The 144,179-nt window shown below is 44.3% G+C and overlaps 1 pseudogene; it reads right to left on the minus strand.

Annotated features, from left to right (window-relative positions):
* Window positions 1-45,312: 45,312 nt before the first annotated feature.
* LOC146776343 (fascin-like) lies at window positions 45,313-87,284 on the minus strand (annotated as a pseudogene).
* Window positions 87,285-144,179: the final 56,895 nt, after the last annotated feature.

Here is a 144,179-nt window from a genome sequence, read left to right on the forward strand (position 1 = left end):
AGTACAATGACCAAATTCTTCTTGGTAGTGGTAAAGAACACTGAATAACAGTCTACACAGTGGACAGCAGAAATCGCAATTCGAATTGTTTTGATCTATTTATTGCAGAGTTTTGTGTAATTTATGTTGTTGTATTTTGTGAAAAGGAAGTGAGAAAAAGTATTCATGGATGACTGTGCTCACTACTGCCTTCAATTTACACCGCAGACAGCAGTGTTCACAATTCGGATCGAGTCGCTATTGTAGATGACGCAGTCCTGTAGGCAAAAGACATTGCTCCAGTGCGCTCTGTCCTCAGCAAGCAAACACATCATCACAGGGTCCGCACACGGTTTTTGTTGCTTCGCATACTGCAAATAGGACAGCTCAAGTCAACGCCATGTGGCTGTGGGCCCTTGCTGACCACTCTCTGGCCTACACTGCAGACAGCAGTTTTTACAATTCAGATTGAGTTGCTATTGCAGATGAGGCAGTCCTGTAGGCAACAGACATTGTCCTAGTACGGCCCGCCCGCAGCACGCATCATCGCTGGCTGTGCACATGCTGAATGCTTTTGATGTGGCTATTTGAGTGCACTAGACCTGATGGACCCTTTATGATACAATCATTTTGTGTATTATTTCAGATCTACTGCCTGTATCTCAGTATACCACAAGTTATGGTTCTTTTACAATAGAATCTTTTCTGTATTATTTCACATCTAGTGTCCCTACCTTACTGCAGCAAAACTATTAACCCTTTTATTATTGAATCTCTGTGTGTGATCCAATGATTACTGTTGTAGTTGATGCTAGCAGCAACCATTCCCTGGGGGCTGGTTTACACTCACCCCACACGCATTCAGCACAGACATCACTGGATATGTGACCCTGGTAATAAAAAGGAGTCGAGTGCACGTGCCCGTCCCACTTCCACTATCTATCTGTGTCTATGTGTTCATTATCTATGCATGATACTGCCCATGGGCCGTACCACATTACATTGTGCTCTGGACAGCATATGCAACCATGATACCTCTGGCAGTGGGGAAAACTTCTGTTATGTAGCTTTTAGATGCATGGCTATCACAGGTGGAAGGCTACTTTACAGAGCATGAATATTGATGAAGATGATGGTTGCATGTTGTGTGTAATGTCAGATATGTGTACATAGCAAAAAGTTTTCAAAAACGCTCTCTAAGCAGAAGAGGAGTCTCTCATCAAACGCTGTAGAGAGAATGACTAAAATGGGTGGGGTCCTCCAACTGTTACAATGGGAAATGTTATGAACCAATCAAATGATTTTCTTTAAGGTCACATGGCAATCGCGCACAGAGCGCGCCAGGAGGCCGCACCCGACGCGATTTTGAGAAAATATATTTACCATAATATAAGTTTATTACAGTTAGAAATATATAAATGTTTAAAATATTTTAGATTATCGCTTGTTCTCATATACACTTTAAACTTATTTAGATATAGTTTTGAGACAAAAACAAAATGTGGGACTGGCATACCCGGCGTGACACCATACGTCTATGATGTAACACAGGGCCTGGCAGCGTGCACTCGTAGCATATGCAACGCGCAGCAGGCGTAACCCCATATACGTACATTACGTAAGGCGCGGCTTGGTACTGCGTACCTGTCGCATACCAAAGTAGCAGCTGGCGCGACCACATACGTACATGATGTTATGCGGGAGACGGTGCCACAAACCCGACTGATACGAAATGCGCATTCTTTACAAGTTTAGTAATATGGCGGATAGGATTCGCATGCTGATGGAGCTTGGTACACTACCTGTACAGGACTTCAGTTTTCTCCCAAAAAAAAAAAAAAAAGATATAGATACTTGTTTTTTGAAGATGTAAAACATTGCATATTTTTTAATTAATTTAAAAAAAGGATAATAGAGTTACAAAATATTGCAAAAAAAATTGAAATATATAGGTTTTATAAATATTAAAATATGAAATTAACAGTTAAAACACTTTCGAAATTCACTGAAAAAAACATAGGTTTTACAGATGTTATAGTTAGGAATTAGCATTTAAAAAACCTTTGAAATTCACTGAAAAAACCATAGGTTTTACAGACGTTATAGGTAGGAATTAGCATTTAAAAAACCTTTGAAATTCACTGAAAAAAACAATAGGTTTCAGGGACGTTATAGTTAGTTGGACATTTGACTCATATAAAACCAGAGAAATTTGCCCGTTATAGTTAGTTAAGCTAACTATAACTCGCGGCGCCCGCAATGCACTGGTGATGACGTCACATATTACATCACTCATGACATGGTCAGTGACATCACTGATGACATCATCCACGTGATAATCTGATGCACATACTGATGGCCTAATATAAACTTTGATACACGCACTCTAAAATACAGACTACTATTTTTGAAACCATACACACAACAATGCCAGATACTACATACCATCCACTATTTCCTAGGTCTACACTCACATCCACTCACTTATACATGCAGTTACTCATCAATACAGTACTATAATATGCACTCATACATCTCTACATACAGTCACAGTCTGCCACTCATCCATACAGTTACTCACACACCTAGTCAGTCATGCAAAGAATCAATCACATACCCATTTACTCATGTATACAGTTATACACACCAACTGTGTTATTTATACACACACCACATCACTTATTTATGCAGATACTAACACATACTTACTGTCTTATAAAATCACTGATACAAGCAGACACTCTTTTATACACCCACTCTTCAAATAACTTACTCTCACATATAGTCATTTATATACTCCAACACTCACATATACTGCCTTAAAACATATGTAGTTACTCACACATATACCAATGAGACATTCATTCACTCACCAACACACCCATACACACACTAACTCACCCATACAGCCCTTCCCAGATGTACTTTTGAATCCATACAACCAGGGAATCACCCACTCAGACATGTATGCACAGAGTCATACATCCCCCCCACCCACCAACACAGACACTCAGGCACTCATACAGATACTCAGACAACAAATCAATAACCCATATAGACACTAATGTAGCTACTCACCAACCCATGCAGCCGCTTATATATATTGGACTGACCATAGAGCTATCTATTTTGAGGTGACTAACAAAACGCTTTCCTGCCACAAAACTGAGGGTTTGGAAATGGAATAAGGTAAAAAAGGACGATCTGGAACAGGCGCTGAATTCGGGCCTGCCTGCATTAGATAGTGATAATGATATAGCAGCCAACCAATTTGACAATTGGATCAGAACAGCCGCAGATGGTACTGCCCCTGAAATTAACAAAACCACTACAAGAGCAACCGCAACAGCACCCTGGTATAGTCCGGAGCTAAAAACAATAAAAATGAAATGTAGAAGGACAGAACGGACCTGGAGGACAGACTCTAGTACGGAGCACAAGCTAGCTTATAATCAATGTCTTGATGAATATAAGCAAGCTATTATTAAAGCTAAAAGGGCATACTTTACTACTAAAATAGGAGATGCAACATACTCCTCAAAGGAACTTTTTAAAAATGTGTACACACTTGCTAAACCCCAACATACAGCCAAGTTCAAACCAGACCAAGCTTTCTGCAATGTGATGGCCACATTTTTCCAAAGCAAAGTACAAGTGATCTATGATGACCTTCTAAACTCGGCCACTATTATGCCAGGTAATACCCCATTAAGTATAAATGTATGGGCAGTAACTGGCAGACTTGCACGCTTCAGGGCACTTACCGTGGAGGAGGTCCATGACCTCCTGACATCCACAAAATCTGGCTCACCAAATGATCCGTGTCCCCCAGCAGTTCTCCAATTGATACCTAAGACCGTTAGTACACATCTTACCCCTCTCTTGGACCAAGTCCTCAAAACCGGCAAATATCCCAATACCTGGAAAAAGGGCTGCATAAGGCCAATTCTTAAAAAGCCAGCCTTGGACCTGTTAGAACCAAAAAACTACCGGCCAATTTCCCGACTACCTCTACCAGCTAAAATACTGGAAAGAGCCATAAACAGGGAGCTAATACACTACCTAGAAGGCAATCTTCTGCTGGACCCCACAGAACATGGCTTTAGGCCCTGTCATTCGACAGAAACAACATTAGTGTTAGCCACAGAGGGAATTCGGAGGATAGTGGACGGGGGTGGCAGAGCGATCCTGGTCCTACTGGATCTCTTGCCAGCATTCGACACCGTAAACCACAAGGTGTTGGTTCAGCTGTTGAGAGATATGGGGGTGGAGGATACTGCACTAACTCTCCTCTCCTCCTTTTTAGAAAACAGAGAACAAAACATACATTGGGAGAATATACACTCTGGAACTTTTCAACTCCCATGTGGTGTTCCGCAAGGATCTGCTCTGTCACCAACTCTTTTCAACATCTATGTGTCCTCACTGGCTAACTTAGTCAGGAAACATGGCTTTTCTTTGATTATGTATGCCGATGACGCAGCTCACCATTTCGGTTTCCAAACCATCAGAGCCAGTAGCCATCAGCTTTCATGCATGTCTGAAAGATATCATGAGCTGGATGAGCTTAAACTTTCTGAAAATAAATGCGGACAAAACCGAGGAATTTGGTAAAGGACCGTCATTATGGAACACTAACTGGTGGCCCATAGAGGCGGGAGTCTGTCCTACCCCGGTTACCAAAGTCAAAAACTTGGGGGTGATCCTTGATGAACAGCTCAATCTGTCGGCCCACGTCAACCAAATAACTTCTTCCTGCTTTTTCCTCTTAAAAACCTTGAGGAAAATCTTCCTGTTCATCGCATATGAACTCCAAAAGACAGTTGTAGTTGCACTCTTTTTATCCAAATTAGATTACTGCAACACACTCTTTATGGGAATTGATAAGGCACAGGAGAGGAAGCAACAATCATTGCAAAATGCGGCTGCCAGATTGCTTATGAACATCCCTACGGGTCGCCCCACCTCAGAGGCCATTAGAGCACTACATTGGCTCCCTGTCCACCAAAGAGCCAACTATAAGTCTCTTTGTTTAGTGCATAAGGAATCTCCTGGGAGGTACGGAAACTTTTTACCAGGTATTCTCCAGCAAGAACTCTCAGATCGTCTACAGAGGGCCTTGTCTGTGTTCCAAATACACGCAAGGTAAGATGGGGGGGCCGCACACTGTCTTTCTTTGCGGCAAAACTCTGGAATCAGATGCCATCCACCTTACGTCTTCAACCAAATCGGATGAGGTTTAGGAAAGAACTAAAAACTTGGCTGTTTGCTAAAACTTAAACATCTAGAGTCAGGTCGCTCCAGTCGCCTATGTATCACAGTTAGCGCCAAGACGCCTCGGCATTCACTGCGCTCTATAAATAACAATTCAAAATAAATTCAAATATAGACACTCATGTAGCTACTCACCAACCCACGCAGCCGCTTATATACCAATTGAGACACTAATACAGACTTTCACACAGTTTAGTCACTAACCCATACATTCAGTAACACATGTTCAATCACTCACTTATACAGTCAGCCACGCACCTACTAAATAATCCATTCAGGCACTTGTAAATTCAATCATTCTTCAATACACCTTGGCATAGATATATATGAAAAATATTTAAACTTTACAGAAACACACATTCACTGGATGATGTCATCAGTGATGTCATCGGTGATGTCATTTGAGATGTCATCAGTGATGTCATCAGTGATGTCACTGACCATGTCATGAGTGATGTAATATGTGACGTCATCACCAGTGCATTGCGAACGGGCGAGTTATAGTTAGCTCAACTAACTATAACAGGCAAATTTCTCTGGTTTTATATGAGTCAAATGTCCAACTAACTATAACGTCCCTGAAACCTATGGTTTTTTCAGTGAATTTTAAAGGTTTTTTTAAATGCTAATTCCTAACTATAACGTCTGTAAAACCTATGGTTTTTTCAGTGAATTTCAAAGGTTTTTTAAATGCTAATTCCTAACTATAACAGCTGTAAAACCTATGGTTTTTTTCAGTGAATTTCGAAAGTTTTTTAAATGTTAATTTCATATTTTAATATGTAAATTGTTTGCTTATGCAAAGAATGTAAAGGTTGTCGTACTTCACCATGATAAATAATGTTGACTGCATAAGTACTGAATCAATATGCGGAAGGGGATTACTTAACAAGAAATGTCACTCGTGTAACACATAAATGTTTTTAATGCACTTTATCTTACACAAATGGTGGTGGAATAAACAAAATGAAGGTTTCACTCATTCACAATACATCATCCACAATGCAAAGCGAGCGACAAAAAGGAAGTGATGTAATCATGTTGAGATCGTATTTTTTCAATGCGAAAATGCAGAGCTTTGTTTAATTGTAAGCAAGGTCTTTGTAAGACTGAAACGCGTTGGGCTGTGCTGTATTACCCCAGCTATGTTGTTGCCAGAAAAATAAACAAGATTGGATAAAAATCGTGTATGTATATATATATATATATATATATATATATATATATATATATATATATATATTATCTACTGGCGGTTGCCAGTAGATAGTTATAGTTAGGAACCTGTTTCCATAGGAAATCCGCAACATTCTATTTGGAATAACTTTGGCGCCGGTCGACGAATCCTCGCGAAATTTTCAAAATAGGTGGGGCGCTACGCTCCGCTCCTACCCTGAAAGTCTCGGGGGGATTCGTCAAGCGGGGACTGAGAAAAAAGGGGGGTCCCAAAACGCGTTTTTCCGATGCATTTTTCCATAGGACCTTTAGACACAGCTACAGCCCGAACGGCCGAACAGTGTTACTTGAAATTTGGCAGAGAGGTAGTCTACAGGTCAAGGAAGTGCCTTTTGTAGGTCTGGTGTAAATCTGTTCAGTAGATCCTGAGAAAATAGCAATACTTGCAAGAAGCAGAACGCCACCTGACTGATACAGACTGCTACATTAAAGTAACACATCAAGCGATCATTAAAACTAAAGAGTTGGTCCATGGATTCTTGACGCAATGGAAAAGAGAAGGCTTGCTCAGTAAAAATGAATATAATTTTTTTAGAAATGACCATCCAATCACTCCGGTGTTCTATCTGATCTCGAAGATCCACAAAAAAGAAATCCCGGTACCTGGACATTCGATAATTTCTGCACAAAACAGTGTGCTAGAGGCTACATCTAAATATGTTGATTTCTTTTTACAAAGTTTTGTGGAAAACTTACCATCATATATCAAAGACACTGGTCATTTCCTTACCAAACTGCGACAAGTTACAAGGAAACAAGACTACCTTTTAATAGTGATGGATATTTGTTCATTGTATACTAGTATCCGACACAGCGATGGACTAACGGCTGTTAAACACTATCTGGATTCTAGAGATATCCATTGTTATAAGCACAACACTTTGATTTTACAAATGATCGAAATTTGTTTGAATAACAATCTGTTCCTATTCAATAGGGAGGTTTATTGTCAGCTGCGCGGGGTGGCTATGGGGGCATGCTTCTCTCCCAGCTATGCATGTCTCCATGTTGGCTGGTGGGAGGAGCATGTCCTCAGGCACACTCACGGATGGCTGTTTGATGAACACGTTATTGAATTGTGGCGTTTCATAGATGACATCTGTGTAGTTTGGCAAGGTACCATCCAATTTGCTGAGAATTTTGTCAATGCCATCAACATCAATAATTCCAACTTACAATTCACAGCGCATATTAGCAATTCTAGTGTACAATTTTTAGATGTTGAAATCTATATTGCTAATGATACTATTCAGACTAAACTGCACAGGAAGGTCACAGCAGGAAATTCCATCTTACATGCCCATAGTGCCCACCCTAGAAATCTTATCAGCAGTATTCCCTATGGGGAGTTCCTCAGAATGAAAAGAATTTGCAGCACTGAAATTGATCGTAGATCCTGTCAGGCTGAGGCATTTCAAAGGTTTTTACTGCGAGGTTACACTAGTAAGGCTTTACTCACTGCCCTAACAAAGGCTAATGCAAACAATCCACCAGTAGTCACAACTGACCTTACTGAGCCAGCAACAACAATTGTCAATCCAGGTGAATCGAAAACAATAAGACTCATAACGACTTTCAGTGATCAAGAACACCAAATAAGAAAAATCATATTGAGCAACTGGCACATTGTTAAAACAGACCTTACTCTTTCGCGTATACTCCCTGACTCCCCCTCTATCACATTCCGCTGAGTTCTCTCTATGAGGGATACTTAAGTGAGAACCAGTCCTGAAGTCATGACAGCACCTACCACCTGGCTATCTCTTAAAACAGGCTTTTTTAAATGCAACAATTGCAGAGCCTGCAAATTTGGTATCAACAGACAAGAATACACCGATGCTTTTGATCCTGAACCCATTCCAATCAAGGGTCCTTTTACGTGCCGCACTGAGTTCGCGGTCTACATACTCGAATGTACTTGTCATTTAAGGTATGTGGGGAGTACGAAATTGCAGGTATTTAACCGTATCCTGCAACATCTGCGACCTATTGTCAATACAGATCACAACTACCATGTTGCACGACACTTCAATCTGGTACATAATAATAACCTCAAAGATCTCACTTATTATGTCATCGATGCAGTTCCGAAATTACCTAGAGGTGGGAACAGGGAAAGAAGGTTACGCCAGTTGGAATCACAATACATATTGACACTGGATACTAAGATGCCTAATGGGCTTAATATGGGCGAAGACTTACACAATTTTTTGTCATTTGTTTTTGGCCCATGGAATATATTTGATTGACTATGTTGTGCATCTCTATATGGATATGACTTTATTTATTTTTTATTGATACAGATGGATTTATTTTATATGTGCACATGGTTTTATGCATCCTAAATTAAAGTGAAATCTTTTAGCCAACATTTAAGACCCGGTTCAGTTTTAACCATTAATCTTGGTCTTAACTGGTGTAATGGGAGTTTTAGAATACTTGGTTTTTAATTGGTTATTAAGAGGTTCACATTTCGGACGAATCATGTATATTTTTTTGAGTCCGTCTCCCATTGGTCCAGATATATTGACAACATCTTTTTGACTGGACCAATGGAGAAGAAACTCTAAATGAGTTTTTGTTATGGATAAATCTTGCAGATGCTAATTTAAAATTTACAGCTCACACAAGTGCACAACAGGTTGAATTTCTGGATATTTTTATCAAACACAACTCTGGAATACTTGAAGTAGAGTTATTTACTAAACCCACTGCTAGAAATACTCTTCTTCATTTCAATAGTTATCACCCGCGGTCTCAAAAAGACAGCATTCCTTTTTCTCAATTTTTAAGAGTGCGCCGTAATTGTACGAAACTATCTGATTTTGATTTACAAGCTGAAAAAATGAAAGAGAAATTTCTATTACGCGGTTATCCACGCAGATTAATTAGAAAATCATACAAACGGGCACGCTATTATGATAGGGACCACCTTCTTACTAATAATACACATAGAAGGACAGATCAATTGGTTTGTGTAACCAGACACTCTACGCTGAATGCTAAGGTAAAACAAATAGTTAATGCCAATTGGCATATCTTAAATAGTCAGTCAGAAACAGAAAATAAGATACCTAAACCACTGTTTGCTCATCGTAGGAATAAAAATCTGAAAGACATGATAGTTCGTTCTAGATTTAAATCTGATGTCAGTTTTATTAAAAAAACCATTGATGGTGCCAAGCCCGTTAGAGGTACAGTTAGATGCTCTACCTGTAAATCATGTGACCAAATCTTAGAAGGAGAAACCCTTATACATAATGGGTATACTATTCAAGCGCAAAAACTGTGGAACTGTAAAACGCAGAACGTTATCTACCTTATTTTGTGTCCATGCAACTTAGGGTATGTTGGCGAGACGTCTAGAGCAGTACATACCCGTATGGCAGAACATCGCTCCGCCATTCGTATGAAAAAAAATGTCCGCACCTTTGGTAAAACACTATTTAGATGTGGGGCATAAACCAGAAGATATCCAATGGCGCATCCTTGAGAAAATCCAAATTGTAGAAAATAATGGTGGTTGTAAAGTCCGCAAAAAGAGAGAGGTTTTTTGGATTGTTGTCCTTAATACATTTCACTGCGGGCTAAACAATGAATTGCCATGGGAAAATGCCATCTGATGTGTCATCTAAGAGGATATATATCTTTTTGAGACCAATATATCTATATATATATCCGACATTACAATTGCACTATTACTTTTATTTCTTCAAAATAAATTCTTTTTGATGTACAGTATAACTCTAGAAATTATACACATTAAAAAGAAATATTGTCTAGTGCATATGGATAGAAATGGTCTATAAAAGATATTATCCATGTTTGCAACTTCAGCTCTTAATAAGGTTAATATAAAGAATAGTATAATAACAATTCCAACTTTTATGTTATCTCTATATTCATAAAGATAAATATATCGAGTACGATCATGTATAATTGCAAGAAGGAAGCAATATAGTTTCACTGAGATACACAAATATATAAATAAAATTTCACCCTTTTATGTTAATATAGTAAGATGTCATGTGTTTCAATTACGTCATTATAGCAAGACGCGATGCATTTTAATCACGTTTTGCCGTCTAATACGAGATTACATCATCGCGTAAGAACACGTGATTGCCTCACGCACACACATAACGATTTAAAAATCGCACGACAACGCTGGCTTGAACGTTTCCGCGGGAAAATTGCTCTGAGCACAAAAGAGAACACTGAGGCCTACCACGCAATGATCTTTCATCACTAGGTCAGTAAAACAAGAACTGTTACCCCTCGGTAGGAACTATTAATTGCATCTCATTAGGCTTGCTCTAAACGCTCTGTTAATTGAGACATATGCAACTGCAGGGAGCAATTTTGACTGAGCCCCTTGGACTCGCACTATAGACGCATCTAATTAGGTTTAACGTTTCTCGCACCATAGCGCGGGCTTTAACACGTTTGTGGAAAAATGTTTAGTAAAATAAGAACCGTCACCTCTTGGTAGCGAACTATTGATTGCATCTCATTGTGCTTGCCCTAAACGCTCTGCTATTTTGAGACACGTGTAAGTGTAGGGAACTATTCTGATTGAGCATTGTAGATGTAGTCAATTAGGCTTAACGTGTTCTCGCACTATAGCACTGGTTTTAACGCGTTTATGTAAAAATGGTTTCAAACATAGAAGAGAACACTGAGGCATATTGTCTCTAGTCGGTGATCTCTAATCATTGGGCAAATGAAATAAGAACCATTAATTCTCGGCAATGCACTAATAATTGAATCTCGCTATGCTGGTTTTAAACGTTCTGTTAGTTGGAGACGTGTGTAGCTATAATGAACTAATTTTGACCGAGAAAAAGATTATAAAGTCTCACCGCACAATAGATACATTTAATTAGGCTTGCTTAATATACTCAGATACTTGGAGAAATGTATAAGTGTAAGCAATAATCTGCCTAAAATAAGAGCCATCCTTCAACTCTGCATTTACAATGCATCCAATTACGCCTGCTCAACATGTTTTTTCATCTAGAAAACTGTTTAGCTGCAAAGAGTTATTTTGATCAAGTCCTCCAGAGAATAAAGCTATAAAGCCTCATGGTATTAAGTATGCATTTATCTAGGTTGCATTATACATTTTTATATCAAGAAACAGGTATAGGTAGATAAAATATTTTTGACCAAATTCAACAATAAGAAAAGTTTTCAACTTCGCAGTTAAGATACTAGTAATTCGCCGATGCAATTAGCTGCCTTAGCTGTAAGTCCTTGTAATTTGCATTTAAATTAATCACAATTTATAATTTTAAAACTCATAGGCCACTGTTCTGTCTTATTACCTACAGATTAATTCGTGGAAAAGAATAAATATCGATTCTCTATCAATGAAAGAAAAGAGTAATATGAACATATATCACTTTCATCAATACTACAGTTAGGTAGGTGATATTACGTTTCCCTTCTTCAAAAGCATGAACTCCATGAGTTCAATAACAAATTTTTTTTGAAAATGACCAATAAAATGAATATATACATTTTTCAAGTTATTCATTAATTATATATATATATATTTTAGATAATACTGGCTCTCTTCTGCTGCCTCCTCAGTTCCCCCGATAATTATAAGATCTTATAAGCCAAGGATGACTGGCAAATAAATACACCATCAGAAGGTATTTATCTAGGAAGCTCTAATCTTATATATGTATAAAACATACTTATCAACTCATTCTTTTCCCTTCTCTGTATTCTTTCCTAGTGACTATACATTTTTCATTAATAAGAATTCCTTCAAACTACAAACGTTTAGTCTTCAGCCATCAGTAAGTTTTTTAACTACTTATTGTTCTCTTTAAATATTTTTTTACTAAATCATTTCTGAACATTTATGATAGGGGTTTTTATCTCTCTTCTCTTTACTTTTTTCTCCTTTATCATCATTAGAATTTAGTAGAAAATTGTTGTGTCTAACTTTGGAAGAGCTAATTCTATTTTAAAATAGATCATTGTATAATAAATTATTATGGTGATATAAATATAACCCCAGTGTACCTCTTAATTTCAGGAAAAAATTGTGTGGCATTCCTGACGAAGGCGCCAGTGCGCCGAAACGCGCGTCGAAGACATTTCATTGCCGCATTGCATTTTAATGAACTGTTGTTCCAATTTTGTGTTATTGTATTATTATTTCACTTTCTTGTGGTTATTATACACAAACTGTATAGTGTATGAATATAACAATACCAACAAAGATAACCAAAGAAAATTAGATTGATACATTGGAAAAATTTGTCTCTTTTTTAATCTGTGATTGTATATGGCCGAAAAGTCTTTTTAAATATAACAAATTATCTTTTCTTCTTAATAAAGAAAAAAAGTCAAGCTATAATCATTTACTGGTACACTGTGTTTTATTAGACAAATGTGGGTTTTGGTTCTTGGAAAAAAACACATTTATTGTGATATTTATCCTATTGTGATTGCCTAGGAAGTTATTATTCACTATGCTTGTTGCCCTGTCCTAGGAATTGACATATATACCTTACAGGGGGTCCTTGATACTTTCAAAGAATCACAATACATATTGACACTGGATACTAAGATGCCTAATGGGCTTAATATGGGCGAAGACTTACACAACTTTTTGTCATTTGTTTTTGGCCCATGGAATATATTTGATTGACTATGTTGTGCATCTCTATATGGATATGACTTTATTTATTTTTTATTGATACAGATGGATTTATTTTATATGTGCACATGGTTTTATGCATCTTAAATTAGAGTGAAATCTTTTAGCCAACATTTAAGACCCGGTTCAGTTTCAACCATTAATCTTGGTCTTAACTGGCGTAATGGGAGTTTTAGAATACTTGGTTTTTAATTGGTTATTAAGAGGTTCACATTTCGGACGAATCATGTATAATCAGCATTTGTGCACATGTTTATGTTTATATTTATATTTATATTCATGTTTATATTTATATTCATATTTATATTTATGGGTATATTTATATATTTATATCTGTATTGATTTTATGAAGAATGCATTACCTGTATAGGTTTTATGTGAGCTAATTTTGCAAAAATTGTTTATCTGATCCTATTTTGGACTTTCCGTAATTTCTAGGTGCTGCTATTTCTTGGCACTTTATTTGCATATTTACACAACATTTCATAACATGTCACTATCTCTTGGTATTCTATTTAAAATATTTGCACATAGGGTTTTCCTTCCCAGGAGATTGAGATTGTTTGACTCTTCATTAGCAACTTCTTTATACATATATTCTTTATGCTATATACAACACTTTGTAACTAGGCTTAGTTACAATTAATAGTTGCTTATTTGGTCATGACTCTCTAGATTTTGGACTATTAATCCTCACTTAATGTCTATACATTCAATAGGGATTTGCAACCTATACATTTCATAGCAGTTTGTCAACCAGCTGCATATTCCCTGTCCTTTGGAAATTTTAATTCTGTACGTGTCACACACAGCACTTTATATTGCACTTGCACTTTGTTCATATTGAACCTTCTACTGATGCTGATATATGGACTATATATTTGTACTACCAGTGATGATTTGATTCCTGATTGTATTTTGCGCCCGTTTAATTCTGGCCACTTGGCCATATGTTATTAGTAAAAAGTCTCTTGTTTTTCCAACTCACCTAAACAAAAAACTTAAGAAAAAACTTTAGTTAAACCAGCCATTTTTTAGATATCTTTTGTATTATACATTGACTTCTACAGTTGGGTGCTATGTGTCATTTGGCTACAAACAACGTATCTTTTATGTCTATTAAATCAGTAGGAGGGGTCTTTTTGTGTATAGCACTATTTAAGACACGCCATTTGTTAGGCACGTCATGTGATCAAGACCGGGGTGACCCGGTCGAAACGCGTCATGCAGTGGATGTCTTGGTTACAATGTGCGCACCTGAAAAAAAAAAATAATAATAAATACATAACTTAGCATTTAAAAAACCGTACAAATTCACTGAAAAAACTATAGGTTTCACACACGTTATAGTTACGAATTAGCATTTAAAAAACCTTGCAAATTCACTTAAAAAACCATAGGTTTCACACATGTTATAGTTATGGAAATTTCACTCGTAAAAAAACAATGAAATTCCCCCGTTATAGTTAGTGCAGGCAACTATAACTCACGCGACCGCAATCCTCTGCTGATGACGTCAGATATTACATCACTGATGACATATGTGTCTTTATGAAAAATAAAAATTTGTAATATATGTATAGCTAAAGATTAATGGAAGAAGACATGGGTAAATAAGTGTCTAAATACAGTGATGTAATATAAAAAGGAACACAATGAGGGGGTTCATTTTGCCATAGAAAGTATGATTAGTGCTGCAGAAAGAAAAATGAGGGAACATTTTGAGTGACTTCTCAAATCCTCTTCTATTTCATTAAAGAATTCTGACATGCAGTCTGAAACATGCAATTTTAATACCAGCAGCAGACTTCCCTGATGAGCAGTAGCTTTACTACAGTATTCTAATAAGCAACTAGAGTGCTAACATTCTGAATTGATGGCAAATGTGTGACACATCTGAATGCCTTCTTGATGGAATCAAAGTAAAAAACTGAAAGTATTTCCTACTGAGGAGACTGTAGTAAATGAGGAAATTAGGAAACTTCATAACAAATAAGTCTCCCAAAATGGCCACCAGAGACAAAAGAGCCCAAATGTAGCCCAAATATCACCCAGATATAGCCCAAGTATAGCCCAATGACAGAATGTCCCAGAGTGTTCTAAAAAACAACTAGAGCGCTAACAGTCTTACTTATGACAAAAGTATGGCACACCTGAAGCCATCTTGATTGGAATAAAGTGGTAACACTTAAAACATTTAATTTACAAAGGAACAAAATGAGGGGGTTCATTTTGCCATAGAAATTATGATTAGTGCTGCAGAAAGAAAAATTAGGGCACATTTTGACTTCTCAAATCCTCTTCTATTTCATAAACAAATTCTGACATGCAGACAAACATGCACTTTGAATACCAGCAGCAGACGTCCCTGGTGAGCAGTAGCTTTACTACAGTGATCTAATGAGCAACTAGAGTGCTAACATTCAGAATTTATGGCAAATGTGTGACACATCTGAATGCCTTCTTGATGGAATCAAAGTAAAAAACTGAAAGTATTTCCTACTGAGGAGACTGTAGTAAATGAGGAAATTAGGAAACTTCATAACAAATAAGTCTCCCAAAATGGCCACCAGAGACAAAAGAGCCCAAATGTAGCCCAAATATCACCCAGATATAGCCCAAGTATAGCCCAATGACAGAATGTCCCAGAGTGTTGTAACAAACAACTAGAGCGCTAACAGTCTTACTTATGACAAAAGTATGGCACACCTGAAGCCATCTTGATTGGAATAAACTGGTAACACTTAAAACATTTAATTTAAAAAGGAACACAATGAGGGGGTTCATTTTGCCATAGAAATTATGATTAGTGCTGCAGAAAGAAAAATTAGGGCACATTTTCACTTCGCAAATCCTCTTCTATTTCATAAAGAAATTCTAACATGCAGACAAACATGCACTTTGAATACCAGCAGCAGACGTCCCTGGTGAGCAGTAGCTTTACTACAGTGATCTAATGAGCAACTAGAGTGCTAACATTCAGAATTTATGGCAAATGTGTGACACATCTGAATGCCTTCTTGATGGAACCAAAATAAAAAACTGATAGTATTTCCTACTGAGGAGACTGCAGTAAATGAGGAAATTAGGAAACTTCATAACAAATAAATCTCCCAAGATGTCCACCAGAAACAAAAGAGCCCAAATGTAGTCCAAATATCACCCAGATGGAGCCCAAGTATAGCCCAATGACAGAATGTCCCAGAGTGTTCTTAAGAACAACTAGAGCGCTTACTGTCTTACTTATGCCAAAAGTATGGCACACCTGAAGTCATCTTGATTGGAATAAACTGGTAACACTTAAAACATTTAATTTAAAAAGGAACACAATGAGGGGGTTCATTTTGCCATAGAAATTATGATTAGTGCTGAAGAAAGAAAAATTAGGGCACATTTTAAGTGACTTCTCAAATCCTCTTCTATTTCATTAAAACATTCTGATATGCAGACTGAAACATGCACTTTTAATACCAGCAGCAGACTTCTGTGGTGCGCAGTAGCTTTACTACAGTGATCTAATGAGCAACTAGAGTGCTAACATTCAGAATTTATGGCAAATGTGTGACATATCTGAATACCTTCTTGATGGAATCAAAGTAAAAAACTGAAAGCATTTCCTACTGAGGAGACTGCAGTTAATGAGGAAATTAGTAAACTTCATAACAAATAAATCTCCCAAGATGGCCACCAGAGACAAAAGAGCCCAAATGCAGCACAGATATCACCCAGATGTAGCCCACATGTAGCCCAATGACACAAGTGTGCAAAACACTTATTTTTTGTGTATTTGCAGTTTTATATAGTGCAGACTTGTCAGGTATTGGAGTGCTTTACATGAGCATTGGTTACATCACACAAGATCAAATTCATTTTGGTTGTAGACATGGGGAGATTAAGTGATTTGACCAGAATCACGGAATGTCGAGCTGAAGCAGAAACTCCAACCTGGTTCCCCAGTTGCAAAGTCTGCAGCTCTGGAAGTAACACCACATCCTCTCCCCTAGGTGCAACATTTAATCAAGTGGTCAACTGGATAAAAAAACATAAAGATTACAAATAATTTAAAAGTTCTTTGTCGCTATTTGAAAACTCAGAAAATATGTCCTCATTTTAGTTTTTCAGAGCACTAACCATAATTTTGATGCAAATAAGACCCTCTCATATATGTAATTTCTAAAGGAAATGCTCTAGGTATTACAGTTTTGATTACATCAAGATGACGTCAGGCGTTCCACACTTTTGTAATAAATATAGAATGTTAGCAATCTAGTTGTTCATTGGGATACTGTTGAGAGGCAGAGGCCAGGGGCACGGACTCTGAAAATTGAAGGCAGGTAGGAGAGTGCAGAGGCAACAATTTGACCACACTGGGCAGGCAGGAAGGGCAGTGGCAGCACAACAGACTATGGAGGGCAGTGGAAAGGGGGGCAGGGGCAACAAACCAACAATACAGGACTGGCAAGAGAGGCTGTGGCAATATAATAGACCATTGTGGGCAGAAGGAAGAGGCAGTGGTAGTACAACCATATATGCCAACAGACCCGTTTCAGCCAGGAAACGTCCAATGTTTTTAAGCTCAAATGGGCTTTATTTGATCTGTCTTCTGTCTACAATCTCCTCTTTTTCAATGTAACTCAAAGGGGAAAATCAATACCCCAGTTTTTTTTCAAAATCTCCCTCTTACCAAGTTCACAATGTTCGCAATTATGGTACATTGGATCAGGCAGGAGGATTGGGGTAGGGACATGGACTCGGATAACAGAGGACAGGAGGGACATGGAGAGGTGCACCAAACTGACCCTACAGGGCAGGCATCAGGGTTTGCAGCAGCACAATACACCACACAGGGCATTCGGGACGGGAGTGCAGCACAACAATCCATAGAAAGCAATAGGGAGGGGACAGGACCATGCACATGGACAACAGAGAACAGAGGGGAAAGAGGCAATGGTAGCTAGCTGACCATAATGGACAGACAGGAGAGAAAGCTGCAGCATAACAGACCATAAAGAGCAGGAGGGACGGATCAGGGGCATTACAATGGAACAGACAAGCCAGGAGGGAGGGAATAGGGGTCTGCACATGGAAACAGAGGGTTGGGGGCAAGGGGGCAGGGCAGGAGCAGCAAGATGACCATAGAGGTCAGGCAGGATGGGCACTAGAAACAAGACACACCATGGAGAGCAACAATGAGACTATGATGGCATGCACACAGACCATGGAGGGAAGGTGGGAGGGGGTCAGGGGCAGCTAGCTGACCACACAGGGAAGGTGGGAGGGACCATGGCAGCACAGAAGACCATGCATGGCAAGTGGGAGGGTTAGTGGCAGCACAATGGCTATGATGGGCAAGAAGGAGGGTGCAGGAGCATGCACCAAGCACCATGGAGGATAGAAGGGAGGGTCTGGACCTGGGCACAGACAAGAGAGTTCAGGGGAAGGGGCCTCACAACAGACCGCGCGGGGCAGGCAGGTGGAGCAGTTGCAGCACAACAGACCAGGGAGGGCAGAAGGGTGTGGCAGTAAAATGGACCATGAAGGACAGGAGGAAGGGGATAGGGGCATGGCATGTGGACAGGCAGTGTGGAGGTGGCAGGGACAGGTTACAGTCATCTGACAATGCTAGGCAGGTGGGAGAGGAGTGGCAGCTCAACAGAACACTCAGAGTAGATAGGAGTGGCAGGTCCATGGAACATGGTGGGCAAAAAGGATGGAGCACGGGCATGCACAAATACATCGGAGGGCAGGGGGAAGGAGAATAGGGGCAGCAAGCTAAGGACAGAGGCTAAGCAGGAGGTCAATGATGGGCCATAGAATTGGGCAATGGAGGGCAGGAGGAGTGGACTGGTACATCATGCTAAATGGAGGGCAGTGGCAGCACATCAGACCATGCATGGCAGGAGGGAGGAGGCTAGTCCATGGATTCAGACAACAGAGGATAGGGAGGAGGTGGATAGGGTAGCAAGCTAACTGTTCAGAGAAGGTGGGTATTAGGAACTTTATTGTTTTTAAAATGTTTGTCTGTGCGAACTACTTAAAATATGAACAAGTATGCAGCATAATCTCACTTTTATTCAGGAAGAAGAGGACGTTTATGACTGTGACTCCAGGCTCACTTGGCAGAAACACCCCCTGACCCTCCACCCCCATCGCAAAATGTAATGCCCGTGAAAAGGGTAGGTGGACGCAGTGTTATATAGAACATAGTCCTGAGAGCACGACTGAAAATGAAAACTAGATATAGTATATGGTATAAACTATGCACCAAAAAGTGTGATATAAGATGAACCGGGGCGTGAAATATAATATGCAATACATTGTGCGCAATGACAGATTAATTGGAGAGCGCAAGATAGCACAGGCACTAGCGTGTGCTATGCGATATGCGCCTTGGAGTGTAATATGCACAGGGCAGTGTTGTGTAACCTAACTAGTCTCTAAAGTTGTAATATAAAATATGTGCTGGGGAGTGTAACGTTGCATATGCACTGTGACAAAGATATGAATCCCAGATTGTAATATGTATGGCATAGCGCTGTGCGTTATAACATAGGCATCGAGGAAGGTACGTTAGATGGGGCAATATAACCCGTGCGAAGGCAAGTGTGGCATGACATATTCATGGGGTGGTGTTACAGTGCACATGGGCTAGACAGTGTCATAGCATACGCACTATCTGGTGGAATACAACACAGAGGTGTGTGGCGCTCGGCGGGCACTGGTGGGTGTAACACAGCATTGGGCTCAGCCAAGATCATGCTGTGACTCTCAAGTGAGGTTTGTCTCCTTTCCAGAGAGTAAAATAAAAAGTATTACACATCCGGCGGTGGATGTGTGTTTTATTAACCGTGAGGGGGGTTTCTTGCATAGTTTGGTCGAATTTTTGTCGAATCCCCTTTGAATGGCTTGGTGTGCGTGTGTATTAAATGTGCCCGTCAATAGCTGCCCATGTTCGTATAAATAAACGGCAAGGGTGTCTAATTGGAGAGTACCCACCGGCAGGGGGCACCGGGATTAGGCACGGTAGGGCGTCAGACACGTCAGAGCTTCACTAGCGGTGTAAATACATTCCACGTGGATTCATTGTATGCATAGTCGCCTTTTAATGAATATCACGCAAATCGTCATGGAGATAGGTACATACGGTTTGTCCAGCATGTCCTAGGTGTTTCTATAAATATATTTTAAATAAAAAACAAAGGCCGGCCCCGGGGGATGGGGTCCCCGGGGCCATGAATGGCTTGAGGAGGGGGGCAACGCAGCCCCCCTCCCCAAAAATATATTTTTTAAAAAGGCTATGACCCGGGGGTTGGGGTCCCCGGGGCCGATTAAGGCCTTGGGAGGGCCAAATTTACTTTTTTCAACAAAAACAATTAGGGTGCAGGTCCTGGGGGATGGGGTCCCCAAGGCCAATAAATTAGAAAAAGAAGGGGGGCCACACAGCTCTCCTTCTTAAAAAAACTAAAATGAATAAAAGACCGGCATCGTGCCGGAGGCCACGCCCCCTCCTTGCAGCACTCTGCAAACGTGCCCCCTGGCCAGTTGTAAGTTGGGGAATTAATTCCCCTTCAATCCTGAGGGTCCCTGAGGGCCAACTAGCCCAACAGGTATCTCCAGTATGCGCCAGGGAGCTGTGTTGCAGACAGGTGTTCTGAGGCCACGCCCCTTTTTACACCTCTATACATCGCAGCTCTGTGGCACTTACTGAAGGTACCTAGTGAGCTAGTTGGACCCTAGGGACCCTCAGGATTCAAATGAACTTAATCTCCCAACTAAAAACGGCCACAGGGCGTGTTTACACAGTAGTGAAGGGAGGGGACGGGGCCTGAGTTAACGTGTGCAAACAAGCCCTGTGGCGCGTTTTAAGTTGGGGAAATAATTCCCCTTCAATCCTGAGGGACCCTGGGGGCCAACTAGCCCACCAGGTGCTTCCAGTAAGCGCCACTGCACTGCGTTGCTGAGAGGTGGTCTAGGCCGTGCCCCTTTTAACATCTCTCTGCAACGCAGCTCTTTGGCGCTTACTGGAGGTACCTAGTGGTCTAGTTGGACCCTAGGGACCCTCAGGATTCAAGGGGACTTAATCTCCCAACTAAACTAAACGGCCACAGGGCGTGTTTACACAGTGGGGAAGGGAGGGGACGGGGCCTGAGGTGACGTGTGCAAACATGCCCTGTGGCGCGTTTTAAGAGGTAGTTTTAATCCCCTGCCCTATTATATACTAGGGGCTTACAGAGGAGGTCATGCTAATCACAGGGGGAACCCAACGCATAGTGTTCCCTAGTGTATGTAGGTGTTTTCACTGTATTCTGAGTGTCTTTTAACATAGCACTGGCTCTAGGACTGGTTAGTCAGACTCAGTTACCACCAGTATCCGTCTGAAAAAGTTGAGGGTACAGGATGATTTTGCAGCAAGGCTTCTTTCTGCTCTTCTGTTTGTTCTTTCTGCACGTTATCTTTCTTCCTGCACTTTTCTTCGTCTTTGAGGACTTCTGTTGCTTCTTTCTGCATTTCTTTTTTTTCTTTCTGTGCATTTTTTCTTCTTTCTTCACATGTCCTATCTCTGTAGGCATAGTTAGAAATTAACATTTAAAAAACCTTTGAAATTCACTGAAAAAACCATAGGTTTCAGGCACGTTATAGTTAGGAATTAGCATTTATAAAACCTTAGAAATTCACTAAAAAAAACATAGGTTTCAGGGGCGTTATAGTTAGCTGGACTTTTCACTCGCACAAAACCATTGAAATTCCCCCGTGATAGTTAGTTCAGCTAACTATAACTCGCGCGCCCGCAATGCACTGCTGATGACGTCACATATTACATCACTCATGACATGGTCAGTAACATCACTCATGACATTACTGATGACATCTCAAATGACATCACTGATGACATCATCCAGTGAATGTGTGTTTTTCTGAAAATTACATATGTTTTATATATGTATATCTCAAGGTCGATGGAAGAATAAATGAGTATGTAAGTGTCTATATGGATGATTTGTTTTTGAAAAATTGATTGTATAACTGACTGATTAAGTGTATCTTAGTGAATACATGGCTTAGTGAGTAATGTTTAAATATGTAAATATCTGTATCAGTCTCACTTTGTGGTTTTGTACGAGTGAAAAGTCCAGCTAACTATAACGCCCCTGAAACCTATGGTTTTTTCAGTGAATGCCCACTGGGGCTTTATTTTCGTTCTAAACACTCATCCTTTTATTTATTACATGTTTTCTCAAAACGAATAATGAGAAATTATTCCTGATGTATTCTGATCATGACAAGCATTGTGTTATTAATTGTGATGGTGGCAATGAGTTGTACTGTTTTATTTTGCGAGGTTGTATATATATTGCTATTAGGAAGAAAGACTTCTCTTCCGTTGAGATTTCCTCTATGTCAATCAATGTTTTCACCGTTTCTAAGCAACCACTTAATTAATGTCATGTGTAGAGATTGTATAAATTACTTACGACAACTGGGTCGGACACAGTGAGCAAGGCGGACTCGTTCCGCCGAAACGCGGCTGGGCCACATTGTTTTGAAATAAATCTTTTTCCTTGAAAACCCACGGTGTCAGCGCCTGTTTCAGACCACAGGAAACCAGGATTGGATCCAATATATATATATATATATATATATTTTCAAACCTCATTCAGCTCCTCCTGGGATATCCGCCCATAGTCTGGTGGCGCACGGGGCCGGTAGAGCCACAGCCGGCACAAATTTTCAATCCAATTCCAAAGTAAGGCGCGCTCTCAGTTTAGGGTATAACAGCGATCTTTTATTCCGACGTTACGCGTTTCGAGAGTGAACTCTCTTGATCACACGTCGAATGTCAGTGACCCAGTGCATTACATACAGTTCGACAGCTCAACATGGAAAACGGACTCATAGTGAGGTAGTATTTCCAAAGTACATATGGTCGCCATCTTGGAACATGTCATATTCAATACATACAACTGTTCAGTGCCGTAATACCAACAGATAACAGTGATACATTATAAATTCAATTGGTGCATACGAAAGTAATGCCAAGAGGCACTTCGATTCTGCTAATTCAGTGCCTTTTCTCAGTAACAACATAAAATTTTTCGTGTACCCATTGGTATGCAGACCTCATATGATATAGACCGCTGTCTCCTAATGCGCGCCATAGGAGGAAGTTAATACAGACGTTGCCTACAGACATCGGTATTTGTATATGCATCAGCACCGAGTGGCGTGCAATAATAAATAAATTCAAGTATGTGGCGCGCACTTGCAGCCTTAATCGTAATAGTCTAATTTGAACGTCCTGTCACTATAGTTTTCACTGTTCGACTGCTACTCACTTATCAGTACCATGCCTTATTGATCCTTTAGCCACTAGAGCGCCAGCAGTAGTACATGTGCCAAAACAGGACGTTTAAATTAGACTAAGGCTGTCAGTGCGCGCCACACACTTTAATAATTGCACGCCACTCGGTGCTGATCATTTAGCCACTAGAGCGCCAGCAGTAGTATATGTGCCACTACAGGACGTTCAAATTAGACTATTACGATTAAGGCTGCAAGTGCGCGCCACATACTTGAATTTATTTATTATTGCACGCCACTCGGTGCTGATGCATATACAAATACCGATGTCTGTAGGCAACGTCTGTATTAACTTCCTGCTATGGCGCGCATTAGGAGACAGCGGTCTATATCATATGAGGTCTGCATACCAATGGGTACACGAAAAATTTTATGTTGTTACTGAGAAAAGGCACTGAATTAGCAGAATCGAAGTGCCTCTTGGCATTACTTTCGTATGCACCAATTGAATTTATAATGTATCACTGTTATCTGTTGGTATTACGGCACTGAACAGTTGTATGTATTGAATATGACATGTTCCAAGATGGCGACCATATGTACTTTGGAAATACTACCTCACTATGAGTCCGTTTTCCATGTTGAGCTGTCGAACTGTATGTAATGCAATGGGTCAATGACATTCGACGTGTGATCAAGAGAGTTCACTCTCGAAACGCGTAACGTCGGAATAAAAGATCGCTGTTATACCCTAAACTGAGAGCGCGCCTGTTAGACCTGTCAGCCCTTTGGGTGGTCCCTCCTCATCATCATTTATTTTGTCCCACTTTTGCCTCAAACCCTGTTTGAATTTTTCCTTTTTGGGAACCACCAGACTTTTTAGTGTTGCTGCAGATTCAGGGAGCCATTTTACCTACCCCTGAAACTTCTGTCTGAGGGCCTGAAGCACAAAATGGTGGCCACCTGTGACATCACCAGCATCCACTGGAACCTGCTAGCACCTTCCAGAACATTCCAGAACCCTGTGACCGTTGGAGGCGGTTTAGAATGTTGGGGAGTTAAGAGAGAGAGTTGGCAGTTGGAGCTGGCAGTTGGCACCTGACTGGTGAGGAGTGAGCAGCAAAAACGTGAAGGAGGAAGGAGTGAAGCAGCAGGGGTGGAAACTTGTGCCTGGAGTGGGGTCCATAAACCCACCCTTGATACTAGTCCCTACTGACGGAGCCCAGCCTAGAGCCCTGTGTGGGAAGAAGTCAGAAAAACCATTCTGAGGACCTGGACAGCAGGAACAGGCCTTAGAAACAAGAGAACAGCAAGATCCTGACCTGGAAGCTGGTTTCCCTGAAGTCCGACGTCGAGTAGCCTGAGACCTGGAGCCCGAGGTGGAGAAGCGGCGCTGACTGGAAAAGCAGACGTCGTACCCGGAGCCGCCAGAGGTCGAGAGAGGGCGCCGTCAGAGGTCGTGAGGAATACCAGAGGTCGAGGAGGAAGTCACCCGAGGTCGAGTGAGCGGCGTCATCGGAGGAGTGAAGTCCGCCCTCCGGAGTCGTCGGAGACCGAGGTGAAGTGCAACGGAGGTCGGGAGTGAGGATCGCACTCCGGAGTCACCGGAACCTGTGAGGATCGTGCCGGAGGTCGGGAGTGGAGGTCGCACTCCGGAGTCACCGGAACCTGTGAGGATCGCACCGGAGGTCGGGAGTGAGGATCGCACTCCGGAGCCGCCGGAAGTCGACATCGAGGCAAGGCCGGCCGACGTCATCGAAGCCGAGGTCGCCATCGGACCGGAGCCGCCCGAAGTCGACGTCGAGTAAAGACTGCCCGACGCCATCGAATCGGAGGTCGAGATCGAACCGAGGCCGCTGACATCGAGACCGGAGCCGCCTGCCGGCGTCGTCAAAGAACTGACATTGTGCCGAGGCCGCCGACATCGAGCTGGAACCGCCTCACGGCATCGACCCGACTCCAGCGGCGTCGGAGCATCAGAAAAAGGGCAGTAAGTGGAGTAGAGGGCGCCTAAGGCCCTGTGGAGACCTGAGAGACTGCTCAAAGGGGCTAGGGAGGTGCTGGAACCAACCTGACTGTGCCAGGGGTGAACTGGGACTAATCTAGAGAAGTTGTGTGGAGAGAGAGAGCCAGGTCTCTGGTATTTTCCCCCTTTACCTACCTCAGTTTAGGCCTCAGCCTTGTCCAAGCCAGGGAGTAGACACCCTCAAGCCTTCCACATCCCCACAAGCTGTGTTTGGGCCAAATCAGCCCTTAGGAATCAAAAGTGATCTGATTCCATGAGTGTCACTGTCAGCTTTTAAGTATTTATTAGGGGCACTGTATTTATTGTATTTAACCTATTTATTGTTCCACTGTATTTATTGGTCCACAGTATTTATTGATGCACAATATTTATTGGTTACAGTATTTATTGCCTCAGAATATTTAATTGCCTGTCTGTATTGCACTTTTATTTATGCCTTCAGTATTTATGATCACCCCTATTTATTGAATCATTAAGCCAGTATTTATTTGACCTGCACTTTCTAAAGAAGTTTGTATATTGTGATTGTTATTTATTTTCTCCAATCAGCAACTAAGAGAAAAAGAAGATAAAGAAAGATATTTTCATAATTTTTACGGTGTAGAGTCGTTTTTGGAACGGATGCACGCATGGTTATTGTTTGGGTATGTTGTATGCTTAGCACGGAGCCTGATTCCTGACCACTCGAGCCAAGCTACCACAGTGTGTCCGGAAGACCACCACCACCCCTTCTAGTGTGGGAGTGGGTTTCCAACAGCGCCTTACTTTGGAATTGGATTGAATATATATATATATATATATATATATATATATATATATATATATATATATATATATATATATATATATATATATATATATATATATATATATCACCACCAACTTTTGCGTTTCCAAAAGAAAACCAGGACACTCAGGAGTGTATGTTGCAAGATTTAATGGGCAAGGTAGCGCCTCACCAACGCGTTTCGCTTTGCAGCTTTATCACGGTGTGGCTAACACTTTACAATCCCCAGTATTTACATCCGGCCTAATTCATTGACATTGAAAAAGGACTCCAAAGGTAAAATGTGCTTGCCAATGCAAACGCAAGCGCCATATTTGCATGCTATTTGATCCAATATAAAGTTCCACAATATCTTTATAATGTATAACATGAGAACAAAACAATAATCTATGGTGCTCGTATTGATACAAATAGTCTCCTAAATGCTCAGAGTGCTCATCCATCTAGCTTGATCCATAGTATTCCATATGGTGAGTTAATTAGAGCTAAATGGAACTGCAGTACAACAGAAGAATATGAAGAAGAAAAAACAATAATGAGTAAAAGATTCAAACAATGGGGTAATAGTGATAAAACCATTAAACAGGCTATATCCAAGGCAGATGCACTGATTAGATCAGATTTATTACGACCCAAACGAACATCATCTGAACCTACTGATTCAGTCAGGTTTATAACCACCTTTTCAAAAAGCGCATTCAAGATTAGACAATTATTCAATAAAAATTGGCATATCTTAAAAAGTGATCTAATTCTAAGTAGACATCTCAATGATACACCGCAGATAACTTTTCGTAGAAGTAGATCGCTGAAGGATGATTTATGCAATAATGCGATAGTTGCTACAGAACCAAGTCATTCTAAGTGTTATACAGGGTTTAAGAGATGCAAACGATGTAAGGCGTGTGCTCACAGTGCTGACTGCAAAATATTAAGATTACCCAGAACTAAAAGAGATTTTGTCATTAAAGGGAATTTTACTTGTGAAACAGAGTACTGTGTGTACTGTTTAAGTTGCCCATGTGGGAAATTTTATATAGGCAGCACGGTACATCGAGCAAAGAAAAGAGTTTTGGAGCATTTGCGTGCAATTAGAAAGCACGATATTCAATATCCTGTAACTCGTCATTTTTTTAATACACATAATCAAAATGAAAAACTATTATTTTATGTGATTCTAGATGCAATTGCACGACAAGAAAGAGGTGGTGACAGAGAGCGTCAGCTAAGATGTTTGGAGTCAAGGTATATAATTGATTTTGATACCATGATGCCTGAAGGACTCAATTCCAGTGAAGAAATGGCTGTACATTTGTAAATTTGGAAAAGTGGAGAGGTTTCTGTGATACAAGAATATTGTGAATGAAGATTTGTGAAGCAGTAATAATTAAGGATGTAATTATTTGTTTTGCTGCAACAAGATGAGATTTAGATGTATATAAAAATGTTTGTTTCTTTTTCCCTTTTCCAAAGGTATCTATAATAAGCTTATGTAAATAAGACTAATACATGCTAGATTGTTAACATGAGAATTTTGAAAAATTGTTCATGATACAATTGTTTATTAATCTAATTGGTTGGATTATTTTTTGTTTTTGTGCAATGAGATTCTGGCCCACTTGGGCAAGACCTTTCTAGCATACTACAATTTGATGCTTAGCGAGACATCGTTTTGTATCTAGCCCACTGGGGCATGTTTCCTTGTAGCATATTATTGCGATTATAAGAATCGAGGATCTTTTGTGCATTATACAGCACAACAACTTGTTGGTATCAGAATTTAATTTCAGGGCACAACGAGGTTATACATTTCGCTGACATCAATGTTTGCATATAAAATACTCGAAAGATATATTTTTATAACAAAAAACTTTTCTTCAAAAATATACATGTGGATTAAGCGATTTTTGTATCAATACGAGCACCATAGATTATTGTTTTGTTCTCATGTTATACATTATAAAGATATTGTGGAACTTTATATTGGATCAAATAGCATGCAAATATGGCGCTTGCGTTTGCAATGGCAAGCACATTTTACCTTTGGAGTCCTTTTTCAATATCAATGAATTAGGCCGGATGTAAATACTGGGAATTGTAAAGTGTTAGCCACACCGTGATAAAACTACAAAGCGAAACGCGTTGGTGAGGCGCTACCTTGCCCATTAAATCTTGCAACATACACTCCTGAGTGTCCTGGTTTTCTTTTGGAAACGCAAAAGTTGGTGGTGATTATTGGGTTGGCGGAGCCCATCCAGGACCGCCGCATCAGAAGCACCGGACTTCCGTAATCGTGTTTTTATATATATATATATATATATATATATATATTACTATACGTAAGCAAATGTTTTTTTAGAGACTTCATACCACAACTAACTTTGAAAATGTTATTATTAATTAAGAACAAATTCATCCTTTCAGGTGCGGAGGTCTATCTTCTGAGACCATTCATGTCCACCCCTAACAAAACAACCTCTCGTCATACAGATTGCTGGATTTTTCTGACTTTAAAAAATCTTTTTTTTATTGATTTCTTAACATTTTTAAACCCTAACCAAAAATACAATAAATTAAGTCAAATATTTCTTTTTTCTTTGCCACCATTAGACTATTCTCACAAATGAGCAACAACAATATTAATCACAATATTAATATATGTCCCACATTTCCAGAGGAACTGGGTGGACAGCATGCCCGCACATCCACATTAACATCAAACTACATAATGTTTTCCGTTTGCCCAACCAGTAGATTACATTTTACACTCCCCATACCTTCTTAAAGTTCCTTGGATATCTATCATTCATAAAAATCAATCACTCAGCCTCCTTACAAAGTCAGGATTCTTATACCACACTGCCAATGTCGATAACCCTGACTTTTTGCACTACTGTCATGAACAAGTAGGTGAGGAACTCTGCTGTGAATTTCAAATTTCAGTTAAGCTTTTAAGTTTTTTAGGTTGTGATGTGTTACTATCTCTGCCTTTTGAAACAGACAATAGAATATAACACGCATTTGCAATGCAATATGTCTAGCATTTGCTTTTGTTTTAAGTGGTCTGGATGTATGTGGTGTGGAGGGGAATTAAGTGGGTTGAATTGGAATTGTTAGTTGTGGAATTGTGTGGGGTGGAATTGTGTAGTATGTTGTGTATTTTTGTAGTGGAATTATGTGGCATGGTGAATAGAGAGCTGTACAGACTAGATAGAAAGGAAGACAGAGAGGGATAGGTAGCTTATGCACGAAGTTGCTATGGAATATGGTTTTGTGGAATTGTGTGGTGAGGACTTGTGTAGCGGAAATATGTGCCATGTGTGCTGTGGAATTATGTGGATAGGACTTAAATGGTATTAACTGTAATGGAAATATGTAGAGTGAGATTGTGTGTGATGGACTTAATTATGTGGAATGGTATTGTTCATTGTGGAGTGTGCAGGGTAGAGAGGAGAGGTGCAGGATAGAGAGAAGTAGAGTAGGGGAAGCCAAATCCTTGTTGCCTGCCTGCAATCACTGGACTTCAGAGCCCAGGACACAGCGCGTGTTGCAGCAGGAGCCGCACGTGTCACGCCCACCGCGCCTGCCACCTACAAAGCGGGGTCAGTGCTTCCGTGAGCGAAAAGCCAAATCCTTGTTGCCTGCCTGCAATCACCAGACTTCAGAGCCCAGGACACAGCGCGCATTGCGGCAGGAGCCGCACGCGTCACACCCACCGCGACCGCCACCTGGAAAGTGAGCTAAGGGCTTCCGCTACGCGGGACGGGAGCGGGTGCGCCGGACGAAGCCCGGGCCAAGGGCGGGCCCGTTTGAGACCATTAGAGACCGGATGAGACCCGGCCGGGCCCCCCCTGTGCGCGCCGTCCTATTTCAAGGTCAGTGTCTTTGGTAAATCTTTCTGCTACTTATTACTTCGTCATTCCAAAAGATCCTCCCTGGGCGGTTTAGCTTCAGCTCACACCCCTGATCGTCGCTTTAACACCCATATTAATATCACCGACAAGCCGAGTATATCTTGAATAACTCAGTGGAGGCATGTATTACTTCGCCATCTGCTGAGCCTGCCCAAGAGTGCGTATCCAGCCCTCCCCAATGAATCTCTACGAGGTCTGTGCCCCCAACCAAAAACAAGGGCATTAACCCCTTCAGTGCCACGCCCTTTCCCCCTCCTGTGCCGGGCGTTGCACTAGTGGGTGGGCTTCATGACGAGATAGTCTCGTTATGGGCACAGCGCAACCGTGCTCCATGACGAGACTATCTCGTCATGGGCACTGAAGAGGTTAAAGCCATCCCAGATCCTGCTGTAAAGAAGAAGAGGGGAGGGGGCCCTCAGAGACCAAAAACTGCAAAAGTACATAGAACAAACAAAAGTGGAGCGGGTGCTATAATGGACTCTTTTAACACAGTAGATAGTGCCCCCCTCCCCATCTGTGAAGTCTTGAAGCTTGGTCCAACAGGAGTCTCACGCCCAGAAGAAAATGAGGCAATATGAGAGAGACTAAAAAATGTAATCTTAATATCACTAGAACCTATCAACTACAGACTGACCAAGATCGAGGAACGTTTAAAAAACCTTGAACTACAGGCCAAGTCTAATCTTTCCGTCTTTGAGGGCCCATCTGCTCAAAACAAGTTGCTTTCAGTGACAAGCAACACCGTCACAGTCAAACCTAAACCCATTAATCAACATCCTATGAAAATATTGCCTACTGCTACTACAGCTACTAATTCCGCCATAGTGACGGTCCCAATGACTGGAAGTTCCACTGATCTGGGGAACATGTCAAGTGAATTTGCTCAATCTATGGCGAGTCCCCCGAGCGATTAATGTTTTCTTGCAGTGACAGCAGCCACCTATGCGCCAAGTACTAATTCTCATACAAGCTGCGCCACAGCAAGACAGGCTAGTGCCCCACAAGGGTCTTATGGTCACGAACCGCCTACGATACCTGGAGGACTGGAACACAATGCTACCACAGATGGTTTTTCGTCTCTACATCTTCCCTCCGCATCAGCCCCCCTAGTGGTGGTTCTGAGGAGCGTGCCAGTGCTTCGGGAAGACCAGACTGAAACCACTGAACATTTATTACTTAAAGTTTTGCATTGGTTGAATACGCAATTGAAGGGCGCTGGGATCTGGGATGGGGATATTAAAAACCATATGATCATGGCCAGACGCTCGGCGTGGATTGGACCCTCAAAAAAGGAAGGGAGGGGAGATTTTGTAGTTGTTAATTTCAACAATGAGAATGTTGTTAGATTTTTATTGTTTTATCTGGGCAATAATTTAGGAAGACACTCTGACAAAATCTCTGTCTTGCCCCCTAGGGTTTTTCTATAAACCCCATCTTTACCCCTTAACAGGGAGGGGATCACTAAGTTCAGCAAGACAGATTTGGGCCCGTCAAGAACCATACATAGACCACTAGAGGTAAATCTTACCAACAGATTTGAACCCTTGTCTAACCTAGATGCCTGTGACTGACTACAATCAGCCACTTCCGTCTCGGCAGAGAAGATTGATAATCCACCCATTCCCTCTCCCGTAACTGAGGCAGGAGCTCACATATTGATCGCTAAGCACCTAGATTATCCAGATATTTCGATACCCCTTGCGATGGGTGGTAGTCCATCTTGCTCCCCCGTATCATTCGTGCCATGGAATATCGCTGGGTTATCCTAAAAAATCACGTCATCTGATTGGTCAAGTTTTATTGAGGGGGTCGATCTTATTGTGCTACAGGAGACATGGTCAACAAGTTTGATTTTTCTCTCTGGTTATTTGGCCTTTGGCAAAGTGGCAACCACAAGACATAAAGGGAGACCCAGCGGGGGGCTGATCATTTGGGTCAAACAACAGACATACTACCAGGTCGAGGAGTCAATAATTGACAGTCCTGATATTCTTGCCATAAAGGTCCATTCAGAGTGTGTGCCAGACCTTATATTGTTTAATGTGTATGCCAGAGGGATAGCGGGAGGTAAAGTATCGCCAACTATTTCCCATCTGGATACTCTCATTAAAGCCATGAAAGGGCCAAATCATCTGGTAATTGCAGGTGATTTCAATTGTACATTCGAGCCCCTCGGACATGATGACTGTAGTTTTAGCTCCGATGAGGATCTGATTTGGGGGATACCATCCTTAATGCTGCCCGCAATTAACAAATGGACTGAGGTGGCGCTGCAATTAAAAAGTTTATCACTAGAGAGAGGCCTAATGGCAGTTAACGGGAGGTCGCCATCAGATACTGAAGGGACTCACACCTACAACAACGGGATAAGAAGTAGCAGGATTGACTATTTCCTTATCAGCTTAGAATTATGGCCCAGACTTATGGATATGAAGGTCCAAAAAAGAACAGAGAGTGACCATGATCCCTTATTGTTAACTTTAGTAAGGAAGGGTCAGGACACGCTAAGGGCTAGTAAGGAAATAGTGACAGCTGATGTAACTATGACCCTAGACTGTCGGCGGCTAAAATGGGCGATAGTATCGGAAAATGAGGGTACTCTAGATTTGATAAAACAAACCCTCGAAGACACATTAATAGTTATTTCCTCTTTAGATACACAAGATGATTCTCTCCCTGCCCTTATAAAGGTCCATGATGACCTCTTTGCAAAGTTGAAAGTATTCTTTACCAAAAATAAAAGTTCTAACAGGCATATAACTAAGAAATCAGCAAAATGGTATGATGAGGCATGCAGGACTGCATTCAGGTGTCTTTCTCAGGCAATTAGGCTGGGAGTTCCCAAGGAGGTTAGAAATGCAAGATTAGAATACAAAAAAGTCCAACAAAGGGCAAAGAAGAACCATGATGAGAATAGATGGAAGGACCTGATTCACGCTAGTAATGGGAAGAATTGGCGTCAGTTTTGGCAAATTGTAAAATGGGGTAGTGGTGACATAGGGCTTGTACCAGTCAACAATGTGCCACCTGATCAATGGGTGTTGCATTATCAGGCCCAATTTGCCTCAACAGGAGGGACTCCATCCCCCTACCCCGAGATTATTACTGATGCTGTCCTAACCTTTGATATGGGGGAGATAGATAGAGTTCTGGATGGGATTCCAGCAGGTAGGGCCCCTGGTCCGGATTGCATTCCTACAGACATATTTAAACAAGATAGAAAAAGCTGGGCTAAATATATCCATATTATCTCTAATGTCGGGGCTAGAGGTGCCCCCATACCAGAATCCTGGCGTGGGGCAGAAACTATTCCAATATACAAAAAAGGGGATCGTGCCAGTCCAAGCAACTATAGGCCAATAAGTCTAATTGACACTCTACAAAAGATTGTGGCCAGACTAGTACTAGGTAGAGTTAACTAATAGACCAGGATATTTTATCTACTTATCAAGCGGGTTTCCGTCCACATGTTAGCACCATCGACCAAGTTTTTAGATTCATGATGGTTTATTGGAGCACTGTGATCTTAGCAGGGGGGACTTTATATGCTGCATTCATTGACCTTAAGTCAGCATTCGATCTGGTACTACGACCCAAGTTATGGGACACACTCAAGGAGGCAGGGATGCCCCCTGAGCTTTTAGTTTTCATCATTAAAATGCATGAGTCCAATTATGCTCCGGTAAGGTGGGGACAACAGGGTGAACTAACGGACCAGTTTCCAGTTAACAAGGGTGTTCGGCAGGGGTGTGTTCTGGCCCCCACCCTATTCTCCTTGTTTATAAACAAAGTTATATCATATTATAATGCTTACCCAACCGATGCTCCGTCTCTTGCTGGTTCGAGGGTACCTCTTTTAATGTTTGCAGACGATACTTTAATTTTGTCAAAAACTCAATCTGGTCTGCAACGTGCTCTCGACAGGTTCACTGTCTTTTGCAACGCATGAACTAGTAGTTAATGTTGATAAGACCAAGTTCATGGTGTTGCATAAACATAAAATAGTAAAAGGCAGAGTTGAAATGAATAAAGTGTCTCTGGAACAAACTGACATTTTTACGTATCTGGGAGTAACGATGGGTAAGAAGATGAACTGGAAACCCCAGATAGATCTGCTGGTGCTTAAACATAATCAATTAGCAGGTGCCCTGCTAAAGGAACATCGATTGTCCCACACCAAACCGGTATGACCAGCATTAACAATATATAATGGGAAAATCAGGGTATCAATAATTTATGGTGCAGAGCTCTGGGGGTTCGAAAATTTATCATCCATAGTATCTGCTCAAAACATGTTTTTGAGATCACTAACTGGCCTCCCTCAATCAACTCCCCTTAAACCACTGTTGCTAGATCTGGGTTGCATCTCATTTGAGGAAGCAGCAGGTTTTAGACCCCTAGCCTACTGGAGACGGCTCTGGACAATACCGGAGTTAGTACCATATGCTAACGCAGTCAAGCACATTAGAGAAGTTGGCTTGTCTTCAAATATTAAATGGCTTCAACAGATTAAGGGTAGACTATTTGATATGGGGCTTTGGGCCATATGTAGATAGCTAAATACCGGTCGGTAATGGCCGAAAATCGGTAATTTTCCCGTTACCGACCGGTATTTAGCCCTTTCTAATGTAGGAGGCAGGTTTTAAGGATTCGGTAATTTACCGAATCGGTATTTTAAGGAATCGGTAAAATACCGAATCGGTAAATTACCGAATCCTTAAATCCTATGTAGGGAGCACTCAAGTGAGTGCTTTTTTGTTTTAAGGATTCGTTATTTACCACCAACTACAGGTTGGTGGTAAATACTGAATACCTTTTAAAAAGCAATTTTGTGCTTTTCTAGAAATGCCATGTGGCGCACATACATGCCCTTAGGGCATGTATGTGCGCCACATGTGCACACATGCACGATTCAGGAGTGCAACAGGGTTTCAATGTGACACCCTGCCACCCTTGAATATGCTCCCCCTATTACCGAATCGGTATTTACCGAATCGGTAATAGTCAATGGCTTCCTATTCATTCCTATGGGCCTCCAGGCCCATAGGAATAAATAGGAAGGTATTCCTTATTACCGATTTGGTTAATACCGAATCAGTAATACCGAATATTACCGAATCGGTAAAATTTACCGATTTTTTACCTACATTCTATTTACCGATTCTTAAATACTGAATTGGTAAAATTCGATATTTAGGAATCAGTAAATAGAAATTACCTACATATGGCCCTTAGTCACTTGTGGGAAGACCCAGTGGGAAATTATTCCCAAGCAAAAATGAATTTAAAGCACTCTACAGGGACATGATTAGCAATAAGTCTATGTCTCTGGTGAGCAGTAGTTCCCTAACTGATATCTTCTTGGAGCACAAGTATGAATTGAGATTTGAAGCCTATTGGTCTTTTATTACGAGACCCAGCGATAGGAAACTATATCATCAATTCAGAGTGGGCACTCTTCCGCTAAAATCTCTAATGTCGAAGTGGCATAACGTCCTAGATACTAACTGTCCCACGTGTCCGACCGCGGAAGAGTCCCTAGCCCACATATTGTTTGCGTGCCCAGCATACAGGGGTCCGCGATATATGTGGCTCAAGCCGATTTGTTGCAATCTCGGCACGAGATCGTGTGAGATAGCATTGCACATTCTGAAAACTGATACACGTCAAGATGTGGCTATAGCTATGGTAAAATTCCTTAGCTGGATGTGGGGCTCTGAGAAGAAAAAACATGGAGACACTCGCAGAAATTTTACCCAATAATTAGTCGCCCCATAAAACTAGTTGGTCTATCCTGTATGAATTGCATCTCATAGGGAATTGCTTAATATTTGGATTTTTTCCGAAATGTCATACGATTTTAATGGCCTAAGAGACTTTTAATGCCATATTTATAGGAATTTTAAAAGTGATTCAATCATTGTTCTTAATGTATCTCATATAGTATTTTATGAAATTGTATGTTTGTATTTGTGTCTTTTATGATTGCAAAACATCGAATAAAGACTATTTTGATGATGATGATGAGTAGGGTAGAGTGCAGAGGTGTAGAGTGCAGTGGGTAAAGTGTAGTGATACAGAGTAGAGTTGCGTAGAGTGCAGTGGAGTTGAGTGCAGTGGCAAGAGTGCAGTTGCGCAGAATACATCGCAGTAGAGTATAGTGGTGCAGTGGCGCAGAGTACTGTGGTGCAGTGGGGCAGAGTGCAGTGGTTCAGTGGTGCAGAGTGCATAGTAGAGTGCGGTAGGGTTTACTGGCAGACTAGAGTGGTGCACAGTGGATTAGAGTGGCATACAGTAGAGCAGTGTACAGAGTAGAGTGGTGCAGAGTGTAGTGGCGCAGAGTGCAGTGGCATAGAGTAGTGCAGAGTAGAGTGCAGTGACGCAGAGCAGAGTGAAGCAGAGCACAGTGGAGCAATGTGCTGTAGTGCTTTGAAGTAGAGTGTAGTGGCTTGGAGTGGTGCAGAGTAAAGTGACTTAGAGTGCAAGGGTATTCGGCCTCCTGAATGTACAACAGCCCCACAATAGCAAAGAAATATTAGGTAGATGGCAGACAATTGTTGGATGGAGGGTAGTGGGATTGGGGATCCTTTTGCAGAACTGTACGCTCTGTGCTGTAACAAACACTGCCTAATTCACATGTTCTAAGCTGTAATACTAAATATGTTTACTTTTGCAAAATCTACTCGATTCTAATAAGAGTGCAATGGTGTAAAGTAGAGTGGCGTAGTGGCACAGTGTGTGCTCAAGACACACAGAAAGTTTACTTCATGTGCACACAGGGCCACCATGTACTCCTCCCAGGTGCGCTACTGTGACAGCTGCCTTTGGTGGCCTGGGATGGTACAGCTTGTTCTGTTGCCCAGGATGCTGGCACTAACTCAGTACAAAGAAGGCGAGGGCAGGAGGAGTGGTCTCAGAGAGCAGGTTGGCTCCTGGCACTTGTGTTCTATCAGAACAACATGTAGGCAAGGTACGATTGAGGATGTGGTAATTGCTTCCCTTGTCTAAATGCATTCGTTTTGAACATCGGTTTACGTTATAAATTGGCAAACATCCTTGATACCTCACAGGCTAAGTGCTGCCCTATCCTATCAAGCTGGTATTGTGTCTGCTGAATTCATAATTGGATACATCTCTAAAAGGAGACCTAACATTGCCACTGAAACACAGCCTGGGGTAATAAATGCAAACATGTGCACCACTACCACCTGTGATCTGCAAGCTGTCAAATGTGTATGTGCTTCACTCAGCCCTGCGCCCTGCCATGCAAGTTGCAATCCCGAGCACTTGGAAATACAGTCATGGATTTAGGTGCACCATGCTGCATGGTCCATTTAACTGGTCCATTTAACTTTGGTATTGAAACTAACTCTACAGCCGTCCATTAAAAGCAGCCTACTTACTACACATCGGGAACGGTCGAATAGTGTTTTTAAAATTTTTGCATTCTCCGTGTAATCTTACTTGAGCCTGAATGATTTTAATCAGCGACGGCCGGAAAGCAAATCAGCTGCAGCCGAAGTTGTGGCACACAGGAAACACCCCGGTAACAGAAGCTGGACCAGTTTGGTGCATCAGAGGGATCCTGCTGCCTTACACCAAAGCGAGATGGCGGTTGGACACAGCAATATCAACAATTACAAAACCACACACCGAAGCAAGATGGAGGCTGGATGAAACAAAAGCAACAATTACAAAAGCTCACACCAAAGCGAGATGACAGCTGGATGCAGCCAAAGAAACAATTACAAAAAAAAAGATTCTGCCAAACAGCAGATGAAGAATGCAGGTGTAAGGAAACTGTACTTGGCCAGTGCTCCTCTGCAGAAAACGAAGGTGACTTATCGCTGCCTAAACCAATACAAGGCAGCAAAAAAGAGCAACACTTGACTGAACCAATGGTAAGCAGCAGGCAGTAGAAAAGTCCTTTACTGAATACAGCAGGTCTTGCAGACAGCGCACATTTGCTGCCTAGGCACAGCCTAAAAAGGTGTTAAAGAACGGTGCCGGAATAAATATGAACATCTGCGGAAATGATTTCAAATTTTTATAGACAAGAAATGAAAAGTCCTCAGGCAAAATCTAAGAAATCGATTGAAAATGTGTTAAAATTGTGGGGAGCCAGGCAAGTCCCAACACTACGAAAATGGTGTAATGGTATGGACGAATTAATGGTAACCGAAAAATCGGTATACATACACAGAAGATGCCCCAAAAAATGGACTAAGATATGGGGGAAAAGGAACGAGTATCGGGGCAACATCTGTGATCCCCCGCAGGAAGAATCCCTATCAGACAGCTCCGACTAGAAAAGGTGTATATAGAGGACACTGAGAAGACGTGATTTGATGTGGGTAAAGAGACGGATGAGAGGTACAGGGAAATAATGCATGGGTCCTTAATGTATTACAAAGGCTGAAACGTATGTAGTGAGGAACCATATGGTATTGCAGAAATGGTTGGAAATGAAAATGTTAATAAAAAGAGTTTTAAAAAAAGAAAATGTGTTAAAATTATTAATTTTTCTCATTTTAACAATGCCAAAGATAAATAAACACATTTCGCCAATCAATGTATTCATCTGGTTTTGACAGTCTAGAATGAGAAAAACAGCAAAATGAAATATATAAGGCCTCGATCACTCCGCACACATCATTTTCCGGCCTGTATCTGCATCTGAATTTCAAGAGCCATGTTCTCATTACACATATCTCTAGTAAACCTATGTGTCAAAAAAGTAAGATTTTCTGCTCCATCACACACCTCATATCAAAAACCCTTTGTGATACTGAATACATATATGTTGCCAAACGTTCACGAAAAATGGAAGGTGCACTCGTTGCGGAGTCAATCAATCCGGCCAAGTTTGTTCCAAAATTATTTCTTTATTCAGTTAATCTTAAAACTGCCACACAGCCAACGCGTTTCATTCCCAATTGCCAGAGGGAATTTCGTCAGGGCTCTTGAATGTTCAACAGAGTAGTCGCTATGATTTGTGTGGTAGGTAGGTGTGAATCTCGAGAAGCACAGTCAGCCTCAAATAAGAACTCAACATATATAGTGGGATCTCGCACCCCAGAAATAGGGGGTTCCAAATATCCAGAATTAATTTGAAATAAACAAAGATCCAAGGAACCACTTTAACTTCGAAGGAATTGATTAAAGGTTCCTGATGTGCGGCCTGTATACCACAGTAGTCGCTTGTCACAGCATGTAAACCGGCAAGGCCTTCTCGAGGTCCACACCTATCTACCACACAAACCATAGCGACTACTAAGAGAGTCTCCGATGAGTTATTTAACTAGTTCTGCGATACGGTTTCTCTGTAAGGCCCGCTATGGACAAGCTCAATGCCTAGCCCACAAGTCAAGTGTGGTGCCTATATAATAAATCAATATTATAGATAGTGTTAGCAGTGTCACTAGCCAATGTTGATATTGCCTACTCTGCCCCTTGTACTGACCACAGTCAATGCTCCTTTGTTGCTTTGTACACACACACAACACACACACACTTAAAAAGGTCATGCTACAAAGGTACAAATGTACAAATTACCTTCCTTCACAAACCCTTTTCAGCATTGAAACAGTGAGAATAGAACACTGCAACTTTAAGGGCACCGTGACCTCCAGTGTGGGATACAGCCATTATCACAAACGCTTTGAAAGCCTTTATACCGAAAACCGGCAGAACGATGGTGTCATTAGCACTCCTGTCTTTTGACCATTTCTTTGACCAAAATGAATGCTTTCTGCACGCATGGCTTTAGAATGAAAAATTGAATCTTTGGTGATGTTACGCAGCACTTACTTTGCTCACTACGTGGCACACATGTCTGACGTCTCTTGACTGAGCTTCTGCAATGTTGACACCTTCCCTTATGTCTCAAACTTTTACACATTCCCTAATTTTTCTGCAGTTCCCTGATTTTTGAGATCCTTTCAAAACCATACTTTTAGCTTGGACTCTAATTTAGGTGATTCTAGATTTACCTATGTATAGACGAGGAAATCTGAGACTACTAATCTTTTGGATTGCTGTGACTGAACGTTTTCTTTGTTTAATACTGGTACGCCTAAACTTCTTTAGGAGGTTGGTTTTCCCAGTGGTTCTACTGAATTTTTATAACATGGTGCTGAGAGTCGTTTACCTTAACTTTTTTGCTAACTTCTTAAGAACAATAGTTACTTACCTGTAATCTGTGGTTCTCCAGTATTGGTGTCTTTCATAGATTCACATGCCTGAATCATTCCCCGTCGTCGGAGTGGGAGTCCCACGGTACATAAAAATGCAATAATTATGCATATAATAACTAAAAAACCTTGGTAACCTAAAACCAGGAAGTAAAGTAGCCTAAGCTACAAGGAAAAAACTTCCACACCTATGACTATCACAGTCATTATGGACAGTCCAAACTGCAGCCAATCAGGCGACAGAACCCACCAGAATGTTCTCCTCAGAGGCTCAGGCTCTCAGATTTTCTCGCCCAGGAGTGAACCAATAAATAATAGCCTAAAAGCCTCTGAGGGGAGGTGGGCGGGTTGCATGTGAATCTATGAAAGACACCAATACTGGAGAACCACAGATTACTGGTAAGTAACTATTGTTCTTCTCCAGTATTTAGGGTGTCTTTCATAGATTCACATGCCTGAATCAGAGTAGATAGCAGTACGTAACATAATGCTCATAAGACGCTGTTTTTGTATCATAGTCAATATACTTTATCAAAAGGTATAATTATAGAGAAATACGTGTGTCTTTCAACATATGCAAAACAGTTTCAAGATATAGAAACAGTATGAAATAAGTGTCTTATAGAAAAGCATAGTGGAGGAGGGAGAACAGAGGCTCACCTTATTTGAAAAGATTGCGGAGAACAGCTTGTCCCACTGATGCATCTGCATCGCTTGAGGCTTCCAAACAGTAGTGCCTGGTAAAAGTGTGTCTGTTGGACCATGTTGCCGCTCTACAGATCTGGTGAAGAGGTACACCGGCAAAAAGAGCTGTGGATGAAGAAACTGCTCTTGTAGAGTGCGCTCATGGGGTTGCCTGCAATGGTCTTCCCGCTTGATCATTGCATAAGCAAATAGCAGCAGAGATCCAACGAGCAATGGTTGGTTTTGAGACCGAAGGTCCTTGGCGCGGTTTGCCATATGCCAAAAACAGGTGGTCTGATTTGCGTATTGTTGCTGTCCGTTGTAAGTAGAACTTGAGACATCTTTTGATGTCAAGGGAATGCAAAGCCCTTTCTGCAGCTGTGAGCAGATTTGGGGAAAAATTCTTTAAAATTATGGGTTCATTAAGGTGGAAATCCGCAGGGACTTTAGGCATGAACTTTGGGTTAGTGCGCAGCACTACAGATTTCGATGTAAATTGCAGAAAAGGTGGATGAATAGTGAGCGCTTGAAGGTCACTAACTCTCCTTGTTGATGTTAGAGCCAATAACAAGGAAACTTTCCAAGAAAGGAACTTTAAGTCCACCTTGTGAATAGGTTCGAATGGGTGTCGCATTAGTTGTGTAAGCACTACATTAAGGTGCCAAGAAGGAGGTGGGCGTCGAATAGGGGGGAACATCCGGAACAACCCCTTGAAGAATTGTTGAATGACTGTATTTGAATAAAGAGAGTTAATACCATCCTGCCGAAACCTTGAAATTGCTGCCAAGAACACCTTTGGAATAGAATTGGAGAGGTCAGATCTTGCTAATTGAAGAAAGAATGGGAGAATTTGTTCTGGTTTTTTTGAATAGGGTGGATATTAGCAGATTGACACCACATGCAAAACCTCTTCCATTTTAGTTTGTAATTTTTAATTGTAGCAGGTGCTCGAGCATTAGCCAAAACCTCTTGACAGTCCGGAGAGATATCTAGGTGTGCGAATTCAAGGTGTTGAGGAGCCATGCCGCTAATCTCAGCGATGCTGGGTCCGGGTGACAAATCTGTCCGTTCTGGAGAGACAGAAGGTTCGGAAGTGGTCAAAATTGGATGGGCTCGCACTCCGAGAGGAGGAGAAGTTCCGTAAACCAGTACTGGCGAGGCCACCTGGGAGCAATGAGTATCATGCGGCAAGGTTGTTTCTTGATTTTGCGCAGAACTCGAGGAACCAACGGAATCGGTGGAAAAGCGTAGGCATATATTTGTGACCAATTCATCGAAAACGCATTTCCGAGTGAGTCTCTGTGGGGAACCCAACTTGTAAAGGACGGGCATTTGCGGTTCTGGCTGGTTGCAAACAGGTCTAGATCGGGTTGCCCCCATTCTCGAAACACTCTGTTTAGGGATGGTTGATGTAGTTCCCACTCGTGGTTTGACGTTGTGGACCTGCTGAGGGAATCCGCCAGAACATTGGTGACCCCTGGGACATGAATGGCTGTAAGGCTGATTTTGTGACGAATCGCCCAGTCCCAAATCTCTTGTGCTTGCTGAGATTATAGGGCTGACTTTGTCCCGCCTTGTTTGTTCAAGTATTGCATACTTGTCGTATTGTCCGTTCGTATTAGTATGGAGGTTCCTTTGATGGTGGTTTGAAACAATTTTAGAGCCAAGAAAATGGCTCGTAACTCTAGAAGGTTGATATGCCACCTCTTTTGTTCTAAAGTCCACCTGCCGTTGACTTTCATCCCTTGAAGGTGCGTCCCCCATCCCTCGAGGGAAACGTCTGTGGTTATGGTGAAATCCGGCATTTCGACTAGAAATGTACATCCTTCTCTCAATTTCTCCATCTTGCTCCACCAATGAAAGGTTTCCCGCATCCGAAGAGTGATGCGGACGATGTCCTCGAACTACCCCGAAATCTGGAGTCATTGAAGGTTGAGTTCCTCCTGCAGTGGCCTCATTCTGTAACGGCAGTTGGGTATCAGAGGAATGCAAGAAGAAATCATCCCTAGGAAGGACTTGTACAAACGGACTGAAACGCACTCTTTTGACAGCAAGGAGTGCGCGAGATTGCAGATTTTGATTTGTCATACTTTTGAGACAAAGTCGTGGGTCAGTTTTGTGTCCAGTGTTGCTCCTAGAAAGGTCTTTCTCTGTGATGGAGTCAGATGAGACTTTTCGAAATTTATGGAAAGACCCAGAGACTGCAAAAGTAGCAGACACTTCTGAACATGTTCGGATGTTGTTTGGAAAGAATTCACCTTGATAAGGCAGTCATCTAAGTACAGGAAAATTTGAATGCCCTGCAGGCGAACGTATGCAGTCACTGGCGCTATGACCTTTGTAAATACCCGGGGTGCTGAACGGAGCCCAAATGGAAAGTCTCTGCCAGCCACTCTGAACCATAGAAATTTTCTGTGTCTGGGTAGGATCGGCACATGAAAATAAGCATCTTGAAGGTCGAGGGTGGCCATGTGATCCCCCGCCGAAAGCAATTGTAGAATTTCTTGAAGTGTTAACATTCGGAAGGATAGCTTCTTTAAGTATTTGTTGAGGGCGCGAAGGTCGAGAATAGGGCGCCATTCTCCCGACTTTTTTCGAATGAGGAAAAATCTCGAATAAAATCCTGTTCCTCTTTGTAACAGAGGGACTTTTTCAATTGCTCCCTTCCGAATCATCAAATTTATTTGGGAAAAAAGCTCCTTGAGATGAGCAGGAGGTGGTCCTCTGGGAGGAGAGTTTGGGGGAATCTTTGTGAACTCCAGAGCATGGCCTCTGGCTACAATATCCAAAACCCACTTGTCTGTAGTAATTCTGGACCAGTTCGAGTAAAAGTGGGATATTCTTCCTCCAATTCTTGAATGGGGCGATGGCAGGGATGGTGGCAGTTGGCTGACTTCATTGTTTTTTATTGGACTCCCGTCCACGAAAGGATTGCTTTCTTCTTGACTATGAATAAGAAGGATCCACGTCCTTTGGTACCACGAAAGGACGACTTACGAAACTGCAGGCTACCAAGAGACCTCGCCGTGTCTGTATCTTTTTTAATAGCCTGAAGGACCTCATCAACATGTTGCCCGAATAGAGACTCTCCATCAAACGGCATATCGATAATCTTTGTTTGGACCTCTTGACGGAAAGATGTTGACTTCAGCCAACCTTGTCTCCTCAATACTGCTGCACCCGCCAATTGTCTAAATCCAGTGGATGCCACATCCACGGCCGCGTCGATGATTTCAGCTGAAGTATATACTCCCTCCTGCAAAATCTTCAAAGCCTCGGACTTGGAAGGCTCCAACAGCATGTTAATGTAGGAGGAGATGTCGGACCACATTTGCAGATCGTATCTCCCTAATATGGCTAGGGAATTTGCAGCCCGAACTGTCATCGCAGCCATCAAGGAGACCTTTTTTCAAATTGAATCCAACCGTCTGCCATCCCTGTCAGGCGGGGCTGATATAGGTGAAGAGGGGTTCCTGGCCCGTATCTGCGCTGCTTGGGCGATGACAGAGCCAGCTTTGGGCTGGCCGATGAGGCATGCCGGTGAATCGTTTGGCGCCTTATACTTTGTGTCCAACCGAGGCAAGACTGCTGGAAGAGAATTTGGTGTCGCCATAATTTTTAAGCCTTCCTTCCAGATAAAATCTATTATTGGAATTGTTCTGATCTGCTTTCGCGGTTGGTCCTTAAAATCGTAAAGAAAGCAGTCATCTTTCTTTGCCTCCATAGGGATGAGAAATCTCTTTGTTGCCCTCTCCATAAGGAGATGAAAACTTTCGATATCCACCGAAGGAGAGTCCACAGGGGCCGGAGCGGACGGTGACGGAGTTTGGATTTGGTATTCATCCCACTCCGACAGCACTGACTGGTCATCCACCTCTCCCTCTTCCCTGTCATCATCTGTTGTATTTGCATCATGGGAATGACGAGATGGCAGTGGAGAAGGTGGTCTGGGAGATTGGAAAGAGGTTATGGAAACCCTTGGCATAGGCGTGGATGGAAGAGACTCCGCCGATTCCGATGGAGGAAAGCGTCGGTAATAGTACTGCAACATATATTGTACATTGTTCAGCAATTCCAAAGGCATTTGTGCTGAGGGAACTGTGATAGGAGGTGGAGCTTGAGGCTCAGTATCTGGTTCTTCTTCCTGGTCGTCATCCTGGTATTTAATAAATAGTTCTGATGGATTCCTTGCAGTGCGGAATCTGTCATCTTCTCCAGATTCATCCTCCTCATCGTCCTCTTCAGAATCTAATAACTGTTCCGGCAGCTTCAATGGTGACAGGGCTTCCAATGAGGAGCCACGACGTTGTAGTAGAGAAACCGCCATCGAAGGCTGGGTGGAAGAAGCAGTAGCCGATGTCACAGTCCAAACCTGTAAATCTGTACAGGAAGACAAGAGAGGCGTCAACGAGTATGCCGTTGACGGGACTGTCGACGATGGTGGTTGCGGCAAAAGGATGTGCGTCGATGAGGAAAGTGTCTTCGACGACGAGGCAAGTTTCGTCGACGAGATGTTAGCCGTCTACGAGGCAATCTTCGTCGACGAGGAGGTCGACGACGTAATCTTCGTCGACGAGGCAATCTTCGTCGACGACGATTCAGTCTTCGTCGACGAGGCAGCCGTCGACGACTTGTTAGTCTTCGTCGACGAGGAGGAATTCGACGAGAAAGTCTTCGTCGACGAGGTGGCCGTCGACGCAGCAGTCGTTGACGAGATCTTCTTTGTCCTTACCGTTGACGGAGCGGTGACGAGAGACGTAATCTCATTCATCGACGAGATGGGTCTAACAGCCACGGAGACCAGCGTCGACGGAGACGAAGCCGATGTCATAATCATCTTCGGTCTCGGAGACGAGAATGTAACCGTCGACGTAGATGTAGCGTTGACGACGATAATCGTCGCCGAAGGAGCCGTTGACGACGCCATCGACAACGGCATTTTTTGCTGAGGTAATTCCTTGTCAGGAAGTCTTTTAGATGCCAGAGACTTTCCTGTCTTTCTCGGGGCGTAGCAGGTTTAGACTTGGAAGGTGGAGAAGCCTTCTTTGAAGAAGAAGAAGAAGAAGGCAAGCCAGAGCCTTTAGCAGGCTGAACCTTTCTCAACACCTTTGCCCCAGGAGATGATAAGTCTTCCTCAGCCATCCTCTTTCTGGAGGATACAGACGACCCAGAGGCTGCACTTTACACCTCAGATAAAGGGTTATCCTTGTCCTTAATCTTCTGTAGCCACAGAAGTAGGCGCCCTTCCCTATCCCTGAGGGTCTTCTGAGGGAAGGTCCTGCAGATCTTACAATCCCTCACCTCATGTTCCGGATATAGGCAGTAGATACACTTCTTGTGAGGATCTTCAGAGAATAGCCGGAGCTTTCCACAACATTCACAAGGCCTAAAGAGAGACCTCTTAGAAGTTGACATCCTGAAGTAAGCAAAAAAACAGAAAAAACTGTGAAGTACTGAGCAGAGCTCAGGGAGACTCCCTTCACACGACGTGCAGTAGAAAATCCGAGAGCCTGAGCCTCTGAGGAGAACATTCTGGTGGGTGCTGTCACCTGATTGGCTGCAGTTTGGACTGTAAATAATTACTGTGATAGTCATAGGTGTGGAAGTTTTTTCCTTGTAGCTTAGGCTACTTTACTTCTTGGTTTTAGGTTACCAAGGTTTTTTAGTTATTATATGCATAATTATTGCTTTTTTATGTACTGTGGGACTCCCACTCCGACGACGGGGAATGATTCAGGGATGCGAATCTATGAAAGACACCCTAAATACTGGAGAATTATAGTTACTGATTGCTGGTCCTTATTGTGTAGCCAAATGGGTTACACTGTTTATTGGAATTGATTGATGTAATGTTAACTCTCATCACCTCTTAGTTGGATAATAAAAGGTCCATCTGAGGATGAATATTAAGAGGATTGGCCCAAAATGCTGCATCAACTTGGCAGCACGTCAGATGGGTATCCACTGACATGAGGGAGTCAGGGTGTCCGATTTAGAAATTGTCCAAGCCCAATCCAAACCCCAAAAGCCCATGGTTCAGTCCGAGGATTGATGGAGTTCTAGCGGTTCAGACACAAATTGTCGCAGTGGAGTGTGAGTATTAATAGGGTTGCACATTGCTTATGCTTAGATTGTGGTATTTTGCAGTGGCTGTGTGGTATTCTGCGGAGATGATTTAATTTGATGTGTGAATGTGGCGCTTGATGCAAAGAAGTTGAGGTGGTTATCGGATCCACCATGACCTAAGATCCCGGGATGGAGAGACTAAAAGTCAAGTTGTCAGTGTAGAAGACAGTGGGTGTAGTTGTCTATTCTTTTGTGGTGCTGGTCATGAGACGTCGTCGATAGCATTATTGAGATAGGGACTTTGGGCCTGATTTAGATCTTGGCGGACTGGTTACTCCGTCACAACGGTGACAGATATCCAGCCCACCGAAATATAAATCCCATAGGATGTAATGGGTTTTATATGTCGGGGGACACGATATCTGCTACCATCGTGACAGAATAACCCGTCCGCCAAGCTCTAAATCAGGCCCTTTATCTTTGGGTGATCGTGAGGTGTGGTTGGTATAGTTGATCTCAATGCACAGGAAAGAAATGTATCAACCCAACTGAGATCCCGCTGGTTGAGGTTTCACTTGAAGTGAATGTCAGGATAAGTAGTAAAGTGTTGCTCCAGACTGTCTTCTGTGTGTATGAATAATAGTGAGAAAGGCATCCTTTTTGCCCTGATTACCTCCATTTTCTGACTGATACTGGTGACTACTGACTCTGATTGCGCCTTCAGCTATGCTAACCAGGCCCAGGCCTACTGCTCTGTGTAAAAGGTATATGGTAATTAGGTGTAATTACAATTGGCATGATAACCTACCTGGATCATGATGATGGTAACCTTAGCACAGAGTAGGATGCACAGTGGAATATTCCCGAATTAAATTTATGCCCCATCAAAAAATGGACTGAGGCCGCACTACAGTTAAAAGGGCTGTGTCTGGAAGGGGGATTGAGGGCAGCCAACGAGAGGTCGCAGTCGGACAGAAAGGGCGCTCATACCTTTAACAATGGTTTGAGAAATAGCCGCATAGAATACATATTTCTTAAAGTAGAATTCTGGACATCCCTTCTGGATATGACAGAGCAGGAGCAGATCGAAAGTGACCACAACCCGCTGGTACTACTACTGCAGGCACCAGGTTTATCTAATCTTAATAATAGCGCTGCCGAGTATGTAACAGCAGAGGCCATGCTCACAAATGACATGAGGCGAGTTAGATGGGCTAGGATCATTCACAACAATGGTGATCTGGAACAGATGAAGGCAACGGTTGCACGCTCGATAACCACTCTCCATAATTGCGATTCACAGGAGGACATTCATTCTATTGTACTTCAGGCTCACAATGATCTGTTTAAGAAATTAAAAATGTTTTTATTAAAACTAACAAACCTAGGAAAAACTTCTGCGCAAAGGCATCTTCCTGGTATAACAAACCTTGTAGAGAGGCCTATAAGTTATTATCTAGGGCCATTAGATCAAAAGCCATCAGTGATATCAAAAAGGCACGGTCCAGGTATAAGATAACCCAGCCACAAGAGAAGAAGGACTGGGATGAGACCCGCTGGCAAGACCTGCTTGCAGCCAGTGAGGGGAAAAATATGGTCCAATTTTGGCAGCTTGTAAAATGGGGCAGTGGTGAGTCAACTCAGATACCTATTAATCATGTTGCTCCCGAACTGTGGGCTTCATATTACACAGTTTACTGCTACTGATTGTAGCGAGGATTTATCCCAATGGCCTACTTCAACCACTACTCTATGTTTTGCCAGTCTTGAGGTCGAATCCGAATTACGATCAATCCCGAGAGGTAGAGCCCCAGGTCCTGAATGCATACCCGCGGACTTGTTTGTGTATGACAAAGAACACTGGGTGACCTACATAAAGATACTTGCCAGTGCTACAGCAAGTGGTGCTCCTATTCCCGATACATGGTCAGGCACTGAAATCTTACCTATATATAACAAGCATTTGCAATGCAACAGGTCTCGCATTGGCGGGAGTTTGAGCTATTGGCATTGTAAATGACAATGCCTTTTATTTTTGTGTTTTGTAAAACGTGCAAGAGGTCCGTAAACACACACTTTGCACTTAAAGTTGTTGCTTTCGAGAAGCAAGGCTGACAGTAACTGCACCTCTTGCTGCCAGCCTTGCTTCTCGTAAGCAAGGACTATAAGTACAAAGAGAGAGCCTTGGCAAATACCATTCAGTGGCCAAGCCGGAGTCAGCTGCTGTCACACTTACAGTGATGACCTAAGGAAAAGTCAGGCATAGTCAGGCACTGCCTTTGAATATCGGGTTTAGCAGGGTAGAGTCACTCACGTGTTAACTATGGGGATATTCCGGAGAGGTCTATAGGGCCGAGTCTAGTAAGAGGGAAGGGCTTCTGGCGTTGTGTGCTGGCGGAAAATGTACTAATCTTAGTTCCCCAGGGCACAGAAATTAAGGGGCAAAAAGGAGAAACTATTAAATATATATGTTGATTATTTTTTTCTTATTTATTCATATATTCTTTTTCGTAAACATTGACTTCAAAACCCGCATTCCGATGCTGCGGGCTACTTACTGTGCCTGTGGATTTTCCTGCGACCGTCTGCAGAAGGTTAATGGTGAGGTGGTTCACGTCATCGGGCCCAGACAGGGCGCAAAGACACACCGAGGACCCAGGGGGACACTGCATGCGGTCCACACCCAGGTACCCACTGTTTGTGGCCTCAGGGTGCCGCTTGGCTGTGCCCTGGCATTCCGGAGGGGTTGACTGGCACGACTCCTTGAAGACAGGCCAAATGACAAAATATAACTGGTGGGAGTAGAAATGAATAGGGTCCAAATCCTGCTACCTGGGTACCAGACCACTGGCCGGTCCCACATGCCGCACTGACCGCGAGCGCTGGCTGGCACCGGTTTCGGTGGCCGGGTGATCCAGCTCCAGATCACGTCACTGGGATGAGCCACTGGCCTTGCAAAGGAGCCTTTTGTCATGGGCGCATCAGAGGTTCTGTGCACTCGGCGGAGTCATGGTGACCTGTCTGTAGGCTGCAAGTTAGCACCCCCCACATACTTCAGTAGTGGCCAGGCAGGGTTGGTTTCACGTGCAGGCTGTGAACTGTTCTCAGGGTTAAAATGCCAGTTGGTGCTGCAGGCTGAGATTGGAATGCACTGGCAGAGCTGCGAGGGAGCCCAAGTACTGGAATAAGATGGGCCCCTGCGGATTAAAATTGAGGTGCATTGAGAGAGTGAGAGTGTACCCCTGTGCTAGAAGGTGTCAGGCTGCTCTGTGTCAAGGGTGAGGAGGATTAGCAGCACACCAGATCAGTCCATGTAGTGGAACAGGAGAGGGCACTGTAGTGCAGGCTGGATGTGCACTGGACGAGTTAGAGGCAGGCTCGTAATAGTAGAAAACTAGGGTGGGTTGCGGATGGGGATTAAGGTGCATTAGCGAAGGTACATTATGTAAATCAGTGTGAGGATGCGTCGGCACAGACGTGTATGGGTGTGAGGCCAACAAAAGTCCGGTCTCTTGCAGTGCTTTCCTATACATACGTCAGCGATACTAGTCTTAACCAGTTACAGTCAAGTGGATGTGAAAACAAAAGCCGTGTGGAGCCACTAGCAAAATTAAGCCAGCCGAGGAATGAAAACCAAAAAATAAGGAATCATACTGACTCCCCTGACGTCAGTGCTGATGTCGTGCCGATGTCGGATTAATGGATTACATTCCAAAACAAGGCACGGAAGCAGCGCGTGCCACTGCTCGTTACCGCGGCAATACTCCATGGGAGTTACCAAGGCAGAGAATACAGGCTGAGAAACTGCAATATAGACGGGTACTGCTACTTTCGATAATGCGCTTGTAAACTGCGATGGGTTTAACTAAATTAGGTTGCCAGCCAGCATCGAGAATCTGTGTGGTTAACTCAGTGCCTAGTGTAAGGTATATTTCACAAAAAAGGCAACTGCATATGGTACAATACAATACTGCACATGTACACAGTAAACAAAAAGCCGAAACATTTCATTTTTGAGCCCTTTGATATGTACGCAAATGGCCACTAACATCATATCTTAGCTAAACCTAGTTTTCATGCTTTTACAGACATTGCCTTTGTGACTGGTGTGCTAAAAGGTACATGTGACATCAAAGTTTGCTTAGGTGCCTCCATGCCTCTGGAACAGCTCAAACAAGCCCACGAGCAAAAGAGACGCCGAGCGATGCAGGTGCACATCGGATGTCCGGCCGCTAGCTGGAAGCAGAGATGAGACACCATGCGCGTGAACATCGCCTGTCCAGGCGCGCACATGGTTTGTCTCCCTTCGCTACCAAAACCGACAACAATAGTCTTGCAAGGCGAAGCAGCGCATGCGCTGCGTTCGCTAGCGAGACCTAAAAAGGGGGATCGCTCACTACCAGGCAACTATAGGCCAATACGCCTTATAGATTCCATTCAGAAGATTGTTTCCAGGCTAGTTTTAGGTAGAATTCAGGCCTGGATAGAAGAGACAATTATCTTGACACCGCTCCAGGCGGGATTTCGACCACACACTAGTACCATAGATCAGGTTTTTAGGTTTGTGCTCATCTATTGGCGGGTAGTTATTATTGGAGACGGCTCAATCTACGCAGCTTTTATTGACCTTAAATCCGCATTTGATTTAGTCCCTCATACCAAAATGTGGAGAGCTTTTGTGGATATGGGGATGCCATTGGAACTGTTGGCCATTTTAGTAAAACTGCATGATTCAAATTATGCATAGGTTCGCTGGGGAATGCAGGGGAATGCCACAGATAGGTTCCCTGTTTCTAAGGGGGTTCGACAAGGGTGTGTTTTGGCACCAACCCTGTTTTCTTTATTCATTAACAGGGTTGTTCAGTACTTTTCCACTCATCCTACAGATGCTCCAACATTAGCTGGTATGAAGATACCCTTGCTCATGTTCGCGGATGATGCCTTGATAATATCAAAGACTCTACAGGGTTTGCAGGCTGCTTTGTCCTGCTTCGAGGTGTTTTGCCACGACCATGTGCTAGTGGTAAATGTGGAGAAAACAAAGTTTATGGTGCTCCACAAACATAAAGCAATAAAAGGGAGAGTATATATGAACAACGTCCCCTTGGAACAGACTGACGTATTTACATACCTGGGGATAACACTAGGTAGGAAACTAAATTGGAAGCCCCAGATTGATATGCTGGCTAATCCTGGGCGTAGTGGGGCTACGTGGAGCATCGCGTAGTGTGCCCAAATCTACGCACACTTGCGCGCTCCGCGTAGCCCCACTACGCACCGCCTGCCTCCCGCCCGTCCTCCTTTTAAAATAAGTTAAACTATGATAAAAAATAAGAGAAAATGCCTTACCTGCAGCGTGGTGTCCCGGGGCTCCCTCTTCCTCGCAAGAAATGCCCATGCGCGGGCGTCCGCGCATGCGTATTTGTAAAAAGAAGTTGCCGTCAACGAGGAAGAGGGAGCCCCGGGATGCCACGCTGCAGGTAAGGCATTTTATCTTATTTTTTTTATCATAGTTTACCTTATTTTAAAAGGAGGGCGGGCGGGAGGCGGGCGGCGGGCGGCAGGCAGCTCTGCTTCGCCCTGGCAAGTGCATAGCGCTGCCTGCTACGCCTACTTCGTAAACCGCAAAGCAGGCAGCGCTACGTACACTCCGTGGGCGAAGCGGAGTACTACGCCCGGGGTTAATACTGGCCCTAAAAACATGCACAATTAGGTGGTGTATTGATAAAGGAGCAGAGGCTCTCACAGACCAAGCCTATTGCCCCCGCCCTAAAGATCTACAACTGTAAAATCAGTACCTCAGTACTTTATGGTGCTGAACTTTGGGCCTTTGAGGACCTATCATCCTTGGCACTAGCCCAAAATAAATTTGTGAGAGCATTAATAGGCCTCCCGCAATCTACACCACTCACGCCCCTTTACCTAGATTTGGGATGCTATAGTATAGAGGACTCAGCATGTTTTAGACCCAGAGTATTCTGGAGAAGGCTTTGGACTACTCCTGAGCTTTTTCTGTATGCTAAAGCTCTCTTTGAAGTAAGGGCGCTGGGTTGCTTACGTAAGATCTCCTGGTAAAACAACATAAAAATCACCTTGATTATTATGGGGAGGACCCAGTTGACAATTTATTTCCATCTAAAAAGGATTTTAAGGCAGCATACTGGAACATGGTTAAAATCAAGCGTTTTAGATCCTTTACGAGGCCCACCTTGGCAAGGGAATTTTGGGAGTTCAAACATGAGATCAAGGTTGAAACCTACTGGAACCTCATCACCAGACCGAATGATAGGTAATTGAACCACCAGTTTAGGGTGGGTTCACTTCCTATCAAAGCACTTACTAGTAGATGGCACCCCCCAAAGGATGACAAATGTTTTTAATGTCCAGCTCAAACCGAGACATTAGCTCATATTTTGTTCGTATGCCCAGCCTATAAGTCACCTAGGAACAAATGGCTCAAACCTATTTGAACAAACCTGGGCACAAGATTAGCCATGGAGGCACAAAGGATTTTAAAGACAAATACTCAGGAATCCATTGTGAATGCCGTGGCAACATATTTGAGCTGGATGTGGGTCATCCGACCTCATAAGTTGAGGGTACATTAATTCTGCCAGTCTTTTTGTATGAGAATTTAGATATTATGGTCTGGAGTTGTAGTCCCACAATATGTTTATGGTTTTTATAATTGCTATCCAGTAAATGACCCCCTGTTGTCCATTGCCAAAATGTGGGACCAGTATTATTGGCAAAAGATAGGAAGCAAGTGGTTGTCACTTATTTCTCGTTTTTATGTATTTTATACATCCTCATCAAATTATTTTAACACTATGGGACAGATTTACAAGCCCCTTGCGCCACTTTTGCGTCACTTTTCACATGTTAAAAGTGACGCAAAAGTGGCGCAAGGGGCTTGTAAATTTGCCCCTATGTGTTTTACATCATTGTGGATTTATCGTAATCATGTTTTTTAACACTACATGTTTATATAACTGTGTTTTTTTTTAAAAAGTCTAGAGGGTCGTGGAAATATTAGAACATTTTTGTACTATGAATTTTTCAAGTCACTTTTATTGTAGATGTATTTTGTCTTTTATGATTGTGGCAATCGAAATAAAGACTATATTGATTGATTGACAACCTACCTGTAAGCCCCATGTATGTGATAGAGCACGTAGGTTTAGAGGCCCAGCAGATTTAATGCACTTAAGTGTGCATTGCTGTGTGGCTGGCTGTCATTTTAAAAGTAAGCCCTGGGGAGGAGCCTAGCGCGCAACCAAGATGGCCGCGTAGGTGCGAGGCTCCCGAGGACCTCCGCGACCTCCTATGACTATCCTGAGCATATCCTGTCCCAGATGAGGGGACTGTGTTGGTGAGCCTGAGCTGAGGTGGCGCCCGTTTTTCCGCTTCCAAATCGGACCTCGGACACCGACTTTAGCACCGATTGAGGTTTGCGGCCTTCTCCTAGCCGAACCCCGGATTTGCGTTGTGGGGCGATCCAGTGACGAAGTGAACAACAGCGGCGGGCTGGGCTTGGTGGCTCGCGTAACCCGCACTTTCACTTTCGCTTTCGCACCCTCCTTGCTGTCTATGCGAGGTTGGGTCGCGGGGCTTTGTGTGTTGGTGTGGCCTCGCCGGGGGACCCTGCCTGCCCGCCGGCTGTGATCCGCCCCGCAGATCTGGGGTGGCACCCCCCCGGAGCCCGTGGACCGGCTTGCCCGCCCTTCACGACGTGGCTGGTGCGACCGGGAGACTGGGACCATGGCCACGAAACAAGATGGTGATCGGGCAAAGGTAAAATCGACCCGGCGTGGCGCAGCCCATCAGTCCAACAGCATGGATCGCTATACCCTCCAGAAGGGATCTCCCGAGGTGCCACGCAGGTCCCCTGAGGGCCCTACTGATGCCCCCGATCTGCCCACGGACCTGACTCTGCGGGATGTCATGGGCGCCATCGCCGAGATGAAGGCCTCTGTGGGCCAGCGTTTTGATACACTGGCGCAGAAGATCGACTCGGTCCTCGTGGATGTTGGCCTGGTAAGGGCCGATCTCTCCAAGACCAACGACCGAGTCGATTCTTTGGCACACACCGCATCGGGCCTTACGACAGATGTGGCGGCCCTACAAACGGAGGTGCGCCGGCTTGCTCGGGCGAGTGCGCTGATGGATCGCCGCCTGGAGGACTCCGAGAGTCGGGCCCGGAGGAACAACATCCGTATCATAGGAGTGCCTGAGGGACGTGAGGAGGCGGCGGCGGACCTTTTCGTGGAGGACCTGATTGTTACCCATCTCCAGCCACGGGGGCTGAGTAAATTCTTTGCTGTAGAGAGGGCCCACAGGGTTCCCGGGGGAAGGCCTAAGGTCGGAGCCGCTCCGAGACCTCTCATTGCCCGGATTTTTAATTTTCGGGACAGAGACGCTATCCTGCAATCCTCCAGACTACAGGGACCGATTAGACTTACAATATGGACATTAATTTCTATCCTGATTTCACCCCTGCGGTTCAGAAGCAGAGACTGAGCTTCCTTGGTGTCAAGCGTCGTCTTCGGGACCTAAATCTCAAATACGCCATGCTTTTCCCAGCTAAGCTGCGAGTGGAGGTGGATGGTCGCACACACTTTTTTGATCGTCCCGAAGCGGCCGGGGACTGGCTGGATACTCTGTCTCGGGATCGGGATCGGGGTGGCGGGGGGGGAGCGGCCGGGGGAGAGGGCTCGCCGGATCAAGACTGAGGGACTAATATTAGGCCTCGCTCGGGACAAACATGATGCCACTTTTGACCATACGTCGGATTGCTTAAGTTCCCCTCCTATGGAGGTTGTGTTGGGTCTCTTGGGGGTTCTCCCTCCTCCTCTGGGGGTTTAGTTAGTTTAACTATCTATGGGGCGACAGGCACACTGCACGTTGGGGGGGCTGTCTGGGCTCATGCAGGGGTGCAGGGAGGGGGGAGTTCTGTTGGGGTGGGTGGGCAGGGATGGGGTGTTGTTCGTTATTATCACAAGGCAACCCTTTTTTTGTGTTGGTTCTACTGTGCTCTCGGGGGGACGAATGAGGGTTTCTGTGTATGATGGGGGGTAGGGAATTAACTTTGTTGTCGTGGAACGTTAATGGTCTGGGGGACAGGATCAAACGAGGTGTGGTCCTACAGTATCTGAAGCGCCTCTCGCCCGATGTAGTTTTCCTGCAGGAGACACACCTTATTGGTAATTCCTTTTGCGCCATGAATCGGCGTGGCTACCGCCTCGTGGCCCACTCGGGCTTCACGTCAGGCTCGAGGGGTGTGGGTATCATGGTAAAGAACTTGCTCCCGTTAGAAATTGATGAGGTGCTCCACGACGACAGGGGACGTTACACTGTCTTGGTGGGGAGAATGGAGGGCAAAGTGGTTGTTTTTGTGTCAGTGTACGTTCCACCGGGGTTGCAGTCGACCACCTTTGCAGACCTGGGGCTCCTCCTCCTTGGCCTTCCGGGGGGGCTTCTGGTGGTGGGGGGGGATTTCAACGCGGTGGTTTCTGGGACTGTGGATCGTCACCCCCCTAGGGACCTCCCCCGGGCACAGGCGTGGCTATCCGGCCTCTTGGACACACTGGGATTGGTGGACTGCTGGCGCTTAAAACATCCCAAGCAGCTGCAATACACTTTCCACTCGGGGGCCCATGGTAGTCTCTCACGGCTTGATTATGTCCTTGTCCCGGCGGCCTGTGTCGGGAGGGTGGGGGAGGTGCGCCATTTGGCACGGGGTATCTCGGACCACTCCCCGCTTCTGCTGCATTTCGATGTCTTTCCGAGGGGTGAGAGCAGGGTGGTCCCAATCAATTCCTGGTACCTGCGTGACCCCACCATTCGCGCTGACTTGATTAAATCCCTCCAGCGCTATTTTGATGAGAATGTGGGGTCAGTGCCTTCAGCTATCTCCCTGTGGGAGGCCTTCAAAACAGTACTTAGAGGGGAGGCCTTATCCCTTATTTCCCACGCCCGGAGGCGCGAGCGGGAGGAGGTGACCCGGGTGGAGGCTGAAATAGCTGAGCTGGAGGGTAATCTAGAAGACGGGGTGACGGATGCTGCACTACATGTCCTCCAGCTCAAACAAGCGGCTTATAGGGCCCTCGTTACGGAGGCGGCCAGGGGCCTTAGTAGAGAGCAACAGGGGCGACTGTATGATGTGGGTGATAAGGCTGGTAAACTGATAGCGTGGTTGGATAAAAAGGAGAGAGCGAATCGTGTGGTCCCGCTGATTGAGAAAACGAATGGTGTGTGTGTAACTGAGCCAGAAGAAATTGTCTCCTGTTTCGCGGATTATTTCCTCGAGGTGTATTCCCCGGTCTCTTCTTGCTCGGAAGAGGATTCCCGTGCCCTGCTTAGGGATATCGCGCTGCCTTCCCTTTCCGGGGAGGACAGGGTGTCGATGGACGCCGCTCCCACCTCCGACGAAATCGCCCTCGCCATACGCTCGGTCGCTTCTGGCAAGGCCATGGGCCCGAATGGTATCCCTATCGAGTTGTATAAGCTGCGACCGGATACATTGGCGCCTCACCTCCGCGCAATGTTCCTCGCGGCCCACTCGCTGGGCTCCCTCCCGCTTGACCAGCGTCTGGCTACAATCGTGGTGATTCACAAGGAGGGGAGACCTCGGGATCGGGTTACTTCTTATCGGCCTATCTCACTACTGAATGCGGAGCCCAAAATTCTCGCCAAGGTACTCGCCAATCGGCTGGTCGGTGTGGTGGGAGATCTGGTTCATCAGGACCAGTCTGGCTTTATTCCCCATCGCAACACAGCCCTTAACCTGCGGCGTTTGCATGGGGTGCTCGCGCGCGTCCCATTTATACGGGAACCGGCCATTTTGGCGTCCTTAGACGCCACCATGGCGTTTGACACGCTTGAGTGGCCATACATCTGGGCGATGCTTGCGAAGTTCGGATTTGGCCCAGGATTCATCAGTTGGGTCAAATTGTTGTATGCGGGCCCCTTGGCGCAGGTGGTCGTGAACGGAAGAGTATCGGCCCCGTTTGAGCTGGGCCGGGGCACGCGACAGGGCTGTCCCTTGTCGCCCCTTCTTTTTGCGCTTGCCTTGGAGCCCCTGGCGGAGTGGCTGCGGTGGGAGCCTTCCATCCGTGGTCTCCGTTGGACCCCCGAGTATGAGGACCGCGTATCCCTATACGCTGATGACATCCTTCTGTACCTAGCCTCCCCACGTAAATCACTTATAGTGCTAGTTGATGTTTTGAAATCGTTTGGTCGTAACTCCGGTCTCGTCATCAACTGGGCTAAATCGTGTGTGTATGTTCTCTCTGGGGAGGCTCCTATTCTCCCGCGGGGCTGTCCGATTCAGATCGCCCCGCAGGGATTTCGGTACCTGGGTGTCTTCATTACTCTGGACCCGGAGGCCCGGTATGAACGTACTCTGCTTCCCCCCCTCCAGCGTCTGTGGGTAGATGTCGCACGCTGGCGGCGCCTGCCGCTTTCGCCGCTCGGCCGGGCGGCATTGTTCAAGATGATGTCTCTGCCGCGTTTCCTGTACGCTTTGCAGAACACTATGGACTTAGTCCCGGCGCGCTACTTCCGTGAGGTGGAGAGTCTGCAACGCCGCCTGTTCTGGGACGGGAGGCCGCGCATTGCCCTGGCGAAGTTGACGCTCCCATGGTTTGACGGGGGGATTGCCCTCCCGGATATTAAATGGTACTATTGGGCCTCCCAGCTCGCTGCCATTAACCATGGCCTATACGGGCCCGCCTTAAACCCGGCATTTGAAATGGACAAGATGCTCCTGCCAGGTGGCGACTACAATCGAGCGCTCTACTCTGGCGCGCCCGATGCTCGTCTGACGGGCCCCACGCGTGTCATGGTGCAAGTCTGGCACGCGGCCAATGCAGCTATGGGGTGGAAGGACCGCTTGACCCGGGCGTCACCACTATACGCGTCTGAGCGGTTAGGCTCCCTGTGGACCTCTAAGGGCTTTGAGAAGTGGGACATAATAGGTATCAGTACAGTGGGGGATCTCTGGACGAGGGGAGGATTTAAAACGTTCGATATGTTGCAGACGGAATTTCAGTTGCAGGGCAGTGAATACTTTCGGTATTTGCAGGTCCGTCATGCGCTGGGCTCCGTCTTCTCGGATGTTGCCTCCATCCCAGAATATTCCCCCCTGGAGGATAGAGTGCTGGATGGACACGTCCCGGACAGCACGATCTCACTGATCTACAAAAAGCTGATAAACGACCGCTCGGGCCTGCTGACTGCCCTTCGTGCGGCTTGGGTTGCCGACGGGCTGGAGTTGGACGACGAGGACTGGACCTCCGCGGTGGCCTCCCCGAAGGAGGTGGCCATACCGGCTCGCCTTCGCTTCATCCAGCTCAAGATACTCCACCGGGTCTACATGACGGGGCCAAAGCTTCTGCGTATGGGCTATGCTGGAGATGGGTTGTGTAAGCGTGGGTGTGGTGCTTTGGGGACCTTTCTGCATATTTTGTGGGAGTGCCCGGAGGTGGAAGGGTTCTGGCGTGGTGTACATGAGGTGCTGCGACGGGTTACGCATGTGGCACTGTTGCCTGAAGCGAGAAGATGCCTGTTGAATGTGTGGGAACTGACTGATTACTCGGCGCCGCAGACGTGGTGGGTGACTCTGGGATACATGATAGCCAAGCGTGATATTGCTCAACTGTGGGGGTCCCAGAGGCCCCCGACGGTCTCGGCCTGGAAAGAACACATGGACTGGTGCATGTTTCGAGAAAAGGTGGTGTATGTGGCAAGGGGTAAGCCTGGGACATGGGTGAAAGTATGGGGCCCCTGGAACGCCTACCGAGGGGGTATCTGTGCACCACCGCTGCTGCCTGCTGCCTCGCCAGCCCCGTCCCCTTAGCCGACTCATTCCCCCGCTGCCGGGCATTGGGTTCCCCCAGTCCTCGCTCTGTTCTCTTCCCCCTCGTTATACTTCTGTGTACAGTTGGGACCCCCCCTCTAGGGGAGCACGTGCTGCTATTTTCGATTGTGGGTTGCCTTGTGGGTGTGGTTTTAATTTTTGTTGTTCTTAATTTAAAATGAAACCGCATAATGGGGTCTGGACGATGTGGCCTTTGACATTGTTACCTACTGAGAAATGCTCATCCGTAATACCACGTGTTCCATAAATGTATGTCGTATGTTCCTACCATCGCTAGCGGCCGGCCGGAAGGTTGTGGGCCCATACTTGTATACTTTTAAGATCTGTAATAAACGGTTTCAAAAAAAAAAAAAAAAAAAAAAGTAAGCCCTGCTTTGCAGGTGGCTTTTAAATAAATATTATGTACAAATTCGAATTTGGAATTGAAGGTACTTCCAAAGTCTTAAACTACCTTATTTTTACATGGAAGTCACCCCTAAGGTCTCCCCTAAGTGGTACGGTACCTTGTAACTATAAGCAGGGACATGATTAAATATGTTTTTGATGAACTGGTGAGGGAAACACTGCCAATTTCGTTTTTCCCCATTGTAGCTCCATAGGCTAACTGTGAGGAGGGAGACCCGGCATTGGCTTCTCATTTACTCCCCATGCCGCATATATCACCAACAGTCGGGACCAACGTCCCAGAGAGGCCAGCAAAGTCAGGGTTAATCTTCCCCGATGCCTTTCATGTGCAGGGAGAAGCCCGGCCTTGTGGTAACCAAGGCCAATGGGAGCAGAGAGAGGCGGAGCCACCACCATATGAGGAGGTGCTGGGAAAACCGGAAGACGCTGAGATCACTGAGGAGAGAAGGAGCCTGTTTGCATCGAGGGAGGAGGACGCCACGTTAGATGAACAGAAGGACCGAACCATAAGACGGAGAGAAGGCATTCCAGCTGAATAGAAGGAGAACTCGCCCGACACTGTGCACCGAGACGAAGAAGCAGATGAAAGCCTCAAGACATAGTTCGAGGACTGGTGGACACCCCCCAGGGGACACTCTTACTCCACCGCAACTCAGGAGGGTTGCGGCCCCTGCAGTACGTTATTGGGGGGAGGGGAGTGAAGGGTTGAGGGAGAGGGGGGAAAAGAGAGGAAAGCACGGAGGGTAATGTAAAACCCTCATAACTATTGTCCGCCCTTACGCACTTCCCTTGGCGCCTACATAGCCCGCTTGAGCACACCCCTGATCATTTTTGTTATATATTAACCTGACATATTTTGGAGTCATTAAGGAAGGGGATTTCTCCAGACAACTGCATGTGCCCCTCCGAATGAAAAGAGATTACTTGCTTTAGGATAATAATCGGTACCCTGAAGATTAGGGACTGGTTGTCAACTATCAGATGACAAGAATCCTCATGATTTTGCTTATTTGGTTTTTCTCTTCTTTTTATTTTTGTTAATGCGGTGCACCCTTTTGTCGCATGGTATCCACACACTGCCCCAGATGGTGAAGGGTCCTATCCTGGAATTCTGATCCTCTGGGCAGTTAAACTTACTGCTACCTTCTTCTTCTCTTTTTTGAGGCTCCTGGGGACGTCATCTCAATGGAAACTCTGCCCTTACCGGAAGAAGACCATGTGAAATAAATCTATGAAGAAGAAAAAAAGACCCTTTCCCTTCCTGATTTACTTGTTTATGCCCACCACAATAAAACTACAACAAAATTAATCCACCTATATGGCCTCCGAGATTCTTTTTCCGCCTGTCCCTCACACACTAACGTAGGAAAGCTTTATTAAACTTTAATAACGTCTAACTAGTGACAGGAGTGCGCTAAATGATACTTCAAAGTGTCTAATAGTTAGAATAAACACAACAAATTACCATGGTTAGATTTATTATAACTATTACAGAAAAGAAGTAATAGAACTTGCTTTTCTGATATGCCTAAATCCATGTCTAGAGTAGCCTCTCTTGATTAGCCAGGCTGAGCCAAGCTGCTCTGATGAGGTGTGAAGGAGCCTGAAAGGAAACAAAGAGACATCTGGTGGGAGGAGAGATGCAAGCTGCAGAGCAAAAGGCAAGAAGAGGGCTGGGTAGCCAAACTGGTCTTCAAAGAGGGAAAGACACTTGGGATAGGACCTAGGCTCACCCCTCACTTCCTGAACTCCCAGCCAGATGGGAGCCCCTGTAATTGAAGTAGCAGAGGGACTGGAAGGCGAGCCTTAGGGAAAGCTAATCATGCCTGTAGGTTGAGTTAGACACACCTTAAGCTCAAGGAGAAATGTTTTCCAGTTTGTTTTTTTAAAGAACAGTGCCTTCTGAAGCAAAAATATGCCACACTTTGGGGAAAGTTGTCACACCTGAGGGTGGCACCCTATACCCATTGGTCATGGGTGCCCCCTGCTTGTCAACCAAGATGCATGGATAAATATGGGGGAACTGTCCAGAAACTCAGATTCCTGCCCATAGAAACAAGAGGAAGAAGGACTGTCCTACTGGAACCCCTGGCCTGCAACAAGAGGACTGCACGCTAAGTGATTGCACCTACTGCATACTTTGAAACCACAGCAAAAGAAGGACTTTGCCTTGCACTGAGGGCCAGATGTACAAACATTCACATTTGCGAGTCACAAATTGTGTCGAATTGCGACTCTCAATTTGCGACTCGCAAAAGGGAACTTACAACTGTGTCTCAGACACTGTTTGCGATTCCCAATGGGGTCGCAAATTGCATGCCTCATTAATATTCATGAGGCAGTCGCAATTTCCGACCCCATTGGGAATGGCTAGCACTCACCGGGATGGTGGCCTGCTGGGGTCAGCAGACCACTATGTCTGTGACTACTTTTTTAATAAAGCAGTTTTTTTTTTTAAAGATGCCCGTTTTCCTAAAAGGAAAACGGGATGCATTTAAAAAAGAAAAAGAAAACTTTTCATTTTCATTTTTAAGGGCAGGCAGTGGTCCCTGGGACCACTGCCTGCTCATAATAAATATTCTCGCACCCATTCACAAAGGTGAAGGGGTCCCCTTCCAGTTTGCGAGTGGCTTACCACCCTTTTGAAAAGGGTGGTAAACTGCGAGTGTTATGTGACTGCAAATGCGGTCGTAAAACAATCATACATTGAAGTCAGACTCGCTATTAGGAAGGGATGCCTTTTGCCCGCCCCTTCCTCATAGAGAGTCGCAACCCTAATTTCCGAGTTGCTAATAGGTTAGCAATATATGGTTTGTACATGGGGCAGCCAATTTTGCGGTCACAAACGGGCCGAATTACCGGTTGTGACCGCAAAATACTGTAGTACATCTGCCACTAAATGTTTAAGGAGTGGACTCCATTAAAGGAACAGATTAAAAGGGCTCCACCTGCATCATCTCCACCAAGAAGAAACCAACTAACCACCTTCAGCTTGACTTTAAAGGATTTGGCCAGGTGCATTGTGAGAACTTTAGCCCCAGTTCTCCAGGAACCAACTCAGAGCTTCTGGAACCTTGGCTGGTGTTGTGGATCCATCAAGAACCCATTCACATGTTTTTCGAGTGCCCGCATTTGTACCCGTTTTGGGAAGCCATTAGCAAGACTCTTTCACTTTCTGTGGGTGTTAACATCACCCTGGACCTTACATCAGTAATATTTGGTTGCTATCATGGGGTCCCTTCTTTGGCAAAAAAGCTTATTTTCTATGCCATACTGCTTGCCAGGAGGGAGATATGCAGGAAGTGGAAGGACTCTTCATCTCCTTCTATTAACGACTGGTATGCTTCTACTCTGCTGGTCTCTAAGTTGGACTTGGCTAGAACTGGTAATCCAGATAAAAGATCTTTCTGGTATCTTCTGAATTGGGTCCATTGAGTATCTGGGTTTTTTTTTTTCCCCCCAGGTCCAATGATTAAGCCATTAATCCCATTTTAGGGGATAGCCGCTTCCAGGTGCTATTCTTTTCTAGTACCTTGGCTGGATTCTAGCAACCATTGTTTTGGTTTTATATTAGCGATCACTGTTGGTTGAAACATTGTTGCTGAGGGGTGAGCTCCCCGTTCCATCATTGCCCCAACCAGTTATAGTAATTGAGGCAGCACATTGTATGTAAACCTATAAGATTGCATAATGAAACCTGTGTGGCAGATGAGGACAAAAAAAAAAAAAAAGAACCCAAAAGAACCTCATGAAGGTATTTCCAGAAGTTTGAGACAATTTGGAGCATTTTGACCTAAAAGCTCCATAAGCTGACCAACCCGTCATTGAGTGCCAAGCCGGCGAAGTCGAACAGCAACCCAGCCTCAAATTCAGGATCGCTCTGCTGAAGCTCTTCATCATTGATGAGATTTCCAGGGATCGACAGAGGCATCCTGTTTAAGCAAGTCACCACTGTTGAGGCCAAACCACGCCGGCCAAAGAGTCCCACTCAACGACGAGATAAAAAGCCCCAAAAAAGTCAGAAGGTAAAAACTTGACCGGACCCTACCACTCATTGTATCCGACCCGCGCTCCATCGCTGTTGGCGTGAAACTTTGACTTTGTCCCAGTGTAGCGCAACCAGATGTCCCAAGTTGAAGCTTTTGGCTTTTAAGCACTAGAAAGTGTTTATTCTTTAAAAATTCATACATTCAGTTCCCTACATTGGATTTTTGCCGTTTTGGTGTCATTTTAATCACAACAATATTTCCTATTTTTATAAATTGGTTTGGATTTTATTGTGTGTTGTGTCTTATTTAATGTATTGGTGTTTTTAAATGCTTTACACACCTGTCTTCTAAGTTAACCCTACCTGCTTGCAGTCAGCTACCAAGGGTTGATCTAAGGAATAATTTATTGAGACCTTGACTGTAAAATATATTGTGATTGTTACCTTATTACTACTGGTAGGTACCTGTCTACACCTACTAACAAACCACCTTCCAACAATAATCTTTAATTTCATTAGAGGAGCAGAGAGAGAGAGAGGTAGAAATTGCTGCACTTTTTTGTGTAAATTGATGACAGAATGTTCTCATGGAAATGGTAAAGGTGAGTGTGTTGCTGCAAAGAGTGAGACTGATATCACAGTGTGCACATGGCATAGGTTGGTTGGTGTAGAGCACGCTGGTATTGGTTGGATACTTCATAGACAGTCACGCTGGTATTGGTTGTCATAGGTGAACAGAGAATTGTGGGTGAAAATAACTTCTTGCTTTGAACGAAAAGTCATTTGTGAATATTGTATTTTGCTGATTGGTCCTTTGACATTTCCTCATAATGTCACATTTAATCTGAGAATTAGCGAACATTTAAGAAGGATGCTATATGACATGAAACCACTTCATAGACCTACACAATACGAAGCACTTAATGTCTGGGAACATACAGCTCATCTTAGGCAGAGAGAGAGATTTCAAAGAAGAGTCAAGAAAGCCATACACACTTGTGCAGATGCTAGATGGAATGCAGAACAGAAATCTTAGAGAACTGATATGATTGCAGTAGCTAGATTATATCCTGCATTAATGAGTGAGGAAGAAGGGAAAAGTAAATGAAAGGATAAGAAAAAGAAGAATGCGCTAGAAGACACAGAGAATATAGCTGAGGACAGTGATAGTGATTCAAATGAGGATTTTATAACCGAATTATTGTTGGACCGTCACCTCCATTCAATGTCACCCAAACTGGGGGAGTGAGCAATGTACATATTGGTGAGACTTTTGATGTGCCTACGGCAACAATAAATATGAATCCTATTTCGATGGGACAGAATTTGGGAATGACAGCCCCTTTAAATTCACTTGCTCTAAATATCCCAGATGCATTAACCGTTCCGGTTACAATTGGTCCGGTATAAATCTTGATTAGCAGGAAATACAACACATACTTTGGCTGTTCCTACTGGAATTAATTCTATAGCTAGTAACTTTGTGGAATCAACAATGAGATCAAGTGCTCAGACTCCTATGGTGCCGACACAAGGGAATACCCCATGTGCTGCAAGTGCAGACCCTACATTTAATCAGACAGAACTTGATCCAACTAGGTTTCACCAGAGATCACCACCCTTTATTATGTCTAGAAAAGAATGAGCTTCCATATGTAAATTACAGTACTCCCCGGACAGAGGTGCCTATGGGAAAGCCAAATAATGACATGTACCTTTTGAACTCACCACCCAAGGCAAACATTGGTACCTACAGTAAAAAGAAATGTATTAATACCCAGCAGAACAATCAGATCTTCCTGCACGAGCACTCAATGACTGGCTCAGAGGTAAAGATACACCAACTGGTATTGGAAATATTGGAACGAATGGAAGGAATGCCTAGGCCCTAGAGAACGAAAGGGCAATGGATGTGGGTAGGAGGCTGGCTTAGTATTTAGTGCACACTTATCTAAGTGAAGCACCTTGCACTAATCCAGGCAACTCCTATGGTAATTTTAGTGGTCTTAGACAACCATAGAAAGCTCTCTAAGTGGTAGCTGTGGAGAGCAGCCCTTAGGCTTATCTTGAAGGAGTGTTAAGCAGCTTGTTTTATCAGTCCTAATAATGTAGTGTAGGTTAAACAAAAAATAACCACACAATGTATATATAAAAGTATGTCTATTTATTACACAACACACACTACCACATTGGTATATCTCCTTCGGGGAGATATAAACACACACAAAAAATAATACTTCAATTGCAATAGGTAAGCAAGCACAAAATACAGAGGTCTCCAAGGGGAGACCAAATCATATACTAAAAATGTGGAATGCAAACTGCGACTAAGTTGGAACTTTAACCAGGAGACACAGAGGAGCTGGGGACACAAGGACCACCCAAGGTAAGTACACAGGAAACCCAAGGAGGCTGTGTGCAGAGTGCAAACAAAGCCACATGTCCAACAGAAGTCAACGGGGAAGTCGCACCTGCAGTTGTGGAGAAGAAGGACCCTTTCCAGTGGACCCTGAAGAAATCCTGTGTAAGACAGAAGGTTGGTGAGTCACCCCACTTGTGGATACCCTAGGAACTAGGATACCTACACCAGGGATGCTGGGTACACAGGTGCAAAGTGACGTTGGAAACCGGCTCCGACCACAACGGAGGACTTCAGAAAAGATGCCGCTGGAGAAGACTGTGCACAGGTCTTGTGGAATCCAAGGGTGAATTCTTGAAGTGAAGAACCTGTAAGCAGAGGGGATAGTGTCTATGACACTCAGAGGTGACAGGAGGCACAGAAGAGCAATGCCCACCAATGACGAACGGTTCAGGAGAGTTGACGGTGACCATGAAGCTGCAGCTGTGAGGACCAGGCAACACTGTGAAAGACCAGGAGGCGTGCATGAGCTGTCCCACATTGGAATGCGAGAACCAGGGGGTCAGTGTCCAGCAGGAGCACCAACAAGCCTTGGCAGCTGCAACAAGTGTGGAAAGAGAAGAAGGAGCAATGTTGGGACCAGTTAGGTCAAAGGGACTCACCACAAGAAGGAGAGTCAGAGCAGGCCCCAAGCAAACAGGGGAGCATACTGAAGCAGAAGAAGACCCTCAAGAGGACCCACAGGCCGAAGGCACATAAGTCGCAAGAGGACCTTGAGCAGCTCACCAAGAAGTAAGGCGCACAGTGCAGAGGATGGGGTGAGGATGTGTCACTTGGCAGGAAGAGATATTGAAGACTGGTGCTGCTTGTAGCCCAAAGATCTTTGGAGTGCAGAGCCAACAAGCCTTCGCAGCGGCAAGTTGACAAGGTACACAGAGGTTTGGTCCCAGCGCTTCCGACGAGGGATACTAGCCTCAAAATTGCAGAGAGGACAGGTCAGGCCTTGAGGGACTTGCAGAACAACCACCCGGGTTGCTGAGCCTTTGGAAGCTCGTGGGACGTCAGGAACCACAGACTGGTCAGCCTAGTGGCAGTGCAGGGGAGTGAATCCTTTACTCCAAGGGAGATTACTTCGGGTGTCTTTGATGCCCACAGGTCTGTTGGAAGATCCTTGATGAAGCACAGGCATAGACAACAAAGAAGACTTGCAGAACAGGGAGACCAGGAGCTGCAGGAGTCTTCCTTGATGTAGTCTTGGTTCCAGGCAAAGTCCAAGTGTCGAGGTGGTCGAAGAGTGACGTGGTTTCAGGCTTGAGTCTTGTCCCAAGATGAAACTGAGGACCCACCCACAGTTTAGCCCTTAAGTACCCTATAAAAGGGGTTGGGACGAGTCAGGGGTCCCTCCCAGAGGAGGGCTGGACAGAGGGAGGATACTCCCACGGCCTTTGTTCAGTTTCGCACCAGACCGGGAGCCAAAGGCACCCTGACCTGGCTCAAACCGAAGTATGCAAGGAGGGCACCAATTGTGCCCTTCAAAGTAGTCTGGTGGGGCTGGCAAGAACCCCCACACCAGCCCAATACATTAAGTACTTTCTGAGAGGTTATCACACCTCCCTGTGAAAGGAAACCTATTGTTCTACCTTCTCCCTGCTCAAGCTCAGCTCAGCAGCAGGAGGGCAGAATTGTGTCTGGGGTTGGCAGCAGCCTTAGCTTGTGGCAGACCTTGAAATGCTGTTACCGGGTGTATTGGGGGCTTCCTGGAGGAGCCCCCAAGTGCATGGAATCATACCTCCAACACCGGTAACGGTGTTGGGGTATGATTTCAACATGTTTGATACCAAGCAGGATTCAGGGTCGGCACATCCACTACATAGTCAGCCATTGCGTAATGGCGGATGGCCACTATATGTATTAAAATGGCTGGCAAAGCCTGGAGAATCGACTCCAGGGTTTGTGGGGGTATCCTGCTCATTGAGGGGTACCCTCAAAATTATAACCAAGCACCCTGCCTTCGGGATTGAAAGGCCTATCTTAGGGGTAAATTATAGGTCTTAAGTGTAATGACCTCAGATACAAGGAAACTTATATATGTTGTAAGTGGTGCGAGCACCAACTTACACAGGCTGCAACGGCAGGCCTGTAGTCACAGTTGAAGTGGGTGGCACCATACATGCTGCAGCCCGTGGGAGGCCCCTGTGAGAGGCCCCTGGTGTACGTATGTCCTGGATACGTTAATATCATATACTAGGGACTTACAAGGGTACACCAGTAGCCAATTTGTGGAGTTACAGAAGTACTTCCCATGTGAATTTAAGGAGGAAGCACACTGACTGGGGTCCTGATTAGCAGGATCCCAGTCAGACTAGTAAAAAAAACATACTGACACCAGCAACAAATGGGGGGAACCATGAAAGCAGATCCTACTTTCCTACAATGTGGCTAAATGAAAAGTTTCCTAGCTATCGTAACGGAAAGTTTAAATTCTATTAAGGACATGGAGGTGAGGATTGGGCTGTCACTTCCTTCACTTTAATCACCAGCAGCAATTTTAACAAGATGTGTTTAACAACACAGCTACATTTCCTTGGGAAAAAAGTAAATGGATGATCCAATCAGGGTGCTACGCATTCCTATAACTGTACCTGTAGGCTCTCTATCTCCCTCTTTCTTTGTGTGAAAACAGTCATCTTTGAAATTCATTCTTTCTTATTGGGTTCCGTCCCTGCGAAAGAAAGGGACAGTGTGAAACACTGGTAACCGATGATCGGAACAATTTAAACTGTACAATAGAGATATCTCCTGAAAAGGAGAATAACACCAGGCATTACCAAGCAACATGCACAAGAAATACATCAGTCAATGAACCATCATATCGAAAGGTGTATAAACACTGGGCGGGTCTTCTGATCCTATCGGAAACTGGGTGGCCTAATCCTCACCTCAGTGTCCTTAATAGGATTGAAACCTTCTGTTACGATAGCTAGGACATTTTACAGTCTATGTCAGGATCCGGAGGCGAGGATTAGGGTAGGTTAAAGCTTTTCCACCACTAGTCTTTACAGAGACAAGACTGGTTTCAAGTAAAATTGTCTGTTTTCAAATATATGATTTATATCTATTTGATTGATGTGCCAAAGTACACCTAATAGTAAACACATTTTTTGATGTGTATTTTTGTGAATAAAAAACTTTTTGTATGAATCAAAATTGAACTGGTTTGAGTGCCGGGGTCTACTTCCAAGTTTCTGACATTTTCACTAGGTCTGCTTAAACCATAGTGAACCACACCTTAGGTAGTGAGGTGTTAATGTTTTACCTTGAGGGGCACCAACACTGTTTAGTCAATCCCAATGCACATAGAGAGTGATGTGCTACCAACTAGACCACTACTACCATCTGTAAATATTGTCTAGTTTGTGTGGTGTGGATGCACTCAGCTCTCTGCATTACCACAATATAAATATTGGACATACTTCAAAATATGGCATCCTTTGATGATGAAAGAGATAAACTCCTACAGGAACTTATCTCTGGCACAACTGATAGTATAATTCGTTCTAAACCTACCAATATACATGAAGGCCTTAAACAGAAATGTATCAAATGTATGTAGAGCGCTTAAGGAAACAGGAATTATCCCGATGGCGGGATGCTACTATCTTGAAGAGGAACCTAGATATTAAACAAATACCTTGTGGATTACGAGTCATTATTTTCCCGTCTTTTGAGGACTTAGATCCTGATTTAATAAAAGAATGGGAGGAATTGATTGTAAGTTCATCTTATGGAATGATAGATATACTCATCCGCCATGCTGAACGAAAACGCAATAATTTGCTTGCTGAAATAGACAAATTGGAAAATGATATTAAGATGCTCAATTTGCCAGAAGCCACTGAAAAAATTATAAGATTCTTAAAGATGTTTTAGCTAACCATCAGCTTTATATAAAGGACAAGAAAACAAGAAAACTAAAAAGAGATGAATATGATTACAAATATTGTCTAATTCTAGGACCGTATTAACATCCCACACGGTTGAATACCTGGGCTCTGTGGGCACTGATAGCCTAATGCCCCATAACAATTTACAAACAAAGGGATGTTCCCCTACCAGATGACCATCCACCAGCAAAGGGCCCGCCAAAGATAGCGGAGCAGAACATATTTATAGACCTATAGGCCAAACCTTCCAATGCCAAAGACGCCAGAAAATTCCCTATGGGCGAGATGTACGACAATATTTTGCAGTCACAAATGGGAAATCGTCCTGTTTACGACCGCAAAATTGGTCTGCCCCATGTACAAACCCTATTTTGCAAGTCTGTAACCTATCACCAACTAGCAAAATGGGGTTTGCGACTCACTATTAGGAAGGGGCGTGCCAAGGGCATCCCTTGCTGATAGCGAGTCTCAGTTAAATGTATGATTGTTTTGCGACCGCAATTGCGGTCGCAAACCCTTGCAGTTTACTCGCAAATGGGAAGGTCCGAGGTGGAATCGACGAGACATCCTATTTCACATGCTCCGTCTCCAGTGGTAATGAAAAAGTACAATCAAGTGATTACATTTTTTAAATCAAAAATATCTCCTAAAGAAATTGATTGGGTCAAGATTGACAGAACGACCCAAAGAGTCAATACATGCTTATTATGAGAGACTGTTGCAGGTATTCAAACAGTTCAGTGGAACAGAGACTATTGAGCCTAAAGACATGGGGCATTTTGTGTGCAGATTTGCATATGGATTGAAACCCGAGGGTAGTTTGATGATTCAGCAGCATTTGATTTTTTGGCAGAGTAAGCCCATTGATGAAATATTGAGGTATGATGAATACTGTAGCAACAAATTGGAAATGAAACACAAGAAAGTTAAGGAAAAGCTGATGGTGACACAAATAAAGGCTGCACAGCGAGGTCAGAATCAGCCATTTGTAGGGAACGCTGGTGTCATGCAGGTAGGGTATCAACAGGGAGTTCCTATGATGGAAGGTGGAAATGGATTTCAACCACAAGGTAGAGGGTGTGGTGTTCCAATTGAGCTGAGTACAGGGACTGATTTAGCAACTTTAAAAAAAAGTCCAATCCGTGCCATGTCTACAGCAGATTACAGCATTGGAAGCACAAATGTGGATTTAATCCTGGTAACATGGCTAATGGGAATCAGGTTCAGGATGGTGGATTTGTGCAATCACAAGGTAATAATATAGTTCAGACACAACAAGTACAGAGACAAAGGGTTCACAATCCCAATGTACCTCAAGCTCAGGTAATGCAGGTTTCACAGCCCCAATGCCACAACAAAATGCAAATGTCCAAAGATCCAACATGAATCAGGTTTCCAACGTAAACACCAATCCTTTTGTGAATTAGGATACGTCTCAATACTACTCTATGATACAAACAGATGATGATTACAGCTCAGACCTGTCGCAATGATTGGGACTGAGAGGGGAGGAGGATTGCATACTTGGCACAACCTTAGAAGTAGACCAGAGTGGTCCATTTATGGATGGTGAGGTAAATGGGTCTCCCATATCATTCCTCATTGACACTGGTGCTGGCCGCTCTACTGTGAGAACAGCAGAGGTTCCCAATCTAACCCTCTCGGGAAAAAGAACCCAAGTTGTAGGAGTTACGAATAAACAAATGACTAGCCCAGTTTCAGAAGCAGTACCTGTCAAAATAGGGACCTTCAAGGAGAATCACCGACTTGGGGTGTGTGATTCGTGTCCTGTAAATCTACTTGGACGAGACCTACTGTGCAAGCTAAACTGATCCATTTACTGTACCCCAAATCGTATAGAGTTCCAGACTGATGATGAGGACATTGTCTTTAAAATTCTTAATCAGAGGACAGGGATCAACCTTTTCCCGATGTTGACAAAGGATGATTTGCCACCAGAACTAAGATACACAGTGTTATCTGAAGTCTGGGACTTTTCAGGGAAAGCTATAGGGCTCATAAAGGGTGTTGACTGCATAACAGTGAAATCTAATTCCCAGTACCCGAGAATCCCACAGTACAATCTGACCCATAAAACTATTGCTGGGATTACTCCTGTGATTGACTCAATGATTGAGCAAGGCATTCTGCAGGAGATTATAAGGAGTCCGTGTAATTCACACATTATGGGTTTGCAGAAACCCAATGGCAAGTTCCATTGTTGTTCCCTCTTGCCCTGTGGTACCCAATCCAGCTGTGATTTTGTTTCAGATTCCATGTGAGGACAAGTGGTTCTCTGTCATCGATTTATACCAAGCTTTTTTCCTACACCATTGCATAAGGATAGACAATTCCTTTTAGCTTTCCGGTTTGGAAGCCGTGTTTCGGCATGGTGCTAAGTCCCATCAGGGTATACGGCGAGCACGCCAATTTTTAACCAGATACTTATAAGGAATCAGGAGTGCCTGGTGATGTCCTATCACTCAGTCCTAGTCCAATACACTAACAACCTATTAGTGATGTCAAATACACAAGAGGCTTGCAAAGAAGCCATAATTGCTCTGTTGAACCACTCAGCTGACAATGGACATAAAGTGTCCCCCGACCAAATTGCAGTACTGTAAGAAAGAAGTCCTGTACCTAGGACATCACATTGAGAAAGGAGCGAGGAAGGTGTCACAAGACAGAATCTCAGCGATTCTGAAAATGAATCCACCAGAAGGAAGTCAGGATGTTCTTGGGAATGGTGAGCTACTGTCAACAGAGGATTCCCAACTTTTCCCTAACGGCCAAAGATGTGTCAGATCCGGTTCTATGGGATGACAGCTGTATGCATTGCTTTTCAGAGCTGAGAGAATGCCTCTGCCACGCCCTGGCACTGGGTATGCCTGATTATAATAAATGTTTTGCTTTGTTTTGCAATGAGAGGGAGGGCTGCGCTCTCTCAGTGCTAACTCAGATGCACGGGAATGCTCGCAGATCCATCGTCTATTTTTCTGCCACACTTGTTCCAGTAGCTGCTACTTTGCCTGGCTTTCTTAAAGCCGTAGCCTCAACTGGTGCCAACATTGAGCAGTACGAGAGCATTGTCATGGGTCCTCCTTTGACTGTTTTTGTCCCCCACTCTGTCGATATCCTGTTGACACGTACCAGAACCCAGTACCTGACCAACAGTCATCTCACCAAGTATGAAGAAGTCATTCTTGGCAGTGAAAATGTAACATTGAGGAGATGTACTACACTTAAGCCCGCAACTCTGTTGCCCATACCTGGAAACGCTATAATTGAGGGTGAAGTTGAGCATGACTGTCTTGATATTACTGAATTATGCACCAAGCTGAGACCTGACCCACTAGATGTGCCACTACCTGAATCAGATGATGTGATGTTTGTTGAGGGCTACTGCTTACGAGACCATGAGAGAAACCTGAGAGCTGCCTTTGCGGTCTGTACCATTTCAGGTGTGGTCAAAGCCTCCTGGCATCAAGGAGTATTTTCAGCACAAGTAGACAAATTGATTGCTCTTACTAGAGCATGCTGTGTTTCAGACCAGCTGAGTGTGACCATTTTCACTGATAGTCAGTATGGCTTTGGTGTTGTTCACAACTTCGGACAGTTATGATCACAAAGGGGATTCATGACCTCATCAGGTTCTCCAAAATGGTGAAAGTGTCCATAGTCTTTTTAAAGGCTTTACAGTTACCTGCCCAGATTACGGTTGTGAAGTGTGCTGCATGCCGAAATGGCACAGATTATGTGACAGCAGGCAACAGGTATGCCGATGAGACTGTGAGATAGTGTGCTCTGAATGCTTACACCTTTAATGGGGAGTGCCACAATTAATAATTGGATGCCACAAATTGCAATCTGTTGTGGACTGCAGTTGATACTTGGGAGGAAGTTAAGAGGTTACAGAAAAAAGGGTCAGAAACAGGACAGCAAGGCTGTTTAGAGCTGGTTGTGTCAAAAGAGATGAGGATGACATTTGGGCTTCAGGAGATGGAAGACCTGTGTGGCCAGATAGCTTTTCACCACCAATTGCGAGCCATTATCATGGACCTGCACATGTAGTAGGAAGAGATGCCATGGTACGCTTGTTCAAGCACACATGGTTTAACCCAAGATTCTTACTGATGGCAGAAGGACTGTGTCACAGATTTTGTGCCGGCAGCAGAATGTAGGCAGGGGAACAGCAGTAAAAATGAGTCACATAGGGCGATCAGGTGGTCCCTTCAACAGGATGCAACTGGTCTTTATTGAGATTCCTGTGTGCAATGCCTGAGATATGTTATAGAGACTATGTGCATCTCGTTGGGTTGAAGCTTACCCAACCAGGAGAAATGATACAGTGGCTAAGTTATTGTTGAGGGAGGTAATCCCAAGGTTCAGTTTCCCAACTTTTTTGGAGTCAAACCGAGCAACTCATTTTAATAATGAGATCCTGAAGATGTTGTGCCCAGCACTACAAGTCAAACAGAGCATACATCGCAGTTAAAGACCACAGGCTTCCGGAATTGTGGAGCAGGTCAATGGCACGTTGAAATCCAGATTGGCTAAAGTGTGTACTTCGACATCCTTGAAATGGCCTGATGCTTTGCCTCTTGTGTTGATGAGCATACGCAGTACTATGGATAGGAGGACATGATTGTCTCCCCATGAAATCATCATGGGTAGAGCAATGAGACTGCCAGCTGTGCCTGCAAATGCGCTTGTGAACATTACAGAGGACATGATTCTTGATTAGTGCAAAGCACTGGCTGATGTAGTGCATTCTGTGTCTCACCAGGTTGGAGATGCTACATCCCCACCACAACAGGAGCAGTGCTATGATCTCAGTCCCGACAACTGAGTTATGAGAAAGAAGCAAGTGTGCAAGTCGTGCTTGGAGCCTCAGTGGCGTTGCCCCTACCAGGTTCTCTTGGTCATTACAACAGCTGTGAAGTGTGGAGGTCTCCCCAACTGAGTACATGCCGCCCATACTCGTAGAGTCCCAAGTCACCTTGATGACATTACACCTGTCCCTGGTGTGCCGGTGGTAACAATGAGACAAAGGGGGCAGGTTAGTCAAGCTGTTGGGGATCAGCAAGAAGCTGGGACAGCACTTGCATGGCCTAAGGGGGGTCTGAGAGAGTCAACTGTAGAAATCAGTAGACGAAATTCCTGCACTTCAAGGATAGTCATACGGTACTGCATGCCGTCAGACAAAATTGGCCACTTCGGGAGGAAGACAATTATGTCATGTTGTTCCCTGACTACATCTGGGCCGAGGAAGTCAAACAACGCCTCAGCCAACAGGGAGTGCAATTCTCACTGCTGTTTCCAGCATGCCTCAAGATAATCTTCGAGGGCATCGCCTCCTTTTTCACTGACCCGGCTGACGCATCGGACTGGATTGACCAGCACTCAACTCAAATGGACCCAGGCTCTCAGACGCTGGTCACATTCTAAGAGCACGCTGACCCCGGAAAAAGCAGTGCCGGAGGAGGGGGACTCCATCACGTTCAAGGTCCCTGCCTTGGGGCTTCACATTTAGCTCCCCGGACTTGGAGCAAATTATCGTCACACGTCGCAAAGCTCTGCAGGCTGCAGCGGATCTGGGCCCTACTTCTGTCACCGCTGATGACGAGAAGGGGCCCCCACATCTTTACCTCTGAGGAAGATCCCAGCGACTGGGGCACCTCTCGAGCCGAGTCAATGACACCATCCATTGTGACTCCCCAAACAGCTGACACTCTCATTTAAATGACCCCTGAGTAGATTCCTATCTCTCTCTCACTGTTAGCCGTGCTATGAATTGTGAGCGAGCGTAACACTGGCCCAGTACTCTTTGCTGCCCCGACCCCCCTTTTAACTTAACCAACTCCATATAGGCTACATGCACCGCTTGCTCTGGGAAAATAGTCAGCTTGCCCTCTACACTAAAGAACATGCTCCTTGTTTTGTTTGGACATACTATTGGTTGCAGTAGGTCCCCAGTGTTGGGAATATGTCCCTCCCCAGTTATCTCCCTACCTCCTCGTTCCTCCCTTCCTTCTCATCCCAGTACAGAGGTAAGCGAGTGCCACTACACTCCAGGGACTGTTGTTCTCTAGGCAGGGGCGGAGCAGTAAGCGCGCTTCTTTCCCCATCTTTCTCCATCGCATCACTCTCGCCTGACTATGGCCCCTAACGCTGACACCAATTTCCTCACTCTAAACGTACGAGGCATGCACACTGCCCGCAAGCGCTACACTGTATACTCCTATATCAAGCGTTAACAGGCGCAGATAGCTCTTTTACAAGAGACACACCTTACGGCGGAAGAACTAGTCCGTCTGCTGAAGCGATGGCGAGGAACCTTCTGTGCCACTACCTACACGGCATTTGCCAGGGGGTAATGGTATGGTTGCGGCCTGGCGTCCCCTTCCAGGAAACCTGTAGGGCGGTTGACACTGAGGGGCGATATGCATTACTCGAAGGGCTTCTAGATGGTTAACCGGTACTCTTAGGTAGCATCAATGCACCCAAAACTGAGCAGGGAAAATTCTGGGACTCCCTTTTAGGCGTCTTGGCCCAATTCACAGGCTCACCATGAATATTAGGGGGAGATTAAAATTGTATGCCTGATCTCTCCCTGGATAGGTCCCACCTGCCCATTCCTCGCTCCCCGCCCTACGTGCAAACGGAGTGCTTCCGTACCTGGGTACACCACTGGTCGCTCAGGGACAGCTGGAGTACCCTGCCCCCCACGACTAAATTATACTTATTTCACTCTATCCTGCACAACCTCTATATATGCCTTGACCGCTTCTTGTGCTCACCCTCTATCGTCCCACTGTTTCAGTGTGCAGAATATCTGGGGCGGGTCCTGTCGGATGACGATGCACACCTCATAGCCCTAAAAGGGTGGCCCACTCCACCTCCTGTCCCCGTGTCACGGCTGCCGTTTGACTGTCTTGAAGACCAGGTGTTTCGACATGAACAGGAAGCAAACAATCACTGCTATTTCTCCAAAAACTTCAACACAGCATCCACCAGAATTCTGGAATGGGAGGCTTTCAAGGTAGTCACTAGAGGGGCATATATCCTGCAGATAGTAAGGGTCAGAGGGGCATATATCCTGCAGATAGTAAGGGTCCGTAGAACACTTGAGCGGAACTTGCAGGCGGCAGATCGCAAATTTGCTGCCCTCAGCAGGGCAGCGGATGCCAGCCCATTATTTGCGGCTCAGTTGGTGGAGGTACGAAGTGCCCACTCGGCACCCCTAACAGATCTCAGGTGTTATATTTCAAATCGTACGCCGCTAGGGTGCATAGGGAGGGAGGCAGGCCGGGAGCACTCTTGGCATGGCTTATTCACCAGGATTCTGACGCTCGCCCCGTAACTGAAGTGGTCACCCCCTCTGGCGTTGTGGTCCATGCCCAATCTGACGATTATGTTGAGGTGTACATGGCCCCGCTGCATGATTAATCGAAATCCATAGACCAGTTCCTCGCCACTCTCACTCTGCCCCAGATTTCTTCCCAGGTGAAGGCCTCCATGGACGTGGAGATTACACCAGCTGATGTGAAACAGGCGATCCTGGACCTGGCCCAAAATAAAACCCCAGGCTTGGATTACCTGCCGTTAGAATACTACAACGCCGTTTCCAATTCGTTGGGGGAAATGTACAGGGCAGACTTGTAGGACGGTGAGTTCCTGCATTTGCTCCGCAGGTCTCTTCTGGTCTCAGTTCCGAAGCCAGACAGGGATCCCACCCTGTTGGCCTTCTATAGACTGATTGTCCTCCTGATGGAGGATTACAAAATCCTTGGTAACATTTTAGCAGATCGTTATGCCCAAATTCTTTCTGTACTCGTACACCCCGATCAGAATGGTTTTGTCCCTGGCAGAAGCGCGTCTCAGAAAATGTGCTGCCTTTTTCACGTTCAGGATCGAGTGAGGGGCCTTTTTCCCCGTGCTGCTTGCCTGGTCCTGGACCTAGAGAAGGCATTTGATACCATGTCCTGGCCCTATTTGTTCTCGGTACTCCACCACATGGGAATGGGACCTAAACTCCTAGCCTACAGTAATTTGCTATTTTTGAACCCCACCTCGCGGGTAAGCTTGGGCCACTACATAGTGGATTCCTTTCCTGTGAACCGGGTACTCATCAAGGTGACTGCCGTCCCCCCCTGCTCTTTGCCCTGGCAATGGGACCCCTGGTGGTGTGCCTGCAGGGGGAGGGAGAGGAATGGGGCATCCCCCTGATGGACAAGATCCACAGTGTGTCCTGGTATGCAGATGACCTGCTTCTTTATCTGCAGGACATCTCAACCAACCTCGAATCTCTTCGGGCCTTGCTGTCAAACTATGCACATGCAGCCAGGCTGAGGGTTAACTGGGTGAAATCTTAAGTCTATCCTCTCAGCCCTGACCTCCCTCAGTGAGAGGTGTGCGTTGGCGATTCTAGCCTCGCCAGGCACGCATGGGCACCTCGCTACCTGGGCATTAGCCTGTACCATACTCCCCATGATCTCTACGAGGGCAATCACTGCAGAATACTGGCAGGCATATGCTCATTGGTGGGATTTTGGAGGACTTTTGCCCTGGCCCCTATAGGAAAAATCGCATTGGCAAAAATGGTCCTCCTACCTCGTCTCCTTTATTATTTTGCCAACCTTCCGGTCATTCCTCCCGCTTCTTTTTCAGGGAACTAGACGCTCTGCTTTTTCCCTTATTTGGTGAAATGCCAGCCGGCGAGTCATTTTGGTTAAGGTGCAGCTGCCGGCAAACCAAAGGGGTCTAAGAGCCCTGTCGTTTGAGGCATACTTCCCAGTGGCACAGCTCCAGTGGCTGTCTCGCTGAACAGTGGGGCTCTACTTGGGGGAGGCCTGTTCTGACATTGGGCCTTTACCATTGCTGGCAATCCGCCGCCTGCTCCTACCGGGAGCTTAACCTGCCTGAACCCATTCAATACAGGTAAATACTGAACAGGCACATATGCTCACATCCATCGTCTGTCCCGAGGGGCCCCACTCTACACCTCGCAACTGCCGCTACTCGGCTTGCCCCGTGGTGGGGCTACTACCCTGCCCGGGAGGTATAGACCTGGACATATCACTCGCATCTTGAGATGGAGTCTCTATTTTCTGAGGGCCAGTTACTTACCTTCGACCAGCTAGCGGAAGAAAGCAGACTCCCCCTCGGGCAATTCCTTCTCCTTAGGCAAATCATACTTGATTGGCGGCGCCTTTGGGACCTATCTGGGGATGAAAGCACGACCCATCTAGTGCTTCACACAGTACTGACCATGGGCCCCAGCTGAAACCTTATTACTTAGATATTGAAGGGCATCCGGGAACTGACCCCTGCCCCACTTGCTCAGTCACGTCACAAATGGAGGGAGGAGTTTGAGAGGCCACTACGCGACAAAGAGTGGGAGCAAGCACTGGAATTTCCAAAGAAGGTTTCTCGGAACTCCCGTTTAAAAAATATACAATTCTTTACCATTACCCGGTGTCACTGTTTGCGTGCCATCGCTGCTAGACCCCTAGAACCTTTCTCCATATGTTCTGGGCATGCCCTGCAACCATATTGGAGCGCCATCCATGTCAAACTATGCAACGTCACGGAGCCCCCCAACACCTCTTCCTGGGAAGCCTGTTCATTAAGAATATTACGGCGCAGGAAACACTACAAAGTGCAGTCGTGGTTTACAGTCCTGGCCCTCCTTCCAGCCAAACGAGGCATCACACTGCACTGGTGGGCACCTGAGGGATCCCCCCTGTCGGGCTAGATAGGAGCAGTACATAAGTGGGGCGCTGCAAAGGAAAATGCGCTTCCATTAGAGGAGGTGCGTAGAGTGCGCCGCTGCCCCACCTCCCCTGAATGGGCATAGCTACTTCTGAGCTTCTGCCAGACTATTGATTATAGTACTCACACAAAGTAAGTGGACGCTAATTCAAACAAAACAAGAACATACTTGTGTATGAGGGAAAAGGGGAGTCATTATCTTAAAGACGAGAGCCCTCACTCACCCAAGGGTGACATGCTTCATCATTGGGTCCCCTCTTGCACACTGTGACAGAAAGGTACACAGTGTGGGCTACAACTCTCCCTGTGGAGAGGAGCATGGGGTGTTTTATAATGTTCCCAATTTAGGCGATTGGGGTGAGGGGCAGAGTGCAAAAAAACAACAAAATGTGTATATTAAAACTAGCTCCTGGGTGACTAAACTAAATTTATTCCATGTCCCCATAGACTAGGATTAAAAAGACTAGTGATATATAGGACTGACAGAATGTCCTATTCGTCAGAGGTCAACATGTTTCTGCCAGATGACCAAAAAGTTTGCGGCATTCATCAGGACCTAAAGCGATGTCACTCTGCTAGTAATTAGTGAAAAATAATATATTTAAAAACCATAATTAATTGTCATGGTAGTTATGACAATGGTACCAGCTGCAGTCTGGTCCAATGTCTAGGCGGTAATATAAGTTTACCTCCACCTTGTGGGAGTTTTTACCTCAGGTCACAGATTTCTCATGTTCCTCTGCATCCTCGCTAAAGGGGCAAAAACACTATTGATTATGACACTACACCCCACAGTCCCCAGGTCCACCTGCAGTGTCTCATTGAGCGGCCTCCCTAGGGGCGGCGGTAACCCTGCCTTACTGACACCTCCCCACCCTGCGCGCAAATACATGGCAGCCGGCACAACCTGATGGAATCATTAAGCGCCTACAACGGCGGATACTCAGGGAAAACTACCGCACACCTGCTTAACCCTCCCCCTCTTCTCCTTGTCACTACCCTTGGTTTGGTACCCCATGTTAGTAACTAGTTCTCCCCTTATCATACATCTTTTGGGTACGTAAACAAGTAGACACACCTTCTCTGGGAGCGACTCGCCCCCTGAAAGTGCTTCATAAACATTCTATGAACTCAGTCCTTACTCTCATTACATGTAATGGTGCCTCAATACCAGTCATTTTCCCCGGTATGCTATGTCTACACCTCTGACTCAGATGAATATGTAATGCTTTACTTGTTATCTGAAAACCCAATAAAAAGGTTTTATGAAAAACAGTAGAAATCGGTACAGAAGGGTACCATCTTGTAGTGTTGACTGCACCAGATTCAGACCCTGACGAAGGGCATACTGCAGCAGTAACTTGAGCTGTACTTGGAGACTGACGGCCATGGATACAGGAGAGAGGGAGACGCATTTTGTCTGAAGTGCAAGCGCCACACACCATCCCAGACGTTCCGTTATTTTATTATTATTAATTTAATTTGTAACACACACAAATCTATCTCGGCGCATAGTAGATCACAGGCAAGGCGGTAACTGCTGAATTAGAACAGAACACTGCCTTAAGTAATTTTCTAAATTGAAGGTGGTCAGTGGATTTTGAATGTGAAATGCCAACTTATTCCAATACAGAGGGGATAGGTATGAAAAAGACCTTCCCCCAGTTTGGCACCTTCGACCTGTGGGACAATGAGCAGAGCTTTATCACTGGATCTTATAAGTCGGATTGGGTGATAGTGAGTGAGTTTCAAAGATCGGTAGCTGGGACCTTTTCCTATCAGAGAGTTGTGTGTTAGGCAACACATTTTAAAAACAATTATTTTCCGGATCGGTGACCAATGCAATGAACGCAAAAGGGGAGAGGATGCAGCCTCAGATTGAAGAATGCAAATAAGCCGGGCTGCAGTGTTCTGAACAACTTGTAGTTTCGATAACAGTGCCTCATTTGCCGAGGCCACAAGGGCATTGCCATAATCCAATCGGCTAATGCAAGAACCTGAACCAGAATTATCTTCACTGGAAAAGGGAGGAAAGGGAAGGCTCTCCTCAACAGGCGCATTGTGTGAAAGTAGGTACCTATAATAGACAGAACCTGCTCTTTCATGGTAAGGAATTGGTCCAATCAGACACCCACGTTCTTGACTACCTATTTGGGAATCTGAGCCATTCCAAGTTCAGAAAGCCACCAGTCAGGGCTAAAAGCTCTTAGGCCTTGCCAAATAGCTTAATCTGTTTTACCTGCATTCAACTGGAGGCACTTCTCCATCATCCAGCCAGCGACTGCTTTGATTCCAGCTGAGAAGTGTTCTTTATCTTTGACCAGGTCTTTGTCAAAGGAGATTATTAGCTGTGTATCATCAGCATAGGATAGTATTTTGAAACCAAAAGCTTTGACAGTCTTGGCTAGGGGAGTGACACATATGTTAAAAAGTGTGGGGCAACCCCATATCTAGCATCATGGTGAGTGATGTGGAAGAAATCAGAGTGATGGTTTGAGTTCTGTTAGTTAAGAAATCACAAACCATTGGTCTGGCCATGATGGACCACTGTATTGTTAATTATTTGAATGGTTGCACTGTCTCTTGGGAAGAAAATCAATAAAAACAAAGTTAAAAAAATAAATAAATAAATAACCGAACCATTGTAGCGCTGTCCCATGCATTACAGTCTCCTGCAGCCTTTGAAGCAGCCTGGGAGGAGACACAGTATCAAACGCCGAGGACAAGTCCAGCAGCACAAGATTGGATGGTATATTAGCATCTAGAGAGCATCTAATGTGGTCTGTAACTTCTACCAAGACTGTCTCTGTGCTGTGTGATGGTCTGACCCCAGATTGTGATGGATCCAGAAGCTTATTGATCTCTAAGTAATCCATTAGTTGTTTGTTTATTTGTCCTTTCAACAGCTTGCTCAGTAAAGGAAGCAGCAAAATAGGTTGATAGTTGGTGTCGTTAGTAGGTGCCATGTTGGCCGTCTTTTGGATCGGGAGGACCTGAGCCGCTTTCCAGGCCAGGGGAATTTTCCCTGTGTTAGCTGATAGATTGAACTGAGAGCATATTGTAGGGGAGAGTTGATTAGAAAGAACAGCAGAGATCCTAGGGGGACATATATCCAAAGGAGAGCCTGATTTGGCTAGTACAAACGCTTTCTGAATTAATAGTAAGAAAGCACTAAGCTTTCCTACGCTGAAGGCACAGTTGGAAGGCGGTAGATCAAAATTAGACTCCTCATGTGCCTGATCAAATTGGCTGGGGAAGTTCTGATAAATCAATTTGATTTTATCCTCAAAATAATTAGCCAGAGAATCGCATAGAGCTTGTGATGCATGTGTCTCTTGAAGGTGGGTTTATAAAACTGTTGAGCACTTTAAATGGCTCTTTAAACAAGTTTCCAGCCTGGCCGATTTGGTTGGAAATGTAAGATTTCCAGGCTCTTTTGATGTTATGGTGGTAGATCGTTATGACTGCTCTAATGGCCTTCTTATGAAGTATATTTTTGGTCAGACGCCACCGTCTTTCCAATTTTTTGCAAGAAACTTTCTCTGTTCGGTTTTATACCAGGGCACATGGGATCCATGTTTGGAAATGGAACAACATTTAAGAGGGGCAACCTTTTCAGTGAGGTAATCTATTAACGCCTGATCAACGTCTAAGTCTTCAGAGGTAACAACAAAGTCAAACTCCTTAGTGAGAGTTGGGTGTGACTTTTTGCCAGTGTCTTGACACGTTTTTGTGAGCTTTCGTTGTTTTTTCCGTCTCTTTTACCTTGGGAATCTGGAAATGGATAAGTGAGTGGTCCATCCAGAGTAAAGGTTGGGAGGTTCACAGGCCAGAGAAACAGAGTTTGTAAAGATAAGATCCAGCATATGCCCCGTGACATGAGCAGGTCGGTTGACTTTTTGGTGCGGGCCGAGCGTGGCTAAATCAGATATAACCTGTGCTACATCCGCATTTAGGGAGTCTTCCCCATGATAATTAAGGTCTCCCAGCAAAAGAAACTGTTGAGTTGCCAAAACCGGGGTCACGATATATTTCGTTAGGCACTGATTAAACTCTTTTTTGGTCTCAGGAGGGCGATACACTAAGGCGCCTTTCCAGCCGTCCATGGGGGAAGTTCAAGCTTAAAAAAAACATATCTCAGCCCAATCAGCATATAAAGTATCTGTGAGTGAAAGTTTGGCAGTGTCTTTAAAAACAATGGCTTTTCCGCCTCTTGTCCTGCCCTCTCTGTCCATTCTAAGTATGTGATAGTTGTCAGGGAGAGCCAGCATGTTAGCTGGTAGAGTAGTGGAACTCAACTAGGTTTCGGTAAGTAAACCGACCTCAGGTGACAATGAGGAGAACAAGTTCCAGAGTTCAATTGCATGCTTTGGCAAAGACCTGCCGTTAAAGAGAAGGCAGTCAAGACGCTTAGGAGCATTGGAGTAAAAAGTACAAGGAATGGTGCTTAGTGAATCAATAGGAGTGGCAGCTGTCTTATGTTTATAGTTACTAACCGGCCGTGTTGATTTGTGCATCTCTCTAGATACATCCTGGAGATAGTGTAATTTAGAATTTGGACAGGATACAGGCCCTTCTAAATGAGTCAAAAAGGACCGTTGCAATGGGTACCTGAGGGGGCCCAAGCTCTACACAAATTATCAATTTTATATAAAACTTCATATAAGAGATTCTAGTAAGGTACCTGGATTCTGATGAAAAAGTTGCAGGGCTCCTGGCTCCTGGTGACGGTTGGGCATGGACGGCCACAGATGGGCTGACTTTGGCGCGCCTGTTGCGAGCGTCCGCTGCACGTTGGCACCGACTTGGCTTCATGTAGCTGCCGGATATGAGCAGATAGATTTTTTACTTTGCGTTCAGTTCCGTTTTTATTATAGATTTAGATCTTACAATGAGATCTACAATATAAACAAGCATTTGCAATGCATTAGGTCTCGCATTTACGCGAGTTGGAGCTATTGACATTGCAAATAACAATGCCTATTGGCATTGTCATTTACAATGCCAATAGCTTTAACTCATGTAACTGCGAGACCTATTGCATTGCAAATGCTTGTTTTCTGTGTTGTATAGCGCGACCCGAAGGTATTGGACCACATTACATGAGCACCAGTTCCTTTACACAAGGACACACACATTCATTGCTTTGGTAGGCACGGGAGATTAAGTGATCTGCCCAGAATCACTGGATGTTGAGCCGACACCGATATTAAAGTTTTTATCACTGCAGGCTGTCATAAATGAAGTGTGCAGTCTTCTATAACCTGACAAACTTTCCCTATTCTTTACAACAATCATCGTACAGTGGAGTATTGTTCTCACACTGCAGCGCCATGTTTGTCCATGACTTGACTAAGAAGATTAATCGCGTAGATGAAGGCCGGCTCTCAGCCACTCTTGAAACACCCCCCAGGGCGCGCGCCATTGTTCCGCTTGTCATCGGTTCCGCCTTTGAGTGGGAGGCGCTGGACGTATCCCCAAAGTGTTCTTGTTCAGGTGTCGTGTTGACAGACCAGTGTGTGCCAGGCTCGGATGGAGTACTTCCTAAGCGTCACATGTGCACGGAGCAAGCCGTACTGCGTATGAAACAACCTCTGAATTGTGCCACACACCTGCATAGTCTGTTTGTGCATTAGGTGACGGTCTTAAAATACAGTGGCTTTGAACATCTCCTAGGTATGAACGGACTCGACTTGTTTGAAGCCAACAGTGAGCAGCACAGCACCGTTCTAACTATAAATAGGCATTGACAAAGCCAGCAGGCTTGGCTTTCACGTGGCAATGCGTGTAAATCGAGGCATTCACTCATTAAACAAGTTTTGTTTGGTAGTAGCCAGTGCTGTATAGAACATGCGATCGCGAAAGCGATCGCCTTGTTGTATGAGAGCAAGAGAAATAAAACCAAAAATAACTGCAGCGCACGTGAGCATGCAGGAAGCAAGCGATGACTGGGTAATCACTCATTGTTCTGACAAAAAATATGCTAGCTTCAGGAGTCCTCAGCGGTTGTAGGATTAAGTGGAAGAATCGTGTCCCCAGTCACCACCTCACCTTGCCGGGTGGACACGTTCCGGTCGTTGCCCGCCTTGAGCACCACCTGCGGGTAGCTCTGCTCCAGCACGAAGAGCTCGTCCTTGCCGCTCTTGCTGGACTTGAGCGTGCCGCTGGGGCCCGAGGGTGCCAGGTAGCGGCCCTCGCAGTCGTGACAGGCCACCTTGCCGGCGCGGAACTCCAGCGTGTAGCCGGTGGCGCGGTCGGGGGCGTCGCGCAGGCCACCGTCGTGCGCCAGCAGGTGGTGGTCGGCCTTCTGCACGCTGTAGCGCTGCTCCTGGAAGAGCAGGGTGATGAGCGCGTCCACGCCCCAGGGCACGGCGCGTGCGGCGCTCAGGTGTGCGTAGCACTTGCGGCTCAGGCTGTAGAGGTTGACCTGCGGGTGCATGACCAGGTGCACGCTCCAGCGCTCGCCCGTGGCCATGGTCTGTGCGAAGCAGCTGATGCGGTCCTCGCTGCCGCCCAGGTAGCGCCTCGGACTGCAGCGACCAGCGGCCTTCGTCGTGCGCCACGATGGCGAAGCGGCACTCGGGGGCCGGCTCCTCGGCGGCCAGGTAGCGGCCCAGGTGGCTGCGCAGGAAGACGGACGTCGAATCCTCGGGCCCCTGCTCCAGCATCCAGATCTGCTTCTTCTTCATGCTGGTGGCCGAAGCGTTGATCTTGAAGCCGAAGGTCTCTGCCGTCAGGTACTTGTTGCCGCAGTTGATGAGACCGAACTGGATCTGCACCGAGTCGTTGGTGGTCATGGTGAGGGGGCTGCTGGGCACGCTGCTGCTGCAAAATGGGGGAGCGAGGTGTGTGTGAATGTTAGGATGTACGTGCACCCTCGTGGATGTCCTGTTTCTATTGTGTGCACCCTCTCCACCGAGCAAACCCCTTCTGCTGCTGCCTGCAGAGGAACCAGCAGCCCCGCTCTGCACCCTGACAATGCCTGCTTAACACAAGCATTGGCAAAGCCAATAGGTCTCGCCTTTGAGACTATTGGCTCATCCATTGCATTTGAATCATGCTCTGTAGCCTGGGCATTGCAGACTTTGCCAATGATAGGTCTGGCAAAGTCTGCAATGCCCAGGCTATAGAGCATGATTCAAAGGCAATGGATGAGCCAATAGTCTCAAAGGCCAGACCTATTGGCTTTGCTAATGCTTTTTGTACAGGGGGGGTGGCGAGGTGTGTGCGTGCACGCGCGTTAGGCAGCAGCGGATGCGGTGAGGGGGTCAGCAGCGGCGGGGTGTGTGTGCGCGCACGCGTGTGTCTGTGCGTCTGCGCAAGCGCGTCCACAGACCCCGACCCCAATCGCTGCGCGTGCCCCGGTCTGTCTCCCTTGAGAGGCATCTCGGCGACAATAGGTCTCGAGAGCGAGACCTAAAAATTACGTCCATTAATACAAATTTTGAAAGGAGCTAAACAGATTTTTTGCAATTTATCATCTCCATAGCAGCTCTTACCATTAAATTACCATATTTGTTTTAAAGTGGTTTTATCTCTGTTGATAAATTTTCAAAGCAGGACAAGCAAATATAACATGTTCAATGGTCTGTACATGGTTACGACAGAATTAATAGTTTCTTACCTGTAACTCCTGTTCTCTCATAGGGGATTTCCATTTATAGTCTTAAGACCTGAATAGTCCTGCCCATGTGCAGGGACCCCGGTGCAGTTCTTCAATATATCTTCTTATGTGTGGAGTTTTGCCTTTCCTCAGGAAGGCCTGCAAAGACACTTTAGAAAGAGACAGATTATGCAGCCTATATAACTAGGCTACAATGGCCAAATATTTCATCACAAAGACAAAAAAGGACCAGACTAAAGTAAATTAGGACAATTTGAGATGATCTGCAAATAGCATAAATCTCCCTCACAACTCCTTTTTTATGATAGAGATGAAGAAGAGCAAGACAGAGTAGCCTCACATGCTGTCATTATATGGCTAAAAAAGAAGCTGTGCCTTTAAGAACCCAAAGACCACTAGCAGCCTGTCATGCACAGCAGGTTGCAGTTACATCAATTCTTTTTTCCGTCTCCTGCTGACATGACCCTGGATTATTGTGCTCGACCTTTTATAGGTTTTTTTCTCTTAAATCTTTCATAGAAATTGCAGAATTTTACCTTTACTGTTTTTTTTTGACAGAGGAGGAACTTCAGATGAGTTCTCATGATCACATTGCTAGAATGAAATCCTAATGCTAACCTTAGAGCTTCTATTGACACTATAGAGTTTAAAGTGCAAACAGTGAGAAGACTTATCCCCTTCACCTTATGCATAAAGTGTCATTAATTAATATTTATTGTCTCTTGCATACAAGTGTATCAGAGCAATCTTCATTGTATATACTGTTATGAGATGATTAAAGTGTCTATGACCTGTTCCTCCATAAAATGCCTTTAGTGCATTTCATGGGCAAGCGCCTAATTTCATATATGTGAAATATGATTGTTGTCAGTCAAATTTGCTGACATAATTCCACCAAGATACAGTTAGGATTTTACTACTTCTAAGAGAGATTTATTATAGAACCACATATACTTTGTATTTATCTGACACCCCTTTGGCTGAAACCTCAACAACTTACTTTTATTTTGTAGTGTAGTTACTATATCTCTGCGCATTGGAATAACATACACTATAGATCTGACATAGGACTACGGTCAGTATGTCTCTATCGAGTATATTAAACTTAATTACTTGTGTGTGCCAGCTAACTCAGAGGTCACTAGAAACTTCTTGAATATACAAGAAGGAATTAGTCTCTGACAACCGCATAAACGTGACAACTTTGTTTCCCTTTAGAATCGGAACGGTCTCAGAATCGTGGAAACAATAGATAACAGTTTCACTCAATCAATCGTGCATGCTTCGTTTCTACAGAGTTGCACAGAAATAGAGAGACGGGCGTTTCAATAAAAGGGTTTATTGAACAGTCTTATTTCTCATGCAAGAAATATGAATTGCTACAATCGTAAGACAGACTGCGAAGTACAATATTTATGAGGTAAGCAGTAAGATAAAATAATACTGCAATAGCATGGTTTGTAGCTATGACATATATTAATCAAAATACATACATAAATAACATAAGCTAAAATGTGATACTCATCTGATGCTTCTAAATTGTTCTACCCCAGTGTACCTAACCTAAGTGTAGTACGAGGTTTGAAGTAGGTGCCATTTCTAAAGTATAGCTAGCTATATTTTAGTTTAGCCAAGAGTTGCCAAAAGTTTCTCTCAGTTCTAGTCAGCTCCATACATTAGAATGAGAGAGGTTGGAATCTCTTTTCTGGACTCAATAGTCTAACCCCCCGCAAGGGAAGTCAGAGAGCACTGGAGCTGGATTCTCTGCAAGGAGGATGGCAGCGTCAGGTCAGTGCATCAGGCTGGAAATCGATCTCCTTCCGAACTTGCCGTGGCAAACCGTGTAGTCTGGGTTGGATCGAATCCTCTGGGAACCGCAATTTGCCAGGGCAAGTGCTGGTATATATATACCTTGAAGGTGTCTAGGAATGCCAGTATTGACGTAAAAGTCAGGCAGAGGAACGTCATGGATCAACCCCTAAGGAATAGATGTTCATGCATACTTAATGAGTTCTTGGAGAAATCAATATTCAAGCTGAGGGAAATTCCTAAAGGCTTAAGGGTCTGGTTTTCCAAGAATTCGTTGTAACGTGGATGGAGGGATGTAGGTGGCCATGCCTGTATTTGGTTTGTACGGACAATGTCTAAATAAGGGCCGGATTTCTATGTCCAAATAAGGGCAATGTGAATTGCACCTATATAAGGGCATAAATTGGGAACCCTATATATGGAATCTAAAGCTGCACACAACAATTTATATTCAGATTCAAGGACTGAGCGTCTGAGTATAATGACAGGGTATCAAGACATCTCTGGAGACCTTTAGGAGTCAGGTCTAACAGGACAATATCATCTGTATAGAGAAGTGTGCCTAAGGGATGAGAGACTCATGTTGGGGCATCACCAGCTACCTTACTTAACACATTGGGCAGGTATGCCATACCTGGCGAAAAAAGGAGGGGAGCCAACAGACATCTCTGTTTTAATCCATTTCCAGTAGGGATGTTTGGACCCCGCCTGCCTCCTAACATCACATTACACCAAGTAACAATGTGAAGAGTAACAATGAGTTTCAGAAGCTCCCCTGGTATTTCCATTGCACACAACTTCCTCCAAAGAGTCTGCCTGTCTACAGGATCAAAAGCAGTTGAATAATCGATATAGGCCGCAAAGACAGGCATTCCCCTTCGTTTCACATATTTCTCCAAAATAAGGTGTATTACAGTTATATTATCCAAAGTGACTGGCCTCTGCTTCCATTGAGTGGCTGTAACTGCTGACAGAGCTTACGGAGCTGCCCAAGCTGTATTGTGGCCGTCAGCCCTGTCTGAGCCTAAGCCTCGTTGCCGTCAAGCTGTCAATACATCTAGAGCCCCGGCCCCCAAGAGCTCAAGAGAAGCCTGGGGTGCTCTGTGCAGCGATAGCCGTACGAACAACACGTTGCAGCATATAGGGCGCTTAGCAGGTGGATGGGCCCTTTGAAGGCTCGGAGTGGCATCTTGATCAGCGGCAGCCTTCGGGCACCTAAGCATGTGAGCCCACTTGAAGCCTCAAGCCTACAAGCAGGTGGTCTCCCAACGCGATCACTGGAGTAAACCAACTGGGTGAGTGAGGATCCCCCCGCCCAATAGACCATAGGCACTTTGCCGCTTGTTGTTGTGAAGTCGTGCTGCTGTGGTTGAGGACAGACATGCTAGCGCATGGCTTAACCCTTGCAGAGCTGAAGCGACCAGCATTAAGCTGGTGCAGCTTGCACGCAGGGGTGCGGCCAGCCTTAACACAAAGCGATTTGCAGAGGACTAGTCAGCAAACATGTAATTCACAATAAAATAATGGACTTGGCTGCTGACAAGTTATTCAAACCTACGAAGGATAGCGTGCTTGTGTCCCTCCTCCACTGCCTTGTGGAAAACTCCTTCCAGGAAGAGGTGAGGTAGTGCTACAGTGGCAGAACATAACTCTCAAACTATGAGGTCGGGCAGAACAAGGAAAAAGCCACTGACAGCTCAAAGGCACAAAAAGAACAAAAAGGGTGGTGTAAAGTCCCCTTGTGGGCCAGAGGAGCCCCTCCATTTGTTTCATGGTCTAATCAACAATGTTCTTCATCAACTATCCCATCACTGACATCTGTATTTGATTTTGCATCTTTAAAACCTACAAACACAGAACAAGTCATAATTTCCAATTGTTTGGCGACCGCCACCCCCCCCCCCCCCCCCCAAAAAAAGTGGAGCAGCTGGCACGCCACACACCCACGTGTGGCAACCCTTTGGGACTTTAAAAAAAAACTTCTACTGTTGATAGGGCAGTCTACAGTACAGCCATAACCACAGGAAGAGAGAATGTTCATCTCACACATCTCTGTCTGGAGCACCCAACAGAAAGACCTCCGCTGTTTAAATTCTATGCTACGACACACCCATATCCGCCAGTACTGCCCTCTTTTGACAGCAATGATTTCACTAGCAGCTAAGAGATCGAGGAACCTGCAATCACTCCGCCTGCGCCCCGGGAGCAAAGACTCGGAATATTTACAGCTACCCCGTTGTTTCAGCATCTCAAACATTCCACCACCAAATCAGGACTCAGAGCAGCCAGGGGCATCAACATCATCTTTGCTTCTAGCAGAGGCACCATCTCCAGGGTCTAAGTCAGTTTAGAGGGAAACAGCTACTAAAGTTCACTCACCATTACGCCCCCTTAGCAAGAGGGCAAAGAAAAGGCTTCGAAAACAACGGGAAAAGACAAGCAGCAGCACAACGTCTGCACCCCATAACTTGCTTATAAAGTTTGCAAACTAAAGAACATAATCCTTCCATTCCAATGGTGAAGAAAGCTGCTTCCCACAATTAATGCTCTCTGCAAAGTTGAACACAGAAGTCGACGTAGAACATGCAGACTCCAAGTCATTGGAAAGTCTTTACAGGAATGGGTCCAGCCAACTGCCTGAACATTTAGATGTTCGCAAAGAAGCTATGGTATCAATGACTATCACTGTGGAACCGAGTACAGAGGGGCAGAATCAATCACTCGAAAACCCAAGCACTTGCAAAGAAGGAGCAACTTCTAAGATTGTCATTGCGAGTCTGATTGAATTGAGTCAGCCGCACCCTCATGATGGAGCCACTGAAGACGTCAATCCCCCCCACCCCCCAAAGTAGTCAAGAGCAACCTGGCACGGACCTGGACAGAGCCCCTCAAAGTAACAATAACAAAGAGCCTTGGTTCTTTGATCATCCAACTGGAGACAACGCATAAAGTCGCTATGATCTGCGTGAGGAGCGCCAGCAGAGAACTATACTGGAGTCACGTAAGGGGAACCAAAGTCCACCTTGGTCCTGGGGCCCCGACCAAGAAACAGCTTTGCAAAATTCAAATACCAAGTTGCTGTTTAGCCCGGAGTATTACTCGCAAGGCCCCCATGACAACTTAAATAGGGTGAACATCTCAAGGTTGTTGAAGTCCATTTCCGATCTGAGCGGATTGGAGTCTAGTGACATAACATCAATTTAATTCCCCCCCCCCCACCCCCAGGCTCTTAAACCTTGGAACCCACATTAGCAACATTTGTTTTGTCGACACTTGCGCTGTTAGTATTATCCAGATCAAATGTATTTAGCACATGGAGCATCAAGACCAGCCGGCTCAAAGAGATTTGTTATCCCACCGTGTGGTAAAAACACCAACCCCTATATTATCGCATAGAAAGAAGCCATTTTCAATTCTAAAAAACGACCACGGATGTGTCATCACAAAGCACAGTGAACAAAGGGGTTCAACCACTGACCACACAGGGAAAGATTGGGACTGACTACCTGCAACTCTATCTAATAGAAGGTTCAACTGAATTAGCCTTGAATGTCTTCCAGACCCAAAGCCGCCACTATCCTTGTGCTCCTGGAATATCAGTGGTCTCACCCAGAAACTTCAGTCTTCAGATTTAATCATGTTTCTAAATAATCATGAAATCATAGCCCTGCAGGAAACATGTGCCGAGTTAAGTCGTCTGATACTAGGGTATCTTGAGCCTTGGAAGCCGGCCCTCAGGGAGCATATGTATGGTAGACCAAAGGGAGGGCTTGCTATACCTCAGTCAAGATAAAAGGGAATGTTGATCCATTAATGTTTGAGGAGAACTGCCTGTCAGAAGTAAAGATCAGCAATTTGAGATTGCAGCAATTGCTATTACCGATAAATGTTTACATCAGCTCTAGTGCAAGGGAAAAAAGGTCCAAATGTAACATTTAATACAAATCTTGGGTGACCTAGCCAGTGAACATGCCCAGGCGGCCTGCTTGATCACAAGGGATTTTAACACAAATCTCTACCAAGATCTCCCTGAGGGCCATGAGAAGCTTAATTCAGAGAGCGCCCAGAACATCATCGAATAAACAAAGCCAAGGGGTTGCCCACGAAGTCTGTTGGGCGAACATTTCATCTTGTAACTCAGTAGCGTGAGCTATAAAGTATTGAATTGTCACTTCCCACAAGATATACTACCAAATTGGACAAGACCTTTGCTAATTGCACAAGTGGAAACTAACTGAAAGGGTTGTGCTGAAATCTTCAAATTAAACGCTCTAACATCAGAGAACTCATGGAGCCTAGATCTAATACTGGTAGACGTAGATGCTTAGGTGTAGGAGTATTTGTTGTTGTGACATTAGTATTAATTGCTTTGCTTGTAATGTTGAGTTTGCCCCACCCTGCTCATGTAGAGGAGCTTAGATCTACAAGTGCCCCTCAAACACCTCTATTGTGTAGTTCCTACAAATCTATATAGGATCTGCGTGTTTTAGACCACATAAACTAAGGGATTGGTGTCCAGACTGATTCCAGACACCACCAAAGGATATGTTAGTCTATAGACCAGCTAGCTCACAGTGACACTATAAGCCCCACAACCTTATCAAGGAGCGAATCGTTTCTGGCTACTATCGAACAAGACTACTTTTCGCTCAGTCACTTGTGCCCAATAAGTCTCAGACAGATATACAGAATAAACGGTGGGGACGATTTCAATAAGCATTGATTAAACCAGCGTCATTCTAGTATAAAATACATGTGCTGCAACAGACAGAAACAGACGTATAGGGTTATAAGCACCAACAGAGTAAATAAAAGGTAGATTTCTACCATGGTGCTAAACAATGAATATATGCAGGCAAATAGATACATGGCAGTAATCATGAGTACTACTTAGATGCAAACCCTAACTAAATGTACCTAAGTGTACCTAGCATGTATGTAGGTGTAAAGCCAAGAATTCCCCTAGGAAAGAGCCAACCCCATAACCTGATGGGAGAGAATGAAGGACCCTGTCTTGGTCTTGAGTTGGACAGACCACAGCGTGCTGAAGTGTCTGCGGGCAGGGACTTCAGCATCTTGTGTCAGCTTGAAAGCTTCTCCACTGGTTTGCCCAGCGAAGATGTGGGACTTATATACCCGAAAGGTACCCTCAGGGGTTCTACCTAGATGTGTTGTGGTACTGTGGGGGTCTGTCTGCCAATGATGATGATAGTGGTGACTTTTGTACAGAGTTATTATGCAGAAGATGGTAAACCTGCTGTGATACTAAGAATCCTCATGCATAAGAAATTAGGCTAGTTTTCAAAGAAAACCCCACGACTAAAATTCGACACCTAACTAGGTAAAAGATCAGCACCAGAGCTGGTATGTGGAGCAAGGTAGGACAAATGTAGGTAAAAGGTCGTGCAACTACCTAGGCCTTTGTTGGGGTACATTGGGGTTCAGAACCCTCTTCCTACTGACAATCGTTTACCTGCAATAGATGAGAAAGACTTACACGTAGATGCATCTAAGGGAGATTATTAATTGAATGTTTATTCAAAATTGCTTTATGAATATGTTGACACAATGGATGCCAGGGATTGCTATGTCTGCATGCAATTACCTGCATCAGTTGCTGAGAGGATAACATACTATCACCTCCCCTTGATACTTGAAGCTACCTGTAGCTTATTGCTGTGCTTAGTCTATGGAAAGGGTCATCTTCAATATTATCACTCGAATCATGAATTGTTCCTGTGTTGAAGCACTTGAATTGTCACCTGATGCTAAAACCCTGAAATAATAGGACATTCCTTTAGACCCACTATAACATTAGATACAGCTTATGCGCACATGCACAATTTCACTTGTTCCTTAACAGGTGGAAAAAAGAAATTCATAGATTCAGTGGAAGACTGATCAACAGGCATTTTAACTACGAATCCCAATGGGCCAAGGATGTAGGTGAGCATATGTTATTTGGAAATATGAAACCATTAGTTTTAGATTGATAACACAAAGGAAAATTATGCATATTCATTATAAAATCCACAACTGACACAACTTTCATGGGTAATGTGAATGTGATCATACTTTTGAAGTTTGAGGAAATTGGGGATTATACTTAGATAGAGTAGATCCTGTTTTCCCTGGAGTTTATTACATTTGCAGGAAAAACGCATTTTACAGGTTACCTCAGAGATGGTAAGGAACATGTTACATGGGGATAGTTTTCCCAAAGATTTATCGTGTGGGACAACTCAAAGATCCAACAGAGGAACACCATGTGAGAACAAAGAGAGGTGTTTGTGAAATTGTAGGAGACTTTTTGGTGCTCTAATACCCTCCTTAGGATTGATACTCAACTCAACCAAAGATTTGAAAACTGTATACTGTAGTTGATATGTTATCCACTAGTGCAGCTGGAGGATTCTTAGTTATCGACAGTGAAATTGTTACTATCAGATCAATGGTTTTGCAGACTAGACTTGCATTAGAAGTTCTTCTTGCAAAGGAAGGCAGAGTCTGTTGGATGTTTAAAGTTCAGCAATGTTGCCCTTGCATTCAAGACGAAAGTACGGACTTGAAGAAATACATAAAGAACATTACTCACTTGAAGAAAGATTTGAAAGGGTTAGAAGGAACTTGTGCTTGAGAAGCAATAGGGAATGGATGTTCTGCTAAAGGCAGATGGGTTGGAAACTAAGTGATAATTGCTCTTTGTGGAATATTCTTGTTTGTAATCTATAAGGGGTACAAGCATGCACAAGTAAGGAGTAAAGAGGAAGAGAGCAGACGTAGAACTAGAAGATAGACAGAGCAAAACTATGATGAAATGAAATTGCTAGAGGAACTTAGAAGAAAGTTGATGAAAACAACTAGATTGTGATTTGTTCATCTTGTAAGACACATGCATATCTTGATGTGATGGCTTAATTCGCCATCAGAGGGGGGATTGGTGTAGCGTAAAACTGGCTACACCTGTACACATCACAATCACATTTTAAAAAACGTGCACTTAGAACATGTTTCTCATGTGGTACATAATAAATTATATCCTTTGAAGACTTGATGAATAACCCATCCTTACTTAGTAGATATGTGCTCATTATAAAACTAAATACATTTACATAATGGGTGCCTTAATACATTAAATGACATTTCCTGTTTGGATGTAGAGTAAAAACCATCCTCACATTATGAAACTTCATTTATATTAGAAACTAATTTGATATATGTAATGTGTGTACTAATGTTTCATTAATTCCCTTAAAATGTAGTTCTTATACATACTTACACATATACCATTTGAGATTTTACTGTATGCCACATGTAATGTGAACCTAATGTGCTGGCACTTTACATGTACTTGTTTTAAAATGTGCACACATATATTAAATGTGCACCATTGAGTAAATACTTTAAGTTGCCTTAAGAAGGCCTGTTTTCCATGCTGCATAAAATACTGTTTTTCATTTTCTGCTAATATGACTTTCTTGCAGGTATTCACACACATTGTTAGTTTGAGAATAGATATATTACTGAACTAGTGATAAAGGAGAGAGCTGGAAAAAAAGGCCTTGACGAAAGAACATGGAGAGCCAGAGCGTTAACTGAAAGGCCAATTCGGCAATGTTACAACATAGCCTGATTGAGAAAGGACGATGTCATTCCCATGTCTAGTGCGAGATCTTTTGCTAATGTTGCAGTCTACAACGTGAGAATGGAAAAAGACAATGGTACCCCTGATGATGTGTACAGAAGGGTGTTGCCCTCAGGATCCTGGTGGAAATAACTAGTGTTCACACCAGCTGAGTTTGGACAACTTTTCTTCGGACTTTGAGAGGTTCTGACATCTCTGCTTCCCTTTGATTATTCCTTAGTGTGGTTTAGGCCAACACTTACTTCCATGACCCAAGAAGAATCTTGATCAAGCTTCTACAATGCTGACACCTTCCCTGACTTCTCAAACATTTCTATATTCCCTAATTTTCTGCAGTTCCATGGTTTTTGAGATTTTTTAGGTTTCAAAACCATCCTCTTAGCTTGGATTCTAATTTACATGATTGTAGATTTACCTACATATAGATAAGGAAATCTGAGACCCTCTCTGAGCATCAGATACTACTGCTAATCTTTTGTATTGCTGTGACTGAAAGTCTGCTTTGTTTCATTTGTTTTATTTGTTTAATACTGTTATGCCTAAACTTCTTTAGGAGGATGGGTCTCCCTGCAGTAATTCTGTATTATTATAACATTGTGTACCTTAACTTGATTGCTAACTTCTAATTAACCTTCTTAACTATAGCTACTTATTCCTGGTCCTTATTTTGTAGCCAAATGACTTACACTGTTAATTGGAACTGATGATGTATTATTACCTCCCATCACTTGTCAGTCGAATAACAACAGGTCCATTGGAGGATAAATGTTAAGAGTGCTGGTCCAAAGCGGTGCCTCACAGATAAATAAATATGTAAATAGTTAGATGATTGGCCATTAGGAAAGAACATAACATCAACAACTTATTCTTTAAAGGATTGCAATTACTGGCCTAAATACAGCTTGGGCTACTAATGTAGTACAATACTACCAAAACCTAAAATGAGGTAAGAACATAAACTAGCAATGAAATTTAACAAGTATTACAAAGGCATTGGAAACGCACATTTCAGGCCACATGACAATGAAAACCAAAGGAAAATTAGAAAGGAAATACAATTAAGAAGTAAAACATTATGTGATTAGTTATTAACACAAAGTGTGCTACAAACACAGCCCAATAATATTTAATGATACCAACAACCATAGAGAGTTCACTGACTGAAAAAGAAATACAGTTGCATTGCTTTCCAACAAAGACTTTACAGAGAGATACAAAATTATACCTCATCACTTCCATCTTTACACATGTGACTCCACTCTATGACACACCACTCTACTACACTGCACTCCAGTCTAGAACAGCCCATTCCACACCAGTCCATTCTACACCCCCACGAAATGCCCTGTTTGACATGTAAGTTCCAAGATATCTCTTTGAGATTTAGGAATTTGACCTGAAGCTCCACATGACCCACTGAATCTCTTTATGTGGTGTCATCAAAAGGTTGTGTCATGACACCCACATCCTTCTTGTATCCAAATCGCTTGAATTGAAGTTAATTAATAAACCTGCCAGGTTAAGATCATGAATGGTTGAGGGAATAGCCAAGCTGAAATAAAGATTGTATTCACACAAAGGTAATTTCACGGTGCATGTGGATGCAGACAGATGCAGAATGACATTCGAGTGAAAACATAATTGTAAAAATGAGTAAGGTTTTTTATATGATATGCCCTATAGAATTATGAGAGAACTTGCATATATTATATTGGAAAGATCATTATAATTTAACAATACTGAAGTCTGATGTATGTGGTGAAAATATAAGGATAAAGTACCCTCTGCCATACATTATAAGAATACTTCAAGTCACTAAGGAGTTCTATAACCATATAGAGGAACGAGGGCGAAGGGCGAGTACCTTTATAAGGTTATGGAACTCCGAGGTTATTTGCAAAATCCTCATCACGTAGCCAGGGGGTATTTTACCCCATACAATACATGGTCACAGCAGCACCTTTCCTACACAACACTTAAAACCTTGGTGCGTAGCTCTTTCATATGAGGAATAAAAATAAAACCTCTACTGCAAAATTAAACACATCAAAAACTTGTTAGATATTTGTTGCAAACAGATATTAGAAACAATTCAATTCATTTTAGTTTTTAAAAAAAGCTGCAGTAGCTTGGAATGTGTAGAATAATGTAGAACGATTCTAGCTATTCTCTACCTAAGGAGTGCAAAAAATATACATATTTGCTCTGTTCCTCACTGAAAACTTTTAAAATAGAGCAGAAGATAGAAAAGCAATGTTCCATCAGTTGCTTTAAACAGCTGCTTTAATTATGCACCCGAACCTGTCTTTCACCTGGGCTGCTGCCTCCGGCAGCAGGCATTGTGAGGTCAAAACTCGACTATTATATTCTAACAGCCGAGTTCTAAGGTTTTTTTGTTTTTTTTTATAATCGTCGACTTGGTACGTCACAAGTCGCTGATTATAAAGAAATTAGTGACTGCCATTTATACTGGGATACCTGAATCCCATGTATTGCAACATGTTAACACTTTGCCTTCCGACTAAAGTATAACATTGTTTATTCTAATGGAATTCATCTAAATATATATGTGTATATATATATATATATATATATATATATATATATATATATATATATATATATATATATATATATATATATATATATCACAAGAAAAAGCACCCAACATTGAAGGCCTCACTCGCCGTGTCTTTTCTCTTTAATTTTGTAAGGCAGCAATTAAACAACCTCCGAGGGCTCAGTTACATCAAACAGCCACTTTTACCAAACGTTTCTGGCGTCCTTCCGCCCTTGCTCACTGGAATGGCTGCACGGAGTGAAAGCGGCACACAGCAACATGTACTTATCTAGTAATTAAAGTCCCGCCCTGGGGGCGTATATGCACATTGCATTCTGGTTTTCGTTGTCCTTTCACAAAATTGTTCATCTTTTAGTGCGGCTCTCTGCATCTCCTTTACGCTGTATAAATAACCACAGTGGGTCACTAGGCTCCTCATGAGGCTGTTTTCATGCTCTGTTCACGCCTCACAAATGCTGCACGACTTTCCTCTACGCCGTATTAGTAACTGCGCTGGACCTGCTCGTCTGCAGGGGGGCCTTCACGACCTGGGTAGGCCGTATTAAATCACAAGAAAAAGCACCCAACATTGAAGGCCTCACTCGCCGTGTCTTTTCTCTTTAATTTTGTAAGGCAGCAATTAAACAACCTCCGAGGGCTCAGTTACATCAAACAGCCACTTTTACCAAACGTTTCTGGCGTCCTTCCGCCCTTGCTCACTGGAATGGCTGCACGGAGTGAAAGCGGCACACAGCAACATGTACTTATCTAGTAATTAAAGTCCCGCCCTGGGGGCGTATATGCACATTGCATTCTGGTTTTCGTTGTCCTTTCACAAAAATGTTCATCTTTTAGTGCGGCTCTCTGCATCTCCTTTACGCTGTATAAATAACCACAGTGGGTCACTAGGCTCCTCATGAGGCTGTTTTCATGCTCTGTTCACGCCTCACAAATGCTGCACGACTTTCCTCTACGCCGTATTAGTAACTGCGCTGGACCTGCTCGTCTGCAGGGGGGCCTTCACGACCTGGGTAGGCCGTATTAAATCACAAGAAAAAGCACCCAACATTGAAGGCCTCACTCGCCGTGTCTTTTCTCTTTAATTTTGTAAGGCAGCAATTAAACAACCTCCGAGGGCTCAGTTACATCAAACAGCCACTTTTACCAAACGTTTCTGGCGTCCTTCCGCCCTTGCTCACTGGAATGGCTGCACGGAGTGAAAGCGGCACACAGCAACATGTACTTATCTAGTAATTAAAGTCCCGCCCTGGGGGCGTATATGCACATTGCATTCTGGTTTTCGTTGTCCTTTCACAAAAATGTTCATCTTTTAGTGCGGCTCTCTGCATCTCCTTTACGCTGTATAAATAACCACAGTGGGTCACTAGGCTCCTCATGAGGCTGTTTTCATGCTCTGTTCACGCCTCACAAATGCTGCACGACTTTCCTCTACGCCGTATTAGTAACTGCGCTGGACCTGCTCGTCTGCAGGGGGGCCTTCACGACCTGGGTAGGCCGTATTAAATCACAAGAAAAAGCACCCAACATTGAAGGCCTCACTCGCCGTGTCTTTTCTCTTTAATTTTGTAAGGCAGCAATTAAACAACCTCCGAGGGCTCAGTTACATCAAACAGCCACTTTTACCAAACGTTTCTGGCGTCCTTCCGCCCTTGCTCACTGGAATGGCTGCACGGAGTGAAAGCGGCACACAGCAACATGTACTTATCTAGTAATTAAAGTCCCGCCCTGGGGGCGTATATGCACATTGCATTCTGGTTTTCGTTGTCCTTTCACAAAAATGTTCATCTTTTAGTGCGGCTCTCTGCATCTCCTTTACGCTGTATAAATAACCACAGTGGGTCACTAGGCTCCTCATGAGGCTGTTTTCATGCTCTGTTCACGCCTCACAAATGCTGCACGACTTTCCTCTACGCCGTATTAGTAACTGCGCTGGACCTGCTCGTCTGCAGGGGGGCCTTCACGACCTGGGTAGGCCGTATTAAATCACAAGAAAAAGCACCCAACATTGAAGGCCTCACTCGCCGTGTCTTTTCTCTTTAATTTTGTAAGGCAGCAATTAAACAACCTCCGAGGGCTCAGTTACATCAAACAGCCACTTTTACCAAACGTTTCTGGCGTCCTTCCGCCCTTGCTCACTGGAATGGCTGCACGGAGTGAAAGCGGCACACAGCAACATGTACTTATCTAGTAATTAAAGTCCCGCCCTGGGGGCGTATATGCACATTGCATTCTGGTTTTCGTTGTCCTTTCACAAAAATTTTCATCTTTTAGTGCGGCTCTCTGCATCTCCTTTACGCTGTATAAATAACCACAGTGGGTCACTAGGCTCCTCATGAGGCTGTTTTCATGCTCTCTTCACGCCTCACAAATGCTGCACGACTTTCCTCTACGCCGTATTAGTAACTGCGCTGGACCTGCTCGTCTGCAGGGGGGCCTTCACGACCTGGGTAGGCCGTATTAAATCACAAGAAAAAGCACCCAACATTGAAGGCCTCACTCGCCGTGTCTTTTCTCTTTAATTTTGTAAGGCAGCAATTAAACAACCTCCGAGGGCTCAGTTACATCAAACAGCCACTTTTACCAAACGTTTCTGGCGTCCTTCCGCCCTTGCTCACTGGAATGGCTGCACGGAGTGAAAGCGGCACACAGCAACATGTACTTATCTAGTAATTAAAGTCCCGCCCTGGGGGCGTATATGCACATTGCATTCTGGTTTTCGTTGTCCTTTCACAAAAATGTTCATCTTTTAGTGCGGCTCTCTGCATCTCCTTTACGCTGTATAAATAACCACAGTGGGTCACTAGGCTCCTCATGAGGCTGTTTTCATGCTCTGTTCACGCCTCACAAATGCTGCACGACTTTCCTCTACGCCGTATTAGTAACTGCGCTGGACCTGCTCGTCTGCAGGGGGGCCTTCACGACCTGGGTAGGCCGTATTAAATCACAAGAAAAAGCACCCAACATTGAAGGCCTCACTCGCCGTGTCTTTTCTCTTTAATTTTGTAAGGCAGCAATTAAACAACCTCCGAGGGCTCAGTTACATCAAACAGCCACTTTTACCAAACGTTTCTGGCGTCCTTCCGCCCTTGCTCACTGGAATGGCTGCACGGAGTGAAAGCGGCACACAGCAACATATACTTATCTAGTAATTAAAGTCCCGCCCTGGGGGCGTATATGCACATTGCATTCTGGTTTTCGTTGTCCTTTCACAAAAATGTTCATCTTTTGGTGCGGCTCTCTGCATCTCCTTTACGCTGTATAAATAACCACAGTGGGTCACTAGGCTCCTCATGAGGCTGTTTTCATGCTCTGTTCACGCCTCACAAATGCTGCACGACTTTCCTCTACGCCGTATTAGTAACTGCGCTGGACCTGCTCGTCTGCAGGGGGGCCTTCACGACCTGGGTAGGCCGTATTAAATCACAAGAAAAAGCACCCAACATTGAAGGCCTCACTCGCCGTGTCTTTTCTCTTTAATTTTGTAAGGCAGCAATTAAACAACCTCCGAGGGCTCAGTTACATCAAACAGCCACTTTTACCAAACGTTTCTGGCGTCCTTCCGCCCTTGCTCACTGGAATGGCTGCACGGAGTGAAAGCGGCACACAGCAACATGTACTTATCTAGTAATTAAAGTCCCGCCCTGGGGGCGTATATGCACATTGCATTCTGGTTTTCGTTGTCCTTTCACAAAAATGTTCATCTTTTAGTGCGGCTCTCTGCATCTCCTTTACGCTGTATAAATAACCACAGTGGGTCACTAGGCTCCTCATGAGGCTGTTTTCATGCTCTGTTCACGCCTCACAAATGCTGCACGACTTTCCTCTACGCCGTATTAGTAACTGCGCTGGACCTGCTCGTCTGCAGGGGGGCCTTCACGACCTGGGTAGGCCGTATTAAATCACAAGAAAAAGCACCCAACATTGAAGGCCTCACTCGCCGTGTCTTTTCTCTTTAATTTTGTAAGGCAGCAATTAAACAACCTCCGAGGGCTCAGTTACATCAAACAGCCACTTTTACCAAACGTTTCTGGCGTCCTTCCGCCCTTGCTCACTGGAATGGCTGCACGGAGTGAAAGCGGCACACAGCAACATGTACTTATCTAGTAATTAAAGTCCCGCCCTGGGGGCGTATATGCACATTGCATTCTGGTTTTCGTTGTCCTTTCACAAAAATGTTCATCTTTTAGTGCGGCTCTCTGCATCTCCTTTACGCTGTATAAATAACCACAGTGGGTCACTAGGCTCCTCATGAGGCTGTTTTCATGCTCTGTTCACGCCTCACAAATGCTGCACGACTTTCCTCTACGCCGTATTAGTAACTGCGCTGGACCTGCTCGTCTGCAGGGGGGCCTTCACGACCTGGGTAGGCCGTATTAAATCACAAGAAAAAGCACCCAACATTGAAGGCCTCACTCGCCGTGTCTTTTCTCTTTAATTTTGTAAGGCAGCAATTAAACAACCTCCGAGGGCTCAGTTACATCAAACAGCCACTTTTACCAAACGTTTCTGGCGTCCTTCCGCCCTTGCTCACTGGAATGGCTGCACGGAGTGAAAGCGGCACACAGCAACATGTACTTATCTAGTAATTAAAGTCCCGCCCTGGGGGCGTATATGCACATTGCATTCTGGTTTTCGTTGTCCTTTCACAAAAATGTTCATCTTTTAGTGCGGCTCTCTGCATCTCCTTTACGCTGTATACAGCGTAAAGGAGATGCAGAGAGCCGCACTAAAAGATGAACATTTTTGTGAAAGGACAACGAAAACCAGAATGCAATGTGCATATACGCCCCCAGGGCGGGACTTTAATTACTAGATAAGTACATGTTGCTGTGTGCCGCTTTCACTCCGTGCAGCCATTCCAGTGAGCAAGGGCGGAAGGACGCCAGAAACGTTTGGTAAAAGTGGCTGTTTGATGTAACTGAGCCCTCGGAGGTTGTTTAATTGCTGCCTTACAAAATTAAAGAGAAAAGACACGGCGAGTGAGGCCTTCAATGTTGGGTGCTTTTTCTTGTGATATATATATATATATATATATATATATATATTCACTGAAAAAACCATAGGTTTCACACATGTTATAGTTAGCTGGACATTTTACTCATAAAAAACCAATGAAATTCCCCCGTTATAGTTAGTGCAGGCAACTATAACTCACGCGACCGCAATCCTCTGCTGATGCTAATACTGTATTTAGACACTTATTTGCCCATGTCTTCTTCCATTAAATTTTAGCTATACATATATTACAAATATTTTTTTTTCATAAAGACACATATGTCATCAGCAGAGGATTGCGGTCGCGTGAGTTATAGTTGCCTGCACTAACTATAACGGGGGAATTTCATTGGTTTTTTATGAGTAAAATGTCCAGCTAACTATAACGTATGTTAAACCTATGGTTTTTTCAGTGATTTTGCAAGGTTTTTTAAATGCTAATTCCTAACTATAACGTGTGTGAAACCCATGGTTTTTTCAGTGAATTTGTATGGTTTTTTAAATGCTAATTCTTAAATTTAACGTGTGTGAAACATTTCGTTTTTTTTTTACTTTGCAAGGTTTTTTACATCTTTTTTTTTAACTTTTTTTTCCCTTTAAACACTATGCTAAAATTTTATGCATTCTGCAATATATAAAGTTTCACCTCTTTTTTAAAAAAGGTAAGATATAGTTGTATAACATAGTGAAACTCTTTAACAAACTTTAAAAAAAAAAAAAAAAAAATGTTACCATGCGCGTACGGTAAGCTTACCGTAAGCGCACGGTTCGCTTTATGTACGTAATATTTCTACTCTGTTTGCGTATGGTTACGCAATTTGCGTAGGTGTCCGTACTTCCTACGCGACGCGTAAGCGCATGCTTTACACGCGCGCGCGCACGTTACGCGGAAGTGTTCGAGCGTGCTTGTAATGCGCATGCGCGCGTGCGCGTGTCTTTCGTACGCGCATGCGTACTTTTACCGTACGCGCTCGGTAAGCTTAACGTGCGCGTACGGTTGATCATGTGATCAAGAAACAACAATTTTGATTGGTTTAAACTACTTTCAGTTCTAGAACCTTCCTACACCACACCCATTCCCCTCATTACTGCTTGTGACCCCTTAGGAGAAGGAGCTGAATTGTCTTTGAGATACGATGGCAGAACAGCAGTCCTCTTCTGAGAGTGAGCCTGGTAGCAGCATCATCAGAGAGAGAAGGAGGAAACAAAAGACTTCTTTTGTATGGGAATATTTTACCTATCCAGAGGGGCAGAAAAAGGTAAATGCTCCTTTAGTCACCTGCTCACTTTGTGAGCATGTCTTATCTAGAGGGAATCCAAGGAAGAAGTATTCCTTTGGTAATCACTCTATGGTTAGACACATTAAGGATAAACATCCCAGGACTTATGCTCGACATACTGGAGAAACATCTCCAGTAAGTCACCCGAGCACACCCGCAGAAGCTCAGCCGAGTACATCTTCGGCAGCTCAGCTGAGCCCTTCCTCTGCGGTGCGAGCATCACCCTCTTCTGCTCCTCTGGATATAAACCCTCGTTTTGGGAGGGTTTCAATGAGGTGCACAAGATGTCATGGCCTAATTGTTCATGTGGAGACCAGTGTTTCCCTAATAAACAATAGGATAGACCAGCACATCTGTGGTTCTTGTTAGTATTCCCATTCTTTCTTTCCTCTTTCCCTTTATGAACACAACGGTTCTTTTAAGAGCCAACCTTACCTCTTAACTTTTTTAAAAAAATTTTAATCACTTTTTTTTATTTTTTATTTTTTACCGTACGCGCATTTTTTTTTTTTTTTTTAAACAAAAAAAATTTAATCACCCTACAAGGTCCTTGAGGGACTACTACAGAAATGAGAAATGCATAGAGAAGAGTAGTGAAAAAAAGTGAGCATTAAAGTAAATGTGTGATAATTCCAGAAATTTCACACTTACCTGCCAATCAAAATAACTTAATTAAAAATAAGTGATTTATTTAACTTTCTATAAATAAGTTTATTTTTCATATTTTTCCTTTCTCAATCTGTAAAAAAAGAAAAAAGTATTAATATTTAACAATACATTTTAGAATACAGTGCACATATTTTCATATTTCAACAAACATTTTTTTGCCCTTTTTTTGCTGTTTTCAGAATATATTGCATTTCACTGTAAATCGTAAAAGCAATTGCATTCATCACTTAACAGCGGGCAAAAAAAAGAAACAATCTGAAAGACACCTGAGTGCATCCAGATCTCCTTGAAAGATGTTCACAGTGTGGATTGTAGGTCACAGCTATGTCTTCTGGAGTTTAAAGTATGCAGAAAACAGAGGTATGGTGAGAGACCTTGCTTTGCCAAATGTAGACATTAAATGGATTGGTCAGAGAGGGTTAAAGTGGCACCAATTATTGTCTTTGGTGAAAATCTTTCAACATCTCCCACAGCCTAACCTTATTATTGTGCACTGTGGTGGAAATGACCTAGGCACTTTAACTGGTGTAGGTCTGGAAATGCTTATTAAGGACACCTTTGTACAATTGATGTCGCTTTTTCCTCAAACTGCCTTTGTATATTCTAACATATGCCAAAGGCAAAAGTGGAACTGGTCCAACCAATTTTGTCCGCAGATTGACAAAGCAAGAAAGCACGTCAACAAATCTATTTCTGCTTTGTAATGTAATATAATGTAATGTAAAGATTATTTGTAAAGCGCGGCATTCACCGGACGGTTTCTTGGCGCTATTCACTTTAATCAACAAGAGGCAGAAGCAAGAACGAGGAGAAAGAGATTTATGAATAGATACCGAGAAAAAGGTGGGTTTTTAGGAGGGACTTGAAGTGAAGATAAGAGGGAGAAAGTGCTTTCCTCAGAGACTATGGTATGGGTTCTATATACCACAACAACTTGCGTTACAACATGCAAGGCATTTATAGAGGAGACGGTGTACATTTCACTGATGAAGGCAACAGAGTCTTCCTCTTGAACTTTAGACTCTGTATCGGTACTTACTTATAGGTACCAAAAAACACTTCATAAACACAACGGCTCTTTTTAGAGCCCCCTAATATCTTAACACTTAAATTTGTTTTTTACTTCTATTTTTTTTATTGTGTTTTTTTTCTACCGTACGCGTACGGTAAGCTTACCGTACGCGCACCACGCGATTTTTTTTAAAAAAATTTAAATTTATTTTTCATACTTTTATGACCTTCTTGGACCCCCTGACAAACGCTAGGGGGTCTGCAACTCTCTTCGTTGCCCCCTTTCCACGTTCTCCTCCTTTGTTTATCAGTGTGAGACACACAAAATGGAGGCCGACACTTCCTGATTTCGACCGATTCGAATTTTTACAGTCATGTAACCACCAATCAGAATTAAGCTTGCGCACGGCAGCGTGCGCGTACGGTAAGCTTACCGTATGCGCTCGGAGCGCGCCTATAGATATATATATTGATTTAAATGCTATTTTCTCAGCAAATACTGAACACATTTACACCAGGCACATCCCTGACCTGAGGACTACCTCTCTGCCAAATTTCAAGTGATTCTGTTCAGCCGTTCGGGCTGTAGCTTGGACTAAAGGTCCTTGGAAAAATGCATGGGGAAAACACGTTTTGGGACCCCCCCTTTTCTCAGCCCCCACTTGACGAATCCCCCTGAGACTTTTAGGGTAGGAGCGGAGCGCCCCACCTATTTTGAAAATTTCGCCAGGATTCGTCAATCGGCGCCAAAGTTATTCAAAATAGAATGTTGCGGATTTCCTATGGAAACACGGTCCTAACTATAACTACCTACTGGCAACCGCCAGTAGGTAATAAATATATATATATATATATATATATATATATATATATATATATATATATATATATATATATATATATATAGCGGCACGAAATACCCTGGGACATAGGATATTCAATGAAACATTAACTAAGGAGTCGATATTGGCCTCTCTTTCAAACTTACAATGCCACACAATCTGCATGTCACGCCTCAAAACCTGATTGCACAACACATGTCAGTACAATAAGGTCTCTCTCTGTGTAAACAATATTTTAAGGTGTGGTGGCATTACCAGAGATTACGGTATGGGAATGGTCCTATAGATCATATATATTATCTATAGGCATATATATATACACACACATACATACACACATACATATATATGTACACACGCAGACACTTGTTAAAGTGTGTCACATTTCCGATGTATACGTGTTGTTTATATCTTGTACATTCCATATAATGTGTTTTAAGATAAATTGAAACTAAGCCATCGTTATGAGCATTTCTACTATATTATATCACAAAGGAATTAAGTTTACATTCTTCGTACTTTCATATTGCCGTCAATATATTACACGTATTTAAATGCACACCCTTAGTATATTTCTGAACATTTACAAATATATTTATATATATATATATATATATATTTATATTCATGCATATACACATTTCAAGATAAATATATATTTACAAAGACAGACAATCACATACACATTTTCTTTTTTGCATTAGCAACTCTGCGAAACACTTCAAACAGAAAAAACGTGACTGTGGTGTGAAATTAAATGAAATTATGACAACTGCACAGAGGAAAAAATGATACGGACAAAATTTCGGGTCTGATGGATGTCATTCTTTGATGTCTGGATTCCAATTTTCCCTCCAACTGAGTTGTGAGAATGGAATGACTAAAGTGCCGTCCAGCAGCCGGGGCTGCCTGTCAGCGCCAGCTCCTTGGATTTCATTCTTTCCAGCCGCCTGCATTAACAAGCCCTTGCCCTGATATTTCCTCCCCTGCAGTTGTGCGCAAGGAGGCTGGGTGCGGGTGTCCATGCGTCCACGTCCGTCGCAAAGGCCTGCCTTCTCCCCTCAACTCCCTACCTTCAAAATCCGGTAATAAGTGTTTCTGTGGACTCAGGCGGCTTCCCAGTCTGAGTCCAGGGGGGGGGGGGGGAGGGGGGGGGGTTGGGTCTTACCCAAGGATGTCTTCTAAACGCTACGGCCAGCATCATAAATAATGCGTGCTTGGGTAAGCGTTGGTTGACGCACGTTTGTGCCACTATTTGCGCACGTGCGACCGCGTTTATGTAAATTAGATGTAAAAGTCAATTTGTGCACGTGCCGTTTGCGAACAGTGCAGATCCTCATTGTTTTTCAGGAGTTATTGCTCAGTTTATGACGTTGTTCCAATATAGCGCCGAAAACAAGCTCAGCCCCAAGTATCAAATATCGGAAGAAACGCTGGTTCGCCTCCTGACCCCTCTAGCATTGCCCCTGCCCAACCCTCTTCTTAGTCTGACCACTCAACTCTTGGCCGCAGTTTCCTGCACTGGACACACTGTTCTGGTCAAATCAAAATACCGTTTCCCAATTAGGAGCCATCACATTTGTAGATTGACTGGCGCAATGTACCACATCTGTCTGTACATGTTTCTTGCCAAATATGGGCTCAATATAGCGGCTACGGGGGCAGTACAAGTTAAAGGTATGGATGCGTTAGATTCGTATACCATTACCTGAACCAAAAAAAGACACTACTAAGATTTTGAGCTGAGTACATTATTTATCAAGACCAGGAGGGTCCAATTTCCAGAAGACGTTGAATTTATGGCCGAAAAACACACAGTTTGGCCTCATTTTGCACGACAGGTGTTTTACATTTTCAAAGTATGTCAGTCAGATTTGAGAAGCAATGGAGGGTTATCCTTAAGTGCGGTTTGATAAATGGGCAAACAGAGAATCCTGGGAGACAGTGACTTGGGGTTCACCGTGAGAGAGGGTCGGTTTTATTAAAGAAAAAATAAGCTAATGGAACATAAATTCGAGATCATTCCAGAATAAAACATGAAAAATGTTGGAATTGCAGATGTGAATAGGATATGATTTTTACCTTTTTATTGTGGTCAAAAAGCGACCTTTCCCTTAGTAAAACATTATCCCTGTATTGTATCAACTCCTGGTTTCTAATACTATATAGCAACTTTAAACACCTAACTTCTTCCACCTTTTTTACACTGAAAGAGCAAAGAAAGCAATAAGCTTTCCGGCTATCGCAAACACACAGCACAAAAACTGCCGGGCTGGGGTGTGAGTGATCACTGCAAACGTTGGGTTTCTCCTGCATTTTTTATTTGCTGATTTATGGGTGACGATCACTCAGAATTCAAAGCCTGACGCGGGCCCTTCTCTATCTCCAGAGAGTGAGATTTATAAATCGCCTCAGACATGCCTCCCGCCTCCCCTCCCCTCCACCCTCCCCGCTGCTGCATGTGGAGTGCTTGCGCAGTGAATATTTTAGCGGGCGTGCTGGCAGGGATGGGCGGTGTGGCCTGTGGGTCTTGCAGTCTCCACAACTTGTTTCAGGGGCTTTTCTTTCTTCCGCAGTGGGGGGAGGGCAGCTCACCTCCATCGGACGGTGAGGGTAAATAAACTGACAGTCTGATTATTAGAGAGCGGCTGTCGACTGAGGACTCTGCTCTGGCAATCGCTCTCTTCCCTTACACCCTTCACTGATGGTGCGAAGACAGGCAGAGCAGGCTGTGCAATAAATAATATTTCATGCCTTGTGAGAGGTTCCATGTGAAAACAGACTGCGAAAATGGATTCCAAAATACATACTTTACACAAACACCGACACCTGTTCATACTTACTAGATGCAGCCAAACGTCCTGCAAACATATAGTAGGACTTCATTAATTTACTATTCTAAACTCACTTCTGGCAAATATATTGCTATATCTATGCAGGGTTGAGCTTTAGGTAATCTGGTTTGTAGTCGGTGCTTTCACGTGTTCCCCAGGTTAGGATGACTGCTCTGGCTAGATTGTGTTGGCCCAGTAAAATAAAACCGAGATAATGATAGGTGGCTTGCCATCCTCACTGGGGATATCTTCAGCCAAGGGGTTCCAATTTGAGTGTGTTTGGAACAACAACGGGAAAGCTCGAGCTGCCTCTCATTGCACAACGGCCCTCTGTGTTGTAAGGAACATTTGTTGGCTGTACACAGCCATAAGAATCTACCCCTTTGCGTGGCAGAACAGGGCAGGCTTTGCAAGAATGAGTATGCAGCCACTGACTAACAAAAAAGGCAATTACCGCCCATCAAACAATGCAAAACAATTATCATTTGTTGAATGTGTGGTCTCAAAGAGTGGGCCTATAGCCTGTCCAAGGATGCAATGTGGGCTCAATATACCAAAGCAGCATATACAGTGAAAACAAAAATGTGAGTGAAGCGATTCGTTGTGCAGTCACAGAACAATGGCATTGGATGCTGAGATGCATTAGCGTGCCAGCCTGGGACACTAATTAGTGACATGTGAGCCACTGGAAAGGTAACAAAAACCGCACTACAGAAGGCAGAGCATCCTTTGGTTTTCAGGGTTAAAAAAAGTCAAGGTTTTTCAGTTGGGGCCTTTTATGGGTATAAAGCCCTCAAATGGATGGGCAGCCTAGGACTACCTCAGACATCACAGCTGGGTTTGGGGCACAAGCAATTGTGTATGCCTATTAGTCTGATAAAGGTGAGAGTGTACGAATTTCCCGCACCCTAATTGTATGTACGACTCTCATCATGTCTAAAAATTCTAGAACTTTAGAAGAATATTCTGCAAGAGAGTTGGAGTGTTGTAAATAACAATCACTACCACATCCAGCTCGATATCTATTGTAATGAGGTCAGAATAAAAGACTGTCACAACCCACCCAGCTTCAAACTAGAGGCCTGAAAATTGCAGAATACTCAGTGGATGAATCAGCGAACATCCTAGGTCTATAAGGAAGGCGATATCCTCCCAATCATGATACCCTTAGCTACACAGAAGACAAATCAGTTCCAGACAAAAGTTAAGGCTGCCACATCGTGGTAGAATTCTTCACATTTGTAAACTGGTCACTCAAAAAGTATATGATTGAACCTTGAAACAAGATCAAGCTAAATATTTGAAACAGAATTACAGAAGTAAACACTTTATAATTAGAGTATCCTGCACCACCCATGAGCCAATGCGCTTAGCCTCCCTGAATGGTGTATTACAGGGTTTCTCAAACTGTGGGCCGCAAATCGATTTTTGGTGAGTTACGAATGTCCAAGCAATAAATAAAGATGCCTTTAAATTCTGTGTTTATATTGTCACATTTGCTGCACTTCAAAGACAGAGGCCAACATCAGGCAAAGTCTTCTGACAAATTGCTGCTTATTATTTTAACATGGGGATTGGTGTTTACAAATTCTGAGTGTGATGAAAACAAAGATTTAACGGGATCAAAACAAATCAAGACACTTTACTTGGAGATGCACGAATGACAAATATTCACTGAAACAATTTTAATTTATCATTCATGTGCTATATAGTTTTATCATTAAAACTGTATGTCCGTGCAAATTTAGTGGCCATTTCTACTGAAAATGCATTGCTGCCTGTAAATGACAGTACACTACCACGCGATTCTTTAGTTCCATAAAGAAAATTCACCTGCCTCATATCCTCTAAAGCTAGGTGGGTCACCGACATTTTCATTCTAAAAATTGAGTAATGGTTCTAAAATATTTGGGAAGCACTGGTGTATTAGATGTACATTGCTGTCCACATAACCAGTTAGTCATAAAATATTACAAGAGAAGACCAGGAAATTAACACATAATTGAATCTAAAACAGTACTGAAAACGCAAAATTTGGATCTCCAGCCTTCTTTCAAGGCATGAATAAAAGCAAGGCCATTTCAAGTGTTAATTTCATGTACTATGCAGAAAATAAGCCTAGTTTACAATAATAATCAAGCCTTTGTTTCAAAATAGCATTGAGCTGCTGCTTTAATTAAGCAAACTTCATTTCTGACCTGCAGTTGCTCATGGTCTCAAGGTCAGAACATATGGATCAAGTGAAAACAAACTTCACTTTGGAACACAATGGGAGTTATCTCGAAATTCCTTCTGACAGTGTGTGACTCTCTTTCTCTTTCTCTCTGAGCTCTAATGTGTGCTGCAGTAGTAGGGTGCACCCGAGTGTTTTGTACCACAGGGAGGTCATCAGCTCTAAAATGGATGCCACAAACAGTGAAATGGCAGCTACTACCTAGATCAAAATCCGAAATAGCAGGGAAAAAAATGAAAAAGGAGATCTCTTAAAGGCAACATAAATGACGCCGAAATGAAAGCAAACAAAGAAGGTGGTTCTACTAAACCTTGTGTACGTCAATGTCAGCCAACATGATTGTCATGTTGTCTTCTGTACCACAAGGATTACATTTTCGACTTGGATATTAAAATAAAGGAAGGCAGGCACAGAAACAGCTAGACAGGAAAAGCACTTTGTCTACATTTCAAATACAACTAATATTTTAGGCGCATACCCAACCAATACTTCTACACCGCCTTTATTACGATCTTACATGCAGAAGTTCCCGCCTGTTAAATCTCAGCATCTGCTTTGTATGCTAATGTCACGCACAAAAATGGAATAAGCTTGGGCATAACCAGGCGCCATTTAGCGAGCAGAGCGAGCTCTTTTTGAAGCACTTACCAGAGCCTCGTGTGTTTCCAATATATCTGTATTAAACAGGCACGATCTCCAGAACTCTTCTAATATTTAGATTTTTCTTACACACCAACTCTAGAAAAGGGACACTTTGTCATACAATGTTTGTGGATAATCAGATGTTTTTCCTAATGTGCTTTCATATGTATAAACCTGACACACGCCGACTCGCCATGATTTATCAGAATTTTCAATGGTGGTGGAAACAGAGAAAATTAACTGCATGATTCCCCTGGCTCAGAGGCACAGAGGGTGTGAACAGATTTCCTGTGTAGTGTAACCGGGGCTAGCTGATGAGTGCGATACATTTTCCAACATTAAAATATATTTGCCGGACTCCAATAATTTTCCAAGCGAGTTGTTTTAATGTTATTAATTCCTGTTAAAAGGGCCTCGGTGAATGATGCCCCAATGTGTATCAAACCCCAAGCAGACGTCATCAAACAAAGCCCCATTGTAGAATGCTTATCATTGGTGATTGTTGTGGATGCAGGACCTGCTTATTTAACCTTCCCTGGATAGCCTCTTCCCTCTCCTGCAGGTTTTTCTTTTGCTGCTCAGAAATGCTGTTTGAATGTCAGCTGCGAGGAACGAACAGCCTAGGTGCCCTATTCAAGCATTTCTTCGTGGCAAAGGCAAAAACGACCGAATGTGGAGCTTGTGACTGGGGCATTAGGTGGGATGGAGGTTTCGCACTGGTCAGAAAGCACAGGCAGGGGACGCTCATCGAACGCACAGATTGGATATCACAAAGGGCATGGTATGACAAGGGGTACACGTCAGCAAATCCTGCAGTATGATTTCCACCGAACAAAATTATGTTTGATAAATTTAGATATATCAAGCGCTAGCAAAATAAATTAGGTTGCAAAATATTTGTATAGAGACCTGTGCCAAATGGAAAGGAAAGTTGGAGGCAATTCTCGAGATGAAAGGCTTTCCAACAATAAGAGCAGAGTGCAGACTGCTTCTGTTGGTCTCTGTTATTGCATTCCTCTGACAAAGGTGCAGAGGGCTTTTCTTACTCACACCACCATCCCATTTTATCACCAACAGCCCACAAGAAGCAAAGAACTGTTGAAGCTGAACACAGTTGTGGTTTCTTTCATCGGCATTTAAAAAAAAAAGAAATATAAGACTGAAGCCCCCAGAGTGTGTAATTTAAAGCAGAGAGAGAAATGACCTAGAGTGGCGGGAGCTGCGTGAAGGATGAAATGAGGGCCAACCAGAAGGGTCAGCCAGACGCTCCAAGGGACAGCGCAAGAGGCTGCAGCTGCTCTTACCGGATCAGTACCTTGTTTTTGGGAATGAGTCAAAAAATGAATTCATTTGTATTATGGATCCATAAACTGATTGAAAGTCAAATGGTATTCGAGCTTTGACTTGAGAGAAATCGACTAATTATCCATACAAGAAAAAGCACATTGCATTGCATTAAAAAAACTGTTGCTGATTTGGGTGATTTTGCACGCCTTGGTTCACAGTGTGCACTTTACAAATATCCAACATAGTGTCATTGTTTGAGCTGTCGAAACCAAGCGTGGTGGATATTAAATTATATGTGTATTTGCATTCACTATGGGGAGAATAGAGATGAGCAGACATCGCCGAGTAATAAGTATACAGCAGTCTTATGTGGCCCCCACAGAATGCAGTGACACAAGGGCCTCCAAGCAGAGCCAGAGGGGTGGGGAGCGTTCTAAGACATCAGCAGCATCGCATTCAGTATTTCTTGAAATATCACGGGCGTGGATAGTAGGCCTATCATTTCATACCCCTTCCCAACTCTCTTCAAACTATCATGACAAATCTATGTTCACTTCACGGGACATATTGCAATAATTTCTAAAACTGATAAACAGCTAGCCGAGTGTAACACTTTCATTTCTGATTAACATCACTTTCCTAGAATAACAATAAAAGATTCAATCTGACAATATAAAATTTCCTTTCCATCATTCCTAGGAAAAACAGTAGCCTAGTCATTAAAATCCTTCCCCGTTGGATAACTCTTAGTCACCATTCAATAAAGAAGCAGTATTTGTTTTTCAACTTAAAAAACACGTCATATAAATTGTAGACACTAATTATGGTCTCAGGGTGATTAATAGGGATTTGATTCAGGACAACAAGGAGTTAATAAACAACTTCACAGTTGTGACATTTGAACAAAGTGAGGATACTTACTGATGATCACCATTTTTAATCAATAGCCGACCATATCTTGCTATCTCCAATTGTGAAGCTCCAATTTCCCCCAATGACTACAATAAACCCTACCCTGAGATCCACTGAACAGGGTACATGCTATTCTCTATATATTTATTTGAAATACTTTAATATGCATATGACTACTAAAGATATCTATTTGTCACATATTTGTTGTCCTGTTATGAGCAGCCATCATGTAGGAGATGAACTATAATTATGCACAGAGCTGAAAGGTCATTGATTGACAAGGGGTCTCACTTGAAGTAGTTTCTTGTAATTTCTAAAGATGGGTAGATGTCAAATTAGGCCGAAAGTTAAAGCATGCGTAGATCTGCAGGATGGAAGAGAAGACAGGAAGCTATGAGGAGTGTAAATATAGAGGGTGTTGAAAGCGGAGATGTAGAGAGTGGGATAAATATAAGATAAAGGCTGTAAAAAGTCCTGAAAGGATTCTGTGACCTACCAGAGAGCCGCAGTACTCTTTATAAGAGACTGGAGGTCAAGAAATCCCAAATGAAACTTTTACAACCTTGATATGGATGTTTGGGGGTATTGCATTTCGATATGTTATACATAAATGCACAACTGGAGGTTTCTGGACAGGTTTCAGTCTCACAGCCCAGTTTACAATGTTTCTCTAGGTACACTACCAATGATAGCTAGATTTTACATAGTGAGTAAACGTGCATCCTCTTTTCAATTAGGGAAGTGATGAACTACCTCTAGGTGGATGAGGGCGTCAATGCCCGAAGGTGGCCATGCCTTCACCCATGATCTAACAACATAAAGTTTTAAACAATCAGGAAAAACCCTGACTTTTCTTAAGTGTACTTTCATAGATCCGTGTAAAATGCTACAGACCAATGGTCTTCATGCAGGATTTGGATACAGAGGTTTCTAGATTTGCTTTCTTTGTAAAGCTTACAGCTAAGGTTATTGCTTGGTTCTTTCGCTGTGCTGTGTAAAGATTTGTGTACACTTCCATACCTGGTTTATGTTGCATTCTAACATCAAGCTTCAAGCACACTCTTTTTGATATAACATTCCTAGTACTAAAAGCTAGTTTGGGAATGCATCTTTACAATCGTGTAGCATAAATATACTTATTTGTCAAGGCCTGCATCAGCACATACTTAGGCCTGGTGTTGCAATTTCTTTAGTCCAAATTCAGCACATGCCCGTGTGCTTTAGATGAAAACTCACGCACCCTAGTACTGGATAGCTTTGTCTGCTTTTACTGTAAATGTATGCACCACAATACTGTACATTTTTGTAAGCTTTTAATGAAAGCGTTTGCATCCTACTATTGCACTTAGTAGGTTAGATGCATTTCTGCAGTTTGACACACTGCTTCTCGTGACCTTGCTCTGGACATTCTTGATTGCTTGTCCTTTATTTTGATGGTTTATGTTTTTAATGAGCTATACCCTGGATGCTGTGTACGTCAGAGTGCTATTTAGAGGTGGGTGTAGGTGAGCTGTAAAACTTTACCGCGTACATTGCAATCATAGTAGAAACTAAAGAAAGCTCAATCTGAGCTCCAGCTTTACGAGGATGATAAACTGAATACCTTTATAGTAGGTAATAACAACACCTTAGAACATGCACAACTAAGATGCGAAACTCTATATAGAAATCAAGTTATTAATTTACTTATGTTTTGGGTTTTATATCAGTGGCAAACCTCAGCAGATTACTTACATGGTTACAGGCATAAAAACACCAACAAACAACAGACAAATGATAATCGGACCTGACACCTACGAGAATGCATTGCTTTGTTTTTTGCTTGAATGACTTAAAAATACAGGCGGAGCTGAAGAGGTGGTATTCACTGCTCATCTGAACCTCAAGAAGTCAGGTTCTGTGGTGAGATTTGTGGCAAGAGAGTTCCAGAGTGTCTTGGTGTCACTCTCATGATCTTACCAGAGTTTTTTCATATTGTTGTAACCTGAAACTGTCAGATCTTCTGTTGCATGTTAGTGACAAGGTTATTTCGCTTGCTTGAACCTGCAGCTATGGAATTATTTAACCTGGATGTGCCACACTGTTGTATGGTGATGCTCTCCAATAGCACAATGGGTCAGTTCGTTCTGGCACCCTTGCTTTGGCACACTAAAATACTGTATATTTTTTACATTTTTCTGATTCCTCGGTACAGGTCTTCCCTTTCAATGAAGGAGAATCCCTCCTAGAGTTTGACACAAAGTCAATAATAGGCTGTGGCAATATAGGATTGCAACAACCAAAGATGCAGACAAAGATGCAAAGCTGCATTACCTTTAAGAAACACACAGATCAATGTAAATAAATAACTACACCAAACATAGTTCTCTTGTGGAACTCATATTAGGTTCTGAATACAATAATTAATTGACATGATTGCTATTAACTATTCAAATTAATCAAGAAAATTATGCTAAAATATATTGATTTGATATTTCCTTTTCAACTCCTGTACGATGTAATTACACACAAAATTGTACACACAATGATCCAGACTCTAAAGCAAACAACTACATGGAAGAGCAAGCGAGAAAACAAGAGAGAACATGAAAGTCTAGTCACAAAAAACAGGGTAAAACCCAGACAACCAGAGCACATCAAAAAGGCTATATGGTAGAAAGCAGAACATAAATGGAAAGTAATTTGAGAAAAACATCTGTGTTTCCATTTGCAAATATCATTGTCTTCCCGAGGGAAAGTATCGATGTGTTGTTTTTATTTTTAGTTTTACCATTTTTAAATTAAAGTTACATTGTTTTCATATGTCTGCAAACTGCAAAACTGACATTCCTTTAGCTATTGTGCTCATTTGTAATTAATTTCCTTAAAACAGTTGGAATATTTCAGCCAGGGAGTGGATCATTTGTTCTACGTTGTCCGCTATACCTGCATTCAAACACATGCTCGTCCTTTGATTTACCAAGTCATATCCCAATCCTTCCGTCACCTTTTTTATTTATTCTTGGTCCATACATTTTGCAAGATCTCGATGTTCATCCTGTGATTTTGTCTTTTCGAGCACCTTAACCCATGGCTGCCATTTATGGTGCTGAAAAGCACACTTAGTCCAAGAGACACAGAGAAGTTCTTTCCTTTCCTAACAGGGATCTTCGTGGCATGTGCTATCCGGCAGCAGCACAGCAATCCTGGTCATCCACTTTGCGTAAAAACATACAATTCCATATTTTCAGTTTGGATTCAAAGCATCACAGCAACCACACACAGCAAAGAAGATTTGGAGGCTACGATGCCCAAAATGAGAGAGGACAAGCTAGGCAAAAACAATTTTAACGTTTGGATGGAGTCAACCAAAAATGTACATATTTCCAAAGGTATTATTGCATTTCCTTCCCTCCATCGTCAATATATGTATTCATGGTTATAGTGGCAAGTGGTAGGCGTTTCTAATGGCACAGATTATTTAACTACTAAGAGAGCGTCTTTCGTTAGCCACTGGTTTTGTCTCCCAATTAATCTAAGGAGGAAAAGATCAAGTCTTTGGTGGAGATACATGAAAAATATGTTTGTCATTACAGTGTGCCACATAGAGCTGAGCCGCGCGCATCCCGCGGCTGGGGCTCGGCAGTTCGGCAGTCTCAAGACCAGCTGCGAGAGTCAGGGAGGCGGGGGCTGCCTGGCTCCTATTCTCTGTTCCACCACAGACGAAATAACACCCTTTAGGACCAACCTTTAAGTATTTTAATACATTTCCAATGTGCAGAGTCACGGCCGGCCAATTACCACAAACAGTCCGCGCACACACAAAGGCCTCAATCCAAGCAGGTGGACAGCTCACAATTTCCACTATTAAGGAGCAGACTGAAAAATTAAAACAGCAGCCCCAGGGCCAGTCACAGTAGTCAAGGTCAAGGGCTATTGTCTCGAAGGCTCCCGGACGTGTGTCAGGTTGATGAGGTTTTGAGTGGGCAGATTTTTATCAAAATGACTAATATATTAAAAAATGTCCTTTGCATGCAAAGTCAGATTGGTCGAATGTCTGTTGGCCTAATGAGCTTCAAGTTGACCTCTGTATTTCTATATAATGGCAGAGCCATATGGTCACCTATTTAAATTAGGCCTGAGACCGAGACTGGGAAAAATGTATAATATATTGAATTTAATATTTGCCTTTGTAACTCATCCACGACATAAATGGAATCGTACTGAAAACCATAAATATAAAAAAATGGAATTGGCAAACCCCATTAGAAGCAGAGATCCCTATTGGCAAAGAAAGGGACATGCACGGCTCATAAAAACGCCTATTTAAAAACATGGTTACTGGACTTTTAAAGATGTCTAGAAATAAGCTTTTGCGGAGTAAATGTATGACTTACATTTCTGCGAAATTCGAGTGTCAGCCAAGCTGCAGCCTAACAAGATAAAGTGAGGAGGGGCTGGCCGTCTGAGGGAGGGGGGCCATGGAGAGAGATGGATGAGGGGACGTGGGGATGGGGGTGGGGGTGAGACACTTGGTTTTTCTAGAATCTCTGTGAATACATTTCACAATTCATCAGGTTTTGTCTTCCCTGCCACGAGTGAGGACAATCAGGCCAGACACCCATTACATTTGTTCATGCAATTTTTTTTTCTTCCTCATGACATGTTGGCAGGAGGATAGCAATTCTGAAATCTTACCAAATGAGAAAAGTATCAAAAACAGAACTGACAGCTCCTCGTAACCATGACAACGGGCGATATTGAAAAGAAAAAAAAAGAAATACAAATAAGACGCGATCCGGTTAATTCAAAAGGAATCAAGTTTGGGCATTTCAAAGGCAGCTGGGAGCGATGAAAAATGAATCCTCATATTGAACGGTAATCCTAAAAGCCCTGACAGCTGATATGACCAACTCGCAGAAAATAAAAAGCATAGCTGAAGACGGTAATAGGTAATGTTGTTAGTAATTTTTATGATAAATCATAAAATGTTTACAAATAAAAACACTGTGACTGGAAAATGCTGGTGAAAAAACAGAATCTGTAATAGAAATCGTGGCACATATTAAAGATAGGGAACAATTTCAAAGCAGAGTCCAGAAAGTCTGTCCATTTGCTTCCATCTGCTGGGTGCCTCGTCCTGTGGATACACATGCGTCAGTTGCACTGGTGCAGTATGGCATGTGTCTTTAATGAAAGATTATTGTGTTGTTATCCTCAGAGGGCATTTGGGTTGTAGGGCGGGGGCTAAAAGACTTGCAATACAAAAATTGTATTCATCTGTATAAAATTTGTTTGCCTCCCGTGAGTAAAAATATTCCACTGCTCTGCATAATGTTAGGGTGGGTCTTAATCTGAACACCAGGATGCACCACTCAAGGCGAAGGAAGGTAAGCAGTATGCTGGTAATTTACCACCGTAGTCTACAGCCAACCTTCAAGTCGGGAGAAAAAAACTCACATATTGATCTTGAACCTACCTATGACAATGTTAAGTGGGAAGATCAGAAATGAATGTGACAATGTGTTTTGTTAGTGGCCGCCTGCATCTTTCTTTCTTTTAGATTCAATTTACTTCAAACACTTTTAGCGTTCCTCCAATCCTTCCCTCTGTGCTCCAGAAAATCAAAATAAATAAAAGGCGTATTTGTCTTCGTCTGTGAGGTGCACTGAAGAGATGTCAGCAGTGTTACGGCGGATGGGTCCAGTTTTTCATTAGATGCAGATGGAGAATCAACTATGGAGAAGAAAGAAAAGTTTGATTGTTGCTGGGAATAGCGGGAGGGCAGGTGCAGAGAAAGGTTGGTGTACTTCAACCAGTGATTTTACCACAGTACAAATGTACTTCATTAATCTATGGGGCATTAGATGAAAGACAGCCACGTAATCTTGTTCCCATGAAAGAAGACCCAGTGCTGGGACCAATCCACACTTGGGTGGATAAATAGGGTCGTTGCTGAAAGCTCTGAAGAAACATTACAGTTCTTAGTGAATGATTTCCTATGCCAGAGATGCGGTCATTGGAATGAAAGGAACATGGTGGACCCAGGGCACGTGAGCGCACACTTTTTCTTTTAGGACTGCATGATGAACACTAGGAAATTTCCTCATGGCTGAGGTCATGTAGACCTCATTATGCAGACACAAAAGCTCATTAAAGGAGTGCAAGTGTAGGGAATATCCTGTAGGGGTCGAACACATCTCAGTGAGGAAGGAAAGAAAGCGCTGCTTAGGCCTGGTGAGTCTTCCCTACAATCACAAACTCTAAATTTATATATTCTCAAAGGTTAATTTGTTCTGTGTCAATCTAGTCATACAACGAACACTAGTCACAGCTTTTATTATATAAAATTATGCTAAAATGCTAAAATGCATAAGCTCTAAAAATCCTTTGCTCATTGAATGACATGCAAGTAGCAACAAAAAATAATAATGTGAGGACTAGGAAAACTGCTCTAAAAAATGGAAGTTCACGCACCAACATATGGTGTGGTCTTTAAAATTTGCTAGACTCCAGTAATAAAAATGAGTAAAGAGTCTGAAATTAAAATATGGTGTAAAGAAAAATAAAGAGAAAAATCACAGGTCTTATACTTAAGCAATTCAATACTATAAGATGCATCGGATGTTAATGTTTGTAAAGGATCCCAAAAAATCCTTTCACTGACTGCAAAAAAATCCAAGAAACTAACTCGGCCCAAAACAAATAATTAAACTTTTTTTTAAAAAAGTCTTTCTTGACATGTACATCACTGGCAACAAATATTTCAGTTCTTTAAAAAACACATAAAAACGTTAAGGGAGAGGGAAAGGAGGTAAACACATCTAGGACTGCCTTTATACTAGTGCCTACAATCCACGGTCATCATCCTGTATGCTGAAATAAATGAAAATCGTCATGTTAGGAAAGCAAACACCCGTGTTCTACATACTATTTTTATTTTACAATGTGCATACTTCTTAGATATCATCCTAAAATGAACACATCGTGTCAAAATTCTCAAAATAGAAATCACTGTCATTAAATGGAACACAAGAAATGAAAAATAACTGCGTAATACACAACCTATGTACAAACATATAGACGATGCGATTGTTATTATGCCTTTTTTCTTAGTGCAGACTATATAGCCCAAGTGCCCAGGCCAATTTAGTTATCGAGTGTTTTAAATTCTTTCTGGCGACGTATGGATATTTCAATCTCTTGGTTCTGCTATAAACCTATGGCCCATTCTAATATCAGATGGGACTGTGAGGCATCTCTGGGCACTTGAAAACAGGCCAGAGCAGAATCAAGGATTTCTATGGAGAATACACTACTACAGCAAGACTCTACTACGTCGGTTCGACAGAAGCTACAAATAAAATGAACATCAGCACCAAACGGCACCTTTCAAAACAGCAAAAGAAAAGAGGTGAAGGACGTAAACCGGAACAAAACGTCAGACGTCTGAACGCCCTGTGGAGACATCTGTGACTAACCTGCAAGCACGGGTTCGAGTTACAACAAACCCGAGTCGATTTCAGCCTGAATAGTTGCAGGGACACCTGCTGTTTTAAGTATGTAGTTAAAAAATTCCGCATGTAGTATGTCTAAATGGCCACTGTTCAATACATTCAAACTCATTGGCACGAACTATGATGAACATTGGGGCAGATTAAGACCTAAAACTCAACCATTTATAATTTATGAGGATGCTCTCATCGCCGACATTAAAAACAGTCTGCGTTTAGTTTTATACATAGAACGAAAATTATTCATAAACAAAAGGATGCTTTTCTTCTCACCCAAACCAAATAAAAAAATAATTTAAAATGGAAAAAGACAACAAATCAGTATTGACGTTGCATATTCTTAAACATTGGAAAAACTCGCAGAAGCAGAACATGGGAGAATGCTTTTTATTTCAAACCCAATGCTGCTTTTTAATGCATTGTAGAAATGGGGGAAATGAAATTTCAAAACATTAGCTGGAACGTGTTCTCTAACAGACTCTGGCGCCATCTACCGAGCTAAAGGTGTCCTCGGCAAGGGTTTTTCTTCTCTGCCTTGTTTTATTATCTAGCCTCCCAGTAATGTCGATCATCTGCCAACGAAAAAAAAATTATAGAAAAAAATAACTGTAATATTCAAAAGAAACGATGCATTCATCATAACCACCTTCTCGCTCAAATCCTCCCGCTGATGCAAAGAGGATGTAGGTGTGGGGCTTAAGAGGGACACGTGCCGTGTACATAGTCATAGGGAATATTTCTGGGGTTCAATTCTTCTCGTAGATAAAAAGCTGTAAACAAAGATTCCCATTTGAAAATGTGTCCCAAATTCAGTAGTCATAGTTGTGTAAGGAGTATGAATTTATTTTAATGGGGTTATGTATTGCAAAATGGGCCCAAGGGGCACGAGGGAGCTGTACAATGAAACATTCGCGCAGAAATAAATCAATCTGAAAGAACCAAAAGCCTAAGGTAAACAGCAGTATGAAATAATAAAACAAACAGAAAGAAGCAGCAGCATTCAACTGCCCAAATAGGGAAACTGGAACTGATTTAAAGTCACAGAGTTCCCTAACAGTGCCCCATGCAGTAAAAGGCCCAGTACTAGATTAGTGAAGCCATTAAGGAAGTTTTTTTTTTTAAATTTAAGCTTGGTGTTTGCCCTTTATACAGCGCCTTTCTTCTTGGTGCTCTCTAACTGCTGGAAATAATCTACTTTTGAGACAAGTATTAGATAATCCGAAGTGAAAGGCCCACGAGACAAAGCACGTAATAATGTACAGCATTTATTATGTTTAGATCGTGCAACAAATGGCAGAAATTAATGTAGCTTCACAAGGCCATCAAAAGAAAAGTGATATGTATCAGACAGTTAACAAAAATGGGGTGAAGGGAGAGTCTGATAATTGCGAGGTAAACAGGAGATACTGAAAGACAGGAAGTTTATTCCAATGTAAGATCGGGAAGGCCCCAATTCATTCTCATAATTTTGCTTTAAATCATGATAATTTTTCTCTGGCAAAGAATGAGATCCTAAAACTATAGAGTATTATCTATCACACGCTAACCTTTTTATTTTCTACTGTTTCATTTTGTGGAAAAGACATTTAATATTTCGTAGCATTTACATGTATTGTAAATTCAGTTTTGACCTCCTTTCCCTAAAACATGCTTTCATCTCTTACGCACAACGCTTCCATAGCGATTATGCATAAAAAAGCGCGAGGAATGTGAGGGAATAAACAATAACTGTAGCAAACAGTATTAACTTATGGCGATGACACAAGTGAAGCAAGGAAACGTACGTACAGAGTACATCCAGGATTAATCTGGCAGATGCATTTGAGAACTGTTTCAGCAGTGCTCTCAAGGTGTCCCAGGAGGAGCCAAGAATCTGATTTTGGAGTGGTACTTCTGCCCAATTGAGGTGTTCCCCCACCCACCAATAAGCCCGTTTCTGCACCATTTGCTGATTGTCGGCTTAGTGCCATCTTTTTAATAGCTGCCTGTCGACTAGAGTACCTTGGATGCCAGTGTAAACAAGCACTGCAAAACCAATAGGGCGCACCTTTAAAATGTAAACGTTAAGCTACTGTCTTTGCCTATGCACGTTTGTAAAGCACTGGGATAAATTGTAAAAACTAAACAAAATGACCAGCAGTGCATCAGAAGCGCATGCACCAGACCAGAGGCCATCTTATGATGTTTAACCTTTATGAAAAAAAGCCCATCCCAGAGGTTTAAGTTCACCCATATATGGGTGGCCATTTCGAAATAGGTTGTCTGTAAGAAACACCATTCCACGATTGCCCCAGGTGCATGCGAATGTTTTGTGCCATGAAGATGTATGGTCAGTCGTCGTAACGCTCTAGCAACCATTTTGTTCTTTTGTGAAGTTTAATTTACTTTGCCAAGATAGCATACGGTCATATTTGTATGGCTTACAGAACAGCCTCACAACGATCCTCTTATGCCCACAATTTACCAGCACCTTCGCAGATTCACAAAATGGCGCCCAGCTTCTAATAAGTTAGGGGCATATTAGCAAGGACATGCGGTATTTTCCGCAAAACGCGCTCAGCGCGTTTTTTTAATCGCCGCCTATTGCCGGATATTATCGCAGAGATAACATGCTATTAGCAACGTTTATCTCTAATGTGATAAAATATCCAGCGATAGCAGCTAAATGCGTGAATATCGCTGGAAATCCAGCGATATTCACGCATTAACGCCAATGGGGACCTAACCTGACAATCCACCTCCCATTGATTACACAGGTAAGTAATGTTTTGAGCAGGTGTTCGATTCTGGCGATAATCGCGCTTAGCGCAACTTTTTTTATCGCACAGCCTGCGTTGCTAATAGGCAATAGCTGTTTTAGCGACTGCTTTCAGTCGCTAACAGTTTGGGTACGCCCACTTTACATGTCATTAGCGATAAATATCGGTGACATGCAAAGCGGGCCCCAAACTGGTCGCTATCGCCTGAAAGCTGTCGCTAAAGCTTGGTAATAGGGCGATAAAAAAATCGCAGCGACGATGAAGCCCTTGCTAATATGCCCCTTAATCTTTAGCCTCGGGAGCCACCAATTGTGCCATTTGATATTCTGTTACAGCCGGTAAAGTATTCCAGCGAATTCATTGGCCAATCTTTTAGCTGATCATTGATGTTTTGCTGCTGTAACTGAACTCTAAGCCTACCATGCTTGCCTGATTTTGGTGCCTGACTTTAAAATGGAGGGACCTGCACTACAGTCAGGGTTATTGTGCAGGCAATCATACAACATGGATACTTAAAAAAGAACACAATTTTATTACACCAGCCCAGTTTGACGTTATATTGAGGCCAGCAGGACCTGTACCTGTATCTGTCTACAAAGACCCAGGACCACCACCCTTGAGTGCAACACCACCTGAACACCTGGCTGAGCGATGGCAAGAATTTCCTGCTCTGTAAATATGTCATATATAATGGTCCAAGCCTTAATGCTGTTAAAATGTAATCCTGAGTGAATTTGTATATATATTTATCTCTAACCACTAGTATATGTAGTAGACATTTGTACTTACTACCATTCCTATGTGATTTTAGAGTTTATCTGTTTGTATCTCTTCATTAAGTGACTTTACAACGTATACATTTGCAATTTTTCCCTCCTTTCACTCCACTTGTATATATATCTCTACCCACTAGTATATGTAGTAGACCTTTGTACTTACTACCATTCCTATGTGATTTTAGAGATTATCTGTTTGTATCTCTTCACAACTTGTACATTTGCAATTTTTCCTCCTTTTGCTCCACTTGTACATTTGCAATTGTTTTCCTGTTTATATCTCTTATGTAATCCAAAGTCCTTATGTAACGCAACTGGTTCTTTTGTAAAGCGCTCTGACACCTTCGGGTAATGTTCGCACTATATAAAATTGCATTAAATAAATAAAGAAAGAAAAACAGAAAGCACAGGGCCACAAAATAAAGGAGCGAGTAGAGCGGTAGCAGGGGGAGAAAAAAAGCAACTCAAGAGCGGGGAGGTGATCATGGGCAACAGAGGAAGTGGGGAGAAGCATCACAAACAGCGGGAGCGACAGCAAGGAGCTGGGACCATGGGAGGTTGAATAGCAGTACAGGAAGAGGGAGGGGTGGCAGAGCAGCAGAGGAACTGATGGGGGACTACATGCAACAGAAGAGCAAGGAGTGGTGGAAGCACAATTGATTAAGTGGGAGAAACACATACAGCAGAGGGGGAAAAAAGAAAAAAAAAGAAACAAGCACTCAAAGAAGAGAGAAAAACACTTGCACTTCTATGGAATATTGAAGGTAAAAATAAAAAAAATAGTTCCCAAATGGTGAACAACGGAAGTATATAAATAATCCATTCAGGCACGATGTAAAACAGCTATGCTCGAGAGAAGGGATAAGCGCTAGAAGAGGAAACGAGAAGCAAGCACATGAGATTGACAAGAAAGCCGACCAATAATAAGCTATGGCCTGAATCAAAGCCCATTCGAAGTATAGGTATTACACACACTAGTACTTCTGGGAACAAACCAACAAAAATCTGGCTGCAGGTGAGACCTAACAATGGAGGGGAACAGCCGCGGCCCATGCAGGTAAGAGCGGTGGGGCAGTGGGGCCAGGTGGGGGGAGATTTTGACAGACAATGACAAGGGAACTTTAATTATTTATTTAATTTTTCCTCTTCATTTTCCGTCGAAACCCCCTCCCACCCAGCCCCACCGCTCTTACTTGCACAGGCCACGGCTGGAGGCGAAAAAACTGCAACAGCATCTTCTGGCCGCCAGGCAGTGAGATGTATTGCATAAAGCACTGCCAGAGTAGACTGAATTTAGAACTGTGTCATTCACATAGATGTGGAGTCATGCTTTGGGAGGAAGGGCAACAACATGTTAGAACACTAGATATCAGTGCTTATGTTGTCTAATTTTAGATGTTACCCTTTGTCAGGGTCTTAAGTCTCATTGAGGCATCTCAGATGCTGTCCAATAGGAAATCAAGAAGGAATCGACTTTTGAAAAATATACTGTCAAAGGGAATCGTCTTCATATTAATTTACAGAACAATTTTTCAAACTTCATTCAAATATACACATTTATCTTACTAGGCAAATCACCAAAAATGTGTTAAACAGCCCCTAATGCACCAGCAACTTAGTAGTCAAGTCAAGTCAAGAATAATTTATTTCGACTCTAAAAGAGTCATAAAAGATTATACACACATATTATCATTTAGCAAAAGAGCAATAAATCAGCACAGACAATTACATTTTTTTTACATAATCAGTATTTGCTTCGAATCTTAAAAACAGTTAAAGATAATGTAAAATACAATATATGGTCTCAACTGTACCTAGAGAAAGTAAAAACTCCATTGCCATATTATAATTTGTAATCCCTGCAGCAAGTAATAATGGGCAAATAAACTGCTTCCTCTGAGGGGAATAAAATCTACAAAAAAGAATAAAGTGCATAGTGCTTTGCGATGAGTGACTATCACAATGACAAACTGGGAGTGAAGCAAACCACGAGCCTGAGATAGGGAAGGCAACTAAGAAGTGTATTGTTTTTAACCGCAGCCTTGTCAACAGAAATTTCCTTCTTTCATTTAGGTCAATTTGGAGGTACAGGGCAGGTTCTCTTTGTGGTTGAGGGAGGAGCTCTGACTGATTTGTCTCACTACATATGGGGCCAGCCTGAAGATAATTTTGAAAATAGAGTGACTTTATAGTGGCAGACGATACATTTTGTAATGTGTCGGGGTTTGTATAATATTCTAAGACACCCATTTTGGAGAAACAAATTTTGACATACCTAAGCCAAGGAATGTCTAAACTATTATCCAACTTCATGCCGTCTGTCAGCATTGTTCTACAGAGGACAGCCTCTGGATTCTTCCAGGTTTTTTTGCCAGAGCAGCAGCGGTTGAATCACAATATAATCTTTCAAATAACTCAGACCAACTTCCCCATGACAAAAAGAAACAGAGGAACTCTAGGGTACCGAGAGAAGTCTTCTTAGAAACGTATTCTCTATTATTTAAAGCGATTTGCAGTTTACGTATCCCCAGACCCCGGCCCCAAAAGTTGCCACAGAAAGGCTTTTGCTATTATAAATACATAAAATCTCCTTAGTTGGTTTACATCCCAGTCTTTTAGCAAAGCTAAAAAAGGCATCAATCAATTTCTGAAACTGCATGATTCTAATATCTAAAGCATATTTTCAGTTAAAATTAGCATCAAATGGTACCCCCAGAAAAGTAAAATATGGAACTTTCTCAATTTCTTCAACCCCAATAAAAAATTTCTTGTTTTGGCCTTTTTTAGACCACATTTCATAATGAATGATTTCGTACGGTTTACTTTTAGCCCTAGGTTGTTCATAAACACTTTAAAAGAATCTAGCAAAATTTGTAGTGCTTTTGCTGTCCTGGCCATCAGGACAGCGTCATCAGCGTAAAGGGGAATGGGGATTTGACACGTTTTACATCTTGGGATTTCCTTTCCCACCTTACACAGTTGGTCTCTCAGCCCGTTAATATATAATTAAAAAAAGAAATGGTGCCAAAACACAACCCTTTCTTACCCCTATATCAGAGGGAAAACCTTCCATCAGATCTCCCTCACTGCTTTAGCGAACTGTGGCTGTAGTATGTTCATGAAGTCTACTGAGCAAGGTAATCCTTGCTCCATCAATCCCCATTTCTGACATTATGGACCATAATTGACTACGATTTACTGTGTGAAAGGCACAGGTTAGGTCCATAAAAGCTAAGTAAACACATCCATTTTGTGCCTTAGTGTACTTTTCGACAATTAATGCCAAATTAAGAGATTGTTCCACGGTTCCAAGTCCTGGTCGGAATCCAAATTAATAAATTGAAAGCACCTGACGTTCCAGTGCCCAAAGTTCTAGTTTCGACAAAATAACCCTGCCCAATATTTTAACTGAACTATCGAGCAGTGAAATTGGGCGATAGCAACAGGGTTGGGTTTTGTCCCCCTCTTTAGGTCTCGCCTGGCGTAGGCTGCGCGCATGCGCAGTCTCGCTGGCGAGATTTAACGTTTTGAGGGATTTTCTGTAAGGAGCATTAAGCCCCGCCCCTCTTTTCCATTGGCTGGCGTCACCGTTTATGCTAAACGGTAGCCAGCCATTGGAAAAGAGGTGTCGGTGACGTCTTTGCTCGGCTTTCTGAGCCGTCCCATTTGGACGGGCTCGTCTGCCTTCCTTCTGCCGTGAAAGCTTTCTTATCTTTATGGGGTCAAACACATGGCCCCATAAAGATAAGAAACCTTTTTGCAGGTGAGGCCGTCCAAGTGGGATGGCAGAAAAAGGTAAACAAAACGTCACAGACGATTACATTAAAAACAAACGATGGCCCGCTCTTACTCCGAATTCAAGACCCGTGTGCGCAGTAAGAGCGGGCCATCGTTTGTTTTTAATGTAATCGTCTGTGCAAATGTCCAACTTCTGCTCACGCCGAAGTTTTACAGCTTCTGCTGTCCCTAGTTTCCTCTTGTTGGAGAACTTGGAACGGGTCTTTTAGGAAAGCGTTTCAGGATAATCCGCTTTGTATGTGACTTCGCACATACCTCTCACCATATAATCTTTTTTGTCCACACGTGCCCCTCCAAATCAGAGTGATGCCTTTTTGGCATTTGGGAGGAAGTGAATAGTTCTGCCCGAGTATTACTTCCCAGTCTGTTTCGAGTGGTACTACAGATGCGTAGTCCCTAAAACAATGGTATGCGAAATTGGAGGGTGAATAATATGGTAGGTTAGTTTACTTTGTCTTGAACTTGGTTAGCTTGGTCTTCTGGCTGTTGTGTTAAAGCTGTCAATTGTCATGGGTTCGGTTTTCCAGGGCCTTATTTGTCAACTCTAAAACACGGCCAGTCGCAATTGCTACAGGCCTAGTATGATCGGTGGACCCTCGGTCCGAAATCTTGACCGTGGATACACCATTTTGATACACTGACGGTCTTTATACTATTTTGGTCCAACTCTGGCAGCTCCATGAGAGGCACATCGGTAGGCACTCGATTGTGTGAATAAGTCATGTAAGTACTTGGGCTCGCCGCATTGACAAAGGCTGCAGTTTTCCCTGGCTAAATTGTCGTTTGATAGGAACTAAACCGTTGTGTTAGGATTAAACGCCCAGTTTGGGAAATTGAGCACATTTTACAAGGAGGGCCACAAACGAAGTCCTGTGCATCTCATTGTAATATCAGCTGGCGCAAAGTTGTCATGGCAACATTTGGTAACAGGTGAGGGTGACCTAATCACATTTCGGCAATTTACATTTCCCTCCAACTTGAAGTAGTATGTATCAGTGACGGACGCTGGCCCTTTCCTTGCAAGCCTCCAGCATGAAGGGCACTCACTGCCTGTGAGGATAACAAGAGACTGTGGAACAAACTATCTCCCGAAATCTCGTGTTACACGGAGTGAGCACCCACGGCGCAGGGTCCGCTCCAGTGAGCAGAGATCGGGTTTTTCGCTTCGCTCTAGGATTCAGAGATACTTCAGTGTCCTTGCATGTCTGATATTGTCACAGAATTACCAGTGCACAACTCCTCTCCTCTCGAGAATAGCACCCGTCAAGTGCCGCCACACCGGGATCTGTCGGTAAGGACCGCAAATCTTGCCGTTATTTTTGTGCGTATCTCCCTCTTGGCTGTTTGTAGATGCTTGTCACTCCTCTTAGACAGATGGCGTTTCACGGGTTATCAAAATGGAGTTCATAGTGATGGAAGGAAAAGGACGTTACCTCAAGTCCCTCTCGTGGGCTGTCTTCAGGCTTAGGTTACATTTACTTTGTTGTAATGAAGTAATTTGTGCACTGTTCTCGAGTTCTTTTGTAGTGACCATCCCACAGCATATTAAAGGTGTGTAGTGTACCACCATTTTTTTTAACAGTGTATAATGTTAAGATTATAATGTACGTCTAAAGGTTTCCAGGCGAAAAAGCTCTAGAGCGAATGAGAGAGAGATAGCGAGAGAAAAGGAGAGAGATAGAGAGGGAAAAGGAGAGAGCGAGACTGAGAGAGAGATAGAGAGAGAAAAGGAGAGAGATAGAATGAGAGAGAGATAGAGAGAATAAAGGAGAGAGAGAATAAGAAAAATAAAATAAAAAAAAAACAGAGTCTGGCTGGTGCTGCCAAGTGGGCAGTTCTCATATTATATGCCCCTAGTCTGATGTCCAGTTATTACTCCGCCCCTTCACATTCTCCCCGAAGGCCAGCAGAGAGCGTGGGCTTCAGTGAGTCTGCTTCGGGGCAGAGGGCAGCCGTCCGAGGCGACGCCGCAGAGACCTGCCACATAATCCATTTTATGAGGTACACAGAGAGGATGCTTCGAACACGCATGTGATAAACAATGTGCTATATTAACAAGCATTAAAAATGCAATAGGTCTCGGCTTTCATTAAGTTAAAGCCATTTGCTTTGCTATACAATACCATTAGCACAGCAAATGGCTTTAACTTAATCAAAGGCGAGACCTGTTGCATTTTCAGTGCTTGTTAAAAATAGGCACTATAATTGCTTCCTGCCAGGTCTTAACTAGTGGGTCTACTATTGCAGATTTTAAAACATTTGCAATCAGGGGTACCCAGTGTAGGAAGGTGGATATCTGACTATGGTTACCCCCAACTTTTTGCCTAGTGTCTAGCTGGTTTTTCAACTTAGTTGGCCTGAGATCCTGCCATTCAGGGTCTCAGGCTGTCTGCTCTCTCTTTAAAATGGACTCCATGTACCCTAGGTACATACACAATTGGTAAGGATCACCTTATTGGACCCTGTACAGTGTACCCTAGGTACCCAGGGCATAGGTGTACCCTAGGCCTCTCAGGGGCTGCAGCATGTATTATGCCACCCCTGGTCTGACCTTCCAATCAGACACAACTGGCGGATCACTCAGCTGGGGCAAGGTCGTGTAATCACCCCTTGCTTAGATATAGTATACCTATATCTACCCTTAAAATAGACACATGTGTACCTATCAGCCACTCCTATGGCAGGCCTTAACAATCCTGGAGGCAGAGTGCTTGGTAACATGTGAGATGGCGCTCTAGCATGAGCTGAGCCTGTCGGCAGCTTTCGGAACCATGTCCTTATAGCTGTTCTATGATATAGCCTACCATATACTCTTAAAGTGCCTTATAATCTTAAACGGTTATGGTAACTATGGTTTGACTTTATCAAAACATGTCGTGTAAGGTGTCTAACACTTTGGAATAATACCCCCATACCATTTCTGGTGATGAGGATATTATTCCCCCCTTCTAGAGGGAGAGACATGTTAAAATCCTACTTTGCTGTTTAACTCTAACCAAAGCCTCAGCATCACAAAATGGATGCTGCTGCCACAGACACGAGTCTGACCTCCTGCTGCTGGGAGTGATCCCGGAAAGGGAGGCTTGGACAATAGGTTTCCTGCTTGGGGAGGTGCTAGCACCTCCCCAGACAGACTTTAGTGTATTGGGGCAGGGAGGGCTGAAAGGAATGAGACATGCCTGGGGCACACAAGGTGTCCCATGCATAGTCCAGTTCAAACCGGTGCTGGGGCATTCCAGCCCCAATCCTGGTGCGAAACTGGACAAAGGGAAGGAGGTGTAACCACCCCCCCTCCCAGGTCCCACCCATAAGGCGTGACCTAGCAGGCAACCCAGCCCCCCAGATTAGTATAAGTGTGGTAGCTGGGCCCCAGGAGATTAGATTATCCTGAACCTGCAACTTGAACAGAAACTCTGGACCTTCGACGTTCGACGAAAGAAGAAGACTGAAGAATCTCCCTTGTGGCCAAGGAGTGGCCACCCTGTGCGAACAGGCACCATCAAGAGACTGACCCTTTGCTTTGCTGAAGTTCTACGAGGGACCGACTGCAAAGCCTGACCAGAGCCTTGACTTCCAGACTTCTCTGACCCTGATCCACATCCACAGCCGAGCTGAGATCCGTGGAGGCGACGAGAGACGTGGGACCGGCTACCTGGGAAGAGTGGCGAGTATCTTCCAGCGCAGCTTCTGAGGCACCCTCGAGGTTGTGCACTGGGGATTGAGAAGCCCCAACCCCAAGCACCATCTGCACCGAAGATCAGCCCCCCACACTCCACGAGTCCTGCGTGGGGCCCTTCTGCATTTCCCTGCTTGCCGCGTCTGTCCGGTTGCTTGCCCGTTGGCTAGTAACCTTTGCGACGACACACCTTCAATTTTCCACTGCTGGTTTGGCTCCTCCAGGCCGGCTCCTGCTCCTCTGTAAAAGAGAAGCACCCCAGACCTTCCTGGTCTGCACCAGAAGCAAGTCCTCCATTCTTCGTGGGTTCCGCTTGCCAAGGCTTGGTGAGTCCTAGTTCGACTTCGACGCCGCCGACAGCACGAGCCTTCGTGGGACAGCTCGCCTCCTGGTCCTGGTCGTCCTTGACGTCTCCTGGTACTCGAGGCTGCTGCGACAAGCTTCACCTCTCCGCCTGCAATCTCCCGACATTGCCTGGTTCCTTCCTGGTTCCACGTGGTCACTGGCTAGTGACCCAGACTCTGTCCCTTCTGCCTGCAGGTATCCTTCCTTCTTGATCCCGGCCTTGGGATCCACCGGACACTCTTCACTGACTGCCTGTCAGCATCTTTCCTTCAGGCATCCATAGGAGTCGACGACGAAACCCGACACAAGTTCACACCTATGCACCCGCAGCCCGTGGGCTGGGTAACTTGGGTACTCCAGTGCTCATCAGGGTATTGACTATCCTAGTGTCTAGTTCTCAAGTCTTGACTTCCTAGCTACTCCAGAAGTGTCCTAAATCTTATTAATTCTAAACTGTACTATTTCTATCGATTATACGCATTACGCGTGAGTGTTTCCACTCTGCACCTGAATCCCGTGGGCCTCCCACTTCCTAACCTTGGGTAGTATAGTGTAGCCCCAGCGATTCCCTAGGCCTAGGCCTAGGCCTATCCTATGGCCATGTCTGAACTGGGGTGGCGTGCTGAGCCAAATAACGATGGATTAAACCCAGATCTGTGACTGGGGGTGAATGTTTTGCCAATGTGCAACATTCCGTCCATCATCTTGTGTGTTTCGCTATCCTATTTCCGTGACAGTGGTCCTTATACCACTTACTTAGTATATGGTTTGCGTGGCCCCTAGGGCCTAACTGTATTACTTACCTGTGTGACTTAATGTATGCTTGAATGAGACTGTGTTGTACTTACCTCGAATCTCATAAAGAGTGCTGAGGGTTTGACTAGAATAAATACACTTTATTTTATATATATATCTGTTGTGGTGTCCTTTCATTTGGTATTCAAGGGGTTACAAATGGTATAACAGCTGGCTTCACATGCCATTCAGAGTTTAGCCTAAGACTGCTCTTGTCCATGCTACCACTAGGATAGCTGGTCTATAAGGTTGACTTTACAACCAATCACCATAAGGGTTGTTTGGACTGATACAAGGTGTACACTAGAATTAGTGACATCATATATCAGGCCAACTTCTCACATTGGTGAGCAGCTGTTGGGATCTGAGCTAGCTGTTGTAATACCATTGTAGTCTTGAGATACTAAATTGAAAGATCACACAGATATTGTTTAGGTACATATAACATAGATTATAAATACTTAAGTCCTACTGGACTTAGTTGTTGTAGGTTGAAGGGCCTAGCAGACCCTGACTACAACTACTAGAGAGGTTTAGTAGATACAACTAGTGTCGGTAGGTGCACACACCACACCCTCACTAGAATCATGTCCTTGAATGGAGATCACACTGATACTCCCTCAGGAGAGGAGAATCCTAGACAGATTCCCTCTAGATATGATGCATTCACTTTCCAGGTGATGAGACAACTGTGTACCTCCAGGAGATTAAAACAGGGTTCCAACCCTACCCTTAGACAGCTAGTGGAGCTTCTGGAGGCCTATGATGCTGAAAGAGCTGCCAAGTATGGTGCCATAGCTGTAGATAAGGGCCTCCTCTCCACAGAAGAGACCCCTGACGTAACTGATACAGATGAGTTAGAAGAGACCTCAGAGGAAGAGGGAGGTAGCAATACCCCAGTCAGAAGACTTAGTCAGGCTAACTTAAGCTTGCATGGGAGCTTGCATGGGAGCTTCCCTTACAGGCCCCCAAGTAATCCTAAAAAGAGAGATAGAAGGGGGAGATCTCCCTCAGGGGACTCTCTCCACTCCTATCACTCAAGAAGCTCCAATGCTTCATCCCACAGGGGGATGACTTCCCCCCAGAGGAGAGAGCATCAGGCCAGAATGAGGGAAGCCAATCTGAGGATTGAAAGGGAAGAACTTGCCCTTGCCAAAGAGAAGCTTGCTCTGGCCAGAGAGCAAAATTATGTGGGTCAGAACCCACTGGTGGCAGCAACATTCCTAAAGATAGGGATAGGTCTTATGACCATAGAAACCTAAGCAAGATAGTCCCCCCATACAAGAATGGGGATGACATCCACAAGTGGATGACTGCTTTGGAGAGGGCCTGCAAAGTACAGCAGGTACCCCAGAGTCAGTGGGCAGCTATCTTGTGGCTCTACTTTTCTGACAAAGGTAGAGACAAGCTCCTCACAGTTAGTGATGAGGATGCTGACAATTACAAAGTCCTGAAGTGTGCTCTGATAGATGGGTTTGGCTTAACCACTGAGCAATATAGGTTGTTGTTCAGAGACACCCAGAAGACACAGACACAGGACTGGTCTGATTTTGTGGATTGTGCCACTAAGGCTTTGGAAGGTTGGTTAACTGGCAGCAAGGTGCAGGACTATACAGGATTGTACAACTTGATTATGAGGGAGCAGATCCTTAGTAATTGTCAGAACCAGCTTCTCCATCAACACCTGGTAGACTCAGATTTGACCTCTCCCCAAGAATTGGGAAAGAGGGCAGATAAATGGGTCAGGACCAGGATTAGGCCTAAAAATCAGGGTGGTGACCAAAAGAAAGATACCACCAAGCCTCAAGAGAAGGGTGGGGATAAAACAAAAGAGAAATCTTCCTCAGGGCCCCACAACTCCACACAGGGTGGTGGGTCCCAAGCTCCCTCCTCTACCACAGTTAAAAAGCCTTACTGCCATGAATGTAAAATTCTTGGGCATTGGAAAACTGACAGCAGTTGCCCAAAGGCTAAAAACAAAACTGTTCCTCCAATTACTCCTGTCACACCACCTATTACTGTCAGCAGTAATCCCCCAGGCGGTGGGAGTGCCCCCAAAAATTTGGTTGGGTTTTCAATCAATCAATCAATCATAGGCATTTATAAAGCGCACTACTCACCCGGAGGGTCTCAAGGCGCTAGGGGGGGGGGGGGGGTCCGCTACTGCTCGAACAGCCAGGTCTTGAGCTTCTTCCTGAAGGAGAGGTGGTCTTGGGTCAGGCGTAGGTCGGGGGGGAGGGCGTTCCAAGTCTTGGCGGCCAGGTGGGAGAAGGATCTTCCTCATGTTGTCGCTCTGTGGATGCGGGGGACGGCTGCGAGGGCGTGACTGGTCGAGCGGAGGTGGCGTTTGGGAGCGTAGAAGTTGAGGCGGCTGTTGAGGTAGGTCGGGCCTTGGTTGTGTAGGGCTTTGTGTGCGTGGGTGAGGAGCCGGAAGGTGATTCTTTTGTTGATCGGGAGCCAGTGCAGGTCTCTCAGGTGTCTGGAGATGTGAGTTCGTCTGGGGACGTCGAGGATGAGTCTCGCCGAGGCGTTCTGGATCCGCTGGAGTCTCTTCTGGAGCTTGGCGGTGGTACCGGCGTAGAGGGCGTTGCCGTAGTCCAGTCGACTGGTGACGAGGGCCTGGGTGACCGTTTTCCTGGTCTCGGTGGGGATCCACCGGAAGATCTTACGTAGCATGCGCAGGATGTTGAAACAGGACGAGGAGACGGCGTTGACTTGTCTGGTCATGGAGAGGGAGGAGTCCAGGATGAAGCCCAGGTTGCGTGCGTGGTCTGTCGGTTTGGGTGCGTTGCCCAGGGCGGGGGGCCACCAGGAGTCGTCCCAGGCGGAGGGTGAGGAGCCCAGGATGAGGACTTCCGTCTTGTCTGTGTTCAGTTTCAGGCGGCTGGTCGTCATCCACTCGGCCACGTTTTTCATCCCTTCGTGCAGGTTGGCTCTGGCGGTGGCGGGGTCGTTGGTCAGGGAGAGGATCAGCTGGGTGTCATCGGCGTAGGAGATGATGTTCAGGTTGTGTTGGCGTGCGATGGCCGCAAGGGGGCTCATGTAGACATTGAAGAGGGTGGGGCTGAGCGAGGAGCCCTGAGGGACGCCGCAGATGACTTCCGTGGCTTCTGATCTGAACGGGGGCAGGCGGACTCTCTGTGTCCTTCCGGTGAGGAAGGAGATGATCCATTCCAGTGCCTTCTCCTCGATCCCGACGTTGCTGAGGCGCTGCACTAGGGTGCGGTGGCAGACAGTGTCGAAGGCCGCGGAGAGGTCCAGGAGGATGAGGGCCGCTGTTTCTCCGTTGTCCAGCAGGGTTCGGATGTCGTCGGTGGCGGCGATGAGGGCGGTCTCGGTGCTGTGGTTGGCCCGGAAGCCTGACTGGGAAGGGTCGAGGGAACCAGTCGTCTCGAGGAAGGCTGCCAGTTGCTTGTTGATGGTCTTCTCGATGACTTTGGCTGGAAACGGGAGGAGCGAGATGGGGCGGTAGTTCTTGAGTTCGGTGGGGTCCGCCGTTGGTTTCTTTAGTAGAGCGCTGAGTTCGGCGTGCTTCCAGCTCTCAGGGAAGGTGGCGGTGTCGAGGGAGGTGTTGATGATGTCCCGCAGGTGGGGTGTGATGACAGCGTCGGCCTTGTTGAAGATGTGGTGAGGGCAGGGGTCGGTTGGGGATCCGGAGTGGATGGAGTTCATCGTGCTGATGGTGTCTTCGAGGTTGATCGGTGTCCAGGCGTTGAGGGTGGTGGTGGGGGGCGTTGGTTTGGTCGTGGGGAGCGTTGGTTGTGTTCTGAAGCTGTTGTGTATGTCAGCGATCTTGTTGTGGAAGTAGGAGGCGAGGGAGTTGCAGAGGTCTTGCGATGGGGTGATGTCGTTGGTTCCGGCGTTGGGGTTGGAGAGCTCTCTGACGATGTTGAAGAGTTCCTTGCTGTTGTGTGCGTTGTTGTCCAGCCGGTCCTTGAATGCTGTTTTCTTGGTGGCGTGGATCAGTTGATGGTGCATTCGGGTGGCGAGCTTGAGGGTAGTCATGTTGTCCGGCGTTGGGTCTCTTCTCCAGGCTTTCTCGAGGGCTCGGCAGTTCTTCTTGGAGCTCTTGAGTTCGTCGGTGAACCACGGGGCCTTCTTGCTTCTGGGTCTGCTGGGTGGGGTCCTCAGAGGGGCGAGCTCCTGGCTTAGCCAATTCCCCTACAGCAGCTACTCTTGTCTGTGATGGTGGCATGGGGTTTGCCAACTTCACTGCCTGTCCCAACACTTTGGGTAGGTACAGACAGGAGCCCTACATCAATGGTAGAAAAGCTGAGGCCTACAGAGACACTGGAGCTAGCATCACTATGGTGGCCCATAGGCTAGTTCCCTCTGAGCAGCTTTTGCCTGGTTTGTCATACCAGGTAACTAACATTGATGGCAAACAGAACAGCCATCCCATGGCAGAGGTATGTCTCAGCTGGGGAGGTGTCACTGGCCCTAAAAGGGTGGCAGGGTCCCCAACCTTGCCTGTAGACTGCTTACTGGGGAATGACTTAGAACTCTCAGCTTGGGCTGGAGTTGAACAAGACACCCATTCCAAAATGGTAGGCCTTTCAAAAAAGGGTAGTGGGGTTTTGCCAGCCACAACCCCTGTCCAAGTAGATTTCCTCCCTGAAAAGGTTGGAAGGGCAGTGGTAGCCACAGCCCAGGCAAAGACAGACTTCCCTGTAGAGACTGGCAGAGCTGTGACAGTCACAGCTCAAACACAAACTGAGTGCCTCCCTGAAAAGGTTGTCAGGACTGTAATGGTCTCAGTCCATACTCAGACTGATATAGGTGTAGTGAAGCCTGAAACTGTGGATCACTCCACACAAACAGAGAGTAGTGGAGAGGAAGAAAAGTCTCCCTCTCCCCAGACATTAGGAAAAGGTCAGCCTCCTCAGGGATCTGACCTCACCCCTTGTGAAGGAACTGCCCCAGAGGTAGCCAGGCCTGGCCTGGCAGAGCCTCTGATGTCAGTGGCCCCTTCCAAGGTGGGACCCAGTCTGGTGCAGGTAGCCTGCCTCTCTCTACCCTGCCTCAGTCAGCCCAGGGCTGCAGAGGTCAGGGAGGCCAGTGGACCCCAAGAGGGCCCCTGTCCACAAGAACCCCCCATCAAAAGAATGAGGATTGCCTGGCTAGTAGCCCTAGCCAGGTGATGGTTAAAAACATTCCTGAGGGATCCCCCTTACAGGTAGTTAGGGACCTCCCCCAGAGGGATTCTGTTGGGCACAGGCAAACATGGGACCTTAGGGCCCCAAACCTGACCTGTCCCTCCAGCAAGCCCACAAAAGGGACCCAGCCTCCAGCTTTAGGTAGCCAGAGGCTGACCCTGAGAGCACAGTGCAACTCAGTTAAAGAAAGAAAGGTATCCATGGTGGAGGATGATTGGAGGAAGCTGAAGCCTCACTTTGAGGACACTCACTTCAGTACTCCATCTCAACACCAGCCTTTTACTGTGCAAAGACACACCCAAGGTAGAGATTCCCTATGGTGGAGACCCTATGATACTTTAGGATGAGGGATTGCTTAGTGGACCATGAGACAGGGGGTAACCATGCCAGTGCTGGTTCTTCCTTATATGGCCACTTAGGCAAAAAAGGCTTACCTGGTCAAGGACAGCCTTATCTCCTTTCGTTTGGGGGGGGGGGGGTTGTGTAGGAAGGTGGATATCTGACTATGGTTACCCCCAACTTTTTGCCTAGTGTCTAGCTGGTTTTTCGACTTAGTTGGCCTGAGATCCTGCCATTCAGGGTCTCAGGCTGTCTGCTCTCTCTTTAAAATGGACTCCATGTACCCTAGGTACATACACAATTGGTAAGGATCACCTTATTGGACCCTGTACAGTGTACCCTAGGTACCCAGGGCATAGGTGTACCCTAGGCCTCCCAGGGGCTGTATTATGCCACCCCTGGTCTGGCCTTCCAATCAGACACAACTGGTGGATCACTCAGCTGGGGCAAGGTCGTGTAATCACCCCTTGCTTAGATATAGTATACCTATATCTACCCTTAAAATAGACACATGTGTACCTATCAGCCACTCCTATGGCAGGCCATAACAATCCTGGAGGCAGAGTGCTTGGTAACATGTGAGATGGTGCTCTAGCATGAGCTGAGCCTGTCGGAAGCTTTCGGAACCATGTCCTTATAGCTGTTCTATGATATAGCCTACCATATAGCACCTCCCCAGACAGACTTTAGTGTATTGGGGCAGGGAGGGCTGAAAGGAATGAGACATGCCTGGGGCACACAAGGTGTCCCATGCATAGTCCAGTTCAAACCGGTGCTGGGGCATTCCAGCCCCAATCCTGGTGCGAAACTGGACAAAGGGAAGGAGGTGTAACCACCCCCCCTCCCAGGTCCCACCCATAAGGCGTGACCTAGCAGGCAACCCAGCCCCCCAGATTAGTATAAGTGTGGTAGCTGGGCCCCAGGAGATTAGATTATCCTGAACCTGCAACTTGAACAGAAACTCTGGACCTTCGACATTCGACGAAAGAAGAAGACTGAAGAATCTCCCTTGTGGCCAAGGAGTGGCCACCCTGTGCGAACAGGCACCGTCAAGAGACTGACCCTTTGCTTTGCTGAAGTTCTACGAGGGACCGAGTGCAGAGCCTGACCAGAGCCTTGACTTTCAGACTTCTCCGACCCTGATCCACATCCACAGCCGAGCTGAGATCCATGGAGGTGACGAGAGACGTGGGACCGGCTACCTGGGAAAAGTGGCGAGTATCTTCCAGCGCAGTTTCTGAGGCACCCTCGAGGTTGTGCACCGGGGATTGAGAAGCCCCAACCCCAAGCACCATCTGCACCGAAGATCAGCCCCCCACACTCCACGAGTCCTGCGTGGGGCCCTTCTGCATTTCCCTGCTTGCCGCGTCTGTCCGGTTGCTTGCCCGTTGGCTAGTAACCTTTCCGATGACACACCTTCAATTTTCCACTGCTGGTTTGGCTCCTCCAGACTGGCTCCTGCTCCTGTGTAAAAGAGAAGCACCCCAGACCTTCCTGGTCTGCAACAGAAGCAAGTCCTCCATTCTTCGTGGGTTCCGCTTGCCAAGGCTTGGTGAGTCCTAGTTCGACTTCGACGCCACCGACAGCACGAGCCTTCGTGGGACAGCCCGCCTCCTGGTCCTGGTCCTCCTCGACATCTCCTGGTACCCGTGGCTGCTGCGACAAGCTTCACCTCTTCGCCTGCAATCTCCCGACATCGCCTGGTTCCCTCCTGGTTCCACGTGGTCACTGGCTAGTGACCCAGACTCTGTCCCTTCTGCTTGCAGGTATCCTTCCTTCTTGATCCCGGCCTTGGGATCCACCGGACACTCTACACTGACTGCCTGTCAGCATCTTTCCTTCAGGCATCCATAGGAGTCGACGACGAAACCCGACACAAGTTCACACCTATGCACCCGCAGCCCGTGGGCTAGGTAACTTGGGTACTCCGGTGCTCATCAGGGTATTGACTATCCTAGTGTCTAGTGCTCAAGTTTCGACTTCCTAGCTACTCCAGAAGTGTCCTAAATCTTATTAATCCTAAACTGTACTATTTCTATCGATTATACGCATTACGCGTGAGTGTTTCCACTCTGCACCTGAATCCCGTGGGCCTCCCACTTCCTAACCTTGGGTAGTATAGTGTAGCCCCAGCGATTCCCTAGGCCTAGGCCTATCCTATTTCCGTGACAGTGGTCCTTATACCACTTAC

Source organism: Triturus cristatus, chromosome 12 (assembly GCF_964204655.1).
Source record: "Triturus cristatus chromosome 12, aTriCri1.1, whole genome shotgun sequence".
Classification (NCBI taxonomy): domain Eukaryota; kingdom Metazoa; phylum Chordata; class Amphibia; order Caudata; family Salamandridae; genus Triturus; species Triturus cristatus.